The 144,179-nt window shown below is 37.3% G+C and overlaps 7 protein-coding genes and 2 pseudogenes across 9 annotated transcripts; 4 read left to right on the forward strand and 5 right to left on the reverse strand.

Moving 5' to 3' along the window:
- Positions 1 to 12,746: 12,746 nt before the first annotated feature.
- Positions 12,747 to 13,982, forward strand: LOC143582651 (mitochondrial uncoupling protein 5 pseudogene; annotated as a pseudogene).
- A 663-nt stretch (positions 13,983 to 14,645) lies between these two features.
- LOC143582648 (rho GTPase-activating protein REN1-like) lies at positions 14,646 to 20,087 on the reverse strand. The gene is made up of 20 exons (XM_077065168.1): positions 19,896 to 20,087; positions 19,747 to 19,812; positions 19,002 to 19,088; positions 18,878 to 18,936; positions 18,695 to 18,773; positions 18,402 to 18,534; positions 18,184 to 18,303; positions 17,862 to 17,939; positions 17,440 to 17,498; positions 17,258 to 17,327; positions 17,046 to 17,130; positions 16,574 to 16,817; positions 16,276 to 16,437; positions 15,961 to 16,023; positions 15,797 to 15,880; positions 15,590 to 15,703; positions 15,371 to 15,471; positions 15,240 to 15,288; positions 15,069 to 15,164; positions 14,646 to 14,963 (listed from the first exon to the last, which is right to left on the reverse strand). Exons 1-20 carry the CDS (start codon positions 20,085 to 20,087, stop codon positions 14,790 to 14,792), a joined length of 2,115 nt encoding a protein of 704 aa, XP_076921283.1. The 3' UTR covers positions 14,646 to 14,789.
- A 3,126-nt stretch (positions 20,088 to 23,213) lies between these two features.
- Positions 23,214 to 23,807, forward strand: LOC143582649 (uncharacterized). Its single transcript, XM_077065169.1, has one exon. It carries the CDS (start codon positions 23,214 to 23,216, stop codon positions 23,805 to 23,807), a length of 594 nt encoding a protein of 197 aa, XP_076921284.1.
- Positions 23,808 to 24,232: 425 nt separating this feature from the next.
- On the reverse strand, positions 24,233 to 25,979 carry LOC143582650 (AT-hook motif nuclear-localized protein 28 pseudogene; annotated as a pseudogene).
- Positions 25,980 to 36,701: 10,722 nt separating this feature from the next.
- Positions 36,702 to 49,648, forward strand: LOC143582655 (MADS-box protein AGL24-like). 2 transcript variants are annotated; one of them, XM_077065175.1, is made up of 8 exons: positions 36,702 to 36,792; positions 37,004 to 37,196; positions 47,255 to 47,336; positions 47,438 to 47,502; positions 47,599 to 47,698; positions 48,431 to 48,472; positions 48,989 to 49,149; positions 49,436 to 49,648. In XM_077065175.1, exons 2-8 carry the CDS (start codon positions 37,015 to 37,017, stop codon positions 49,449 to 49,451), a joined length of 648 nt encoding a protein of 215 aa, XP_076921290.1. In that variant the 5' UTR covers positions 36,702 to 36,792; positions 37,004 to 37,014; the 3' UTR covers positions 49,452 to 49,648. The 2 variants fall into 2 exon arrangements, with proteins under 2 accessions (XP_076921290.1, XP_076921289.1); XM_077065174.1 differs by having other exon boundaries at positions 36,748 to 36,792; positions 37,007 to 37,196.
- A 530-nt stretch (positions 49,649 to 50,178) lies between these two features.
- LOC143582652 (mechanosensitive ion channel protein 2, chloroplastic-like) lies at positions 50,179 to 55,188 on the reverse strand. 2 transcript variants are annotated; one of them, XM_077065171.1, is made up of 14 exons: positions 55,116 to 55,188; positions 53,934 to 54,085; positions 53,744 to 53,803; positions 53,299 to 53,453; positions 53,056 to 53,179; positions 52,880 to 52,977; positions 52,674 to 52,787; positions 52,514 to 52,574; positions 52,279 to 52,428; positions 52,098 to 52,208; positions 51,815 to 51,982; positions 51,449 to 51,562; positions 51,152 to 51,208; positions 50,179 to 51,082 (listed from the first exon to the last, which is right to left on the reverse strand). In XM_077065171.1, exons 2-14 carry the CDS (start codon positions 54,012 to 54,014, stop codon positions 50,462 to 50,464), a joined length of 1,914 nt encoding a protein of 637 aa, XP_076921286.1. In that variant the 5' UTR covers positions 54,015 to 54,085; positions 55,116 to 55,188; the 3' UTR covers positions 50,179 to 50,461. The 2 variants fall into 2 exon arrangements, with proteins under 2 accessions (XP_076921286.1, XP_076921287.1); XM_077065172.1 differs by having other exon boundaries at positions 53,934 to 54,078; positions 55,116 to 55,169.
- Positions 55,189 to 59,501: 4,313 nt separating this feature from the next.
- Positions 59,502 to 74,293, reverse strand: LOC143582653 (uncharacterized). The gene is made up of 22 exons (XM_077065173.1): positions 74,240 to 74,293; positions 73,120 to 73,629; positions 72,509 to 72,726; positions 72,330 to 72,398; positions 72,131 to 72,265; positions 71,918 to 72,036; positions 71,531 to 71,836; positions 70,901 to 70,988; positions 70,724 to 70,829; positions 65,370 to 65,477; positions 65,122 to 65,285; positions 64,837 to 64,957; positions 64,038 to 64,262; positions 63,381 to 63,571; positions 62,468 to 62,635; positions 62,274 to 62,379; positions 61,294 to 61,431; positions 61,045 to 61,206; positions 60,640 to 60,843; positions 60,028 to 60,222; positions 59,871 to 59,942; positions 59,502 to 59,750 (listed from the first exon to the last, which is right to left on the reverse strand). The coding sequence occupies exons 1-22, from the start codon at positions 74,285 to 74,287 to the stop codon at positions 59,598 to 59,600; spliced, it is 3,606 nt and encodes a 1,201-aa protein (XP_076921288.1). The 5' UTR covers positions 74,288 to 74,293; the 3' UTR covers positions 59,502 to 59,597.
- A 4,608-nt stretch (positions 74,294 to 78,901) lies between these two features.
- On the reverse strand, positions 78,902 to 83,258 carry LOC143582656 (succinate dehydrogenase subunit 6, mitochondrial-like). The gene is made up of 3 exons (XM_077065176.1): positions 82,988 to 83,258; positions 80,917 to 81,019; positions 78,902 to 79,229 (listed from the first exon to the last, which is right to left on the reverse strand). Exons 1-3 carry the CDS (start codon positions 83,156 to 83,158, stop codon positions 79,075 to 79,077), a joined length of 429 nt encoding a protein of 142 aa, XP_076921291.1. The 5' UTR covers positions 83,159 to 83,258; the 3' UTR covers positions 78,902 to 79,074.
- Positions 83,259 to 117,401: 34,143 nt separating this feature from the next.
- LOC143582658 (cyclin-D3-1-like) lies at positions 117,402 to 119,204 on the forward strand. The gene is made up of 6 exons (XM_077065177.1): positions 117,402 to 117,837; positions 118,031 to 118,117; positions 118,204 to 118,302; positions 118,395 to 118,596; positions 118,675 to 118,778; positions 118,903 to 119,204. Exons 1-6 carry the CDS (start codon positions 117,520 to 117,522, stop codon positions 119,113 to 119,115), a joined length of 1,023 nt encoding a protein of 340 aa, XP_076921292.1. The 5' UTR covers positions 117,402 to 117,519; the 3' UTR covers positions 119,116 to 119,204.
- Positions 119,205 to 144,179: the final 24,975 nt, after the last annotated feature.

The following is a 144,179-nucleotide window of genomic DNA, read 5'->3' on the forward strand; positions in this document are numbered from 1 at the left end:
ATGTCCATCAATCGCTGATATGTGACCCCCGCATTCTTTAGTCCGAAAGGCATCATTTTGTAGCAAAAAGTTCCTTGATCGGTACGAAATGTTGTTTTATCTTCATCACTCGCGGCCATGCGGATTTGATGATAACCTTTGTAAGCATCTAAAAAGCATTTAAATTTGAACGGCGCCACAACATCAAATTTGAGATCTATTTCAGGTAGCGGATAACAGTCCTTGGGGCACGCATTGTTTAGATCCTTGAAATCTATACACATTCGCCACGTTCCGTTACTTTTGGGAACGATAACCAGATTAGCGACCCAGGTTTGATATTGAATTGGACGAATGATTCCAGCCTGTAAGAGGTCCTGAAATTGCTCATTCATTGCTTTGTTTGTTCCGGACCCATCTTACATTGTTTCTGAACGATTGGTGTAAACATCGGGTTTACCCTCAACTTGTGCTCTGCAATACTCCGCTGGACACCGGTCATGTCTGCGGGTTGCCATGCAAAGACATCGACGTTCTTTGTTAACAATTGTTTCAGAAAAGTCCTTACTATCTCAGAGATAGCAGGTCAAATTGTTACAGTCTGATCAGGAAACTTTTTGTTTAAAACCCATTTTTCCGGTTCAGTCCTCAGAGATTGTTTTGGAATCTTGCTAGGTTTTGAGCTTTCTGTAGCGAAGCAATGTCGATTGACATGAATTATTGCTACACCGGTGTGGGTTGGAACCCCTACCGCACCGTGAGCCATGGACGGGTGAGCATTGAAATCTCCATTGAGACGGACTTCACAACCGCCTCAATTTCACTTTTTAAAGCATTACACTCATTCGTATTATGACCAATGTCATTATGAAACGAACAATTTTTTTTGGTATCGAGGAATGATCTCCTCGTGAGTGGCTGTGGTTTCCGAAAATTCACATTCTCTGTGGTGAGAATTTCTGCGGGAGTCTTTGAAAGAGGAGTCCACCTTTTGGGACCTTGATTCGAGGGTCCCTATTTGTTCTTGTTGCCGATGAGAGATCTTGCATCAAATGGCTTTGATGCTTCAGTGTTTGGCTGAAGGCTCGACCAGATTGGTCCCTTTGCCTGTTTATTGGGTTTTGGAGTTTGAAATTCGACTTTGAGTTTTTGTTTTGAATTATTATTCCCCAATATTTTTTCAGTGTTGGCAAACAACTTTGCCGCGGTCATAATATCGTCTCATTCTTTCGGCATTCCATCCCTACCAGTGAGTGTGCAGATCAACTCGTCACACTTGACATTCTTGCGGAAGGCACCGTGAAGCATGTCTTTGCTGATCCCACCAATGTTCAGACTTTCGTCGTTGAACCTGGTAATAAAATCTTCTATGGATTCGTTATCACGGCGGATAACATCCAGAATTTCTGATTGGTCACGCGTGTGCTTTTTTTGCTGGCTGAACTGTTGTGAAAACTTCTTTACCAGATCATCCCAGCTGGAAATTTGACCGTCAGGTAACTTTTCAAATCATTCTCTCGCTGCCCCTGTTAGTGTCAATGCGAATGTAACAACTCGGTTTTTCCATTTTAGATTACCCGACCCGTTTTGATGTTCGGTAAATTTTATCGCGTTATTTGAGTAAATTAATTATTATTATATTCTTGTTTAGTTAATTAATAATAACTTTCAAGATATAGCAAAACATATCCTAAACTAAACTATTATCTCCTTATGTGTCCACCCTCAATCCATAGGGACTACATTGCAATATTATTATTATTCTCAACTATGACCCGTTAACCCAAGACCCCATATACCCGTACCCGAATCCAATTGATAATCCGTGACACGTTTAACACCTTGGACCACAATTCTCGCTATAAACTTGGTAATCGAATTAATCACGTTGATAATCTTGCCATAATAATCTCACCGACGTAACCAATTCAGTAACAACCATCATTATTATTCGTAATTGCCAATTTATTAAAGCCGTCCATAATCAAATTTGGGATGACAACTATTCTGATCAATATACTCCAATTAATCTTTCCTGAACGACCCTCATACCATCGCGATTGGTAACCCTAAAGTTAATTATACTCTAACAGCCTTCAGGTATCGTGTTCATGATTGTGTTTGGCCGGCTTCACTTGGATCAGTTTAACCAGCTCTAGATCATCAATTAAGGTAATTAGTTTGCGTTTCTAAATCGCGTTTAATCATAAATCATTAACCCTAACAATAATTAAACTAACAATAAGCGATCTGGTCGATTTAGATTTCTAGGGTTCTTATTTTGGATTTGGGGTTAAATCTGCTCATGTATTTAAATTATTATTTATGTTGTCCAGTTGTCTTGCTAGTCCAACTGGTTTGTGTGCGTGTGTTTACCTACTGAGCCGGCCAAGGGCGCAGGTTCGAGCCCTGGCCAGCCCAGTTTTGGATTTTTATTATTTTTATTATTTGTTATTTGTTTTAAAGTTTATGTGTTTAATCAATTACTTATAATTGATATTAATTATTAAATAAATTTTATTTTATTAAAACCTACATTTTGGAGTTTGTGTTTCTTGTCAAATCTCGTCAAAACTTTCGTTTATATATAGATGTATGTATTATAAGTATATTCCTAATAATGCTAAATTAACGTTACTCTATTATAACCCGACATCAATATTTGTGTTTTCTCGACATTGAACGCCTTTGTAAATTGCTTATATTATATATATATATATATATATATATATATATATATATATATATATATTATACATATACTAAATATATTAAACAGATTTTCTTTAAAAGATTTAAGACAAAATATTTATATCTTTCTACACATTATTATACTATTTTATTCATTTATTTATTTAGATATCATTATTATTATTATTATTATAAGTATATCTCAAATTATACGTAATTAAATTATTTTATTTAATTTGTGTATTTAATCATTTATCTATTTAGATTTTGTTATTTCAAGCATATCTTGTATTAATTAAATTATTTTAGTATTTAGTTATATTTTATATCATGGGTAATTATTGGGCAATTTATAATTAATAAAACTATTAATAACAAGGACCGTAGAGATTAATCGATCAATTAATAAACATCTTAATCCTAAACATAACTCAAATCACATCGAAATCTTAATTCATTAAAGTATGTTATATCATTTATAATTAAGTCTTATTATATTATTTAACTAGGAATATTTGACGGTATATCCCGAAGGGTTCATCTATCTCACATCATCCCTTGTTTTTCGTTCATCCGATCAGGTGAGTAATCACTCCCCTATTTTACTTGTTTTCAAATGTTTTGGGGACACTTGCGTATCATTTATCAAATTATTTATCTATCATCTATTATTCAAAAACTGCAACTGTTTAATCCTTGTGTGTATATCAGTTTATGCCTAACTTGCTATTTGCTTACTTGCTTACTTGAATCGCATTCGGAGAGGTCCAATATATTCTTAGTCTAGTATGATCATACGACCGTCGTAGTGGCCGGCGTCCGATGCATTGACAATGGTTTCACTGACACCTTATTTTTGGTAACCAATGCCCATTCGCATTGCAACGGTTTAGCCCTTTCTTTATGTTTGATTGTTTGTGTATGTGCTATGGTTTAACTGTTTATCTCACATGAACAGTTTGCATCTTTCTTTATATATTATATATATACTATTACTGTTGCGTCTTAAACTGGTGTTTTACTCACTCAACATGTGTTGTTGACAAAAATATATTTTATACGCATTTGCAGGTTATCAGCTTGGTTGTTTAGCAAGATGAAGATCACGTAGAGATGCTTTTTAGGATACAAACTTAATTAATCATTGTTGTAATTTCGTTATACTTGATGTACTTAACTGTAATTGTTTTATTTGAAATTATTAAATATATATTGAAACTTATAATGTTTGCATAATAGTAACCTTTGAAAAGCTGTGAGCAATCAGTTCGCCCCGGCATTTCCGCCGTAGGTTGGGGTGTGACAGCGAACATGTGACACCAATTGGGGAGCGTCCATCCGCTCACACCACCCACCGCCACGAAGTTCTGGAGATGATCACTTGGATCAGTCATGCCATTGTATTTACCCACCGATGTAGGTATCTTAGCATTGTCAGGAAAAGGTGATGTCGCAATGCTTGCTATAAACTTTGTGTCACACCCCGGTTTAGGGCCTAGGCGTATGACCAATAGTTGGTACCTGTTTTGTAAATACATCAGAGTTGCGGGTTATTTTAGCAGAAGACTTTGGTTGAATAGAATATTAATTTATTTGAAAACTTCTCGGATAATAAATATCCGGTGTTTGGTTTATAAAGCTTGTTGAAATACCGTTTGTAATATTTTAATAATTAAAAACTGAGCCATCATTACCTTGCGAGCATCTAACTCCATGAATGTCTTGCTACCTGTACTAATCTGTATTCCCTGAGATGTGAGGAAAAATACGTCAGCTATATGCTGGTGAACACGTATGAGTCAATAAAACATTTGAATGACATTACAATACAAACGTAGTTTTCTTGACAATCTCAGCGGAAGCATGTCTACTTCCGGTATGTGTACCACTGCCCTACACACACAACGGTATTCCCCGAGCCAAACGGCCCTGATCTGAGAACTGGTCGTGACCGTTTAAGCCCGTGGCTTCATGCCTTTGATTGATTGATTGATTGATTGGGCTTTAACAGTTATGTTTGGATCCAGACACATGCGTATTCGGTCTGAGTTGATATTATTCTCTACTTTGTATTATAATGTTTTAGAGATTTCATTATCTCATGTAGACATTGATTGAATCGTTAAGACAAACACCCGTTCGTCTCATTGAGTATAAATATGTTTTGACTGATTGAAAAGGTTTGAACGTATTCACCTGTGATTGACTGTTCTGAATGATATGGTGATTTCGTTTGAAACCTTGACTGTGAATGAATGAATGATTGACTGACTAATTGATTGATTGGCTGACCTATAATAAAATAGGTATATAAATATCAGGATCGTCTCTTGATCCGGCTATAGACCTTTAGTCTGGTTTAAATAGCTTTAAACCTTGATTGATCAATTGCTTGAATAAAATATTTAGACCCGTAGTCTTTTGTTTATTTACCAAATCATATGATGAGTTTCTTCTTCATGAAGAAATATCTATAATTTGTTTCTTTTTCAAGAAGAAACATTCATTGACTGCTATGCATGTAAAATCTTATGTTTCTTACACATGAAGAAACAATGTTTTAACTATATTCTTTTGTATACGAATGCTATGTTTCTTAATCGTGAAGAAATTATATTTCCTTATGAATGTAAAACTGATGTTTCTTAGTTATAAAGAAACACTATCATAATCCTTTGTATGTTTAAAGCTTATGTAAACATAATTTTGATCAAGGTTTGGGCTATATCCCTGACTGTGGTCTAAGCCATAATATAATAATAAAATGATGACTTAGGCAGAACCCCTACCTCATACGGCTATTCGGAGTTTTACTAACTAAGATTGATTGAACAGCACTTCTACTCTCTATCGCATTCTAGGGCTTTAAACTGTCAGAGCTTCAGAGCTTGTATGCACTACGATGCTTGGCATGCAAAACGAGGAGACATATGTTGGTCGTCGTGTTGTGCACGTACTTCGAGATAGGTTGTCGGGTTATTTTCAGGTGGCACGCTCTTCGAGGTCTTTTCGGTGTATGGCACGGATTACGAGGTAACGATTGTCGGGTCAGGGCATGGAAATCGAGGTAGTGAGAGAGTATTTCTAGAGAGAGAATCCAGAAAGAGAAAGTTTGGTGTGAGAAATGAATGTGCCGTGCACCCCCCTTTTATAGCTGATTTTGGGTCCCATCGCGATACGCGATGGGTCCCCTTTTCAACACCATCGCGTATCGCGACGGGTAGATTTCTGCCACGTGTCACCAGAGTGTGACACGTGTCCCTGAGTCATCACGGCCCATCATGGTACGCGATGGCCGTCTCCTTGGACTCATCGCGTAGCGCGATGGGTCCCTATATATCATTTTTTTTTCATTTTCAGTCTCTTGTCTTTGATAGCTTGTCATTTCTAGGCCTAACTCCTATTGTCCAAAAATACTAAGGCGGCTCTCAAGCAGCTCGCGGCGATGCGAGCGTGTGAAGTGCGCCATCAAAGCGCCACATTGCGCCCATCGCCCGAGCCCGAGCCCGTACACGTCGGGTGCTTCGCACCCTCCGCTAGGACCACTGGGTGCATGCTAGGCATATAAGAATATTATTATGGAAAATCTCTTCCTTATAAAGAGCTTCTATTTCTTTACCACTTTCCATGTGGGATGGGTTTTAATTTCCTTATTTATACCCATGTGGAATGCTTCAACTTTTTTACATCTTTCAATGTGGGATGAAATTTCCTTATTCCATATCCTTAACATAAGATGGAATATTTTAATTTCCTTATAGAATGGTTTTATTTTCTTTATTTGAATTTTCCCAACACTTATTTTAGGGAATAATTTTAATCCTCCAACTTTACTTAGTTGTCAAAATTTGGATCAAAATTTTGGGGATGTTACACTTTGACTTCTCGGCAAAGGCTGCCGAACGGTATGGCTTGGTAAAATCTTCCTCAGCATCACTATGATACTCGGTGTGGCGGAGTACGTCTCGTGGACGACTGCTTCTTGCCCTTGAACTCATTCTACTATCACCCGTGTAGAAACTGTAGTCTCCCGGGTGATACGTTGAATCATAGCTGTCATACTCATCGAAGTAAGACGGCATCCGCATGTCCATGCGAGGACGAGGGCGCAGCCTTCGTGGTTCAACAAATTCTTGCTCAGTTTGTTGACTGTGGCGGATCTGACTTCCCCTCACCGTTGGAGGAGGAGAAAGAGATCTTCGGGGAGATTCTTCGTAAGTCAGAGCGCGGGTGTGAAGATGTGCATTCCGCACTCTCCGCTCATATTCCGCTTTCAGGTTCTCTTGCTGAACATGAAGCCATTCTTCCGGGGACAGTAGTCCCCCGGATCTGGAATTATGACGGTGAGACCTCGCCATATCAGAATCACCGGAGTCATCTTCTAGATCTAATACTGACCGAGTTCGGCGGGTCTCTCTCATAATTCGTCCAAGGTCACCCAGATTAGAGCCTTCTGGAGTCGTAACATGTCCTAAATCAGTAGGAGTTAGCCCAGTTGGTGCAGTGACACGCTTAAGGGTACGACTACCCGGTGTTGTTTCGGTAGTTCATGAACCCGGAGCCGTCACACGTGCAAAAACACTCGAGGCAAAGCCTTCAGGTATTTCAGTGTTAGTCACACGTGAAGTAAGTGCAGGAGTTCCCCTCGGCCCCTCAGGAAGTTTACTCATACTTTAAATGAACCGATAAACCAACGAAAATTTATGTTGTTCTAACACCAAAACGGATGGCGCCAATGAAGAAACACGGATCCGATCCCCATGCATGGGTCCCGGATCCAATGAGTCCACAGGGTAAAATACGATAACTACTAACACAATATGAGCACAACTTCCCTAAATCCAATGACCGGAACCTACAAACAGACACCGTGAGTCTCGTTACAGGAAGGACAAGAGGGGGGGGGTCTTCCTGTAACCACCCTCCAGCGTGAGAATCAGTATCGTTCGTAAGGGAGAAAGTACTGAAGTATACAGACTAAGTGTAGTCAGAGTATAAGTGAGTCAGAGTGAATGTGAATGAATACCTCATGCAGGTTGACAAGGTATTTATAGCCGAAGGAAGTGGGAAGGTGATTGGGCCGGCTGTCCTCTTCTAAAAGATCTTTGATAACCGCTTGGACGCGTGTCCCTTTGTGATAGATTGAGCTATACGTCCCATGTGCATGGTTATAACAACCTGGACATGCGTCGCCTTATGATAGGATGGACCATACCCTGGCCATGTGCACGGTTATAACAACCTGGCCAGGTGTCCTTTGCTCATTGGCTGGCGAGTCACGTATTCCTCAAGTAATCAATCGTGGATATTTTTGTAGAGGGTAAATAGTTAATGACAGGTGTCCAGTTGGCATTGCCTTCCGGTCATTTTGGCGGACAAGTGTCCTGTCTTGCGGATGACTTCTGATGGTGCCTGGATGCTTCTGCGTATGGTGCGAGGACGTTCTTCCTCTACCGTGTTATGCAGGTGATCCATATGTCCTGTGTGTGTTATATGAGGGGTTCCTCTACGACCCGCGGGTGGTATTTAAGGGTATTTGGATCTTTTTGGTACCCTACCTCTATAAAAACCTAGTGTTTAGTTAAAAAAAAGATAGGCTACAACTTGTTCTTCAACAACACTATGGGCCTTAAGCCCAATAAGAGTCAACCATAATCCCAAAATATGAAAAAGAAACAAAGGCGTATTAGAAGTTTTAATAGTTATTAATTTATTAAATGGATTATACACACACACACATATATTATATTTATGATATCATCCGGGTCAATGTTCGGTCCACCCTTCAGGGTCAGTCCGACCTTTGACCCGGTAAGACGTCCGGGTCGACGTCCAGGCAAAGTCTGAAAACATTTTTCATAGGTATTGAAGTCATAGAGGCTCGTATATATTTAAGTCATAATAGTCATGGACAAGTGTATATTTCATACCTATTTGTACCAATGTTTATTGTGAACTTTATATTTAGTTCACAAGTAAATTCTGATTGATCAAATGGCTTAATGATACTACAATCACTAATGATGCCAAAGAGAGAAAATAAAGTTATTTATCCGTATAAAATTCGATTTGTTGTTGATTCTTGTAGTCCAACTTTTATATTTTTATAGCATATAAGGTCACGTCCAAATCTTTATAAACAGTTTTATCTGTTACTGTACTTGTTTTTCACCAATCACCATTGCTCGTCTAATATTTTTAAGATTCTCTACTTAAAAATTATTTCATATTAAACACGCACCATCTAAAATCCACAATCATATTTTGATAATTTAACCTAAATTAACACGTTCATTGAATAAGCATCATATCAAAATGTAGATTGAGCACATGGGTTGCTTTATTTGTGGCAGTATACATGCCCCATTATTGTAGAATAAGATGTTCGTTCTATCAACGAAGCTCACCGTTTATGTGACCTTTATGCCTTAGTCAATAATAATCTTGATGAGGATTGATTCCAAATACCATATTTTAAATAAACAACCATTTTGTCATAAAATATGATTTTCGTTAAAAGTAAACAATTTTAACCATGATTTTGGTATTTGTTATAATATAATATAATATAATATAATAATTTCTAAGTTGCAAATAATGAGTTTATAGGCTTAAGTATATTGAAACTGATATTAAACAATTAAGACTTTTGATTATTTTTTTATATGAATTCAGTATTAATTATTACGTATATTTCACATGATGGGGACCTTAAATAATAATAAAAATCAACCGGAAGATGGTAAAGTCAAATTGCCTTTAAAGGGTTACAGAAGGCGGACACTTTGATCATTTGACCCCTAACCTCATTACCAACGATAATTTGAGATTAGGCAATAAATACATGAAATATTAATTAAAATGGTTGAAAAAGGACTCTACCAGCAAGTTGATACATAATTTGAACTTGTTATATAAACCGTTGCAACTTGCAAGTATAAACTTTGTCTGAAGTTAAACTTTATCTGGATTGTTGAATAGCTTGTGACTTGAAACTTGTTCGTAAAATCTTAAAAAAAAAACTACTCAAAATCGATTCGGTTGGTAAACAAGACGAGCTCAAACCAGGGTTTGCTCCCTCGTGTGGGCCATTTAAATTAACACCCACTTTTGATATCTTATAACACACACGTAACAAATTCAATTTTTAAGCTTGACGCTATGATATTATTCGATCCAGTTCATATTAAAGCCTTTTCTTCTTTCTAATTCTAACATTTTATCATAGCCAAACCGGTTTAGCTGATTTCTTTTAAACCAAGTCAAACTTGAGATCAAGTTTCAACTCGGTTTATAATTCGACCGAGCTCAAGCATGCTCGCTCGACTCGATCGTGATAGTCCTAGACTATTCTCTAAAATAAAAGAAATCACTCGATTAATACCGGACAAGACGGATAAAGCCTTTTTCTAGTGACATCCGCGGTTCCTTTTTTTTTTCCTAATAATATCTACATTGGAAATATCTTGGATGTGGGATGATACTTTAATGAGGAGGTTGCATGATGACACGTCTATGTATAATGCACGTAACAATCACTTTAATGTTTTTGTTGAAAAGCGAAGCCACATTTGACTTTCAGCATTTTAGTTGACCATTTCTTATAAGTTGAATATTCATTTTCTTTAAAGAAAATTTCAAAATCATTTTGTCTTGTCATTTGGTATTTTCTGTTGATAGTCTTGTTCTTATACAGATGAACATAACAAATTTGTCGAGCATCACAATTGCGGTGTTATTTTCTTCTCAATTTTATATGTTTATAAACTTTATAAAACCGGTAATGAAAATTAAAACAACAAAAATAAAAATGTACAAACTACATAAAAATAACGTGAATTTATCAATAGATATTACATATAATTATTACTTAATTTTATACGGTTTTACTTGTTACTTTTGATATGAACATCAATTTTCTATTTTTCTAAACGTTGGCAAACAAACATATTAAATATATTTAAAAAAAAAGTAAATGAAAGTAAGTGACAGGATGCTATTCACGAGTTAAGAGTTTAATTATGAGGTTTTACAGAGTGATGAATTTGGCAAGATGGTGCTCCCGCCTCTCTTGTTGTCGTTCATCCCGATTTCATTCTCGCTCCTCTTCATCTTTTTCTTTTTCACATCTCTTCAAATAGGGGAGAACAATGCGATTTCACACCTTGTTGCCGTGCAATTTTCTCCATTTCACATTCCATCTAATCAATTTTTCTTACCCGATCTCTTGTTTTCGAGCCGCTACGTCCCCTTAAGTGTGTAATCGGGAATATGCTTTTCTTTTGTGATTTTGGGGGCTAAATCAAATTTTCTTTTATAATCGACATTTTTTTTCTAAATAAGTATGTAAACTGATCGACTTAAAAATAACATTAAATATATATTCATTTTAAACCTTATATATGTTTCAATTAGATTCTTCAAAATGAAAAGTCGTTCAAAAAAAAGTATGTGTTACAATTGAGTGAAGAATGAGAACTCCATATTTAATTTCTAAAAAAGGTCAACAAAATAAAATATGACCTTCACATGATCATGAATTAGTTTACTCTAATTAAAACAAAAAATGGTGACACGCTAGTTCATTTTAATTGGTTTCTTAAACTTATCTACCAATTAGTTATTAATAAAATTTAATTTCACACAACTAGTTGTACATTAGGTCATTAAATAAAAAAAATTGAGTTAATTATACATGTAGCCCTTATTCTTACCTTTGTAAAGGTTGCATTATAGTTATTAGATTTTTATTTGTAACATTTTTTAGTTACGTTTAAAAAATTATGTAATTTTGTGTGAAATTACTAAAAATACCATTTTGACAAACTAAACCGATTATTTATGTAATCAACTCAAACAATTAAAAATAAAAGATAAAAATATAAAGTTAAAACCCAACCTTAACCTCTTTATCTGTCACCAATACACCAAAACGACCCACCACCGTAAACCCATATGATATGTACCATGCGTGAACCATAAAGCCAAAAAAATATCACTGAAGAAATTGTCATAATGATTAAAGACATCACAGTTTGTTATAAACTTTAAAGCTTTAGATGAAGTATGAACGAACCATCACGGTAACCTGGCTTCAAATCAGCGTACCACAGAGGCATAAACAACATTAAAGAAAGTAGGTTAAAAGCTACGGAAAGCGATTGCGTACGAATAACCCTTTTCATAATAACCATCCTTGATTTGTTTAAGGGGCTGTTTGGTTTATTTAGATCTGAATGAACATCTGTCTCATTCAGTAACAACAGTAAGTCTGAATGATTCAGACATAATTTTAACCATTCAGATATTTTTCTGTTTGGAACCAAACAGCCTGAAGTCTGAATGCATCATCTGAATAGTTCCATTCAGATGTAAACAAACAGCCCCTAAGTTGTGTAATCACCATCCAAAATCAACATCTCGGGTTTCGTTCCAACACCTCTGCCTCATAATTTATAGTGTTTTGTTTCAACCCCACCATCACATCACTATTGATTTTGCGTATTGGATATAGGCAACCTTGATTTTCTAGCGAGGTTTGGGACAAAGATGAGATATTGGTTAATAGTGAGTTGTTTTTCATTATGTTACTTTTGGAACAACGATGAGATATCATAGGCTCATATACGAGAGAAACGCGCGCCAACTAACGATGTATTTTTCTGTCTTTTTTTTTCATTTTATACCTTAAAGTATCTATAAGCATCCATACGTTTTGTAAAAAGGTAATTTGATCATTTAATTCAAAACGCAAAAAAACATTGAATTGAGTTTTACATTCATTAAACCCAAAACTTGCTAATAAATGCAAAACATAGAACCCACACGTTTAATCAACTCTAAAAAAAACTTGCTAAATGGAAATAATATTCTAAATTAATATCATCATATCTTATGTCCTGTTTATAACATATGGAATCCAGCAATGTTCGGAACTGAGAAGCAACCAAATTGGAACATATTTTTGTAAATATATTTGATATTCGATTATAGCGTCTAAACTAAGTCAAAATTCAACACAAAAGGGCTCCAATTGTGTGTCCCATTAACAACGCGTATTTACCTCTTATTATATATATATATATTCCACTCCTCAATACTCATTCTCATTCCAGTTGTTTCAATTATTATATGTCTCACAGATCCATCATTCCTCATTCTTCTTCAATAGCCTTCCACCATCTCTTAGTTTCCAGTGACTTATCCCCTAACTGGTCCTCCTCTTAATTATTATTATTACTCAATTCAATTTCTTACAATGGGCGTTAAAGGATTCGTTGAAGGCGGAATCGCCTCCATTGTTGCCGGATGCTCAACTCATCCTCTCGATCTCATCAAAGTCCGTATGCAATTACAAGGAGAATCGGCACCTGTTCATGTTCCAAACCCTAACCCTAGCCTCCGACCTGCTTTCGCCTACAACGGCGGCGTTACAATGCCGTCGCCGGCGCCGGCCACCGGACCGGTTTCCGTCGGTCTGAAGATCTACCGGACCGAAGGCGTTTCCGCGTTGTTCTCCGGCATCTCCGCCACCGTGCTCCGGCAGACTTTGTATTCGACTACCAGAATGGGTTTATACGAGATATTTCGTAAAAAATGGACCGATGAAGCTACTGGTAGTTTCTCGTTAACTCGGAAGATAACCGCTGGATTGTTAGCCGGAGGAATTGGTGCCGCCGTTGGCAATCCAGCCGACGTGGCGATGGTGAGAATGCAAGCCGACGGTCGGCTCCCGGCGGCGCAACGCCGTAACTACAAAGGAGTCTCCGACGCCATTACCACAATGATTAAACAGGAAGGCGTTACTAGCCTGTGGCGCGGCTCATCTCTTACGGTGAACCGCGCGATGATCGTGACGGCGTCACAGCTGGCGTCGTACGACCAGTTTAAAGAGATGATTATTAATAAAGGCGTTATGGCAGACGGGTTAGGTACGCACGTGACGGCTAGTTTTGCAGCGGGGTTTGTGGCGTCGGTGGCGTCTAATCCGGTGGATGTGATTAAGACGCGTGTGATGAATATGAAGGTGGAGGAAGGTGTGGCGCCGCCGTACAAGGGTGCGATTGACTGTGCTGTTAAGACTGTTAAGGCAGAGGGGCCCATGGCGCTGTATAAGGGGTTTATTCCGACGATTTCGAGACAAGGGCCGTTTACAGTGGTGCTGTTTGTAACGCTTGAACAAGTCAGGAAGTTGCTTAAAGATTTTTAATTTATTTTGGAAGAATGATAATAATAATATTAATTATTATTATTATTGTTTCCGGAAATAAAATTATATTAAAGATTATGATGAAAAATGTTGGTTAATTATATGGTTTTTTAGTATTGGAATGGTTACGAATATGCTATAAATTTTAAGATATTATTACAAGATTTTGTTATATTTTCACTATTTTTATTACAATATTCGTGCAATTTTTGAATTCGTGTTGTTAGTGTTCTTTTCATGTTTGTGTTCGTGAGTTTTCGGGTTTGGCCCGCCGACTTAGGGGCGCTAGCCAATCTGTTTGTCATCAATTGACAAGGCCCGTAGATAAAACTACGCATGTCTGAATGGTATATATGAATATTTGTAAAACTTCATATGTTAAAAGTTGCAAAAGGGAAACTAAGATTGAGCTTTGGTTCGTTGCTTTAGAATTGGAATTTTAGGCGTGGCGACTAAGTTAGTTAGTTACGCGTGTCTATGGATTAATAGGGGATGCATGGTTGCCTTGAAATTAGGCGTGGCGAGTATATTGGTTCTCGATATGCTCGTGGCGACGTGTTTGCGTTTAACTGGCGTTGGAAAATACTTGTATGGGAATTTTCCCTAGTGTTGTTATATTTGTGCTCTTGCAAAAAGAAACAGTAATAATTACAAAAATTTCTACAAGGTTCCTCTGTTGCTAAACCTTTATACTTCGGAAGACTTTGAAGTGAATTTGTTCTTACTAATCTCATTTCCTAAAGTTAAAACCCAAAATTAGCATGACAAAATAAGATTTTTGGCTTTTGGGGTTTCTTACCTTAAACACGTAAAACTTAGTGGTTAAATAGATACTTTAACTTGAGCAAAAAGATTGCATTTTGGTTCTTATGTTGTGTGAAACGCGCCGCCCGTGTTTAATGTGGAGTGATTAGTTAGATGATCCGGGATGCTGTTGTGATGAAGTGTCGATTGATGCTTCTTGGTGTTTTTGGGACGACGTATCTCTATTCTCTGATGTCTCTGACTGATTTGTCGGTTGGTTGCGTTTCAAAAAGGGGATCCTGCTTGTTATTTTCGACAGTGCTGAATTTGTATTAGCCGCCTGCCATAATGACACGCACATGGTTAGATCGTCAATCAATCATCTCCATTATTAATTATTAATTAAGAACAGGGCATGCATGCTTAGTGTGAAGTATATGTGTACCTCACCCCTTGAATTAGATCCTTTGACAGCAGTTGAAGAAGATTTGTTCATACACGGTTCATCTTTGCAGGTCGAATCAGATGGATGTAATTTATCCTGTCACAAACAACAATTCTCACACCTCATCCAGATCATTTGAGATTATAAACCATGCTGCTAATACTATTATACCTTACTATCTTGTCTATTTAAAGCTTCCTGATCCTTCTCTTTATCTTTTCTGTACAGAAATACGCGAGAAGAATAATACATTGTAGTAAAATATGCAAAAGACAAAAGAGTAACAAAAAACAGAAGCTTACACTTTTCCTTGAGTTAGCTGCATTTCCAGATCATCAAGTTTTTGTTGTAAACTGATGACTTCAGCCTCTGTTTGAGAAATATCAGCGAGAACTGCATTGGTCTTTAGAGCATCTATAAGTTAATAATAACTTATGCATACAAACACTCATAAACAAGATGAGCGGATTGAAATAAAACCCAAATTGACCTATTTATTTAGCAACCTAGGAGTAACATACCTTTTCATCAACGGATCCCGGTAAGGGTAAGATCTTCTTTGACATCATCAGTCCTGCCTCGAGTACATTCCTCAATTCCCTCTCCCTTTGTAAGTCTTCCTTCAATGCTGCCACCTACATGCACATTCAAATTCATCCATTTTTAAAAGTAATTTTAAAGGTCTGATAACCAACTTTTAACAATACAACCTATTATCTACAACATACCTCTTGATCAAGAGCTATATGACGGTCCCTTAAAGCTCCCTTTTTGCTTATCAATTCCTCTTTTAAAATGGAATTGTGTCTTGCCTGTAGTCAAAATGAGTTTATATGCACCATTCACTAAGAATCTATAATTTGCTGAAAAATAAATAAGATATATTTGTTACCTCTTCTTCAACTTTCTTCATTAAATCAGCTTTAAGGGTCTCGAGGGGCATGTCCTTCTTTGCCTGCAGTCAAGGAAATCAAAATAATAAACATAATTAAGAGGACACTTTTATATATGTTTACAAAGAAAAAAGATTAAAAGATGTTACCATGAGTGTGTGTTATTTTAAAGTTAATTAGGTAGTGAAATAATATATGAACAGCTCGGGTACTAATTTTTTATGAGATCAATAGCACTATTACTACTACAAAAACTAACTAATAAGACTTCTATAACCAATTAACTAACAGATTAATAAGTGCACAAATCAAACCTTGCCTCCACCACCATCACTACTATTTGATGCGCGATCAGAATCACGAGAACCATCGGATGAATAGTCACCATCTTCATAGTCATCATCCTCGCTAAGCTCTTCACTCCCACTTCCACTGTCGTCTGAGTCAGAATACAGATCAGATAACATGTCCCCTTCCTGCAAAATAATAATAATAATAATAATAATACTAATAATAATAATAATAATAATAATAATAATAATACTAGTTATAACTTATAAGAGCATTAATGGTCAAATTAATGGCAGGAATATGGAAGTTTCTAGAAGCTACCCCAAATATGTTGTCATATTCCTCCAGCAGGGTGATAATGATGGCTTGAGCATGGTTAGCTGCTGCAGCTGCTTGCATGAGTTGTGCAGATCTATCACCGTCCATTTTGAACTCGTTATCAAGCTCTACTTCACCAGCCAAAAGGGGCCGAAGAAGTAAAGGTGACATACAAGCAGCAACAGCTGAAACACTCATGCGGTTCACATCCTTGTGTTCAGCAACAGCTTCCATTGCCATCAAAATTCTGTAAAATCATAATAAATAAATTAAAGATAGTTGACAGATAAAATAAACAAATTCATATAATCTAAATTCTAAATTTATGAGGTTTTGTGCATTAAAAATACACTTTGGACGATTTTCGATCCGCTCAACCTATTTTGACCCGTTAGAGATAAAACATAACCCTTATTAACAATTTTATAAATAAATGGAGTAAAATTTCCACCTCTACTAGTCATGTATAACCTACCTTTGCAATAGACGGCGATTTGGTTCAGGAAAGGTGTCGCATATAGCTGCATGCATGTTACTGACTCTTGAGCCCCGATCCGTTCCTAACCATAAGTTGTTATTAAAATAATAGATCATAAATTTGATTTTATAGACACAAAAAGCTGATTTTAAAGGGTGAAGATCATAAGTGCGTTTTATTTTATAGAAACGCTTTGATGATAAACGTACGGTATGCTTGTAGCAAAGCTTTGCAGCAAGAAGCAGGAACTGGAGATGATGGTAACTCCCGAAGAACATACTGAAATAGTGATATAAAAAAACGAAAAGAAAAATATCAGCAAATATAACAAAAATCAAATTTAAGAAATATAGTTGAGCCCATGTGAGAATTTTTTCATGTTGTGGCACACCTTGATACAGTCTCCAATAACATGTCCATCCTCATCTGCAGTGAACTCTGTTTTTTTCCCTGTACAACAGATCATATAAATTCTTTCTTAATAGGCTTCCTAAAGTAGACTAATCATTAACAATCGTAATGTTCACATTCATTATAAATCTTATCATAACATCAACAATTCAAATCAAATATTTAGACAGTTAGTAGCATTATAATCTTATATATTTGTTTGGATACCAACCATATTTTAATATATAATGTGTGGTTACAGTAGAACTAATTTTTCTCTTTTGCAATTCCTGTGATACTCATTCAGTATGAAAGTTAGTTAAAGCAGCTAGGATAATAAACATTCATATATGTGTGTGTGTGTGTGCACGCACGTGTGTTTTATATGTATGTATGCATACATAAGGATCCAAAGTTACACACCCTGTTCGTAATCTTGAATCCTGCGCTCAACAAGTTCTACATCTGCAGCCTGCCGCAAGATTCCTTCTACTTTTACTCCTGAATGATTACTTTCATCTGATCAGTCCAACAATTTTATCATGGTAACATACAGAATGTATCATAGGTTCATAGTAACATAAGTAAAGACTGCTGATTGATACTAACAATGGTCATGCATCTTTTTCATATTCAGAAAAATAAATAAATAAATAATAAAAAATAAAAATAAATAAACATTAAGAATTCAAAATCTTCTCGCATTAAATTTCATTACTGTAGTATAAAAGTGTGAGAATCTTACCATGCTCTTCTACGTATCTGAGGGCTTTCTCCAAGAAAGTTGGAGTCCCATCTATATCTTCCAATGCAAGTAAGACTGGTCGGCCAAGGACAAGGGATTTTGGAGGCGAACGATCTTTTGCTGTTGGAATAAAATATACGAAATAGCTTTATTAGAATAATTATTTTAAATATCTATTAATACTCCTCTCCGTATAACCATGACAAGGAGAAGCTTACAGTGTTCATGAGAACCATCCGCATTCTCACCCTTTTCATTTTTTGATATCCCAGTTTGGCCAACAGTAGGTGCATTTTCCAAAGCTTCCCCTAATGCAGTCTTCCATTCATGTAAATCGTCTAAAGTTTCAGCCTATAAAAATAACATCCAATAAGCGGCAATAGGTACAAAATTACCTGATGCTACTTTAAATTTCCAACCTCTCACTCTCTAATTATCTATAACTTAAGTAGCAAATTGAATGACACTATATGGTGTATTTATGTAAGGGTGGTACGGTAAATATAGAAACCTTAAGAGTAAATGACCTCCCGTCACGGCCATCAGGGAATGACACCGTTATGAGCTTCTTATCTGCTTTCGCAACGACACTGAAATTTACATAAAATAAGGCAGAAAAGAGAAAATATTAAGATTCTAATTATGCAAATGCAGGTTGATGTAACAGAAGATGGGCCTCAGAAAGAAAGCCAACCTGCCTGAGCTGTTGAGGTCAATGCCACCAAGGGTTAGATTTGCCTCAGAACTAGCATTCTGTATCAATAATATGATAATAAACAAACCATCAACAGGAAAAAGATATAAGATATGCAACTTACCGGATCACTTCGGAAGAAGACCAATGAGGTTTCTGTCAGAATAAACCATCTTTTCTTCCATGAGGTCCAGCCAATCCCTACATAAGTGTGTTATGATAAAATTTATTATTTGAAATTGTAATAATTTCATCTGGCTAATTATGCTTATTTGGCATTAAATAATGTTTTAGCATATAATAATAAAATCACCACTAGGGGTGCAAACGAGCCGAGACGCCCGCTAGCTACTCAAGATTGGCTCATGAAAAAGCTCGATCGAGGCAAGCCTAAACGAGCCCGAGCTTCACCTGTTGAGCTCGATTCGGCTTGCGAGCTTAAACAAGCCTAGCATTTATATAATATATATATATATATAATGTTGTGAAATAATAACTAAATAGTATATAGTATGTTATATATAAAATTATAATTGAAAAAAATATAAAAATTAATTAATAAATAGTAAACGAGCCGAGCCGAGCTCGAGCTTTATACATAGAGACCGTAAGGAGTCGAGCTCGAGCTCTGTGTAAGTTAAACAAGCCAATGGGTCAACTCATTTGCATGCGTAATTAGTACTAAATGATATATAAGATTCACCTTTTGATGAGAGAAACAGTGGTCCACTCTTGTAAACCTGCAAATCATGAGTTATTACTATGAACTAATAATAATAATATTGAGAAAGCTACAAACTAAGGCAAATGAAGTCCCAAGGCATTCTGAAACTAGGCAAGTAATAATCAAACTGAAAACTATTTAAAACCTTGTTGCCATTGCGAGAAGTCTGCTTCTCCAAGGAGGGAGTTGCAGGCGTCACGTGACCGTCTCCCTACATTCAAATCATCAACAATTTAAAATATAATAATCAAAGCATAATTAATAATAATAATAATAATGGTACGTAAATGAAACCTGAGGAGGAGAATGATGAACATCTGGTGCGGCATTGTGGTTTCTCCAATCGGCGGAAGCAGAATGGCTTTTGGTCAGATCAGGCTTGTGTTTGTGATCACCTGCAGCATTGCCGTGGTGGTTTTTTGAATGATCAGCAGCGGTGGTGTTTTTGGGATCGGAATTGTTGTTGTTTTTGGTATTATTAGGCATCTTCCTTCAATCATGTAAATCAAAAACCTGCAATCAAAAACAAAATTAACAACACACATACATACATTACATGCATTTCGTAAATGAAACGAAATTAATTAAACACTTACATTAATTTGTTGAAGAATATTTTTGTTTGATTTGCGTGTTTGGTGTTAATGGAAACGCGAGGATGAAGCACATACGTGACCTGCTTTTCTAATAATCATTCCCTGCCGATCTTTTCCATAATAATCGCCAACTGATTATTATTGTCTGTCATCTTTTATAGATTTTACATAATAAAATATCATTTTAGTAGTGGATGCTCAATATGGTGTAAACGAGCCTAGTCGAGCATGAGCTTCACCAGGCTTAAGCTCGGTTTATTTCGAGCATTCTTCTTAAAGCTCAAGCTCGACTTTGAAGTTGTTTTCCTCAGGCTCATACTTAGCTTGTTTAGTATTTATTTAGTTAGTTATCAATTAATTTATATAAGCTGGTTGTGCAGTATGAAATTAATATATAGAAATCATAAAACTTAAAAAAAATACACAATGCTCAAAATAACTAAGCAAGCTTTATCATAGGCTCAGGCTCGGCGCAAGCTAGGAAAAGCTCAACTAGTTTCAAACTTGTTATGATTTGAGCTTGAGAAACCCACAAACGGCTCGAATCGTTTGCACTCCTAATGTTTTGTAAAAAATATACTGTTTATACTGTTTAAAGATTAAAAAATAACCGATTTATGTGGCATTATAGTTGTTTTTACTATTTTTTGATATATTTTTAAATAAGTATTGTTTATTTCGAAATAGACTTTTAAGTAGTAGATATCAATGTCTACTCAATAATACTATACCCTCAACTGATTTGAGACAAAAAAAGAATATTTGTGATGGTAAACGGATATGAACTTAACGGGATAACTCGAAACATACAAGATGAGTAAGGACATAGACATTTGGTTAGGGACCAGACACGAGATTAGACCACCCGTAGTGGCATGTTATGGGCGGCATTATGGGCTAAAACGCCGGGGGCACACCGCCCACCCCCCGGCGTTATGGCTTTTTTTTTGGGCGTTTTGTACATAACGCAGGTGGAAGACAAAAATTAAATAATAAAATAACAAAGTTATGTCTTTATGGGGCTTTACGACTAAACCCTATTTTTGTATAAAACCATAACTCTGACTGGACGCCACGTTTCGCATAATGCCTAGGGGTGGGGCTTTATGACTACACATGGTCAAATATTTGTAGGTGGTTGATGTGAATGATATCATACTCGGCCGATTACCTTACCCTTTTACTCGAACTACACCGTAAATATCTTTTTTTTATTTTTTCTTGTGCAATAGAGTAACATACTAATCCACTCAATCTTCATCTTTACTAGTTCCTCTAATAATAACATTATATATAAATTTAAATAGTAAAAGATAATGTATTATAAAATAACAAACTAATAAGTATACTAGATACCTGATATGCAATTATCGGACAATCGACATATACTTAATGAGAAATTATCCATCATGTATTGGGCCAAGTATGGAGTATAGTATTACAGTCGTTATAAGATTAATATTACCAACACTAGTTAGATCACTGTCATGTTTTCATCTCTAATTGCTACAATAGATAGAAGGATGATCAAAATTGAATTTAATTGGGTGACAAAACCTTCTTAGTGAATGTAATAACACAATGTACGTCTTCTCTTGTATGTAATAACTTTCTTGCATGTATCATATTTCTCAAAGCAAATTTAACTAGCTAGTGACATAAATATAGACTTCTGACTTACCAAGTATATGATTGATATAATGATTAGATATATTGCAAACATTTTCATATATCTTCTTTATCTTTACGTTTAATGATATATAGAGGAATGTGTTCAAACCAAGTCGAAGGCACACGCCTTAACCCCTCGGCCAAAGCGACTTTTTGTTTTCTTTTTGAACTTCTACTTTAAAAAAATGTTTATGTATGCGTTTTATTTTGCAACTATATTACAAAAACATTATATTTTTTATTTTATTTTATAAATGGATGATATATTATAAGAGCTATTCAACTTTTTATTCCCTCTAGCTAAGAGTGTATACAATTCGAGTCATTCGTCAGCTAAGTAACATCAACTCGTTAAAAGCTCAAAAACATAAACAAGTTCAACTAAATTCAAGCATTGTCTGATTAGTTTAACCAAACCTTTAAGCATTACAGTATTTTTATAATATAACACATGATCATATAAAACTAGTTAAGATGTAATTCTTTTAAGTTAAACGAGCCAAACTCGAGTTTAGTGAAACTAAACCCCATTTATACCCCATATGTATAGAATAAGTCCATAACCATGCTACACATACTAACTTATAAGAATAAGGAAAACATATATGATTTAAATTTATAAATTTACTAGTTTAGTAAGATTTCCCTCAGATTTTAGGGGAGATATTTCCTCCACACCATTGCTTCATCTTATCAAACTTTCCATTTCTATATCCTTTTGTGCTCAAACCTATATGTCCATCCCAAACATGAAAAAATAAAAATAAAATAAAAAAAATTTATTTCACTCAGATTAGATCATAAGAAAAGGGATTTTATAAGGTTCTTTGCTCTCTCTCCTCTATCCTGTAAGATCGATGGTTCTGACATCGATCTAGAGGAAAGTTGCATAGAAGATAGAGGTGCAAAGGATGAGACGATTGATGAAATCGCGATCGAGATTTGATGTTACCATGACTCATAACATCGTTAGATTTTGTTCTCGCCGATAAACCTTTGTTTCAATTTGTGAAAATCTCCATATCTTTTCCTAGGTTTTATGTGTTTTTTTTTTGTAGAAATATAGGTTGCTTGCTGCATTCTACTTGATTTGTTTTATATCATTCATACTACAAAACCTTCAACCCTTTTCAAATCTGTCCTGATTTCCATGAACGCGGCTTGCATGGCAAGGAATTGGATTCATCTTGGTTTACAAACCAAAACCCATCATCTTATTCTTACTATTCTATTGGCAATCAAGCTATTACATGCTTATTGCTTAAAACATCATGTTAAAGCTTTTCTAATGGTGATATCTTTGCTTTCTATACCCTGGATTGGATCTTTAATAAGGAAAGAATACATGGCTCATAATCATGTAAATCCTAATCCAATTCCGCATACGAGCCTCATGTTCGAACAAAGGAAAGCGGAAGCTATTAAGAGTTTTGAAAACGTCCTACTTGAACCTCCAAGAGGGGCTTCAGGGAAATCTAAAACATACTCGAAGAAAACTCGTTATCTTCAAGACTTGATGAAAGATCCCCTACAAGACTACCCGCGACTGGCGTTCATAGATGTGAATGGGGATGCAGGATGGTTCATTGAAAACTATCCAACAAGGAACAAGAACTTTGAGATCTATCAACTTGAAACAACCATACCCGAAATGAGTGAAGTTAATGATCCATATAATGACATGTTTGTGGAAACCGAGATACCGGATTGGCTAAGAGAAAATGTGAAGAAAGGTGAGTATGTGGTGATGAAAGCTGAGGCAGATGTGGTTGAAGAGTTGATAAACAACAAAGTAATAGACTTAGTGGATGAGTTATTCATGGAATGTAAATATCAAAGTATGAAATGCAAGAAGTGTAAGAGACCATATTGGAAATGTTTAGCTTTGTATGGTCAGTTGAAAGATTTAGGTGTGGCAGTTCATCAATGGTGGGGATGATGAGAGTGAGATTAATTTAGTTTGTGATATGATAGTTTTGTATATATCCTCAAGAAATGTACAACTTTCTTTTTTGTTCTTTAAATGTAGAAGAGCTCAATGATATTCCTTTTTTCCAATCATTGTCATAAGCGAACTCACACAAGTTTTGACAATTCTTTCTGAAATTGATGGTGTGACAAACGAACCAAGCAAACCCCCATTGAGTTTTTCACCCAAGCCGAGCTCACTTTTCACGAGTGGTACAAGAAAGCTTCCAAAAATCATAGAAATATAAGCTGAATCTAAATCACTTGTTAATCCCAAATAAATCTAATTCATAAAACTAATGTATCTGTTTTAGCCCGACCTGTTTTCAGCTCATACACATGAAAACTCAAGCATCTGCCACCGATAATAGCATCATTTAGAATCTTAGATGCTAGATGCATAAAATTTTACAAATAATATCTCATTGAAAATTTAAATTCAGCATAGAATGATGTTTAAGACTGGTTTAGTTTCACAAAATTGTTGGGACATACTACATTATCAGTATCTCATATACTCTAAAATTCAGGTTAACAAAACTTCTACCATTAACAAGTATCTTCTCTCACAATATTAACACAAGATTTGTTGATGAAACACAAAATCTAAACAATGATCAAATTCATGCTCATGAAGATCCATTCATTAGTAATGAAGTGAAGAATCTGGGTGGAGTTTGCTGTTGCGTAGGTGGCCATCTGAAGCCAGCAGGGGACTGGTGTAGGCCATACATTGACAATGATTCTATCACAGTTGGCTGTAGCTGTTGCGGTGGTGATTGCGCTGCTGCATGATGTTGTTCATTATCTCCACTACCAGAACCTGGAGATTGATCTACTGCAGCTGCAGAAACAGATCCATATCCGGAACTCCTTATGTGATCATTGTCTTCCATCGGTAACCGGAAGTAGAGTGGGTTGCTAAGTGTTGCTCCGACAATGTAAACTGTTCCAGAGGCTATGAGCGGACCAACGACGACCCCACCGAACATTTGGCCTCGTGGACTAGCTAATGATACGATAAACTTGGCAAGGCAATCTGTGACAGAAAAAAGAAAAATTACATTAATAACATATTTTGTTCTGACTTATAAACTAATTATATTTTGGTATTTTATAGAAAGATTCAACTATGCTTCTAGACTTTGGAAACTCCCAGTCCAATAGGAAACTCCCATAAGGCCATAATATATGACCTAGTCAAACTTAAGAATATAAACATCAAATTTGTTTTATTTCATTGTGAACATTCATCAAATAAACCACATATCAATATCACAGTCAAACTTAACAAACTAAACATTATATTTGTTACATTTACTTTCAAATATTCACAAAATAAACTGGCATTGACAACTAATTTTTACTTTTGAACATATATTCACCAAATAAACCGCATTTACACCTAATTTTACTTTTAAACATTCACTATATAAAACACATTGACACGAATGAGCACGGTCTATGGGTCCAAAATTTGACACGGATTTAAAACAGACCAATAAAGCATCTCAGAAAGAGTTAAGATTTTTGAAAAATAATAATCAAATAATAGTAATAATCGTGTTGACCAGATAACCAAATCTTTTGACAAATCATATAGTAAAACATTTATAAATTAATACTCGATAATACAGTTAGTTTACAAAGTTGAACAGGAGACTAACCGCTAGCAGAAGGTGGTAGCATGGCGGAAACCGGAAAAGACGACGGAATAATAGTAGCAGAAATCGACAACAAATTGAACCGGCCTTGTATGGTGAGAGCGGTTGTAGTTGTGGGTAGTTGTAAACACACGTTACAAACACTGCCCGACCCGGACAATACACAAAGACTGATCCTCCTGCTGTTACAGAAATGCATGACGGCAGCAATAATATCCGATCCGCTGGAGACCTCTAAAACATACTGTGACATACAGTTATCCACCGTCATTGGTGGTCTTGGTCTTGGGTTGGATTTTTTGGTAAGAGAACCTGATGGGTTTTGTTTGTTTTTGGTTCCGGGTGGACGGCCTCTTGGTCGACGGAGAACCTCATACTGTGACATACAGTTATCCACCGTCATTGGTGGTGGTCTTGGGTTTTTTGTTGGTGTCTGGTTCGTCGGAGTGTGGTGGTGATTGGTGGTTGTTGGGGAACATGGTGGATGAATATTTTTTTGAATAAAATCTGTTTTTCTTGTTTTCAAGATTTTGTTTCTTGAAAATTGGTTTGGTTTAGTTTGGTTTGGTTTGGTTTATAACGAAGAAGATATTGAGTTATTATTTGATGATAAAGGAGAATGAGAGTTTGAAATTTATATTAGTAATGACTTTCGGCCTTATGGCTCTCGGAAGTCGGCATCATTTGTTTTTTTGAATCTTTGTTTTCGTATAAAATCTTTTTTCTTTCGGGTTTAACTTTCCATTTTTATAATAACCCTCATAAATTTTGTTACTTTTCATGAAAGTAATAAAAAAACTGAATTAATAATTGATCTAGGGCTCCAAAGGGTACTTTAATTTTACTTTTAAATTTTTTTGAAAGGTGAACGGAATGGGCTCAGGACTAGGCCGTCTAAACAGTTCGTCGCTCGTACCTGCTTTGAAATTGTTTAAAAAATGCTCGCTCGATTGAAAACAAGCCGCTTTGCTCGGTTCAGTTTGTAAACGAGCTAAGCAACGAGCAAAGGTCTGCTCGGTTCGGTTCGGCTCGAATATTTTAAATTTATTTTAGATATAACTATATATGAACAAATATATAAATATATAGACAAAACACATAAATATAAGCTTACAATTATTTTTACCTGTTTTGGTCAAAAATCAACTAAGGATAATGTAACAAAATTTGTTAGGTGAGGTTTAGTGCTAAGTTGATAATAACGATTATGAATAGGTTGCAAACACAAACACAAGGATTTGTTTCGAGGAAAAGCCCTTGAGGATCGCCGACATAAAAATCCCGGGTGATAACAATTGTCTATCACCACTATATTAATATAAAAAAAGAGAATACAAGGTTTTGGAGAATATGATCAGAATTACAACGAAAGCTATGTGAGTGTTTCTTAGAGAGAGTTCTCTGTGTGCGAAATGATAAGAGTGTGCCCTAGCTGATCATAAACTCGGTTATATACAAAAAAAGATAAATAACAACTGGTCCTATTTTCTCGCCATTCTTCCACTAGCCACTCCCATTCTTTGACCACGTGCTGAAAGAGTTTTGTTAGCGAAATATTAGGTTGACCAGGTCCCATAGCCGTTATAGCAATTAAAGGGTACTTTAATTTACTTTAAAAATTTTTTAAAAAGTGAACGGAATGGGCTCAGGACTAGGCCGTCCAAACCGCTCGTCGCTCGCTCAGAAATTGTTCGGAAAATGCTCGCTCGTTTCTTCGCTCGATTGAATACAAGCCGCTCTGCTCGGTTCAGTTTGTAAACGAGCCAAGTAACGAGCAAAGGTCTGCCTGGTTCGGTTCGGCTAGAATATTTTTAATATATTTTATTTATAATTATATATGAACAAATATATAAATATATAGACAAAACACATAAATATAAGTTTACAATTATTTTTACCCCTTAAAATTGTTAATATTCCGTCAATTTTATAGTTTTATTTGTTCGTTTTAAGTTTTTATAATGCTAGAAGTTTGTTTACATGATCATTATATCCTACTTCAAACTTTTTTTATAATAAAAATTTACAATTAATTACACGTTTGTCTAAACACTACTAATTTATTCATAAAATATATCATTTACAACCTTCAAATTTGTTTTTTATTAAAAATTTTAAAGTGAAAAAGAAATAAATAATGCTCGAAATCGCTCAATCTTCGATCGAAAAATGCTCGATTCGATTTTGGCTCGTTTAGGGTTTCGCTCGGTTCGAATTTCAGCTGTTCGGTTCGGTTCGGTTGTAAACGAGCCAAGCAATGAGCAACCCTTCGCTTGGTTCGGCTCTGCTCGTGAGCAACCATACTCATGACCCATTCGATGATACTCGGAAGGTGCGGGAACACTGCCCCGTGTTTGGTGGTACCGACAAAGAAGCCGAAGGTCTTTGTATTCCCAACTGCACATCCTGATTCTTTCTTCTTTTTTTGTTTTTCATTTAAATAACATAACTTGAAGGTGTTGGGACATGGTGGTGGTGGTTCCATGGTGATGGAGCAGGGACGCATAGGTGGTGGTTAATATTTAAGGTTTTTTTAATATGTAAAATTTATCTAGGTTGGCCCAAAATATTTAGACTCCATATTATTTGTTTAAATCTTCAATAACATCTGGTCCAAATCTTCAAACAATATTTAGAGTCCAAGTTATAAAATGGAGTCTCGTTTCGGAAATGGGTGACATGTCGATACCGAGCCAATCGTCTGAACGATCGAAGCGTGATTTTCTTATTGCTTTTTTTATTTACATTTTTTAAATTCTTGTGTTTTTTTTTTAATTAGTAGAATGCTACTTTTAATTATATTATTGTTATGTCTTTAATTTGAAAAATTTACTTAATTTAGTTAAAATGATTGTGATAGCTTAAGGATTGTTGTAAGGGTTTACCGATGGATTGGGATGATTGTGGGATGAAATGACGTAACGTTGACGTGAATGAAAGTGAGTGTGAAAACGTGATGAAAAATGGTTAGAAATGTGGAATGGATTTGGGAACCACCCTAAATTCTTCCAAGATACTAATCATTCCGTTAAAAAATATTAAAATAAATCATGAATAGTTAGTGAAATTACTCGGGACGTAAAACCCGACAACGAAACGTTGCTGCAAATCATGTCTTGAAAGAGGTTTTGATAACATTGTAAGTTTCTTCAAGAGCATGCAATCAAATGTACACACGAAGAAAACCTGGAGAATGTATCATTGTTTCGTGCAACTGGTCCTGGATGATATACTCAAGAATATTCCAAGACCGGTATATTCAGAAGAAGTTGATGATGAAGAAAACGTTGTCGAGCCATCTGAGCCTCATCATGTGAAGATGGTGAGACAAACCGTATTCAAGGCTATGTTGGAGCCAGTGGGGAGAAGCAGTTATAATTATCAAGGTCAGAAGCCCGATGCAAAGTTTGGTCAATTTTACTGAGACCGAACCTGATAGTGAGGAGACAGAAGAGGAAGAAGGGTATAGTGGAGATGATGATGACGACGGTCAGAGTGGTGATGATGATGCAGAAAGTGAGGACAGTGACCCTCAGTTTTATGTGAGGGTAAACATAGGACGAAGAAGCGTCACGATAAGGAGAAGAAGAAGAAGAAGAAGAAGAAGAATGTCAGGAAATCTTATGTTGGTGAGTCGTCTAAAAAGCCTGTTGAGGAAGCAAAATAAAAGCTCGAACGCCCTCTGAAGCGTTTGAAGAAGATGAAAGATTCCAAGAAGTTTACATCTTCAAAGATGCCAACTTTGGTGAAGGTAATCTTTCCTTCGGTTTCCACATTATTGACACAACCACTACCAATCACACCACCACCAACCACACTAGCTGACCCACACTAAGCCTCACCCACCACCTTAGCCTACACAATTGAAAAGCTTAAGGCCAAACAAATACAAGTCCCCAAAACCAAAACCAAAACCAAAACCAAAACCAAGTCCAAAAAACATCATCTAGGACACTTGTAGATGAACCTATCACACCTCTCAAAACCTCACCATCTAAACTAGATGAACCCATGCCATCCATCTTAGAAAACCTTCTCATATCCACCACCCAAGCCGAGACCGAACCCATACAACAAACACTATCACCCCTTAGGACCACCTCACCCTTTAGCTCACCAACATATCAATTCACCTCACGAGTTAAAGGTACATCTTTTTGGACATCCACATTCACATTATCAATCCACTCCCAAACCATACCAACCTCAACCCAACCCATTATCCTATCCTTAACCATAACCACATCTTTACCTAATCAAACCATAACCATGCCTACCCAAACTACCATACAACCAAAATTTTCAATCACAACTCCCTCCACAACCAAAAGCCCAATCATATCAGCCACACCCTTGTTAAGTGGTAAATCAAGGAGATCTCCAGTGTTTCGGGATCCTGTCCTCGATAGGATTAGAGCACTGGAAGAATCAAACGAGCATAGGGTGAAGCGGGAGAATTTATTTATCAAGTTCGTGAGAGACCAACAATGGTGAAATAAAGAGACGCGCTTACAACTCGGGTTGCTCGGTTGGAACAAGATAGAGAAGTATATCGAGCTTTGATTGAGAGTCAAAGGCTCTGGATTGAAAACCTGCAAAAGCAGGTGGACAATCAACAACAATTGCTGAGTGAAGATTCTTTGATGAATGCGGGACACCATGATGATATTGTCAGACTCCAATCAAGGGTCTCACACCTTGAAACTGATCTTCCTTCAACCTCCAACTTTGCTCAAAATCTAGGGAGGGAGTTAGAATCAACTGTTGACAAAATGATGATCGAGCTTGAGACTCTTGAGTCACTAGTGAGTTTGTTAGAAGGTGAGTCCCGTTCTTCAAGGAACGTGGGCATATTGATGACGACGTTGAGCAGTTGAAAAAGCGCCTGATGGAAACTTTCAAGGGATGGGTACAAATGGGAGAGTAATAAACTGAGCAAAACAAGAAGAAAAGATATGCTCTTGCAAATCTCATTGCTGATGCTAAAAGGGTTGGAGATCAAAATAGTCTTGATGGGATTATCTTTGGATCGTCAAAGAAAGGAGCGAGTGGTAGTCGTGTTGGTGATGAACCAATCACGGTGGTTGGAACGATTGTGAGCACGGAATTCGTTGGTACTACTGCTGCTAGTACCAGTCAGGTCAGCGCCATGACTTCTGCACTTGTTGTAGCTACTTCAGTTGCAAAAGTGATTGCTCCTGCTGTACAAGAGCAAGTAGTTTAAGCCGGATGATGATGAGTCTGATGGTGATGATGAAAGTGATGATGAGCATCCTCATGATAGCTTCAATTAACCGTGTAATGACGGCGGTGATGGCGATGATGAAAGTGGCGGTGACGGGGCCACTGGTGGAAATAAGGCGAGTGAACCACAAGACTCGCCAAGTGAAGCAAGAAAAGTGAGAGAAGCGGATGCTGCACTGGAGGCTGAGATCTCCTCAGTCTTTAATGTTTGTTCTTTTGCATGTACCAACTTCATTGTTCAAGAAGCCATGGAACAAGGCAATAAAGATGTTGACGGAATCAATTACTCTCCGAATCCAGACACTCCCGCTCGTGATGAGACAGTGGTGGCTCTCCCTGCTCAATCTCATATCACTACTGCTGCTGCTGGCACTACTGAATCGTCTCAAGCCACGAGAAGACGAAAGAACAAGAAATACTTCATCAGCAACAGGGCAAGCACTCGGGATCGAAATTATCCCTGCTTGGACGATTCTCTGATTGTCGACTACAAGTGGCATCCGAGCAGCGAGACATGGGCAGTTCGTCGAGCCAACAAATATCTTATTTACATGAATATCACTGACATGCATACTCTATCTGAGCTCGGCATGAACTATTTCAGAAGAATAGTGAGCCACTATGCAACGGAGAAGGAGCTCAAGGGATGGTTCAACAGGTTCCTGAGTAAGTGGTGGAAGAAGGATTACCCGGATTTCAAGCTCAACAAGGGTAAGGCATTTCTTCATCCGACAGAGATCAATCCCGCCACTGGAAAGAAGAAAAAGATGTGGCGATGCAATACTCACAATGAGGGGATTACAATATACCATGGCAAACCATTCCTCCCCAACTTGTTTGAGCATTTCTTCTGCTAGGAATTTGACAACACCACAGGAGAGGTGATAATACATTGCAAAGATATGCATCACCTCCACTTCTTTGACGAGCATGAGCTTGTAGCGCTCAGCAAAGAAGACCTCCTGAAGCTGTACAACTCACCACTCGGAACCGTTGAACCGTTGAGAAGTTCAACAAGTTCGTACACTATCTTGTTGATAATCAACTATACAATTGCGAAGACGGCTTCGAGTATGAAACCGACTGAAGACAAGAGCTGACAGATTAAATACTAAAGACTAGAGGGAGATTGTAGGGCCCTATTTTGTATATTAGTCTTTTGTATTTACTCATTCTATAAATGTTGTATACTAGTTAGCTTGTTGGTTAGTTCCTTCTAAAATATTTCGGGCTTGGCCCATATGTAAACAAAGCCCACTTTGGCCGATCTAATGAAAGAGTGCATGATATGCTCTCACCTATGTAAGGTGAAGCATACTCCTGCACAAAGCAACCTTTTGAAAATCTTATTCACTTACCAACTCTCTTCTCTCTCTCAACCTTCTTAATTGGGTAATAATAAACCCAAACAAGATCCGAGAACACTAGTTGTAAATATCTACCAACTATCTTTTCTCTCTCAACCTTCTCTCAAGCTTCTAATAATGCACTAGTGATTTCCACTAGCTAGTGTTGAGATTGATTTAAGAACACTAGTTGTTTGTTGTTTGATCCGTCCAAAGGACCTACATAATATAACAAAAGTGATGTATTGCATATATGCATTATATGTAATATCGCGCTTGATTTTTTGTGGATGAAAAATAATAATATCTAAGAAGGATGAAAGAAAAAAATTAAAAATACTTAAAAAAAAGTTTAAAATATTTTGTTATTATAAGTTCTTTAGTTTTCTTTTCAAAAAAATAGTTTTCTGTCCCTTTGAATTCTCGTATATATACAGAAACAGGATCAAATACATTTTATTCTTAACATGAAAACAGTGAGAATCAATTTATTGTTATCATTAGGTTTATTTTCATAGGTGTTTGCTGTTATTTTTTGTTCGTATTTGCTAAATTTCGATTATAAGACATTATAAGTATTTGCTGATTTATGTTTTGTTGTTATTATTAGATTTTTCCTTTTGCTGTTATAAGTATTTTTTGGTATATGTTGTTATTATTTTGTTATTGATTTTGTTTATTTTGTTGTAATTTTTAGGTTTTTTTATTTGTTATTATAAATCATTGTTTATGTAGATTGATATTGTAGTTGGAATTGTTTCTTACGTTATCATTTTTTTATAAATTATTATTATTTTCTACGTTCTCATGTTAAGACTAAAATATACATGAACCTTCCCCTATATATATATATGTATCCAAGTTTATTTCTCACAATGTAATTTTTACAGAAATAATTAATGACAAACTTTCATTCCACGCATAGGTTTTCCTTCTTTTTTACTAATTCAAAATTACATTGTGAGAAATAAAGTTAAAATATAAAAGGATAACAAAAATAAGGGGGGAGGGGTGGTGGATGTGGTGTGATCACTCATCACATCACCAACCCCAAATCCATCACAGGTGATGGTTTTTTACTAGGGGTGGTAGTGTGGTGTGATGGTGCGTGATGGTTTTTTTAATAAATACTAAATTAAATAAAAAAAAACAATATTTTACATTAACTAAAAAATAAAACAAGATTACATTAAACAAAGACAACTAAATTAAAAAATCGACAAAAAAAAAAAACCTACGGCCCTTCCCAACCCCACTTGTCGCATATCTCGCGTTTTCGTTGAAGTAGGAGCGATTTAAAGGGTTCATCAAGATGGTCGTGTGGTTGTAGGAGGAAAGTTAGATCGGCGTTTTTTTGTTTTCATTCAAATGGTTGATATACATCTCCTGACGTTTCATTTTTAACATATGAGCCTCATTCCTAAACTCCTTCTTCTCGGCTATTTCCCCCATCCTAGCCGACTTGTATTCGGCGAAGTTTTCGGCCACCGCTTCCTTTCCAAGTCTTGATGGTTCCCCACATTTCTTGCGATTCGGCCGTGTGGGTGTGGGTATGTCTTCGTTGGGATTGTCTTCGGGTTCTTCGTTCAAGTTCATGTTCGGCATGTTGCATGACAAGCCGCCGGTAGACGTCGTATAGTCCCCGGACTCGGAAGTTTTTGATCTTTTTGAACAAGATCCTTTCTTCCTTGGAGCCTTTGGTCCGTTCAAATCGACCAACGGAATCGGTACCCACTTCGCGTGACGTCTCGCAATCTGCCACGCATCCAAGTGGGGAAAATCCTTACATTTGTAAACTGAGACATATTCGCGCAAAGCGTTCGTTATCAAGTCGCCTCGCTCGCTCCGCTTTGTGGAGTTCGGGACTACAAAACATTTAGAAAAAATATATTTATAACAAATTGTAAAAATAAAGTACTAGATTATAAAATAAATAAACTAAAATAGTTACCTCTTGGACGTAACAAGCATTAAATTTTGACATTTTTCGATTCAAATCTCCCCACTTGCTAATCATTTGATCCTTGTTTCGTTCGGTTGCGCCGGGAAGTTGCGAGAAATGTTCTTTAATACGTTTCCATAACGCGTCTTTTTTTTTTGTTGGTTTGAGCGTTTTTTTTTATTCGGAGCAATGTAAATAAGCCTTGGTCAAGGCGACCTCCTCATCGGCCAACCAACGCCGAGCACCTCGTTGATGCTGCTCCTCATCCTCGGATTCATCTTCATCCAAAGTTTGCACATCGTGACGAAAAACACTTGCAAATTGATGTATAACATAGTTATTGTCTAGGGGATCGACGAACATTTGGGACGGTTGAGAGCCAAACATTTGAGATGGTTGAGAGCCAAACATTTGAGACGGTTGAGACGGTTGAGATCCAAAATTTTGAAAAGCATTATTTGGGTAATTTTGGGTAGAAAAAGGGGGTATAAAAGATTGGTTTTGATACGATTGGTTTTGGGACGGTTGATAATAACGTTGTTGGTTTTGGGACGGTTGAAAAGGTTGGGGATAATAAGGTTGTTGTTCGGAAGGTTGGTTTGTGTCGGGTTCGTCTTGTAAGTGAAATCTCGTCGGTTCGCCTAGATTTTGTCGAACCTTTGGTCGGGTTTGGGTTTTCTTTGAACCCGACCCACGTTTCTTAGAACCCTCCATTTGATATGTTAAAAATGGTGTGTGTAATAGAAGATTTTGAGTTGGATTTGAGTTGGATTTGTGTATGTTTTGAAGATATATTTATAATGTTTTTATTGTGTTTGGTTTTAAAGTTTTTTTTTTTATTTTTCAATTCCAACGGCTACATTGACCCCCCCCCCCAACGGCTATTTCTTCTTGGAAATCACCCCCACCAAGCGTGATGGCCATCACGCAAACTTCCTATTTGCGTGTGACCATGGGAGCGGCGGCGGTGTGGGCTAGCTCATCACGCTTGACGGGGAGGCCACCACACACCGCCCCGTCCGCCCTAAGAATGATGAGATGAAATTTAAGGGTAAAGATTAATTTAAGAGAAAAATTGATGGAAATGACATAAAGGTAATAATCCACTTTTATAGAATTTTTCTCTTCACATGCAAAACACATGTTAATTACCTAATCATTTTAAAACATTCATAATTTTTTCATACAATATTCTTTTTTAAAAAATTCACCATAATAAAAGGCGTTTTTATGTATAATATGAGTACATATTGTTATATAAAAATAAAAAAGAAATTAGTGAGCTTTTTATATTGTGTTATTGGTTGTTCATTGTGTTTTTAATTGAGTTTTCTATGCATTGTCTTATAGATTTTAGTCATTGTTTTATAAATTGGTACTCATATTAAAGATAAATATTAAAACAAAGATTAAGTCATTGTATCCTTTTGTTTGTCATTGTGTCTTTATGCTCATCATTTTGTTTTAGTCATTGTGTAATACGTTTATTGTCTTTTATTTGGGATTGACATGTGGCATTCACATAATTTGAGAAAAAGAGTATTAAGTTCATTTTACGTTCATGTCATTGTGTAATATGTAGTTTTCATTGTGTTTTATGTTTAAGGTGATTGTGTTTTATGTATTCACCATTTTGTCATGTGTTATATGTATTTATCATTATGTTTTACGTTTCATGTTATTGTGTAACATGTATTCATCATTGTTTTATTATAAGATAATTTATTGCTATTTTATCATTATATTTACGTATTATTATTACACAACAGTGTTATTAACATTTTAAAAAACAAAATGATGACTTGAAAGACACAGTGACGAAAAAAATATAATACATAATTATTATTTTTATATAACACAGTGATACTCATATTAAAGATAAAAAACGTTTATTATTATGGTGATTTCTTTTTAAAAATATCATATAAAAAGTTATAAAGATTTTAAAATGATGAGGGGAATGACATGTGACTGAAATGTGGAGAGATAAATGTACTATTACTTTTATACATTTTTTCCCTTCTTTATTTGACGCATGTCAATTAATTATGTATTATCACACTTCTCATTTTTGTTAGCCTTTGTAGAATAACTCAACATACATTTTTATATGACGATTTAAAAAATTTAACTTTAACATTTGAATAAGAGCATTCGCATCCCCTTCACCATCTCTAAATCCAACATTTAACTAAAAGACAATACATTTTCTTTATTCTTTTCATTTAAATAATATTATTTTATACATTTATCATTACTATTTATCTCTCTATTTTCACTCACAACCCCTTTTAACAAATATATTAAAAAAATTATAGAGAGTAAACAATAATCTTTTAAATATAAAAAAATTATTGTATTTTCTCTTTTTCACTCATAACATTTTAAACTACTTTTTAAATTATAAAAACACCACTTATAAAATTTGATGGTTTAAATACGAATGCTGTAAAATTGTAGTTCCTAAATATTCGATCATATTTTGCAAATATTAGGTACACGTAGCTACATTCATATTCCATAAGTATAATATATTCTTTTGGCAAATGTGGTTAATTAGTGGTTGAAGTTAAACAGGATTAGTTTTGCTATTTAGAGGAAGTCTGTGGCTTTCTTTTCTTGGAACCCCACACACACAACACACTACTTTTTAATTTCTCTTTCTTCTTTTATTGGCTCTTTGCTTCCGGGTACATTCATCTCTCTTTTCTCCAAGAAACCAACCCAAAATTGAATCCATCTTTTTCCTTCCAGAAAAAGGTAAAAAGCATCACCAAAACCCTTATCTTCTGCCCTAAAAACTTCTACTTTCTCTTGCATTATTGCATATTCATCAAGATCAACCCAACATTTGATGTGGGTTGTTATTGTTTAGATCTAAAATTTCAAATCTTGCATAAAGCAACAATATTTATCATGTGGGTTTGATTTCATATCAATGTTAGTGACTTTTTGTTCTTGTTTGTTGCAGTAGGGTTATCAATGGCGAGAGAGAAGATAAAGATAAGAAGGATTGATAATATTAGTGCGAGACAAGTGACTTTCTCAAAGAGAAGAAGAGGGCTTTTGAAGAAAGCTGAAGAACTCGCTGTCCTTTGTGACGCCGAGGTTGGTTTGATCATCTTTTCGGCCACTGGAAAACTGTTTGAGTATGCTAGCTCCAGGTACTGTGTGTGTGTGTGTTTTATTTTTCTTGTATGTGTGTGTGCTATATTAAACCCTATATTACCTTTTTTGTCTGTTCAAAGTTACTACTTATGGAAAGTTATTACACATACCTAGATTTGTGTTTTGATTCATGCGATCTCAATATTAATCTGAAATAAAGGTCATTAAAATTATAAATAAGTAAGTAGTATTACTTCAAAGGTAAACTGGCAACAAGTTGTTCGCTGCTTCTTTTTGAATCGGAAAACCCCTAGATTTGTGTTTTGATTCATGGAATCTCAATGTTAATCTAAAATAAAGATTGTCATTAAACTGATTTAGAGATTTAGGGGTTTGTGTGCACTTGAAAGTGAAGTAAAACACACATTGATTTTATGATTAAACTTAAATTAATATTGCTTTGTTGCTATTAATATTCAAGAAAATATTTCCATTTAATGATATCAAGAACTACTGATGTAACCATATGAAAGTGAATTTAGATAAACTGATTTTAAACTTCTTCGAACTTATAGGAACTAAACTTCATTTGGGTTGTGGGCAAACATTGTCTTGTTTTGGAGATGCAAAATGAGTTTTCTGAATATTGTAAGCAATGTTGTAAAAGTAGGTCTATAAGGCCGAGTACTCCCCGAGTACTCACTACAAGGTATGGTGTCGAAGGGAGTTTCTATAATTCCGTCTAGTTATTAAGGATTGATCAAAGGTGGTCGACTTCAGTCAAAATCGCATCCAATCGGTCAACTTGGGCCAATTTTGACTTAAAAAATAAAACATACGTCATATTTTTATAATATTAAAAAAAGAATATCATTTTTTAACAAATGATTAGAAAAATTTTGAATAATTTAGTATTAAAAAATGTATTTATCTTATTTACATTGTTATTCACTTATTTTGTTATAAATATTAGTAAACTTTTAATATTTGACGTATATATAATATCTAAAAATTAATTTTCTTTATAATTACCATTTCCGAGTACTCCCTGAGTACTCCGAGTACACTCAACTCCCTAGTCGATCACCTAGGGTCCGTCTAGCGACTTTTACAACCATGATTGTAAGTACTAGCTATGTTTGTAAAGGAATAATTTTAGTTCATAATTACAAATAAGAATATATACAATTTATTGTCACATTTACTATTTGACACAATCATTTTTCTAAGGAAACTATAAATGTAATTAACACTTTACAGCAACAGACACGCTTATATAAAAAGTCAAGATAATTGATCATTTTTAACAATTAACAAAAATCTATATTTTTTCTTAATACTCATAAAATATACTTAATTGTAATAATAATAATAATAATATTATTATTTGTATGATTATTTCAAGAATCGCAGACGTGCAATCAAATTTATCCATGATGCTCGAACCCTCAACTTCATGAAGAAAAAAACCACTACGTGTCAACGTGTGTACATCTTGATATCACTAGCCTAGAAGCCTTTAATAGCAGTGTACTAAAATATATATTTAAAATCACTCATTGCTGCATATTTCTAGATAGTTGAGACAATAAAATCAAGAAAATCTTTGAAGACCATATTAGTTGCCACTAACAAAACTTTATGTCTGATGGTAATCGACTAGACATGTGAATCTTCTTACGGAGAATATATAAGGTGACATTAATGTGTCTATATATGATATTTTGCTTTCTTATTTTAGTATATCTGGAAGTAATTATTCCCACCATTAAAACTTAAAAGATAATATGACCCACGTCAATAATACAAATTGTTCAATGGTCACTTAATAAAACTAGAGCAATTATTAAGTTAGGTTATATATATGCTCTTCAATTTAGATGCGTATGGTGTATCTAGCTTGAAGTTTGAGTTATGTTTAAGGAAGCAAGTAATTCTCTTTTGAAAAATGTCAGAATCACAGAAGGTTGTTAATGTTAAACACGAATTGGTTCAACTTCAAGTCATTACTTGTATCTTAGCGTTGTATCATGGTCATTTCCTTGGCTTGTCTTACATGTATGGCTTTATTATGTAAGAAACATTACTATGCGAGAAAATATTGATCCGGGTATACTAGCATACATCGTCTAGAAAACAATTGTCATGGGCCCTGTTTGTAACCTTAAGGTCGTGGGTTTAAGCCATGGGAAACAACCTACTGAAAAAAGTGTAGGTTAAAGTTGCGTATATCAGATCGTGAAACGATCCGGCTCCTCCTCGGACTTTGCGCAAATGTGGGATCTAAATCAAGTACCGGATACTCCCTTATTTGACTATATATAGAGGGTTTTTTAATCGCTTGCGACAACTAATAAAGACGGCTCGTGACACCCGACTTTAGGTGGATTATACAGTGGGACGGTAGTAGATTGTTCATTGCTCGTAATACTACATGAAAGTGACAATATATATTTATTAAATTCCAAACAGTCACAAGTACACGATAATAATCCCACATAAAACTATGTCGAAATAAAACATAACACTTTTTGTAGATGCCCTAAAGGTCCAACTAATTATCTCCGTCATTCACATCATCGTATCAACCTGTAGGACGTTAAAATAATAACATTTGTCAAGAATAATATTGGTGAGGATTCATAAGTTTGAATGTGTGTGTGTGAATTGGTCACAATTCACTTGTCAAGTATGAAATCACTTGACCATAATGTAAATGAAATAACAAATAATAATCATTCTGTTCTTTTGACGAGAGTCGATTTACTAGGGGAATGAGAGCAACTGTGTGTTACAACATAAGTTGAAAAACTAGGCAGCACATGCACGTCCCGCTGGACCCTTCCACCATGAGTATACGTATAAGTCTCTTCCACCAAAAGCGATAAACACATTGCAAGCAAGTCAAATAGTTCATGAACAATTATGTATAAATGAAACATGCAATACAATAAGTGTATTGGTTTGTAACATGATCAATGAAATAACAAATAAAAATCGTAACGTGGTACACACCAATTAATTTTGTCGTGAAAGAAGACATACAATTATTTTGCTATCTGTAAAGTTTTGCATAACCCAATTATAAATAAACGATTGAATTCGTTCTGACACAAACCGATTAGCGAGAATTGACTTTATTGGTTTTGGAATTGAACCGATTTATTATAATAGGTTCCGGTTTTATTTTTTAGCCATTTTTTATTTCAGTTCCAGTTTTGTAAGGCCCCGAACCTGGTAGCCTTACATTAACGTCGGATTTACTCATAAACATAGTTCTACAAATCAGAGTTAATTAAAACCTTTCGCGGAAACGATAACTTCAATCATTCATTACAAAATATACAACTTGACTTTAAAAACGTAACATAGTACATCACATTTAAAACATCATTTCTTCCATCTTCAGATGCCAGCCACTCAATCCATGCCATGTGTCATCCTCATGCAAACTCTTTAATATGCTCACCTGCGTGCATACTAAAAGTTAGCTATGCTGAGTGAGTTCTAGTTAATCAAGCAACCTACCATACAACCATTACATGCATTATATACATATCCGAAGATACGTAGTTCACTGTCTAACCTGTTCACCTTACCGCTTAACCACTTAACTGCCCCTTACGTCTTAGCCACTTGTTTACGGAAGCACATAGAGGCTTGCCCTCCCACGTACTCACGTTATGCCACTTTAATAACGAAGGCACGTATAGGCTTACCCTATCACGCACTCACGTTATGTCACTTTAATAACGAAGACACGTATAGGCTTACCTTACCACGTACTATCGTCATGCCACTAACACCCTTACTAGACCCTTGCCACTTCTATCACACTCTACCTCTACCTGTCTACAACACACTTTCTATCATTACACCATTTACATAATAAACAAGCTACATCATAACATTTACACACACTAATAACCACTTGGGGATCATTCCCATTGGCAGTACGTGTAATATCCGAATATCGTTCACTCACCGACAAAAGTTACTTTCCCTGCCTACACGTGCAATATCCGAAGATCTTTCACGCATCGACAGACATCCATTCATAACATCCAAGAAAAACGAGATTTCAGTTATTTTTCACCGTTTTTCGTCCCGTTCGATCCAGATCTGAGCTAGGGTGACCCCTAAACTCATCTTATGATCGGTTTACACCCGATTCCACCCAGATCTCGTGACTTTAACGGTTTAAGGGTGTCGGATCGTCGTTTCGCGACTAAATCTAGCGATTTTGGGTCCATACAATATCACACTATCATTACCTCGGGTCGATTCTTGGTTTCCACCTTGGTTCGGCTAAGGGAAAGAGAGAAAATGAAGAGAAAGCTTAAGTGTGTGTTTTGGGTGGTGTATGGAATATGTGAAATGAATGAATTAAGGAAGGAACATGGTTTATATATTATGGATCATGGGTTTAGGCCCATGGTCTTTTCCCCTTTCCTTATTAACCCAAGTCTACTACCCAATACAAGCCCATCTCATAACATCTAATCTTATTGTTATTGATCCACTAACTCAGTTATTTCACCCAACACAATATAGTATATTAAATATTATTCTAGAAATTTCGGGATGTTACAAGTTTCGAATCTGGTTTGGTTCTCGCGGTTCTGAACCGTTGCACAGCCCTAACTAAGGGAGATTTGTAATGACCAAGAGTACCATCGGCTTTGTATTAAATTTTATACATCTATTTTGAACCAAAAACATTTGAGTAGGACGTGCGAGAACCATGTGTTGTGCAAGGCAGCTAGCTCGTCATTCGTAGCCGATATCCGATTAGGTTTCTTTGATGCGTTTTGAATCCTTTGGGATCATGAATAATGAACAATGCATTATGGAGATGGTTTCAAGTAAAACCAGTTAAGTCGACGAAGTGTTTTGGTTTTAAAATTGTCGACTGGATCTCGTATTCATTTGGTGGAGCGAGATGGTTTATTGAGGCTGATCATTTTGTGAAGATGTGAAAGTAGGTTGGGACAGGGTGGGGGAATTCGGTGGCGTTGGGATGGTCTTAGATGAGTTTATGTTGTGTTGGCTGGATTGTCGGTTTGGCAAGGATGTGGTGTTTTGAGGTTGAGGAAAGTTTGTGTTTGGAGTTGGGATTTGGGCTTGAGGAATGTTTGTACTTGGAGTTGGGCTATTTTGAGGGTCTGGAAAAATATAAATTTTGGAATGTGTATGGTTAGTACATCCGGATGAGTTTAATGATGGAAAACTGGAAATAGGCTGAGGATCGAGAGAAAGAATAGAATCATCGAAACTGGAAAAAAAATCACTTCATCTACAGCTGAAACGACACCAAGAAGGGAAAACCGTCTACACAAATTTGGCAAGACGAGTGACATAGACTCGTGAGGTAGTGGAGTCTAGGCGTAAGTGGCCATATTATTTTGGGCTAAAACCTATAAAAATGCACGATGCACTTCGAGAGAGAAGTTTGCGTTTGGTTTAGTTCAGGAGGTATGCGAAAACACGACATCCAAACACTCGAAAGCTCGCATACGAAAGAGGTTGTTTAAAGAAGTTCAGAGGAGATTTATTGTTAAGAAGCGGTTTCGGGAGACGATTAATAATGTACGTGGCGAAGATAAAAGCGCCAAGCCATAGCTTTGCGGGTGTATGAGAATTGAACATCATGGCTAACCTGTTTCGGTTATATGGCGATGTTGTGGGCATGAAAGTCTATGATAAATGCCACGTTGTTGAAAACAATTTTAAACCCGATTGCTTATAAACTCGGTTCCACACTTAGAAAAGCTTTGGCATTACAAGAAAAATTGATTTTGAACAAAGCTTACCATTAAAATCAGACTTGACTTTTAATGGGGTAAAACCAAGTGAAACGTTAGTAATCATCCACAAATATAACATAATATAATTAGCCATCTGTAGATGAAACTGGTGCGGGACCCCAAAGATCACAATGAATTAAGTCGAACACATGTAATGATCGTTTGATATTTTCAGTAAACGATTTACTTTAGATAATTGACACGATGAACACAATTTCGGTTTGAGCAATAAAGATGTAACAAATACGTGTCTAAGTTTATTTAAAACATAAATGATATCAAACAAGACAGGTTCTAATCAATTATGCAATTTATCAAACGATGCATGAGGGTGAGGAACCACAAGAGCAGCAATAAGAGATTTGTGACCTTGATAATGATTAGAAAATAAAACAATGGGTGAATCATTTGTGAACATGCTAATAGAGAGTAGTTTTATTTGTGCAATGCGGGACACGTACATTTTTAATGGGATTGTGTTATTACATGTGGTGTTACCGATTTGATAAACAGGAAGAGATCGTCCCTTACCAAATGTGAGATAAAAATACCCTGAATAGGCATAGGAGTCATCATGACCTTCGGATGAGCGAAGCTTATGCGCCATGGCTCTGGAGTCGGTTTTCCGGTCTAGGGTGTTTTGGTTCACATTAAATTGAGTTTGGAAAGCATAAGAAAGATTTCCATTGAGTGGTGTGGCTCGTTAAGCATAGATAGCAAGATATGGATAGGAGCTAGCGTAGCGCTCGTCTTTTCTGCATAGTTGATGGTGAGGTGGGCTGGCAGCGGCTGTTATTGGTGCAACCACGATAAGAGGTTGTAGTATCACTGTCAGTTGTAACAATAGTTCTTGATGTTCTGAATCAATAGGTGCTCGGCATTGGCTTTAGCAATAACTTCAATTATAGCAAGACATGACCAACTATGATCGAATTATCAATATTGGTGGTCACTCAAGCTTACTGAGTTATGACTTGGAGTCCGAAATTGCAACAATCACCTCTTAGTTTCTGAGTCGAAATAGGAGGATCTTTGTCTCTATACTTGTCTCCTTTGATTCATCTATTTTGAGTCTTGAGCATCGTGGCTTTCGCAACCATATTAATCCTCATCATCTCTATCTTGACGTCTAGGAACTCCTCTTGTTTCATAGATGTGTCTTTTGGCTATCTCGAACTCGAGCCACTCTTTGACCTTGTTCTCGACCAATCCCTTAGTTGTTTAAACTTACATATCCACTTCTGGCTACGATTATGGTCATTAAATCAAGCAAACATTGGTTTTCCTTGATCTTCTTGGTAAGCAAACGTGTAATTGGATCTTTCGACCTGGGCAAACCAACCTGAACTTGGCTGAAATTGAACTTCTTCTGTTCGATATTGATCTGCCTTCGAGATTCCGATCACGCTTTGATCTCCCCTAATCTATTTGATTAAGGCTTTGAACGACCATTGTATATGAGTCTTGATCACCAGTCAAAAAGTCAAAAACCCTGGTGGCAAATTCGATCAAACTTGATTGAACCTCCTTTCTCAATCACGACTTTGAGCGATATTAGATGTTCCTGCTTAATCACAACTTTGATTGACGTACACTTTAAAATTTTCGAACTTTATTCTCGATCACAGATCCTCCAAATATTGACCCCTCCTTACCGGTCATAGCTTTGACCGATGTCTTCGATCTCCTCTTTATAAATCACGACTTTGATCGATAAACATCAAGAGCTTAACCGATCTGATACCAATTTAAGGACATATTGGTATAACTTACAAAAACCAAGCACACAAAAACTTATTATTGAATAACTCTCTGTATATTATAGTGGAAATGCAACTTAAAAAGGTCTCTACAACCGCTTATGAAACCTTAACTCAGTTCCATCTTATATAATGTCTAATCATTACTTGGTTTATATAAACTAACACTTACTTGCTAGCCAAGGCATTGGCAATTTAACTTACAATGCATTCAAGAAACCTATTGTAATTATGAAACATAACTAACTCTAACTAGGGGTGTCCAAAATACCCGAACCCGATTAAACCGACCCGACCGAAGCCGAATAAGATAATTAGGGTCGGGTCAATAGGGTCAAAAAGTATTAATCGGGTTATTCGGGTTAACCTGAATTGTTGATCAGGTCGGGTTTCGGGTTCATTTTTGGAAAAAAGTCGGGTTTCTGGTTAACCCGAATAACCCGATTATTGGTGATACTTAACTTCAAATACGATGGTGAAAAGGTGAAATAAGCACTAAAAAGTCAACAATGTAAGTTTTATAGAGAAGTTAATTATTCTGCTTGTTCATGAACAGTTCGGTGAAAAGTTCATTTATGTTGTGTAAACGAACAAACATGAACACATGTTTCACTCATTCATCTATGTTCGTGAATGTTCATTTAGGATCGTTCATTTAAGTTTGTTACGTTCGTTCATGTTCGCTTACATATTAATAGAAAATTGTTAATTATTATTTGCATTAAGAAATTGTATCACCCTAATGTGTTTTATATTTGTTTGTTTATGTCTATTAAAATGCACTCATTTATGTCCGTTTATGTATGTTTGTGTTTATTAATGTATGTATATATATGTTCCTTCATGTTCGTTTATCTTCGTTAAATTATGTTTATGTTCGTGAGCTATTTGTTTAGATTTTTAATAAATGAACATAAATGACCATGAACATGCTTATTTTTTAACCAACGAACGTTAACATACATATTTGTTTGATTAAATGTTCGTGTTCGTTTGAAGTTAAATGAACGAACATGGAAATGCCTATATGTAATTATAACGTAACTACTTGTAAAGAAATTGAAAATTATGTGGAACGAGAAATTTTGCAGCCTACAAGTTACAAACACAAAAATCAATTTAAAATTATAAAATAGCATGGTCAATCCGATTAACCCGACCCGATTAACCCGAATAACCCGAACCCGACCAACCCGAACCTTAATAGGGTCGGGTTACGGGTTAGATATTTTTTAAAGAAAACCCGACCAGATTAACCCGAAACTCGATCGGATTGACCCGATGAACACCCCTAACTCTAACTGACTTATCAATGTTGACTTATCAATATTGGTCTCCTAAATTTACCAACTTATGGCTTAATAATCAAAATGAATTATCAACTCAAATACTCAAAAGACTCATAAAACATATTGACTCTATTTTTGTGGAAACCTCACAACCCTTTTATTATCAACTCAAATACTCATAAAACATCAGCACCACCGCCTTCTTCCATTTAAGCTAGACCTTTAACCTTAACCTACCATGACTCAAAACTTATAAAATCTGGTAATTTAAACAAGTCAATAAACCTAACAAATAAATTAAACCTGGCTTTTAAACTGTTTAACGGTTTAAGCCTTTCTTTATGTAAACTGATTAAGATTAACTTTCCATACTTATTGGGCAAAGATTAGCCTTTTTAGGGTAGCTTGCTATTCAATGTTTCATAATCACCATTATATATTTTAATCAAAATGAAATGATATATGCAAAATGCGATACTTTTTACAAGAACTCATTGTGACTTTCATGGGACCTCATCAATACCCTACCATCCAACGGGATCATGTGTCTCCAAAGGACATGGTGTGGCCGTAAGGTGCTTCCCCTCTATGCTAGAGGTGGAAGGCTCAAATCCTACAAGTTGCAAGCATTGGTGGTTTATAGGAGTATGTTAGTTTGTCGTTAAAAAATATAACCAACGAGATTAGGTAATAACAGTTTGCGCCTAGTTTAAGAGGGTAGAAAACCATCGCAAGATTTAAACCTGAAAAGTTGTACTAGAGGAGATTGATCAGGTGCTTACCACTACACACCTAGGAGTTTCTTGTTAGAATGACAAAAACAATGAGTATGTTGTAGGCATTGCCAGTTTATATATAGGAGTATGTTAGTTTTCCGTTAAAAAAATAACCAATGGGATCATGTAATAACAGTTTGTGCTTGGTATATGCCTTTAAGAGGTTATGGTAGAAAACCACAGCAAGATTCAAACCTGAAACGTGTGTATGAGAGGAGATTCAGGTGCTTACCACTACACACCTCCGAGGTTTCTTGTAAGATTAAAAAAAACAATGAGTGTGTGGAGCAAATGATTTTCATTATAACCACATTGTGTTCATAGTTTTGCTTCATTAAAATTAAAAATAATAACTAGAGAAGAATATTTATGATCACTTTGTATATACAATCACATTTTACTTTTGTTAACAAACAACGGTTTAAGTTACATAACTCTCTTTAAGAATGTTAATTCTAATATTACATGTTTGTGTGGTGAAGCATGCAAGAGTTACTCGGAAAATATAAACTGCATTCAAGTAACAAAGCCGATAAAGTTGACGAACCTTCACTCGATCTGCAGGTTACATCCCTTGATCTTTAACTAATTAACCAACTTATTTATGTTGTGCTTCTCGACAAGTCGTCAGCTGTCACAATAAACATGATTTTCGATGCCTGTAGCTCCAGGAAAGTGATGAAACAACAAGGATGGGCAAAGAGTTGCTTGACAAAAATCGAGAAATGAGGTAATATTCTATCTATCTACAAGAACGAGTACATAATTACACAAAGTGAAACACTATAGCCAAATGTATATGTATTTATTTTATCACGAAAAACAGTCAGTTACGCGGGGAGGACCTTCAAGGACTAACTCTAGAGGAGCTTCAACGTTTGGAGACCTTGCTCGAAGGAGGGCTCCATCGTGTGCGTCGAACAAAGGTTTTAAGTTTTTAGATTCTTTTATATTTTTGTTCTAGGGTGTTTGGGATTGCTTCTTAAAATTGTTTTTTGCTTTTTGGAGAGGCAAAATGTCCAAAATGCCCCTCCAAAAGCACCTAAAAGCATCAAATTGGTGCTTTTAGGTGCTTTTGGAGAGGCATTTTGGACATTATGCATCTCCAAAAAGCAAAAAGCAATTTTAAGAAGCAATCCCAAACACCTATACACTAAAAAAGGGTTAATATCAAGAAAAGAAATTGTGTAATACCTTTGATTTACAGTAATGGTCAACTTACGATAAAATATCATATTGACCGATTAAGGTTGGCGTGTGCATTTAGCTAAGAGATTAATTAGTTGTAAATTGCAATAATAACTTTGATTTTATAATATAAGGCCTATTGGTATATTCTAACGCCCAACATAAATTAAGATGACATGGCATTTTAAATATAGATTAAATCACTCCCCACTTGTGTTAAATTTGTTAAAAAAAGCGATGGATTATGCTCTTCAAGGATTAAAAGGCAAAGAACAATATATTAAATTAAAAATTAATAGGAGTGAGATTGAGTTAAATGGATTAAACCATTTTCTTTGGGTGAGATTGAGTGAAAAGGAGAAAAATGAGTGACATAGTGCTTATATGAAGTTAAGAGTTGTTAAAGTATACCCCATGGCCTAACCATATGCAATAAAATGATTTGCTTTGTTGATATTGTTCTTTTTCAGGATGAACGGATTGCAAAGCTGATAACGAGTCTTGAGCAAAAGGTTGTTTCTTTTAACTTGTTATACCAACAATTGGATATTAGATTCTATTGAGTACGTTAATTAGTTGAAAACCGACATGTTTCTTAAATGTTTTAGGTAAGAACATTACAAATACTAATTATACAAGTGATTTGAAAACTATGAAAATTTATTAGGATTTTGGGTTAAATCTTGATTTTTCTCAAAACAATGATCATAGCTAATTATGATCATAGAACTCGTTCTAAGATCGGGAAAGCCTTTATAGTTTATACTTGATAGAGGAAAGGTTTGCCTTCATTCTAACCTTTAGACCCCGCCAATAGTTTGTATGAGTGGTACTTGTAAGTTTTTTGTTTGTTCCAAATAATTGCTTTTTGATACTGTAAAAGAATTTGTAGAATTAAAGTTTTGACTTTATAAATTGTTAACATTTTCAAGGTATTTATTGAAAATTTTGTATTTTTATACATAGGGTTTTTGGTTTCTTGACAAAAGCTAGACTCCTGTATTAATGGTTAGTTATATGATTTGTAGCTGATAAATTTGAATTCAAATGGCAAGAGGCCACGAGACGAGTGCGATAACTTGGTAACGAACATCGAAGATCAAGGACAATCATCAGATTCTGTGATATGTAGTAGCAACAGTGGGCCTCTTCCGGAAGATGATTGCTCTGATACATCTCTTAAGCTAGGGTAAGCTCTATCGTTACACGTCCATTTTTCTAATTACTTTTGTTTTAATAAAGGAGTATCACCAATGGTCAATTATCCGTAGCTAATCCTCAGTAAAGGAGTTACCCACGGAATTCCATCGGTAAACTTAGTAATAGGATATCTTCGGTTTAATTGGGTTCCATCGGTGATACTCCTTTCTTTAATAGTAAAAAGTAAAAACCATCAATGGTAGAAAAAAACATGCATTTTATAGTTTATATGCACCTTTTGTTAATTTATAATTATATTATGCATGTATGATCAGGTTACCCTTCAACTAAAAAAGAGCAAACCATGGTGGAAGATGACATGATGGTGGTGTTTGAAAGGAATAAGAAGTGGTGGCTGTGGTGGTGTTTTAAAGGAATAAGAAGTGATGTATTGGCTTTAGTTTTAAGAGTATTGTCTCGTTATATATGTATCTTTTTCATTTGAAACCAAAACAAAGACTTGGCAACTTGAGTTATCAACTTATGATGATGATATATTACGTATGGTTATTTATCCAATTGCTTACTATATAGTGATTCTTGTTCGTCTCCTGCCAAAAAAAACTAGTTACAATAATGTGTGTCATGCTGAAGGTACGTACCAATTTCGATTTACTGATTTCTAATTTGAAAGTACATATTTTATAGCTGTGATGGAATTTTTGGCATAAATGGGCTTTAATATAGAGCCTAAATCCGCCAATCCTAATGACGACCAGTTTTAAAATTTATAGCCATGAGCCGGTAAGGCCGCCCAATGGTAAGGATGTAAATTAAGCCACATCATCACATCACCTCGCCTCAACCCCATTATCTTTACAAGATGGTCAATGACAATTCTAGTGACTATAAATAATAACGCTTTTATCGATCTTCATTTGGCTGTGCACACTAGAGAACAGCCAAGGATAATGATTCATGGATTCGATAAGTATAGCTCAAGCAATTTAAAATAGAATTTATTGTTTTATTTATATGTAGCCGTATAAGAAATAGGTCAGACCTTGGACCGGCAACATAACCAGCTCAATGATGGGTCTGGTTATGAATACTTAAAATGATTACATGTAAAGTTACAAACTGAAACTGGACCACCACTAAACAGGCTAAGTTCGGGTTTCTGCTTTTTGTAATTTTCAATTTTGTTTGAACTGGTCAGGTTTCAGTTCAATGATCATTGGTATAAGAACCCGAAGAAATTAACAAGTTACACAATGCAACACACTCCTAGCTCCACAATGATATACAAATCCTCGGATTTTTGTGAGATACATACATCAAGCCTACTAAAAACCAGCTTGTTACCTCTTCTCTTGTTCTCTTGGTTCGTTTGTCCCGGTCCCTACCGTACCACTCGGCTCATCTTTCTGGTCTTTTCCAGTGCCTGTAGTTGGTCCACCATTCCCATTTAAACAGCTAGCCAGTTCCTTGGACTCAGGTGAGGTTGCGGGTCCCATTTCGTCCTCGATGGGAAGCATCCGTTTTGACCCATCTAAAGCCACACCTAGTACAATATTATCTTCCAATGCCGATCTCGTGTTACCACTAGTTGACGACACTGGTGGTGACGGTGGTGACGTGACGGTTGCCGGGGTTTTGGGTTCAGTAGCGGCGGGTTTTGGGTGCGGATCTGTGGTGGCCTCTGATGATGTAACCTGAGTTACAGGCTTACCCTCCTTTTCTTCTGGGTTAATGGATGGTCGAGATGAAGGGTTGGTTTTATCTTCACCATTGACTTTGTAAGAAGGTTCTATCAGTAAGAATGGACGGTTAGAAGCTGCTCGGTTTTGAGTGAATATGTCGGAAAATGGGACGTTATCGATGTCTGCATCTCGGTAGATTCTTTGCACCGTACGGATGGGTGTGGCCAAACGGGCCCGGTGATGGCTGATCACTCTAAGTAGATCCAACAAGATAGCTTCCTGTTTTTAGATTAACTAAACATAAGTAAAGGGTATTTTTTTAAGAGTCAAAAGTCAGAGAAATCTTACTTTCACACAAAGATATTCTTCAAAATGTGATGTTTTCACAAAGCAAGAAACCAAAATCTGCGAAACAAAAACAAGAGCATACAACTTTACATTAGCGATTAATGACTACTAGTCTTGAGTCAAAAACATACGCGGTGTGTGGTTTACTAAAATAATTTAGTGAGAATATTTGAATACACTTTAGGGTGACTTTCAACCCGTTTGACTTCATTCCTTGTTAACAACTCTTTTACTTATTTTACCATTTAAGATAAAAACATAACCTAAATCAACCTAAGCATATGGGTCAAACTTTACCAAAAGAGCTTGATTTTCACGGTCAACATTGTCCAAGAACACCCGTCTATGAAGCTTTTGCTGCTCCACTTGAGGATTTTTGGCCAAAACCTTGCGCATATCAGCCACAATATTCTGTTCCCAAAATATAAACCAATAAATTCAAGACACACATGAAATAAACAACTCAAGTATGAATCTAATTTCATTTAAACCAAATCTGTACAACATGTTAGAATATTGTACAACGACCAAAACACCTTAGTTTTACAGAGTCATTGTTTTTTATATATCGATAAAAAGGGTATTTTGTCTTTTCAAAAACTTTAAGGATGTCTTCGTTGAATTTCAATATATGAGTGGCCTTAAATGAAATATAGTACTCACATTAATTTTGTTGACATCCAAGTGACTAATAGCAAGGTGAGTCTTGATGCGCCAATGTGTTTTTTGGCTCAGATTTCTCACCACATTCACTGTGAACTTATGGTTTGGGATGTGAATTGCCTCACGATCATCACCTCGTATAATTGTTGGGGACCACCAACCCACATGCTGACACAAACAAAAGTATAAAATATTCACAACATGTTTCCTTGAATTCTATAAAGAACCTAAAGTAGCAAATCGATAGATAGTTTATGTTTAAAAGCGTACATGAAATGCATACCTCAACTGTACCAGAGACTTCATAGCCATCGATTTTTGTTTGAATCCATTCACTTAATACGAACGGTCTTGTTGCATGGATCATTACACTTGAAAGGAAATTTGTAAATATCTACATGAAATAGCCACTGTTTATAATAACTGCATTTTAAACATTTTAGGTGAATTAAGTTTGGATGTACCTCACGACCAGCAAGTGTGAGCAATACAGTACCGAGCCCTCCAGCTGTGACCCATTTTTGAGTAGAAAAACCCAGCAACTCCATGAACAAGGAAATAGATGCAACCCACACTGCAGAATATACAGCTTTTCCAGCAAAGTCATAACCCATCTGTAAATTAATATAAATTTAATAGCAAAGTATTAGTTATACTTATATCATGCCATCAAATTAAAATAGATTCTTGGAATCATACAGTTCTTGCATCACCAGGGTCCTTTTTATCCGCAAAGAATTTTTGTGTTTGTTGTATCAAGCTGTCAAAACAATATATAGCATTGACTAAACATCAAATGATGACACAAAAGACAATAAAACTAACATATTCAAACGAATCCAAGATTAACAATTATTACCTTGATAAGCAGTATGCAAATGCCAATACTGTAGATAATGAACGAACAAAATTCAGAAGCCGTAGCTTGACAGCTTGGCTTGATGCAGAAGGTAGAATAACTGGTTCCAGTACTCTGCAAACATTAGTTACTGTCAAAAACAAAGAGAGAGAGGAATATGGTAATATTATAAGTATTAACAGCTTCTATAATGATGTCACTTTAACCTGCATATAAGTACAGCACCGCCCCATAGCAATAACGGTTGAATATAAGATGTCATCACCTGGTGTTCTTTACTCTTGTCCCAATTATTACCATTTTTCTGTATCAAGTAATTCCAAATTCAGCCTATTAGCAACTTAAGCTCATAATACTAATTTGATAAAATATACATACATACCTGCAGAAAAATGACCCTGCACACTCGCAATAAAGGTCCAATACCCCAAGCAGCAAAAGCAATAATTCCAACAGCTGGAATCAATTGCACTACAAGAGATCGACCATGAAAAGCTTCATATGACCTGCAAATAAGCCATCCATATAAGATGGTAAATTTGCTACGTAACCTTAAAAATATAGTAAAAGGGAAATGAAAACAGTTAACAGTAGGATATACAAACACATAAAGAGGAAAAATCACCTTGTCAAAACTGTAGCGGCTGTTTTTAAGATAGGAATGTGGTTTCCACTATTTGGTGAAAAAAGAGATCGACAAACTAAGATTTTACACCTAGTTGGTGTTGGTTTTACTGGCTTCTGTATGGTCAAAAGATGTACATTCCAAGCCTCTTGTAGCTGCAGATGCAAACAGACAATCATATCTTGAGTCTTGACCTCATGTATAGTAAGTCTTCAGGAAACAGAATTAAAAATTTGTTAATGCCTTAATGGCATATGTAGAAAAACCACTTCCTCCATCCAAAACACATGTCAAGTTTAACAGGATACATAGTGAGCACCAAAACAATTGTCACTGATGTTTTGTAATGATAAGTAAGAGTGTGATTGTGTTGAAACGGTCACCAAAATGAAAATGATTCATTTAATTTACCACATGACAAAAATTAGTATTCATAGAAACAGACCGAGGTATTGGAAGAAAGAGTTGCAGGAAAAAACTGAGTGTGTTCTATATATCTCTTTCCCTGGTGAAAATAATAAGACATAACTTAATAAACACATTAAAAATTTACGTTAAATTCATCCTAGAAGTCCTATAGTTTGTCAATGATTAAAGAAAAAGATAACCAATGAGCTATGGATAAAATCATGCACCTTAGAATGGCTGCTATATACAGAACTTTTATTGATCCCTGATTCTCGAGAAAAGAGCAAAGAACCAGTTGCAGCCATCATGGATAGATTGTAGGAAATGCACAAATATTCAATATTCACCAAAAAATGAAGGTGTGATGTAGACCTGTATCCTGCAATAAAAAGAAGCCATCAAGGAGTGGATTCTGAATTCTTTGAAGTAATATACCAAAATGAACATTCACTAAACCCTCATGGCTCAAACAAATGAATTTCTAAATACCACATGTAAATAACTAGGTAACACATGCATTTGTTTGGTATCAACTCTAGGAAACAGGATACTCGTTAACTCAAGAGTCGCATCTAGTTGGTTTAATGTATTAGGTTTTCTCATTCAGAAATGTAGCAATTTGTTCTTAAAGAGTGTATTCTTTCTTTTTGTGCTTTAGCTCTGCCTCATTTTCATATGCAAAACTTGATATCAGTTTCATATTATTAGTTACTACTATCATCTCCAACTGACCAAACCTTGCGTAAAACAAAAACTTTCAAAAAGAAGCCTAACAACAGCAGCAAATTTTGTCTGAAATTTCCAAAAGTTGAAGCGTCTGCTAGTTTACCAGTATCTAAACAAATCAATCCACCGTACAACCAACAATGCTCTTAAAATCCAAATAATAAAAAGCACAGAGCTCGATCCATGCGCAAACTAATAACAAAACCATCAACTTCCAATTTAAAGTAGAAAAGCAAAGCAATGTGTAAGCATTCATCATTCAAATTCAGATCTTAGCTCTTATCTCTAAATTCTCGGTTATTTTCGGTTATAATCGGTTTATGTCAACTGATTTTCCCAGACAGTCAAACATCTGGTCACACCAGGCAAAACCTAACCTAACCTAACCTAACCTAATAATTAAATAGACCTCTAACTAATTAATTAATCGGTAGACGCACGAGTAAAACTATAAAAAGCTAAACAAATATCATCAGAATATTCATTGAATACATGTACTATAATAATAATAATAATAATAATAACCGTAATCACTTTAAAAACACTCGAAGAAGTTGTTTTCATCAAATCGGTGCGATTTATGGCTCCTAAAACCCTAAATCATATACGTATCAACTAAATTAGGAATAATAAATAAAAAACAGAATAGGAAGAATAATAATGAAATAGAAGGAATAATAAACCTGATGACGAGAGATCTGAGAGAGAATTCGACGAATTGAGTTGAATCGGAGGAGGTTATTCCGGCAACGGTGGCTGAGGAAACAAAGAGGAGAACTATTACTACTATTCTATTCTATTCTATTCAATTGATTTGTGACGTGGCGGAAAGAGAGAGGTGGTATGTATGGTATCAACCAACTAACAAACATACATGCATGCGTACGCAGGAGGTTCCAATTTTTATTTTATCGTCTCTTCGTCGAGTCGCCGAAACTTAGCCACACAAATTAATACGAATATTATTATACTCCATTATTTATTAGTTATATTTATATTTATTAATATATAAATAAACGTGTTGGAATTTGGAATAACTTGCTTTGGCCTTTTATACACGATTGGATTTTTTCTTTACGACAAAAATTTGGCTAACCTACGGAAATCTCATACGAAGATTCGATGTCATGAGACCCTAATCTACCTAATGGTGTTTCATCCGAGTTTCATATGGCACATTAGTTATTGAGTGAGATTGAGTCCGCGACGTCAAACATAATAACCTCTTAGATGAACTTAAGATAAAACTCATGATCAATCCACCAAAGTAGTTATGACGATTGGATTTAAACTTAGTTATAATGTTTTATAATAATTGGAAATAATATAAAAAAAATGATAATCAGAAATTGTTTAGGTTTAAGTGTTACATATTGATGTTATGAGTATATCATGTTGTAATCATGATGGTGTAAGTTTTGTAGTTTGTCATGGGCCTTGTATATTTGATGTATATCAGTGATGCTTTAAAAAAATTCAATCGAATAATATAAAGATAAAACACGAATGAATATTCATGTTGTCATGGAAATAGCGTTTACAATAATCGAACGAAAGACACTTATTTTATAGTTGGGAATCATTACACAATTAGATGAAACGACACAACTCTTTGTGAAAAAATATTACATTTGGTGGTTATACTTGTTTGCGATTAGTTAATTACCCAGGGAGTAATATCATTAGCGTTAACTACATCAGTTGTAATGCAAGTTGCTATAGATCAACCTATTGGCACTAACGAACAAGATGATGGTGATCAGTTACTAGTTATTGCTAATCAGACTTGTGACTAATGGGCCAACTTGTTGACAATCCAATTGCCACTAATGATCAATAGCAACTTACTACTAATAATGAGTTTTAGCATATGACCTTGCCAAGCCATGGCAGAGCTACCTTTGTAGCTACGGGGGCGCCCAAATCCGGTCTATTTTCGGTTTTATATTGAAACTATAGTACGTATTAAAGAGCGAACCAATTCTTTTTCAGTGACCGAACCCATTAAAAATTTCTTTTTCAGTGACCGAACCCATTAAAAATTTTAAATTGAATGGAAGAGAACATTAAAGATATATAGTCGTAACGGTGTTTTCAGTTTTTCTAGTGACTACCTATAACTCTACTAAAAAATGTCAAAATGTGTTGAAGAACTAGAGTATAAAAAATGCCACTTGCCAAAAGTCAAAACCTATAGCTTAAACCGATTTCATTTATTTATTGGTATTTAACAAAAAAAGAGTTCATAAAAAGAGTATAATATAGCAAACTAAACTGACAACACGTTGCAGTGCACACAAATGATTTAATTTAATAGTTTAAAGCAATTTTATAATATTTCTTATTTTTTATAGATCGTTTCGTTTCCCCGATATATCAATTTACAATGAAGCTTTATCTTTTGTATTAGTTAACCATAAGGGTAGGGGTAATGAGGCGCGGACGAGGGGGTGATCCAGGTGGCTGCAAACGTGGCTCGCGAACACCACTACACCCTTCATGTGATCAAGGTCGCGGACGAGGGGGTGGCCGGGACCGCGGGGCTTGAACGAGGTTTGAGTAAATTAACAATCAAGCTTGGGGTGGATCAATCAAGCCCCACTACACCCTATGGGGCTTAATCCAAGGGCTTGATCACGAGCCACATCATCGCCTATGTGTCGGGTTTTGATTGGATCACTTGAAGCTCAACCAAGCCCCATTACCCTTAGCCTAACTGTGATAAGTTCCATACAATAATTATTAATTTGTGTTAATGTTAGCTAGCGGTTCGGTTTCATTAACATTCAACTATAGGACACCCCTTAATTATTCGTTAACTTCGTTTTGTTTATTGTTTAACTTTGTTTTCTTTTTGTTTATTGCTACAATAACTTTGTGATTGCGTATTGTTGTCACAACTTTTGTCAATATATATATATATATATATATATATATATATATATATATATATATATATATATATAATCAGGATCATTAGAGAATTTTTTTGAAATTGAGAACTATGAGAACCATTTTGGATCACAAAAAATCCAAAAATAAAAAAAATCATAAAATAAAAAAAACACAAAAATGAAAAAGGTTAAAAAAAACCAAAATTCTTATTTTAACATCCTGGTTTCATTAAAAAAAACTCGGTTTAACAAATTATATACACATATGTATAATATATACATATATGTACATTTACATTATTTTTTATACACATGTGTATAATTTAAGATAAATGATACTGTACATATGTGTATATTACGTAACTAAAGATTAAATAAAATTATACATATGTGTATAATACGACGTTTATTTTTTTTATTTTTTTAATGAAACCGGAATGAAATATAAGAATTTTGGTTTTTTTACTTTTTTAAAATTTTTGTTATTTTTTGTTTTATGATTTTTTTAAATATTTTTTTAAAGGTGTTTTTAGTGGTCCAAAATGGTTCTCAAAGTTCTCAATTTGCAAAGGGTTCTTTTAGGATCCTTACCCTATATATATATATATATAAGGGTATATAAGGGCTCATTTTGTAGTACTCGTTCGGGGCACCCATCTTGAAGACGGCCATAAATAAATATAAGGACCGAAAAGTTCCGAACTCATAGAAAATAATTTTTGGCTCTGCCACTAGCCAAGGCAATGGTTGTTCTTCATGCACAGCGTGTGGGGAACATTAAATTAGTTATATAATTATTTTATTTTGAAGGTATTCAAATGTAATATTACACTCTATGTATATAGTGCATATGTAATTCCATTATATACATAATCAATATATAATTAATCTTCATGATTTAAGTGGTGTAAAGGCTACTAAAAATGATCAATTTTTTAACGTGCTAAGTGTCTCGAAATGCAAGTTGAGATGCATGCAGGTTCGCATTGAAATTTTAAGTACATTAAATTTTTTTGATATAATTGACCTCTTCTTGATTCCGTTTCTTTTCCTATTTGAGATAGATGAATCAATGGAACTTTGATCCCCGAACCCTGGTTGGTCTAAAGTCTGGTGCGTATGGCAGTACAACGAGAGCACCTTTTAAGCCGCCTATAAAAGGAAAACAAATTGAAAATTGGTCGATAAAAGAGTCACACTAGTCAGATGTTGGGGAAAGAGTGCTCTCTAGGCACTCCTGATCAAACTGAGAGTTCGCTTGTCGATCCATGAATATGTCATATCCAGTATTTCAAGGAGTTGGCCTAAAAAAGTATCTAGCATGAATTGTGTTTAACTGTCTATAAATTGGTCAACAGAAGAAAGAAACGTGATAATGGCTATAAATTTATAATAAGAGAATTATATGACATACGGTATTACCACATTGTGAAACTACACAATAACATTATACTTGCATAAGTGAGTATTATTCTGTCTAAAGACTTCCATTAGAGTTATATGAAGACAAATACGATGTATTTACAAATGGTGATAGATTAAAGTGTCCTAGGGATTATTTCTCAAGAATATTATTAGAGTGAAAAATTTTAGGAAGAAATAATCTTTAGATATATATGTGAGAATCTGAATACACAAATAAGCACGATTATCACGGTTGAATCATATTTTGTCCTTTATCTTTCATAGATTTTAATGTTCATTCATCACAAGTCAAAAAATCAAATCAAAACATGTGTTACTGTTTTTTTTCTAGAAGACAAATAGAAGCCGGTCATTTTTCTACAAATAAGAAACGTGACATTTTTTGTAATTTGAAAATACGCGTTTTCATTCTTTATTTATTTTAAGAGAGAAAAACTCGTTCTTTTTCGAAGGATTTGGTTACCACCTTAAACTTGATTTTAAGTTTATATTACTTTATAATTCATAGGTAAAATCATCCAATTTCTAAATATACCTTCGCAGTAATCATCAAATTATTTAAGAAAAGTTAATAAAAACCATACAATTTTCAGAAACCTTTATAAAATCCATTTTAACTTCTTTAACATGTATCAATATATGACCATAAACAAACAAAAAATACTTGCTTTGCTATATGAAAAAATTATAAGTGCTCTTTAATCACTACTATTAATAAACATCCAGAAATCAATTATATATATACTTGCTAGACATAATATAACACCCTCATTCAGATGAACAAAAAAACGACTTCTACAGTCAACACGGTCAGCCTTCTTCCTGTATGTATATGCAAAATGGTTTCTAATAGTAGAAAGTATCGTTCTTGTAACTACCAGCGTCCTTGCAGAGCATTGACCGCACTTCAACTATTGATCTTGGTGGTTCAACGTCCTTCTCTTGAAGTATGTTACCGAGCAATTGTTGCATCTGTGATGCAAATATGTCATCCAGAATCTGTGTGTTCAAAAATTACAAGTTACTAAACAAGCGGATCAGAAAAAATAATAAATAATAATGATAACTACAAACGAAAAACTAAAATTATCATGTTTCGAGGGGCATAATGATACTTACAGAAACAGAAACTCGTGAACCTTTGTACCATGAATGATTCTCTTTTCGGGTCTCAAGAAAACCCAAAACATCCTGAAACAACACAGAACATGTGAGTACAGATAAAGATTGTATTTTTTATTCTTTTCATTTTAGCAAAAATGCTATGTTGACTCACTTGCCCCATTCGGTCCCAATAACCTCTGCATGTTGCAATAAAAACATGGGTCTCAAAGATCGTATGAAGATGATTTATTGTATTGATAAGTTGATCTTTTAACGGTTGCATCCTGCATCGAATCTCGGATTCCGCAACACTTTCCTTCGAATCTTGAAGGATTTTCTTGAGTTTTGTACTGTTTTGTAATCTTGTCTGCACCAATGAAAAATAATCCAAGAAAATTAGGTGGCAATCGTTGAAATAGCAATATATTCAACATATATCAAATGTTTTGAGATAAAATGATTTAAGAGGTTTCATGCATTAAATGTACAAATCAGTCGACTTTCGACACATTTGCTTTTTAATTAAATTCAAGAATATTAGATGTTGCAAAATGTTTGAAAACTTTCGACCTTTATAAAACAATGAGGGTATCAAATATAATTACAAGAAATGCATCATTTAAAAGAAATAATAAAGTTTTCTGAATAAAATGATTTAACCTTAGACCTGTTAAAATGAAACATAACCCAAATTGAATATTTCAAAAGTAAATGGGCCGAAATTGCAACCCTTAGAGAAAATCAATAAACCTGACTCAAAAATAAAGAGAAAAAATGCACTCACATTTTCAACTAGTTTCTCAACGACCGCTTGAAGATAATTTCTGAATTTGGATCTAAGCATCACCGTGACTTCACTCATACGTTCTCCGGGTGCTACGTTTCCTCCATTAGGAACGCAACACGAACCCCATGACTTCAGTTGTAGCTCAATTTTAGGGCGCAAAACGTCAAGCATTCTCTTCATCGAGTTCAACAGAATTCCAAGCTACATCCACAATAATAATTAAAATAAATAAAAAGAATAGGGTTAACCGTAATATACTAATACTATTATTGAAGACACTAGTACTAACAATTTTTGACCCGCTAACTCAACCATCCATTTTGACTACTAAAATCCTATAAAAGTATAACAAAGATGGCGTTTTTACAACTACACAATATAATAGAAATGTAGAATACAAACCTCAGGAGGCACCACATAAGGATTCGTGGTCCTTTTGGTGAGTTTTTGAACATATTTTAGCCCAAACTTCTTGGGAGTCATGTTCTCTTTCAAAGGGGCCACTACATCCGCATATTGTTTATCAAGGGCTTCAATAACCGCTTTTTCAATGTCAGCAACCGCCTATTTATTATTAATGGTAAAGTTAAAAACATGTCCCTTGAACAACAATATTGAAATTGTAACCATAATTAGCACATTAAAACGTACATTCTCCAAAGCAAAGGTATACTCTGGCCACCGGCATACAATGACTTCATAATCGTTCAAAGTCTCTTTAAAGCGATCATACATCTCATCCACAAATGGAGTAGTTGAATGTTGTGTCCTCACTCCAGACCATTTCACCTATATTTAATATTTAAACATAAAATGCATAACCAATATACATACGTATTTGTGTATCTATAACTCGATACAAATACAACATGTCTGATTCTTCCCTCGTTCCCAAAAATAAATTGCCTCACTCAAAACTAAAAAAACTAAGAAAAGTATCATTAAATATGTAAATACTAGATACACAAAATACTACAAAATGAGCGTAAACAAGCCAAGCAAGCTGCTAATGAGCAACCTGAGATCGACTCGCTAAAAGCTCGAATCGATCCGAGCTTAAATGAGCTCGAGCATAAACTAGACTGATCATAAGCTTCACTTACAGAGCTCATGCTTGCTCGCGAGCCTAAACAGCCTTTTATTCATAAAATTTTAAGTAGTATATTAAACATATATTTATCTAATATTTTCTAATATATATATAATCATGATTTCATGACAAAAAATAACAATATAATATATATTACGTTATATAGAATTATATTATATATACAAAAAATAACTATATATAAAAATAATAAACAAGGCGAACTCGAGCTCTCAAAAGTTAGCCTAGACGAGCTCCAGCTTGGCTCGTTTACACCACCCCTAAGAAAATATCCATGCCACCAACCAACTTAAAGGATTGTATGTTCCATTGACTATAGAGAAATTCTTGTGATTGTATGTAATCAAAAAATATATAAAAAAACTACCTTAACTGATTTCGTGTCAAACTTTTAACAAAAAGGGCACAACTAAAACTCACATTTAATTTGGGGCAGGACGAAAATAAGAATATTTAACGACATAAATGTGATGAGTAGCAGATAATAGTTAAAAGGTGCAAAAGAAAACTGCTTATTGCATACCTTATCCACCTTACACGTCTCCAGAAGACACAAACGCTTATCTTGAATCCATACCATGATATACAAATGAAACAACTCTTTTGCATCGACCCCATTTTTTACAGGACTGACAAAATAAATAAATAAATAAATAAATAGATTAACCCATGCAAAGTCAAACAATTAGCATATAACAAAAGTTGGTCAAATATTACTAAATATTCCAGCTGGCAAGATCTTTTTGGAAGTCTGCAGTCGCAATGACAAGGTCGGTAACATGAGGGGAAGGAGCAGTTGGAGGGCAAGCAACAAGAAAAGATCTTAATCTGCTTGAGACTTCTGCACTGTATATTGCTGATGAAAGATTTGGTAGGTCGATAAAACTACAAAAAAATTAATGTTTAAAAGAGGCGTTACAAATTTTAGATATGACAAAACTACCCTTGTAAAATCAGCTTAACTTTTCAGATTTAAAGGATAGACCAAATATACGAAAGAGATAATTCTCTTATTGATTGAACATGAATAAACAAACATGAATGTACGTAAACGAACGAACGCGATTGTTCGTATTCGTTCCTTTAATTTATCAAAAAGAATTCCATGTTCATGTTTGTTCAATTATTAAACAAACGAACTTCCCAACGAATGGTTCGCTAAACGTCCGGTCCTGCTTACAACCCTAAACACAATAAAACATAAACTAATAAACATGAGGGTTATCATTAGTTCATGTTTTATTGTACTTTATCTATAAGACATTATCATTAGTTTAAGTTCAGTGTGTTTATCTATATAGACTGTTTGATTGTGCTTAGGCCTTAGGGTTGTAAACAAACCGAACTTTCAACAAAGTGTTCGTCAGGAAGTTCGTATACGTTCGTTTGTTTGATAAATGAACGATAATGAACAAGGATATTTGTTCGATTAATTAAATGAACGAACATGAATGTGTCCATTCGATTGTCACTTCATGAACATTCGATTATGTGTTTGTTAATGTTCGTTCATTTACATTCGTTAATGTTTTCTCATTTACTTACGTGCATGTTTGTTCATGTTGGGTCATTAAAACTGTCAAGAGTCAAGACAATGTTTTTCAAATAGAATGAAATAAAGAATACACACCTTGGGAGTATATTGCAATTGTGTATCTCAATGTCTGTAAAAATCTCATTTCTTATGTTCATGCAAACGTGTTTCATCTTCTGATAAGAAGTCGTAACACCTACAGAATCCATTATAATGCCTTCACCATTCCCACTAACAAACTCATCGGTTTCAGTCAAGTGTCTTCTAGATCTTTTTTTAGCAGCAGCCTAATGATCAAAACAAATTATTTGTAATTATAACAAAGGGTAAATAAGTAATAATTCTAATTATGATTTATGACTATTTTAAAAGAGAAAAGTTGCACCTTTTCTTTAAAGTATTAGTTATGAGTGAAATCATGAATTGCAAAATTATGGATATCATACCTCCTCAAAATTATTGTTTGCTTACACTTTTATTTCACTTGACTATAATACCCTCATCTTCATCATCTATGAATTTCCTAATTTTTATTTCACTTTTACATCAAATTTATAAACACAAACTGACTTTATAGAATTATAAATCAAAATCATGATTTTAGATGAAACAGGAAAACATTATATTTTAACTTAAAACTAAAATCGAAAACGTTAACGTTGACATATCAAAAGGATAAAAGATGAGGGCAATATAGTCATTTTACTAAACTGTGAAAAAGTTAATATTACTAAAGTGTGTAAAATTGTGAACCTGGAAGTAGCCATATAATTTGTTCTGTGCTTCAGGAGATAATATATCATGAGTGAGTTTAAAAAGTTTAACAGCATGTTCCAAAACTGGTGCAGCCACTCCAGTAGCAGGCTTAAAAACGTCCATTATGCCAGATGGCGATTGCTCATCAAGTGACTTGTAATTCTCAAAAACAAGAGCAAGAAGTTGTTCGATTTGCTCTTCAATCTCTCCCAATATTCTATTCTGGTAACATCACCAAAAACAATACATTTGGTTAGGATACAAAATGCAATATATTGTTATTTAAACAAGAATATAATATACTAAGTTACTATTTACTAACAATTAAGATTTATGCAGCATTAAAATTGGAAATTAATACAATAATGTCTTAAAATACAACTTAAAATTGAAAGTTTAAAAAAGCAACATAATATACTTAGTTACCAACCAGCATTATAATTGAAAACTAATACAATAGTCTTAAAAGTTAAAATACAACTTCTAATATTAGGAATTTGATATGAAAATGCATTCTAAAGTGATAAATACGAGAACAGTAAATTAATAAAATTACATTTGCATTAGCAAATTATACTGAATTACTGATTATTTTGACAATTGACCCTAAATGATCAACATCATAATTCCCTTTCGCCAAACACTAAAAAGTAATTATTGAAAGTTTTTATTGGAATAGTAAGTTCAGATTAACCTTCAATATTAAAATGAACACTTCACTATTTTCGGACTCAATTTTTTTATAATAAACCATTGAATATAACTAATGCAAACAAATAATTAGCAAAGGTTTAACCTCTTGATGACTAAGGGCGCTCTTGCTATTTCCCTTCAACATAATTGGTAATAACAAGTCATACACCAACGAGAGACAATCAGCTGTTGGCGTAGCAACATCCATAATATACGAAAGATACCTGAAAACATGGAAACAACACATGTTTTATAAACATTTTTATGGGCCAAAATTATTTAATAGAAATAGTTACTTTTTTTTAACAAAAGGTTTTCTGGGTTGACCGACCCATTACCCAACCCGATTTTTGTGTCACCTCTAAGAACAAATTGTATAACATCAAACCTTAGCTTGGTATAAGAGTCAGAAACACCATAATAAGATGAAAACTCATCAAGTAACCATTTCCATGGACCACGCAACAATAAATTTCTTTGTTGGAACTTTTGTACTTTCATGGCAACCTCCATAACAATGTCATATGCCACCGTTTCAGCTACAGAACCGCACTGCAAAACAAGAAGATTTCTTGGTCAAACTATTAATGTTTCTTGGTCAAACATAATGAATTTAGTAATTTTAACATGACTAACCTTGATGCTATCATCTAAACTTGTTGTATAGTTTATGTACAGTTGAATTTTACCAACAAGCACATGCTCCGGTTCTCGGTATATAGACCACCAACTTAGCTTCTCGTTCTGAAACAAATATAACAAATATATGTATAAATAATTGCAATAAATAGTAATTATCTCACTTATTGTTTTAAATCTGGTCATTTAACTTTAACAATCATTACTAAATATTGATCGATATCACTTGTATAACATGGGCCAATCCCTAGACACTAATAGCCGGCCCTAATGATGTCTTGTATAGATCTATATATAGGACCATATTGTATCTCAATTGAACATACAATCAATATACAATCATTTACCAAGTTTATCTTGGTATCAGAGCCTAACCCTAATCAGCCGCCACCTTCCAGCAATTACAATTGCCTGCAACCTAACCCTAGCCGTGACACTGTTCATCGTCACTGTTCATCAGCCGCCAATTTCTTCTTTTTCCAAGCCTTGATCCCTTCTTTTCGGCTACACAATGGCCCTCCTCGCAGCCTTCTCTACTACCGAGAAAACCTCACACAACTCTCACAAGTTTGCCTTCACTTTGTCTCCTACAAACTATGGACATTGGAAGGCTATGATCAAGCCGTTTCTTGTTACCAATGGACTCTTCGGTTATATTGATGGGAGTATTCCCTGCCCTCCATCCACAATTTCATCATCACAGGGAACATCAGACAAGGATGTTGCTGCTGTTGTTCCCATCCCTAATCCCAACCACACAGCTTGGTTATCTAATGATGCCCACGTCCTCATGATACTCACCTCAACCATCTCAGAAGCTTCTTTTCAGCATGTTCAAGGTGATACTTCCCGTGATGTGTGGCTTACTCTTGAACGTGCTTATGCCCTCCATACTTCTTCAAGAGAATTCACACTGAAAACGCAGCTACTGAAAATTCAAATGAAAGGGGATGAAACCTCTGCTGCATATCTCGCTCGGGCACAAGAATACGCAAATGCCCTTGCGAATATTGGACATCCAATGCCTGACAAAGATGTTGTTATGTTAGTTGTTGCAGGTCTTCGTGAAGAGTATAATGGAGTCAAACAAGGCCTCCTGGCCAGAGACTTTCGGGCTGTGTTCTCTGAGCTTCCCAGTCTCATTGCTGACCATGAGTTTCTAATCAGGAAACCAACCTCTGAAGTTGCCCCTGTACAAGCCTTCACGGCTGCCACTGCAGCAAGTTCTGCCTCGGCTCCTCCTGACACTGTTCAGGCCATTCAGCAGATGGTTGCCCGTCTCGGTTTTCAACTTCAACCAGCCCCGGGTTCCTCACAAACCTCCACACCTCAAGCCTTTTATACAAACAGGGCTGGACAGTCACATTACTCACGCGGTCGTGGTACCCGTGGTGGCCGTGGTGGTCGAAACATCAACAACTACAATCGCAGCCACGGAACTCGAAACTCAGGTCAGTTTAGTTGGGCATCTAATCAAAATACTGTGTATGGAACTTGTAACAGGTGCGGGATAGGACATGTCCCATCTCAATGCCCAAACAGAGACCCATCTACCATCCGGTCACGACAACCGTCTGCTAACTATGCAGACCATCGCTCACAAGCTTACACCAACTGGCTTCCAGACACAGGTTCCAATGGCCATGGAGCATTAGATATGTCAGGGTTTGACTCCGCTGAGCCTTACTTTGGTGATGATAACCTACAAGTTGGTAACGGTACGGCCCTCCCTATTCTACATATTGGTTCAAAAAAATTTTCCTCTCCTAACAAAACCTTTTACCTGAACAACATTCTTCATGTTCCCGCCCTCAAGAAAAACCTTCTTTCTGTACAAAAATTCTGTGAAGATAATCATGTCTATTTTGAATTTCATGCTACTTTTTTTTCTGTGAAGGACAAGTCTACACACATTACCCTCCTCACGGGTCCAAGTGACGGTGGACTCTACTCTCTTAAACTTCCAATAAACCAGCCAATTCCAAAAGTTGCTTTTTCCACAACTCGTGCTTCAACAACCACCTGGCATCAACGATTGGGACATCCACATTCTCAATTATTCAAGACAATGCTTTCTAAATATCATTTACCTGTTTCTGCTAAGACTTTTGATTTTCATTGTAATCCATGTTCAGTTGGAAAATCTTCCAAACCACATTTATTATCTTCTGATTATAAAAGTACGTGTGTTTTGGATTTAGTATTTTGTGATGTTTGGGGGCCAGCCCCTGTACCTTCCTTTGATGGCCACAATTATTTTCTATTATGTGTTGATCATTTCTCCAAATTCATGTGGTTGTTTCCCTTGAAACGCAAATCTGATGTCTTTGCAGTTTTTAAACAATTTGTGACTATGGCTGAACGACAATTTTCTACTAAACTTAAAACTGTACAGTCTGATTGGGGAGGAGAATTCCGAAATCTCTCCTCTTTCTTTGCCACAATAGGCATTACTCATCGTCTCTCTTGTCCCCATACTAGCGAACAGAACGGTATTGTTGAGCGACGTCACCGGCACGTTGTTGAAACCGGTCTAACATTAATGTCACAGGCCTCCGTCCCTCAACGTTTTTGGCATTTTGCCTTTGAAACAGCCGTCTACTTGATAAATCGCATGCCTTCTCGCACAAACTCCACAATATCTCCTTTCGAGCACTTGTTCAAACACCCACCTGATTTCTCCTTCCTTCGTGTCTTTGGCTGCCAATGCTTTCCATATCTTCGTCCTTATAATCCACATAAAATGGATTTCCGCTCTTCACCGTGTGTTTTCCTTGGATATAACACTTCTCATCATGGTTATCGTTGTTTTGACCCCGTCTCCGAACGCATTTACATTGCCCGTCATGTTCGGTTCCATGAAAACACCTTCCCTTTTCTACTTAATTCTACCGACCAGTCACCCCCTACACCTATCAATCCCTATGTTTCCTCTTATCCAACCGGTCCCTTTCCTATGCCAACTGATACACCAGCAGACCATACCACTTCACAACCGGCACACACCATTCCACCAGAACCAGTCCACACCGACCCACCCGAATCTGCCACCACTATCTCACCAGAACCGGCCCATACCATACCATCACCTTCAGCCCAAATTCCAACCTCTCACACAACCAATGAGACATCCTCACAACCAGACCAAACCACCACTACTCAGCCCACTAATACCTATTCTCGTCGTACAGCCCCACAAACCACTCCAATCTCTGCCTTCGACCGTTACTCTACCCCATCTCAACAACCACAATCATCACAACAGACCAGCACCACATATCCTTCTGCCACTCCCACCGTACCTACTCCACCCACTCCACCTCGCCAACGACCAGCTAACCTAAGACCTAACCCCAAACAAAACCAATACTTTAATCCCACCTCATACCATACCTCCACTAGTCCACCTAACATCGAACCCACCTCCTTTGCCGTTGCCAATAAAGAGGCTCACTGGCGTAAGGCTATGGCGGATGAATACTCCGCACTTCTCCGTAATGGTACATGGTCTTTGGTTCCCCGTGTTCCAAACACTAATGTGGTTGATTGCAAATGGGTTTATAAAGTAAAACGCGATCAACATGGGGCAGTTAAGCGATACAAGGCGCGTCTAGTTGCAAAAGGTTTCCATCAGCAAGCTGGCATTGACTACACTGAAACCTTTAGCCCAGTGGTGAAACCCACCACCATCAGAGTTGTTCTTTCCTTAGCCGTTACAAACCGGTGGACTCTCCGACAACTTGATGTTCAAAATGCATTTTTACATGGGGATCTAAAAGAAACAGTCTATCTGAAACAACCACAAGGATTCATCGACCCCGGTAAACCGAATCACGTGTGTCTATTACATAAATCCTTGTATGGTCTCAAACAGGCACCTAGAGCATGGTTCGAACGTCTCTCTTCTGCCTTGATTGCTCTCGGTTTCAAGGGATCTAAAACCGATCCGTCTTTATTTATATATTCACAAAATGGGACGATACTATATATGCTGGTATATGTTGATGACATTATTTTGACAGGCGATAACACCCAGGCCATTGATCACATTGTGCACCGTCTTAGTCAATCATTTGCTATACAAGATATGGGTCCTCTATCTTATTTTTTGGGCATTGAAGTGGTCCGATCAGGGTCTGATATCATCCTTTCTCAAAGGAAATACATTACTGAATTGTTGGAACGTGCAAAATTATCACAATCCAAACCGGTGCCGTCACCTTGCACCACCAATGCTTCTCTTCATCTTGGTGACAGTTCTCCGTTTGATGATCCTGTTAAGTATAGACAAATGGTTGGGGCATTACAGTATGTCACCCTATCACGACCTGACATCACCTTTGCGGTTAACAAAGTTTGTCAGTTCATGCATTCCCCCACTGAAAATCATTGGTCCGCTGTTAAACGTATCTTACGCTATCTACACGGGACAGCAGATCATGGTCTTTTACTCTTTAGCAGATCTTCTCCTGTTCTACATGCCTATACAGACGCTCAAAATTTAACTGCATTTTCTGATGCCGACTGGGCTGGGTGTCCGGATGACCGTCGATCCACGGGGGGATATGCAATATATCTTGGGTCGAATCTAATCTCATGGTCAGCTAGAAAACAAAAAACTGTATCTCGATCATCCACGGAATCTGAATACAAGGCCTTGGCTGACACGGTTGCTGAATTAACTTGGCTTGAAACATTGTTGAGAGAACTACGTGTCCCAATGCAGATTGCTCCAATCCTATGGTGTGATAATCTAGGAGCCACATACCTATCTGCCAATCCAGTCTTCCATGCCAGAACAAAGCATGTGAAAGTAGACTTTCATTTTGTTCGAGAGAAGGTTGCTCAAAGGAAGTTATTTGTTCAGTTTATTTCCACACATGATCAGATTGCTGACATTTTCACAAAGCCACTACCATCAGAACGTTTTCTCTTTTTGAAGTCCAAGCTAAGAATTGGTCCCCGGCCTTAGCTTGAGGGGGAGTATTGATCGATATCACTTGTATAACATGGGCCAATCCCTAGACACTAATAGCCGGCCCTAATGATGTCTTGTATAGATCTATATATAGGACCATATTGTATCTCAATTGAACATACAATCAATATACAATCATTTACCAAGTTTATCTCTAAAAGCACTGCATCCCAGTTACTTTGAGAGTCGGCCAATTTGGGTTGCGTTTTATCTTAGACAGATCAACTTGGTCAAGTAAGTAACGGGTTGAAAGTTGTCCAAAGTCAATACATACAACTTTTGACAAACTGAATGGTTTTAAACTGAATATTTGTTGTTAGTTACTGCAATTTGACCCTTCACCAAAAAATCAAAATGATTTCAAAGAACTTACTGGATCTTCAGATATGGTAGCCAGCTGGACGAGGACCCGACCACAATATTTCCCTTTAGAATCAAATACTTCAACAATCAAGTCATCTCCAAGACTATTTGGCAAACTGCAATCTCAGTGGTTAGTAACTACCTTCAATCAATAAATCACATAGTAAGAAGAATGTGACAAACATACAATATATGAACTTCACTGGATCCAGGTTGCATTCGGACGGAATCCTCTTCAACCGAACTTTTTAATCTTAACGAACACGAGTATGTCTCTGTTGACAAATAATCAATTGAAATAATCAGTTTCATACCTTTTTTTACCCTAATTTAAACATTTTAGTCAAGAAATTAGGAAATAGATAATCAAGAAATTCTAGATGATAACTTTTTAACAATAAAGATTATAATATTTATTATTATAACTAAAAATAAATAAATGGTCAATATAAAGAAATATCTACACAAAATAAGGTCCTTTTTTGGTCAATAATTTCATGATTAATAAATTTCAATAATCAGTTTCATACCTTTTTTATTCTATTTTAAGCATTTTCATCTACGTTTCTTGTTAATATTAAAAAAATCAATAATCATGAAATTTTAGATGATAACTTTTTAACAAGATTATAAATTTATTATTAAAACTAATCAAAAATAAAATATTTAAATTAATACCCTAGTTAAACAAAAAGGGTCCTTTTTGGTCATTTAATTTAGTTTAGTAGATACCCAAACAACAAATTATCTGATTATTACAACTTCAAAGAGAAGAAACACATATAAACACAAAATAATAAAAAAGTAATCTACAAACCTTGCAAAACTTCATTGGCGGATGAAGTGGTTCGTAAGCTTGAAACACCAGTTTTAAGAAGGCCAGAAATTTGCTTAATATATTGTCCGCTTGCTTGCATGTAAGCCAAGCTATGTTGAGAAAAAGAACCGTTGATGGGCTTACGAGGTGAAAACGGGATTCTTTTAACCGCTTGCCACCCAGATGACATCTTGGATTGTACTGTTGCACAATGTCGTTTAACGGTTTCCATTTTAACTTTTGGTGGTTTAAGTGATGAAAAGTTGCATCCTGTAGGTGGGTCCACTCCCATCCTCACCTTACGGACTGCATCCATAGAAAATCAATATCACAATTATTAGAAATTCGGTTTACTAAAAGTCATATGTGTTGACTAAAAGACAATACCTTGAACCTTCATTTTCCCAACCATTGTCTTTGGTTTAGCTGCACTTCCTTTGCTACCAACTTCTGAAGACTGTTTTACAAGCAATTCACCCTCTGATTGCAGTAACACTTGTTGCAAACTAAACCAAAGATCAACCGGAAATATTATAAATAAGAAACAACATATCAAATAATCAACACGAGAGAAATAAATTAATGAATAAATAAACTCACTCAAAGGTACTTCTTAATAAAGCACATTCATTGTCAAGAAACATAGGGGCCTCCATACAACCCTTGGCCCAAGCATGTAAGCAAAGCCGAACGCATGCATCATACGCAATCACAGAATGCCAAGGCCCAAGTGAACTAGTTCAAGAGAAAACAACGTATTAGCTAAAAGGGTATAATAGTAATTAACTTTGTAATGTACCTTGCATGAAATGTGGGAAGACGAGCATGAAACGATCCTGATGAGGGCCCGCTTTCCGCACCAACATTCCTGGTAATAAAAATGCATAAAAGTGTTCAGCTTTTTCTTGGTTTTCAAGATTATAATTTTCTTGGTTGACAAAGATCAAGAAATGAGCACATTATGGAGAACAAACGAACCTATTAGATGTTTTTGAAGTCTCATTGTTATGATCATCCTTCAAATCTACACTAGGAGTCTTTTTTTCTATAACCGGTTTAACTTCAAAATCATGAGACTTAGGTCTCAAAGGTGTATGATTCGATATGGAGGGTTGGGGATGTTCTTGTTGCTTGATTTCTCCAACCGGGCCCGAAAATGGAGGTGCACTAGGAATATCTTCAAAGGACCTATGATCCTGCAACAGTTGACTTTCATAGGTAAGCATAATACGTTTTATAATAACAAATAATGTACATTTAATCAAATGGGATGCTTGCTGCTGAAAACTTGTTGCAGCCCATTTGACTTGTTTCTAATATGGCCAAAGGTTCAAAAGTGAAATTGACCCGTTTATCTCTAAATGGGATAAAACTGAAATTGGCCTGTCTATTTATAAATAAGTCAAAATTGCACCTCTACAACATCAGATTAAAGCAGATTTTATTAAACATGACCAAAACCTTTTTCAACCAAATATACAAAACCAATAGTTTACACACAAAACATGATTATCATCAGTAATCAAATACTTGACTCCAATAACATTCAGGTAAATAAAAAAAGGATTAAACTCAAAGTTGGCTTGTACCTTTCTAGAAGCATTCACATTGACCCGTGGCGGAACTTGTGTCATTGAGAACTCAGAGCTATCATTCGAAGCATCCGATTCATCATCAACATAAACATTATTATTTGCAACACGGTTTGTATCAATTCTTCTAGCCCCCATTGTTTCAACCGAAGAGCTGACATCACTCGAGTACACATGATAGCGTGGCCGCACATGCGTAGGATCAAAAGACCTATTACCAGGAAGAACTCTATCATCTTGAGGGGAGGAATCTATTGAGTAACATCCACTGTACACCTCACCATCCGAATCAGTTGACATGTCATTTTCAGAAGCTGAATTTGTATCTTCTCCCGGTAATACTTGAGATATTGGAATAACCCCCGGCCCGAGTAGATGCCCGCTTCTGAACTTTGAAGCGGGAGGTAATCCGAACCCTCGGTTACCGTTTCGTGAAGTAATGGGATTGATTCGAGACCGATGATTTGGGACATAGTAAGGAACCTCCTTCTTCGAATTATTTGACCCCTGAATTTAAAACCATCATTATTCACATATTTAACAACCTTCATCCAATTTATAACACCAAAGATAAAGTTTTGGATTTTAAACATAACAGAAACAAATCAGTGTAACATTTTTTGGTTTTTAGTTATTATTTAAACAAACCAATGTACCAGAAATTAGGTATTCATGTTCACAATACACAATTTCTAATAAATAAGCTTCCTAATAAATAAAAAGTTTGGATTTTTAAACATAACAGAAACAAATTAGTGTAAATCCCAAATGAAACAGTTTCAAGATTTTTTTTTTAAACATAATTTTCAATTTTTAGTGATTATTATAATAAATTTCTGTATGGGAAATTAGGACCTACACAACCATAATATTAATTTAACAAATTAACAACTTATTTAACAATGCTAATTTTTTTTTACTTTCAAACATAAGAACAAGAAATATAACAAAACCCTAATTCTCATTTGGGTAAAAATAAGCATACTTCAATCTTTCAGTAATTACAATTCTAATAAAAATTTATTAAAAAAAATTGGGTTTCTTGTTCACATTACAAAATCCAGATTTTTGAAAAAAATTCAAAATTGTTAAGTTTGAGAGGATGAAGAAAGCTGACCTCTTTAACCCATCTAAGTGCATTGTTATCCAACCCTTCAGTAAACATGATTGTTTGCTTGCTTCTAGGGTTTTAGAATCACATCCAGCAATAATAATCAAAGACCCAGAACAGAAATCAAGAAACTCGCAAGTACAAAACAGTAAAATGCAAGTAATGGGGTTTTGATGGTGAAAACAGAGAGTGTGTTGGAGTTGATGTTTAAGCAGGTGAATGTGGAAAAATAATAATAAAAATAAAAAGAAAGAAATCTTGAAGTGAAGACGAGAAGTGGATCTGATGACAGCAGGAAATAAATATTAATATATTAATTGAATTGGGAGTTTCTGCTTCTCTCTCTAACTTTTTTGTTTTCTCTCTCTAAACTCATGCTGACTGTGGGCTGTTTATTTTTTATTTTATTTTTTTATTTACCACGATTTTAATTTATTTACTTTTATAGTTTAATAAAAACTGGTAATATAGGATATTAAAAGAGTGGTAATTTAATAATAAGTGTCGATAATAATTTATATTTGACTGATCAGTGACACTTTTAACTTTTTATTATCGTTTTTAAGGAAAATATTTGACTTTATGTTTGAGTTTTGATTTAAGTTACCTCTTCGGTAGAGTATGATTGTCATTAACAAAAATAATGAAAGTTATAAGATTAAGTGGTCATAGCTATTAATTAACTAATTAATTATAGTTTGAATAATTAAAATCTAATATTTCAAGGAATAATTGGTTAAATTATATTAATAAAATGAATTATCCCTATCATTGTTATTAATTTTTTTAATATTTGTATACTAGTGATGTAGGTAGCCAATAGAATTAACTCATAACAAACTTAGTGTTTTTTTCTTAACGTTAAGGTGATTCATTAATTAATGTGTACGAACTGATAAATGTGAGCACTTGAAACATATATTATTGTACATTTATAACTTGAAAGTATGAAAACTATGATTAATATTATAAAAAGATATCGAAACTGATAATTCACTACCAGTACAATAAAAGAATAATAATTTGTAAAATAATGAAACATGATAATTAATGCATATATGTTCAATGTATGTGATTATTTTTGACATAGTACATTATGTTAAGATAATTGTTAACATAAAACGTTAATTCATTTAAATTTGGTCACTGTAAATGAATATATTAATCTTCAATAGCAATGGCAAACTTGGGGACGAAGGAAATCAGTAAAAGAGTCAAAACAAGAGATGAGCTTGAGTGGATGGATACGTGGACAAAGTGGCAATGAGAGGGACCGACTTTTCAGCCACTTTTTATTTATTTATTTATTAATATATTTGTTAATTATTTATTAGTTTAATTTAAAGGAGTGGAACCTTTAGTGGAAACCAATTGACCCCGTTAGCCGACTCATGTTTGGCTTTTTATTAATCTCTTATGTTGTTTTGAATAATTAATTTAATAAAATTGTTTTGAAACAATTTTTTGTTACCATTTTAGGTTTTATTAACCTGTGTTTCTTGCATCTCTCTTATTATATAGTAATATTAAAATAATACAATTTTAGATATATAATATCAACCTATATAATAAATGAATTAATTTTCAACAACCTCCTAGGCTCCTATTTTTTATCACATGGCTTTAAATTGTCACATGACATTTTTTCTTAATAATGTAATTTTTTCCTTTCGTTTCTTACTATTCAAAAAAAAAACTATGTAGCTTCTATGTACAAATCATATTCATCCTTCATGCTTATAACCATAACAACACATCCAATCACCTACATGTCGATTTTGGTGACAATTGCATTTTCTTTCAAATCCATTACTCTTCAACTATGGACTAATCTGATGCCATCGGTAAACAATCCGTTTCATATGTGATCCGGTTGCATCCTAATCTGATTCATCTGATATCGAAACTTATGCATATGTTCGAAGATTCAATTTACAAATTCAGTTGGACTATACGTTGAATCTTTATGTAATGTAGTCATCAACCCTAATTCTATGAGGATTTTATACCCTAATTCTATTTACAATTATGCACACTTTCAAATTCTATATACTAATCATACAAATTCAATTTACATATTCCAATATATTATTCAAGTTCCGTTCCACCATCTTCGTCGAATTCACTATTAATGTATGGGTACTCTTTAGTCTAAATCTTTAAATTTGATTTTGAAGATCCATTGCGGGTAACAAAGTTTTATTATCCAAACGATCTTTGATTTGTACCCTCGATTGACCATTGATTTATGCACATTTGAATTGATCGAAGCTTTATTTAATTTTTTATAGTTCAGTAGTTCTATACTTGAGAAAGTCTTGTTGGTTAGTTGTCCTAAATAGTGTTCTTTGATGAATTGTGAACCAAAATGGAATTGTTCATCAACCTTTACCATCCCCACATTGAATATATATTTGTTAAATCAATTTTTTATTGTATATCTCTAGATTTATAGCAAATGGTTTTCACTGTTTACTAAGTATTATGAATATATATTTTCTTTTTTTTTTCAGATATACCATTTGGTTTCTGAAATTCATCAGATTATATAAGAAACCTATGATTTGTTTTGTTGATGGTGAGTGTGGCACTCTTAAGTACGAAATTTTGATTGTTAATCTCTAAGATCCAACTCATGCGCCTTATGCACATTGTTTTTTATTTGTTTTCACTATTTTTTATTATCGTTTATGGGATATGTGTATAGGTTGTAGGCGATGATGAAACTGTTGGTTGGATGCTTGAAGTGATAACTGATCTCGAGTTAACTCAACCGTCTCTGGTAGCAACAGTAAAAAATAAAGAAATTTGTCATCAAGAATCGTAATGTTGTCAATAATCATAGTGACTTTGTTTATATTATTTCCACCATTGTTAAAAATAATTTTTATTATTGGTATCGTTTATGAAATACTTGTGTATAGGTATGTTGGTTGGATGTTTGGAGCGATCTCTGATTTAGTTAACTTAGCCATCTCTGGTAGCCGGCGCTAGAAACTGTTAAATGGGTCAAAGTTGCAGTTTCGTATATGGATTCTTAGCAAAATGAGTTACCGTCAAAATGGGTCGTTTTAAAAAACATCAATTTGGTTCGGGTCAATATGCTTTCTTAGAAAAAATGAGTTCGGTTCAAAACAAGTCATTTTAATAAAATACATCAATTTGTTTAGGCTTAACTTTTGTGTTGACTAATCATTTAAAATTTGAATTTTGCTACTAATCTTATAAATATATTAATCTAGCCAAATATCGGATCAGTTTTTAACTCATAGCTCTATAATTTAGTACTTGAGACTTGAAAGTGACAACTTGACATTGCATTTTTTATTCTCTCCAATGCAATCGAGAATCTGAATTTTCTTTTTCTTTTTTTTGCACTTTGCAAATAAAATTATATACATGTGATAGTGTTATATTATAGTGCTTACATTTCTTATTTCTTTCATATTTTTTTGGCTCTCATATAGTTTTAAATGTTTTTCTATCATTATTGTTATTTTTTCTTTTAGTTTCTATATATTTATTTTTGGCAAGCCAAAACATGTATCATTCCCATGTTTATGATTTAAGGTAGAGATATTATAAATCATTACGAGGTGGCACATTTCGAGATGAAAATTACAAAATTAGAGTGTCATATTTAGGTATTTGACTTTTTATTACTGTTCTCTACATTTATAATCTGGAAAGAAAGATAAATTTGTTATTGATTTTTTTTTGGGGATTGACCGACAATACCATCTGCATATGATGACAACAGAAATAGATATTTTCTATGAATGGAGCATGGAAAGTAGTTAAGTAAGTTGTAGAAAATAGAAAAAAATTTATAACTTTGATATTTATTTATGATTAAACGTTGTAACTTTTTAGTTTTCGTAATTTTATGTAATGTAATATGCAATTTCATTTATGAGATGAAGTTATAGATTTATGAATTCATTTGGTCTTTTTGTGTTTTTTTTTTTGGATAATGATAGTTTACTTACATATATTTAGAATTTAGATCATATTATTAATGTTATTATTATTAATTTGTTGTTTTTGTTTCATTATCTACCATCCCGTATAACACATGGGTCCTAACCTAGTAAACTTATATATAGATACTAGTTATTTAATTATGAATAATTATTTAAGTCTCCAATAAACTAAAGTTTAATTTTTGTTTTACTTTAGTAGTTGAAAAGATTAGGTTTCAAATCATGCTTGTATGGACTCAATTCGAAATATCATGTTCGAATATAAACAACTATAGCAAGAATGTCCGGTGATGGTTACATGCATGCCATGTACTGACACTTAAGCATGTCGTGCTCCGGGCATCCGTATGAATACAAGGCAATCCATGTAGGAAACGTTAGGACATCACATTGCTTTTACTTGTACTATCTTTCAAAAGAATTTTTACTCTTATAATCGGTGCTAGATTGGATGCTATTCTCATCAACATGAATTGATCCTGCCAATTCATATAATCGGTGTCTACTCTGAGCTTCATTGTGTCTTTTAAAAGAAAAGAAAACTAACTTCTCATAACCAGATAGTCAAGATTATTAATAAATAACAACTCAATCTTCAATATTGTTCAAATGTTGTAAAGATTGATTCCATCACACAACTCACAATCACATGTTACATCCAAGATTAAAACTATTGATAAAACTAGAGCAAAACATTATTGAATATTAATAAGCATAGCATAAATACAACACTACTATTCAACAGAAGAAATGTGCAATTTATCTAATCCTTTTTGATAAAATTCCAACCTTGAATTATCAAGGCTTCGGCTTATTTTAAAGATAAAAACATTAAAGTTAAATAAAACGACACCGATTTTAAAAGTGTCCCTGAGTCTTCTTCTGCCACCATTCCATGAACTTAACCTGGGCAGCCATGGTGTCCAACTTGTAAAGTTGAAGTGAATGATTTGCAATTTCTTGACCGAAACTCATTCCAAACACTGCTCCTGCTCCCAATGAAAGTGCAGCACCTGCAAAAATAAGATGCCACGTCAGCAGAGTGAAAACTGGCAAAACAAACAGCCTGCTGCTGGTTAAACACCTCATTCGTTGACATAGTTGGTAAGGCTATCAATTATAGACACGACCTGAACAAAGCACAAACCCGCAGAAAATAAGCTGGGTTAAAAAAATGTGTAGCCATGACATGACATCTTTGACCCGTTTATATGAAATAGTATTTAGCATTAAAACAACCTAATAAAGGCCGGAAAATCATAAAAGCTAAATGGTTAAAATCGCATTTAAAGACCTTGCACTGCTCAGTTACATATATGTGGTCAACACAATGAAACTTCTCAATCAATCAATCAATCATACCCAGTGAAATCCCACCAATAGCATAGCTATAAGTAGGGTCTGGGGAGGGTGGGATGTAGGCACACCGTACCTCTATCCACATGGATAAAGAGGTGGCTTCCAGAGAGACCCTCAGCTCTAAAGTACATATGTATGAAGCAATACAAAGGAAATCAGAATTCAACAGTAGTAGTAGTAGTAGTAATAATAATAACAATAATAATAATATTAATACTATTTGTGTAGAGAAAATATTATTATGGTGTGTGACTAAAATAAGGTAAATAGAAGCCCTAAGGTATTCCTTTCTTCTTAAAAATCCTCAATAATTCCTATCCTCAACCATGTCCTCGGAGAGATTTAGGTCTATCAAATCATGCTTAATCCTCTCATCCCAAGTCAATTTAGGTCATCCTCTACCCCTTCTCCCCTCTATAGTAATGTTTTCTATGGATCTAACAGGATTCGTCGTTTGTCTTCTCTTCACATGTCCAAACCATCTCAATCTCCACTCTCTTATCTTGTCTGCTATGTTCGCTATCCCTAATCTCTCCCGAAACACGACGTTTCTTATTCGGTCTAACCTTGCTATAAATATGCTGAAGTTGGAAAAAAGCCTATATGTTCGCACAACACACACACACTGATAGGAAGTGAAATTACAAATAGAAATTGAAAAGATAATGACCCTATTTGACCATATTTGTATCAATACTTCCGGCCCGGGAATCAGACTTGTCCTGAAGTCGGGGGGGTGAAGAAGTACGCACTGACTAATGGACTGACGCACGCACGAATGCATGCATCTCTCTCTGTATGTTTGGTCTGGTGTTCAATTTGGTCAAGTTTTGATCTAATTCAATGTTTGATTTGGCTAGCCAAAAATTGAAAACCAAAGAACCTAAGTCAGAGCGATGAATCGAAAATGCAAACAACTATGTCAGAAAAACAGGCCGACATGAAACACACACCGAACATAACATGAATTAAGCGACACAAAACGAACAGAAGACAAATTAGGTTGAGTGGTTAACAGGAAAGTGATACGGAATTATGGGGGTAGACCTGAACATGAGCCAAATTGAAAGCCTCAATAATAGATAATGGAATGAAATTTGGTTGTTATTTGTTTAAGTAGTTAATGAACTATAAGTTGGTTTCTATTTTGCACCTAGTATAAAGTTTGTTACACCCCTACGTTTTATGAAAATTCAAAGAAACTGTTGTTTCCCAACGAAAACCAGATAAAATAGGTCTAAAATACTCAGATTAACATCAAAAGTTTAGATGCTTCTAAGGACTAGTAATTTGTAACTGAATTGACATTATGACACCAAATGCGGAATAGCAAATGCTTACCATGGGGACTTTTTGAATATTTCCACGCAAAGGCGGCGGTTGACATGGCTCCAACTATGCCTCCAACAGCCAGAAACTTCACAGCGTCACGGGTCTTTTTTAGCTGAAAATAGAAAAATCATTTCATACATTAAAAAAATATGATAAACTAGTCACAGAAAGAAAATCAATCATACTGTCACCATTACAGAAAATGTCATGATATATCATTTATACGGGTGTTTTACTAAGATCTAGAGATATCATGATTCATTGGCACGGATTTAGAACAGAAGTTTTCGACACAAAAACTCAACATTGGAGGCTTTGTTAATACGTTTCTCAAGTCACATGCTCTTTTCATAAAAACCATAGAACATTTCTTCATTGGATTTAGATGTTAGACTTTGCAAATATGGTTGATGTTCGAGTGCTCCTTATATATTCATAAGTTCCTTATTTTTTATCCAAATATGATTTTAAATATGTATTATGTAGATCCTAAATGTTTCTCGAGCGTGATTGATTAAGAATCATTTTCGCGTGAGTTTATACTTTTCATGTTTTATAAAGATGTTTGGATCATGTAAGCTTCAACACCGATATTTGATTGCGATATTCGTTATAGTTTGCAACATGTGCTAATTTTAAGTAGAACATTTTGCTTGTATAACCAAAGAAAATGTTGGGAGACAAAGGTGCAGGGTATTGACTTCTATTCAAAACCACATCAACTTTTAATTGGTGTGCAAATAAGCCAAGTTGCTCGAGAGCTCGAATCGATAAAAAGCTCGAAACGAGCCGAGCCCGAGCCTCAAATAAATCTCATTTATCTATTGAGCCTGAGCTCGACCTTTGTATGGAAAGCTCGTTTAGGCTTGTCGAGCCTTAACGAGCCTTGTGTATTTTTAAGGTTTTCCTGTTTTGGACTTCTATGTATTGATTTTAAAATACACAACTGAGCTTGAGCCAAGCTTTGGCTCTTTTAAGGTCCTACCAAATAACTCAAGCGGAGCTTAGGCACGTTAAAGATTTCTTTTTTAATATATAAAATAAGTTAATTAGTAAATAATAAGCGAGCTTGAAAAACAACTTACGAGCCGAGCTCAAGTTTTAGAAAATAGCTAGAAATAGGTCTGTAAACGAACCGAACGTTCAGTGAACTGTTCGTGATTCGTGAACCGTTCGGCGGGAAGTTCGTTTATGTTCGTTTATTTAATAAACGAACGAACATGAACACAAAATTTGTGTTCGTTTAATTAAATGAACGAACATGAACACATGTTCCGTTCGTTCATTTATGTTCATGAACGTTCGTTTATGTTCGTTTATGTATTAATAGAAAATAATTAAATATTATCTGGATATGTCATTTGCTTAAAGGTTTTATATTTGTTCATTTATGTGATTTCAGATTTAAGTTTGTTTATGTTTGTTTGTGTTCATTCACAATGGTTCATAGATGTTTATTTATGTTCTTTTATCTTTGTTTAGTTATTTTTGTTTAGAGATTTTAAGCAAACGAAACCATAAACGAACACAAATGTCCATTTTTAAATAAACGCACATGAACATAAATATTTGTTCGATTAATTATAAAGTTAAATGAACGAACACGAATATGCCCTTGTTTTCGTTCATTCGATTCATTTATGGGCTTTCAATATTCACATTGATGAATACATCGGTCTTATTCTCTAGCCTCTACCGATTTTATTTGTGTTCGTTTGTGTTCTTGAACCGTTCATGAACACATTAATTTTCTTAATGAACGAACACGAGCATAAAATCTCGTTCGGTAAGTGTTCGTGAACCGTTCGTGAACACAATATTTTCTTAACGAACGAACATGAACAAGGCCTTGTTCGTGTTCGATCGGTTCGTTTTGTTCGTGTTCAATCGGTTCGTTTACAGCCCTAGCTAGAAACAAGTCGAGCTTGGGCTCGGCTTGTTGACACTCAATAAAAGTGTTCTAACTATATAACTCAAAACTAGCTTCGATTAGTAAACCAATAATAATCAATCATCAGTCAACATAATAATAATAATAATAATAATAATAATAATAATAGGGATGGAAGATCGGTCATACAACTGGCCCGTGAGTAGGATTGGAAGCGATGAATTCTTGGACATCGGCGGCAGACCATGACGTCAGAGGGCTTTCGCGGCGGACGTACGGATGATAACTATCCAATAACCTGAACCTGTCACTCCACAAGTCTTTAAATCCTTGCAATAGCGATTGCTCTTCAGTCGCCATTGTTTCTCGATCTAAACTGGAGGGAATCAATAGAAAAAATTTATGTGTTTTGCTCAACCTTCGAACCACGGTCCACGGTTCGATAAAAAGCTCGAAATGATACTTTTCGAGCCTCGATGAGCTTTAACGAGTTTTGGGTATTTTTAAGTTTTACCCATTTGGATTTCTATGTATTAATTTTACACTGCATAATCAAGCTCGAGCAAAGTTTTGGCTCGTTTAATGTACTACATTAGCTTGAGCTGAGCTTAGGCACGTTTAAGATTCTTTTCAAATATATAAAAATATTTAAAAACATATATAAACTAATTAATCAATAATAAATGAGTCGGTCTGAGCCTAGTTGAGCTCGAGCTCGGCTTGGATCGCTCATAGAGTTACACACATATTTTAGCCCTGCTTGCTTGAAATTTATGTTATCTGGTTATTTTCTTTAGTGGTACTTTTGAAATTTCACAAGTCGTTATGGATTTAGAATTTTTTATGTTATGTACAAGGGTACCATGGTTAATACACATGTAGAAGGTTATACTTGCTTGTTTGTTACACCATGTCACGTTGATTTTGCCCTCATACGATACATGTGATATTTTACCCTCATATGACTATCAAAACAACATGTTTGGCCACATCACTGTCACATGTTATGAGATAACTAGCTGTTACTTCACGTCACTGTCACGTATGATAACTAGTTAGTATCACAGGTTAATATAAGTGTTGCAGGTTAACAAGTCGCTACCCCATTAATGTGATAACTAATCTCTATGGAAATTAAAACAAAAAGAAAAGAAAGTGATTTAATGGGGTAATGTATATTTAATTGATTGGTGCCTACAATTAATTTATAGGCCAAAAAAGTGAGATTGTATGCGTGGATTATGGATGGCGTTGTTGTGAGGATGACGCATCCACAACATATCAAGAGTATAGATTTTTTTTCACGGCAAGAGAAGAATTATATTAAAAAAAATGACGCAAACGCTTCCAGCAGGAAAGTAAAAAAAGTTATAGACTTTGAAAATAAAAGACAACAGTGAAGAACAAGATGCATCACTTAAGCTGTAATGCAAGATAATGGAGAGTCGGCCAAACACTCCAATCGACTTCCGTATGCTTGGACCTAAGTTTGAAGTTGAACCACCCAAATAGGCTTCTTTTAATATTTTCAACAATGAAGGTAATGGATAATGCCTGAGCCTTGAACACCTTCTCGTTCCGTTGTTTCCAAATGAACCACAAAGTCGAGTAAATAATCGCCAACAATAAACGTCTTCTTGACTTACTTTGCGGCTCCATCATAACACCAAGAAGATGCTCAAAAGAATCTAGACCAGTGAAATTCCATCCGCACCAAAGCGAGATTAACCTCCAGATCGCTTTACCCCAGGTGCAATACAAGAAAACGTGCTTCGTCGATTCAACCTCTAAAGCACACACCCGACAATTTCTAGATAACAAAGGCATCCCTCTAGCAATTAGGTTGGGCGCGACCGGGATCTTTGTTTTGTAGCAACCTCCAGACAAAATAATTTATTTTAATTGGAACCCAAGTTTCCCACCCGCAATTTGAACATCGTCTCCATGAATAGAGTATGTCATTAGTCGTCTCATTGCTTGAACCTTGAACCTGCCCGAAGAGTCATCGTGTAAGGCCCCGTTACCGGTACCTCACATTTGGACGTTGGATTTACTCATTAATATAGTTCTATTCATCAGAGTTAATAAAAACATTCGCGGAATATAAAAACTTTCAATAAAACATACATATTAATCCATATCTTGTCTTGATAAACATACTGTCTTTAAAACATAACTAATAAACGTCTTTGGTCTTCCGATGCCAGCCTCTTATTCAATGCCACGTTTCCCCTCAAGCGAGCTGCCTCATCCTACTCACCTGCGTGCATACTAAAAGTCAGCTACGCTGAGTGAGTTCTAGTTAATCATAACATACAATACATCCATACACATTCTTATATACGCACCCGAAGGTACATATACAAACATAGTTCTTTACCTTTCTTCATAAGTTCATACTACCATACTTTCCTTCTTACCTTGTTACACAGACACACATATACATATACTTCATCCTAAAACATTCGCAGATATTATTGGGGTCTGTTTCCTACATTCGCGGATATTATTCGGGTCCGTTCCCTACGTTCGCGGATATTATTAGGGTCCGTTCTCTACGTTCACGGATATTATTAGGGTCGGTTCCCTATGTTCGCGGATATTATTAGGGTCCGTTCCCTACGTTCGCGGATATTATTAGGGTCCTTTCTTTACGTTCGCGGATATTATTAGGGTCCGTTCCCTCTCTAACCATACCTTCCATACCTTTCTCTACATTAATAATTATAACTTCCATACGAACACACATCATATATCTATATATCAATCATATCTTTAAACTATTCCTTAACGATACATGCAATATCCGAAGATCGTTCATGCATCATCAAACATTCATTCATACATAAATTATATAAGACATACACTTACCACTTAAGGTAAGTGTATTAACAAATCACATCGAGTATACACACAGCCCCGAAAACATAGCAAGGAAGTGGGGCTAGAAACTCACATGGATCCTGTTGCGTTCACCGTTAATTGTTACCCCCTTCTTTAACTGAGCCCGGCTAACTGTTAAATATATATGTTAATTACCGTGTAATAGTTAAGTTGGTATTTTAGTTAACCAACGTATTTTCTAAGTTGGGCTTGTTTGTTTAGACAATGGCTTAACAACTTGTGGACTTAATTAGACCAGGCCCAACTGTCCAATAAAGCACCTGGACCCGGCTGGGTTCAGGCCCAAACCCAACAGAAATGGGATGGCCGAGAACTCCAGGCAGAGAACCCTCGTTGACCGAGAACTCCCAGGTTTGACCGAGAATGCCCAGGTTTGACCGAGAACGCCCAGGTTTAATCGAGGACGCCCAGGTTTGATGCTTTCAACTTGATTTCCTATCTTAACACCCCTTAACCCAGCTTTAGGCACCCATTTCATTAATCTCTACAACCGTTTCTACCATTCATAATCATTTTGCACCCCGTATTAGTTCATCACCAAGATCTAGCCCCTTTTTAGTATAACGTTTAAATATTTACGAATTTAAAACATTCTAGGCTAGATCTAGGGTTTCTTTCATGAACCGTATCTAACCGTAGGTCCATTAAGTCCATTTAACCATTAAGTTTGCAACTTTATGGTTTGTCTAGACCCAATCTACTCTAGGTTTGAGTTTCATGATTATTCGTTCATAAAAACGTAACCTTTAGGACCAAGAACATACCAATTTCCTTCCTTAAGCCGATGCACTCGTCTGTCGCATGGCCAAAGTTTTCGTGGAAGGCACACCACTTAGATTTGTCCTTGAAACCGACAACCTTTTCATTCTTTCGTGGCCACCTCGTTTTTTTTCCCAAATCCTTCATGGCACAGATCAAGCCATGAGTGTCCACAAAGAAACAATAATAAGAGATGCAAGGATAGTCTTCATCGTCATCTCCCTCTTCCACTGCCCGTACGTTCTGATTGTTGAATTTGGCATACGGCTTCGAATTGTTATTTCTGTTCCAGGATCCTTTATTCTTCTCGGGGGTTGGTTGTTTTGCTTGTCCCCCAAGACGATCCTGGATCCTTTTGTCTTTTTCCAACCGGATGTATCTTAATGCCCTATTTCTGACTTCGTCTAATGTCCTGCATGGAGTTATCACTAAATCATCATAAATGGGGGAGCTCTTCTGAATTCCCATCTTGAATGCTTAAACAGCAGTAGTCATGTCAAGATTTGGGATTTCTAGAGCTTCCTTGCCGAATCTGGTGACGAATCCCTAAGGGATTCATCACTAGGTTGGACAACACGATATAAATCACTGGTTAACCTCTCAAATTTCCGACTACAGGAAAATTGAGTGTTAAATAAGTTAACTAAGTGAGAGAAATAAGTAATCGAAAAAGGAGGAAGACTTAGCAGCCATTTTAGAGCGGCTCCCGTTAGTGTTGATCCAAAGCCCTTGCATAGGCAAGCTTCTTTGAGTCTCTCCGGAATAGGATTGATCTCCATCCTTTCCCTATACTGTGCTACATGTTCTTCAGGATCAGTGGTCCCGTCGTAAGTCTTCATATTTGGAGTCAGGAACCGCTTCGGGATTTCAGCATCACAGATAGGCGGAGCAAATCTGGATACTTTGTGGCTTCCCTCAGGTATCTCGGGGATTGGTCTTATGACCCCGGGAACACTGGATATCATATCCTTGAGCTTCTGCAGCTCATTGGCCATAACTTGGTTGATACCTGCATCCTGCATGGAACCATGATTAGCATCTAAGGGTAAAGGATCGTACAAGTTACCTCTTTGCTGAGTGAAGGTTGGCATCTCGGATGAGTAGATGGGATAAGAGGAGTCTGGGATAAGAGTTGGTCCTCCATAGGCTATGGTTTGGATGGGGATTATGTCTCCTTCATGGACTTCGGAGGATCATTGACGTTGGACTCCTGAGGATCCTTGATCCGGAAAGAAGGATCCTTGATTCGGGAAGAAGGATCCTTGAGGTTGGGTACCGTAGGACCCTTGTGGAAGGGTGGTTGATCCTTGCCGATAATATGAGGATTCTTGATTCTGCTGAGCCATGGATCCTTGTTGGAGATTATTCAACCTTAGCGGATCTAACGAGAATCCTTGAGCCTGTTGACCCGTGGACCTCTGCTGAAGGATAAATGATCCTTGCTGAAATAGCGAGGATCCTTGAGCCTGTTGACCCATGGACCCCTGTTGAAGGATAGATGATCCTTGCTGATATAGCGAGGATCCTTGAGGCTGTTGACCCATGGACCCCTGTTGAAGGATGGATGATCCTTGCTGAAATTGAGAGGATCCTTGAGCCTTTTGACCCATGGACCCCTGTTGAAGGATAGATGATCCTTGTGAGAACTGAGCCATGGATTCTGGACTGGTGAAATCCAGCATCCTTGGCATCAGGGGGGTGAGATCCTCTGCTGGCCTCTTGTTCTTCTTGAGATCTTCTATCTCACGGAGGATTCTCTGGTTGGTCTTGTTCTGTTGCTCCATATATGCTTTAACCTGCGAAAACATAGATGAAACATCACTGTTAGTATTAACCACCGGCTCAGCAGCGGTTTTCGAGCTCTGGAAGACTGGCAGCTGTGTCTTGCTTCTAGCAGCAGTAGGCCGAGGCGCTCCCGTGATTGGCGGAGGCATCGCCGGCAACGTCCTTGATGAGATAGGAACCGTTGATGGCATGGTTGATGAAGCAAAGGTTGATTGAGAGGCCATTGATAGTGATATGGGTATGAAAAGTTGAGAATGATAGGAATAATATGAATTATAGCACCAATTGCCCCACGGTGGGCGCCAAATTGTTTTGGATAAAAATCTACTAAGGATCAAGTATCCAAATATGTTATGTGAGGTAAGGTGCTAATTCGATAATGACAAGTGCATAATTGTAATATTGGTGAACACAAAGGTTTGATCACGAGGGAAAAAGCCCTTAACCAAGATAGTCTTACTTCGGTCAAAACTTATCAAGGTAATCTTTGGTAAAATAACTCCGGTCAAGGATTAATAAGATAATATTTGGTCGGATTACTTTAGTCAATGATCAACAAGGTAACCTTTGGTCGACCAGTATATGAATATCGTGATCTCCGGCACAAAAAATGTGACATCTGCCCGATCCGACCCGACCCAGGTACCCGTTTCTCTGATCCGATCTCTTTCTTTTATGATTTAGTATATATTTATACTTATATTTTACTTTTAATAATAATGATATTTTTCCTAACACTACACACACAAAGCACTTAATCTCTCCTGTTTTCCTTGCTCTCTGCCGCCTCCCTCTCTGCCTCCGTCTTCCTCCCTGTTCTGTCCTGCTTTTCCGGTAATATATATATTACATATAATAATTTAATTATGCTAACTTATATCAAGACTTAAAACAGATCGTTAAAACAATAATCTTTAATTATAGGTTAACTTGTGCTTGTTTAAAGTTGGTTCTTGCTTTATCTTACACCGCATCGTTTATCAAGTGAGTAATCTCGTACCTAATCCCTTTTTGCTTTTAATGTTTTGGGATGTTCATGTGTTCATACAAACTTAGAGTCTTAAACTTGTTTATGAGCTTTAGTCGCGCAGTATCCCATGTGTTGAGGACGTTTACTTGGCTGTTTATTTGTATGTGTGTATCATTAACCGCTTTGTTCGGCCTATTCCGCAGTTTTCATGGATCCATTAGATGAACACGGGAGACCTATCGTTTACGGTTTTCTTTGTTTACACTTGCACAGATGTTTTCTCGTTTTTGTGCTCAATTGGGAGCACGGATTGAACTATGAACTATGAGCTATGATCTATCTAGGCTTGATCACAATCTGATTGCACCCTTGTTAAACACCAGACATACACGTGTTGCGCGCAGATTTATTGTTATCTATGTATTGTATTAAACTTGATTTCTCACCAACACGCAAGTGTTTGACGTTTATTTTAACACATGTTCAGGTTTGCAGTAGCTGTTTTGGAGCTTGTGGACACATAGGACGTTTTTACTTTTGGACCTAGATTAAAATGTATCAAGACAAGTTATTGCTGTTCGAATATTATGATTTATAATATATTGATTTATGTTGGTTTATTTATATCTTGTGTTTACGTTGCGCGTGCGTGAATGAATGTATTTATTAAATATTGACACCCAATAGTGTCACGAGTAATGAAACAATATGTGGCGCCCCGATGTATAATCCGCCTTTGGTCGGGGTGTTACAGATTGGTATCAGAGCTCGTTGACTTTAGGATAGGTGGTTAGACGTAACGGCCTAGAATACCTAAGAGTCCCTTCTCGCGCATGAGAGAAATCTCATGTTTGCGCGCTTATTGTTAATTACTCGTTATTTATGAATATGCTCGCGCTTGCGCAGTATATGATTTTATGTTTTATTTCGCGATATTTCGATTTTTGTTGAATTTCGATTTTTATTGATTTTTCTTACATATTCGTTTGTTGGGTTTGAAAATCCGAAAAGTCATGGTGATACATGAATAGTTGATTTTCAATTTCCATTTATGATTATGTTCTGAGGTTGGAGACTTGAAAAGTCATGGTGATACATGAATTGTCAACCTCCAATACTCATTTTCTTGTATGTTTTATATTGAAGATTGAAAAGTCATGATGATACATGAATCGTCAATCTCCAATACTCGTTCGCTCGTATATTTTAAATTGGGAATTCGGAAAGTCATGGTGATACATGAATTGTCGATTCTTGATTCGAATTTGTTACCTTTATTAAGTCTGCATTTAGGGTCATTTAATTTACTTTAACTTTTGATAGTATCTAACTCCGTGAAACCAAGCTTTTCGAGGTTATACTTTGTGCTAAAACCAAGATATTAACTAAAATTAAAACTTTTATAGAATGCCTCCGCTATCTCGCCGATTTCAGAGAAGAGAAGCCTCGCGCATGCGTAGACAGCAACGTTCCCAGGAAATGGCCGCCGCGATAGCCCACGCCTTGAGCCAAAACAATACCTCCAGTTATAACATTAAGTCCTTTAACGCGGGTAACCCTCCAAAGTTCACAGGCCTTGAAGGAGCCACCGTGATGCTCCAGTGGCTTGAGAAAATAGAAAACACTTTCCTCCACACCCAATGCCCCTCAGACAGACGAACCCTGTATGCTTCCAGTGTCCTGGAATCCAGAGCGCTTACATGGTGGAATGGAGTAGCCCATGCGCGTGGCGCAGAAGCTGCTTCCAGCATACTCTGGGAGGAATTTAAGGATCTCTTGACGCGAGAATTCTGCCCCCCCAACGAAGTAAAGCGCCTGGAGGAAGAATTTTGGAACCTGAAGCAATACAGTGGAGAAGCGCGCGAGTACGCGACGCGCTTCCACGAGCTAAGCTTACTGGTCCCTCACCTTGTTACCCCTTCACGCCGAGCAATCGAGAAATTCCTTGGGGGTCTCCCCATGGAAATTCAAGATTCTGTATGGGCCAGAAACCCAGCAACCCTCTCTGACGCCATCGAGTTGGCCGCTGTGCTCAGCGACAACCATGTCAGAGCAGGAACCCTGTTCCTGCGGGGAGCTGAGAAGACCAAACTCACCAAGACTGCCCCTGAACCAACAGAAACCAAACCTGAACCCTCAAACCGTAACAACCTCAAGCGCAGGCGCAAGGCCTATGCGCTTACCAACCCGCCCATTGCCCAGCAACCCATTTATCAACCTCCAGTTTACGCGCCTAACCCACTGACAGCCTACCCAACCCCTCCTGTAGTCCACAACTATGCCTTAACCAATCCCGCACTCCCTGCCCCGCCACCTAAGAAACCTTACACAGGAAATCAACCCTTTTGCCCAACCTGTAGACTTCACCACCCAACTCAGACCCCGTGTCGACAATGTAACCGATGTGGCCGCGTTGGTCACTCAGCCGAATACTGTAGAGTCCCTCCCGCCAATCCAATTGCGCCAACACCACCAGTCTACCCGCAGAATCCACAACCAACCTACCAAAACCCACGACCCAGATCGTGCTTTAACTGCGGTGATCCCAGTCATTTCCGGAACGCGTGCCCAAGACTACAAGTTCAGATTACGCAAGCGAATCCGGTGAACCAGATTTCGAACCAAGTGACGCGTGGACGAGCTTTTAACATAACCGCGCACCAAGCGCAAGCGAATAATGACGTGGTTAATGGTACATTTTTGCTTAACGGAAATTATGCTTCTATACTTTTTGATACTGGCGCCGATCGAAGTTTTATCTCTCGCGCCTTCGAGCAGAAGCTTGCGCGACCGCGCAACGATTTAAAAGAGAATTTTTCAGTTGAATTGGCTAATGGCGAAACTGTTTTAATTAACTCAGTGATTAAAGATTGCACGCTTAACCTTAACGAAAACGATTTTCTGATCGACCTCATCCCCATGCCTCTTGGAAGCTTTGATGTTATCATTGGTATGGACTGGCTTACGCATAATCGCGCCGAAGTTATTTGCGCCAAGAAGATGATTCGCATTCCTCGAGAAAACGGTGATCTTCACATCTACGGCGAAAAACCCTCCAGTGGTCTTAAGCTTATGTCTTGCGCCGAAGCCCAAAGACTCATGCGGAAGAAGTGTATTGCATTTCTAGCCCATGTGGTCAAACCTGCTGAAGAGAAGAAGCTTCGCGATATCCCTGTTGTGCGTGATTTCCCTGAAGTTTTTCCTGATGATCTTCCTGGTATCCCTCCCGCTCGTGAAGTCGAGTTCCGTATTGATCTTGTCCCTGGTGCTTCCCCCGTATCTAAATCTCCTTATCGTCTTGCACCCGCTGAGATGCAAGAATTGGCAAGCCAACTTCAAGAGTTGACAGCTAAAGGATTCATCCGCCCTAGCTCTTCGCCCTGGGGTGCTCCGGTGTTGTTCGTTGAAAAGAAAGATGGATCGTTTCGCATGTGTATTGATTACCGCGAGTTGAACAAACTCACCATTAAAAACCGGTATCCCTTACCGCGTATTGACGACCTCTTTGATCAACTCCAAGGTGCCTCTTGTTTCTCGAAGATTGATCTCCGCTCTGGCTATCACCAGTTGCGCATCCGCGATGAAGATGTTCCGAAGACTGCTTTTCGAACTCGTTATGGCCATTTTGAATTCTTGGTCATGTCCTTCGGTTTAACCAACGCACCCGCCGTTTTCATGGATCTAATGAATCGGGTGTGTAGGCCTTTCTTGGATAAATTCGTGATTGTGTTTATCGATGATGTTCTGGTGTATTCTAAGACCAAGGCCGAGCATGAACAACATCTTCGGCTGGTATTGCAAAAGCTTAGAGCTGAGCAACTCTATGCTAAGCTTTCCAAGTGTGAATTCTGGTCTGATGAAGTACAGTTTCTTGGTCATGTTGTTAACAAGATGGGTATTCATGTCGACCCATCCAAAATTGAAGCAATCAAGAACTGAATTACGCCATCCTCTCCTTCTGAGATCCGTTCCTTTCTGGGCTTAGCTGGTTACTACCGGCGATTCATTTCGAACTTCTCGAAGATCGCTTTGCCTTTAACAGCTCTAACGTACAAAGGTAAACCGTATATTTGGGGCTCGAAGCAAGAAGAAGCCTTTCTAACGCTCAAGCGTTTGTTGTGTGAAGCTCCTGTCCTTGCGCTACCTGAGGGTAATGAAGATTTTGTCGTGTATTGCGATGCATCCAACCAAGGTCTCGGTTGTGTTCTTATGCAACGAGGCAAGGTTATCGCTTACGCATCAAGGCAACTTAAGGTTCATGAAAAGAATTATACAACTCACGATCTCGAACTTGGTGCAGTTGTTTTTGCCTTGAAGATCTGGAGACACTACCTTTATGGTACTAAGTGTATCCTTTACACTGACCATAAAAGCCTTCAGCATATCTTTGATCAAAAGGAACTCAACATGAGGCAACGCCGATGGAACGAACTCATCAGCGATTACGATTGTGAGATCCGGTATCATCCTGGTAAGGCTAATGTGGTAGCCGATGCGCTCAGCCGAAAACCCTGCCAGCTTAACTGTATTTTGCCGCGCACGCAGCTTCACTTTGCGCCGATTCAGAGCAACCTTGAATCGCGTATCCGTGACGCGCAGCGCGCATCCATCAGTAATGGTAACCTTCGCGCCGAGTTAGCGTGTGGCGCGGAAGCACTCTTTGTCCCTAATCTGAGTGGAATTCTCTGCTATCTTAATCGCATCTGGATTCCCTTTGATGAGAATCTTCGCGCTGATATCCTGAGTGAAGCGCACAAATCTCGATATTCCGTTCATCCTGGCGCTGATAAGATGTACAAGGATTTGCGCATTACTTATTGGTGGCCCGGTATGAAGAAGGATATTGCTGTGTTCGTAGCTAAATGTCTGACTTGTTCTAAAGTGAAAGCTGAACACCAACGCCCATCTGGTTTGCTCGAACAACCTGAAATTCCTACGTGGAAATGGGAATGTGTAGCGATGGACTTTATTACCAAGTTACCTTTGACAGCAAGCAAACATGATAGCATTTGGGTAATAGTGGATCGTTTGACTAAGTCTGCTCACTTTCTGCCCATTCGTGAAAACTACCGTGTTGAGCAACTCGCGCAGCTTTATGTCAAGGAAATTGTCTGCCGCCATGGTACTCCTTTGAGCATCATATCCGATCGCGATGGCCGTTTTATATCCCGCTTTTGGAAATCTCTCCAATCTGCGCTAGGAACTCGCTTGGACATGAGTACGGCATATCATCCTCAGACTGACGGTCAGTCTGAGCGAACTATTCAAACTCTTGAGGATATGCTCCGATCTTGTGTTCTTGATTTTGGAGGTAATTGGGATTCGCACCTGCCTTTGATCGAGTTCTCTTATAATAACAGCTATCATTCCAGTATTGGTATGGCCCCATTTGAAGCACTTTACGGTCGTAAGTGCCGCTCCCCGATTTGTTGGAACGAAGTGGGAGAAGCTCAAATCACAGGACCCGAACTTGTTCAAGAGACAACCGATAAAATCGCCAAGATCCGTGATCATCTGCTGACTGCCAGAAGCCGACAGAAGAGTTACGCAGATCGTAGGCGGAAGCCTCTCGAATTTCAAGTTGGTGATCTTGTTCTCCTCAAAGTGTCGCCTTGGAAAGGTGTTGTCCGCTTTGGGAAGAAAGGTAAGCTTGCTCCTCGATATGTTGGACCATTCAAGATTCTCGCACGTGTGGGAAAAGTTGCCTACAGACTTGACCTGCCGCCCGCGCTCAGTAATGTGCATCCAACGTTCCATGTATCCAATCTCAAGAAGTGTTTAGCCGACGAGAACCTTCACATTCCACTTGATGAAGTTCAAGTTGATGAAACTATGCATTTCGTTGAGAAGCCTGTTGAGATTATGGATCGCGAGGTAAAGCAAACCAAGCGCAGTCGTATCCCTATCGTGAAAGTTCGATGGGAGTCCAAGCGCGGAGCCGAGTTTACATGGGAAAGGGAAGATCAAATGAAGATCAAGTACCCGCACCTGTTCTCTGCGCAACCTACTTCGAGATAAATTTCGGGACGAAATTTCTTAAAGTAGGGGAGACTGTGACATCTGCCCGATCCGACCCGACCCAGGTACCCGTTTCTCTGATCCGATCTCTTTCTTTTATGATTTAGTATATATTTATACTTATATTTTACTTTTAATAATAATGATATTTTTCCTAACACTACACACACAAAGCACTTAATCTCTCCTGTTTTCCTTGCTCTCTGCCGCCTCCCTCTCTGCCTCCGTCTTCCTCCCTGTTCTGTCCTGCTTTTCCGGTAATATATATATTACATATAATAATTTAATTATGCTAACTTATATCAAGACTTAAAACAGATCGTTAAAACAATAATCTTTAATTATAGGTTAACTTGTGCTTGTTTAAAGTTGGTTCTTGCTTTATCTTACACCGCATCGTTTATCAAGTGAGTAATCTCGTACCTAATCCCTTTTTGCTTTTAATGTTTTGGGATGTTCATGTGTTCATACAAACTTTGTCTTAAACTTGTTTATGAGCTTTAGTCGCGCAGTATCCCATGTGTTGAGGACGTTTACTTGGCTGTTTATTTGTATGTGTGTATCATTAACCGCTTTGTTCGGCCTATTCCGCAGTTTTCATGGATCCATTAGATGAACACGGGAGACCTATCGTTTACGGTTTTCTTTGTTTACACTTGCACAGATGTTTTCTCGTTTTTGTGCTCAATTGGGAGCACGGATTGAACTATGAACTATGAGCTATGATCTATCTAGGCTTGATCACAATCTGATTGCACCCTTGTTAAACACCAGACATACACGTGTTGCGCGCAGATTTATTGTTATCTATGTATTGTATTAAACTTGATTTCTCACCAACACGCAAGTGTTTGACGTTTATTTTAACACATGTTCAGGTTTGCAGTAGCTGTTTTGGAGCTTGTGGACACATAGGACGTTTTTACTTTTGGATCTAGATTAAAATGTATCAAGACAAGTTATTGCTGTTCGAATATTATGATTTATAATATATTGATTTATGTTGGTTTATTTATATCTTGTGTTTACGTTGCGCGTGCGTGAATGAATGTATTTATTAAATATTGACACCCAATAGTGTCACGAGTAATGAAACAATATGTGGCGCCCCGATGTATAATCCGCCTTTGGTCGGGGTGTTACAAAAAACCCCCGGACGGTGAAAACTATCACCGTCGATTGTATTGATAACTAAAAAGCGATTACAAGTGTTGTGGAGTAAATGACCGAGATTACAAAGTATGCTAGTGTGTAGAGAGAATGTTAGTTTCTGCTCTTAGTGTGTGTGATAGTACATGTGTGTTTTCCTACTCGATCATAGCTCGTTTAAATAAGAAAATATCACTAACTATATCTCCTATCTATCTGGAAATCTTCCACCTAGCCGCTCCACGACCTTTGACCACGTGCCAATAGCCATCCAGTAGCGAGATAAGCGGAAGAATGAGTCTTATAGCCGTTGTTGATATTTACACGTTCATCTTCACATGAGTTCGTCCATTAACAGCTACATTGAAGTAGGATCCTTGATTCATGCTCCAGCTGGAGAATGCTCTGTGAGGATAACTGATGCAAGTACGTCTTAAAGTTGTCACACCTGTCTAACACATCACCATACTAAACGCAATCATTAGTAAACAAGTAATACCGAGGATCGTCGATCCTTTATATCCTGATGTATACTTCAAGGATAAACTATCCATAAGACAATCAAGGATAAAAGATCCTCAGTATAAAATTGATGGCCTAACAGGTTGGATTTAGACCATTCAATATCTACAAACACTAGCCCAGAACCATACGAGGAACCAAATCACTAACCAAGCACGTTTTCTTAACCACCAATTTATAAAGATTAGGGAAAATGTCTTTCAAAGTGAATTTTCCAAGCCACGCGTCTAGCCAGAAACGGGTCAAGTGACATGTCCCCACCTTTCTAACAAATGTTTCATTTAATTCAAACCCCGAAATCTAGAAATTTTTATCTTCGCGATGTTTTTCCACGGTTCACGAACGGACTGCTTCGCCAAACGCCCATCTGGATGAAATCAAGAGTAGTGAATTAATTTCATGCATTTTGCCCACATGTGATCATTTTCAGTTCTCCACTGCGACCACCTTTTGGCTAGAAGAGCCAAGTTCATCATTTTTAGACACCCAACGCCTAAACCACTGTATCGTTTAGGTTTCACAACAATGTTCCAAGCAACCCAATTAATTTTCTTTTTGTATCCAAGGCCACCCCACAAGAATTTCCTCATAACTTTTTCAAGTTCTTTTATAGATTTTAGAAGTGCGCGAAACATTGAAAGGAAATATAAAGGAAAGCTCCCAAGAACGGCTATAATTAACGTAAGCCTTCCAGATAAGACATGAGGTAGCTTTCAATTGGTTAAGTCTCTTCTTAACCCGGTCGATAACGGGTCTCCAATGTTTGGAGAGACTCATATTCGATCCAATTGGTAACCCGAGAAACATGAAAGGGAGGGTAGCCGGTTCACAGTGAATTATCCTTGCCATGTTAGGTAACTCGGTGTTCGTCGCCCAATACCGTAAACCTTGCTTTTATTAAAATTAACCTTCAATCCAGAAGCCAGATGAAAGCACCCTAGTATCCGAGCTAAATGTACCGTATCAACTGCATTCCAATCAGAAATGAATGTAACATCGTCTGCGTACATGACATGGGAAATAATCGGGCCATTATTAGGCAATTGCACCCCTTTTATTAGGTTGTTGCTAATAGCCGATTTCATGACCACATTTAACCCCTTCATAGTCAAAATGAAAAAGAAAAGGCGCGAGCTTATTAGCCAAAATTAAAGAGTATAGTTATAGATATTGTTATATTGATATAAAATAAATTACCGGTGGTGTAACAAGTGTATGCATATGACACAATGCACATCGTGATGAATAAAAGAATTAAATAGCATTTTATATTACATAGATCTCAAGTTCTCAAAACTAAATATTCTTAGACAGCAAAGTCCAAACACTCTTTTGACCATGCTTTTCACTTTTATATAAGAGAAATCTACAATTTGCCTCCTTGGTTTATATCGTCGCTGGATGGGTTAACCACTGAAAAAGATTTTGCGAATTATGGACCACTGTGAAATTTGGGCGGGTCAGTCTGTGCCCATCCGTTAAATATTTTCGTTAAAGGCCGTTGAGTTGGAGGGTATTTTAGACTTTTTACAAATATAAATTTGGCGGGTCACATCTGTGCCACTCTGTTTGTTATTTTTTTTAAAAGCTTGAAAAAACCAGCTTGCCGGGAATAATGACAGTCCAGCTACCGGATATTATCTTCTTCCTCCTTCCTCCATACTCTTTCCCCCTTCTCCACCTCTCCTTCCTCCCTCTTTTCTTCCTTCGTTCCTTACCCAACACAATCACCAACATTTTCCCCACATTTTCTATATATATACACCACACCACACCACACCACACCATCACCCATCCCAACACCATCACCGACGCCATCACCAACACCATCACCGACGCCATCTCCATTACCATCACCGACGCACATATCACCATCACCAACACCGACCGACGCCGCCACCACCGATGCCGAGCCGAGCCGACGCCGCCATCACCGACGCCACCACCCGCCGTACCTTCACCTTCACTTCACAATGGTTTTGGTGATGGTTATTGGGTTCAATTGGTTATTCGGAGTCCCACTTGGACTGAGTCTCCGAATCCGGTTTCGGATTCCGAGAATTTCGGTCAGTTTTGTTGTTACTTTCGCCGTTCAAGCCCGGTTGGCCTTCCGTAGAACGTGGAATGTTGACCCGCTTCTCCTACCGTAGTGTTCAAAGTCGGGTCGGCGCGTAAAATCCCGAAGATTATAATTCGGGTGTTTTGATATATGTGTTTATGTATTGTGTTTGTGTTTATGTGTTTCTGTATTGTGTAATATATATAAAAGAATAGTTGTGTTCATTGTGTGTTCGGGCTCGGGTTTGTGGTTAACTAAAAAAAGAGTCGGTTCGTTGTTTTCGGGCATATAGTTTACTAGAAAGCGACCCGTTTTGTCGTTTTTGAGCTAAAATTACAATAAAAAACAACCCGTTTCTTCGATTTTGAGCTAAAATTACAATAAAAATAGACACTTTTCGTCGTTTTCGGACGAAAAGTTTAATAAAAAACGGCCCGTTTTGTCGTTTTCGGACGAAAAGTTTACTAAAAAACGACCCGTTTCGTCGATTTCGGACGAAAAGTTTTTTAAAAAACGACCCGTTTGGTCGTTTTTGAAAGAAAAGTTTACTAAAAAACGGCCCGTTTGGTCGTTTTTGGATGAAAAGTTTACTAAAAAACTAGTCGTTTTTGAACGAAAAGTTTACTAAAAAACGGTCCGTTTCGTCGTTTTCGGACAAAAAATTTACTAAAAAACGAGTCGTTTCGTCGTTTTTGAAAGAAAAGTTTACTAAAAAACGGTCTGTTTCGTCGTTTTTGGACTAAAAGTTTACTAAAAAACGACCCGTTTCGTCGATTTCGGACGAAAAGTTTACTAAAAAACGACCCGTTTGGTCGTTTTTGAAAGAAAAGTTTACTAAAAAACGACCCGTTTCGTCTTTTTCGGACGAAAAGTTTTCTAAAAAACGACCCGTTTCGTCGTTTTTGAAAGAAAAGTTTACTAAAAAACAGCACGTTTCGTCGTTAACGGACTAAAAGTTTACTAAAAAACGACACTTTTCGTCATTTTCGGACGAAAAGTTTACTAAAAAACGGCCCGTTTCGTCGTTTTCGGATGAAAAGTTTAATAAAAAACGGGTCGTTTCGTCGTTTTTGAATGAAAAGTTTACTAAAAAACGACCCGTTTAGTCGTTTTTGAAAGAAAAGTTTACTAAAAACTAGTCGTTTTGTCGTTTTTGAACGAAAAGTCTACTAAAAAACGACTCGTTTGTTTTTTTTAGAAAAAAAGGGCCGTTTAAAAAAACCGATGCATATGTATATAGAATATATATACAGATTATATATTACATGTTAATATATATATACCAGTTTAAAAAAACCGATGCATATATGTATGAATTTTCAGTTCAAATAGTTTCAATTCAAATGGTTGATATATATTACATTTTTTGGACGAAAAACGAGCCGTTTCGTCGTTTTTGAACGAAAAGTTTACTAAAAAACGAGTCGTTACATTTTTTACAAAAAAATGGTTTTAAAAAAAACGTTTAAAAAAACGATGAATATATATATATATATATAATATACAGATTATATATTACATAATTAAAGTTTCAATTCAAATGGTGAATATATATTACATATTGTATGGATTTATTAAATGTTAGTTTAGTTCAACTGGTTGGTGTTGTGTGTTATCAAACTAGGGGCCGGGGGTTTGAACCCCACCCTTTACACAAAATTTGGATATTTAGTTTTAGGATTAATTATAGGCTCAGGGGTAAAATGGTCATTTCAGCGTTTTTTGGTCAGTCAACTCACAGTCAATTGACGGCAGGGAGACAGACTGACCCGCCAAAATTTCACAGTGGTCCATAGTTCGCAAAATCTTTTTCAGTGGTTAACCCATCCAGTGACGATATAAACCAGGAAGACAAATTGCAGATTTCTCTTTTATATAAATGTGTGTTTGTTGAATATTTGGCATTTGAATACTTCATTTGCATCAGAAGGACTTTTGTTGTTTTTTCAATATGCTAAAATTTCTATCCTATTCTTTTTATGATGACTTTTATTTATTTATTTATTTATATTTTTTGCATTTTTACTAGCTTGGTGTATTATTTTTAATTTGTTAATGGCTTTAAAAAGGCGGGACAAGATGGAGAAGGATGAGGTGAAAGGTAGCATAGACGTGAATACGGAGATGAAGAGAATGAAAAAGTGGGATGTCCATATCCCAAATTGGATTTGTCATAAAAAAGAAATGGGAGGAGCGAGAGCGAGGTTGTGTGATGGACTAGGCTTAGAAGAGCGGGAGCTTCACTCTAGAGGTTGCAAAAAGAAGGGAGGAGCGGGATGTCAAATGAAACTCCATAACGAAAACATATTGTAGAAAAAAAATATTTTTCATCTTTTCTCACCTAAGCTTGTATTTCATTCACTTTCACGTTCGGTTAATGTTAATAAACTAAAATTATTTTTACTTATTGGTTCAAGTTGAACGATATGTATTCTCTCTTAAATTTGTCTATGAAATAAAAAGAACGTCAATTCCTTCTAGATCATATTCATATGGTCACACTTTGCACGATTCAACAAGACGCTGATTCAATTAGATTGATCTAGATGTTTTGACATTATTTTTAAGATATCATAGGTAATGCGCTAATGAACAACTTTTTTTCTATAATGGATAATATACTCTATAGAGTAAAGTGTCATTTTTGTCCTTATGGTTTGACAAATAATGCGAATTTAGTCTAAAAAGTTTCTTTTTTGCATATGAACCCTCCACGTTTCCCAGTTCTTGCCAATTACATCCAAATCACTAACCTCGTTAAATCTAATCGTTAAGTCAGGGGTAGACATGTCTTTTCACTATTTATTTATTATAATACTTATTTCGGTAAATTGCGGTTTTCGTCCCACTAGGTTGTCCAAATATGCAGTTTTAGTCCAGTAGTTTCAAATTTGCAATTTTCTTCCCTATGGTTTCATTTTACTTGCAATTAAACCCAAATTCTCAGATCTCGTTAAGTCTGATCGTTAAACCCATCAATGCGCCCTTCACGTGAGGGGCAGTTTTGTTCCTTATTTTTTTTCCTTTTTCCCCAAATACACCCCAGCCCCTCATGTGAGGGGGCTTACGAATTAAGATTGACGTTTATTTGAACTGAAAAACAACAAAATTGGTCGTCACGTGAGAGACATGCAAATGGGTTAACGACCAGACTTAACGAGGTTAATAAATTCGGGTTAAATTGCAAATGAAATGAAACCACAAGAACGAAATTGCAAGCTTGAAACTATTTGACTAAAACCGCAGATTTGGACAAACCAACAAGGACGAAAACCGCAGTTCACTGAAATAAGTATTATAATAAATAAATAGTGAAAAGACATTTCTACCCATGACTTAACAATTAAATTTAACGGAGTTAGTGATTTGTATGTAATTGACAAGAACTGGGAAACGTAGAGGGTTCATATGCAAAAAATAAACCTTTTGAACTAAATTCGCATTATGTGTCAAACCACAAGAACGAAAATGACACTTTACTCTACTTTATAACTTTACTTATAAATTTATGTAGTTGTGACTTCTCAACTTTATAAAAAGACACACATTAATACCATATTCTTTAAAAAACCCAATACAATTATACAAGTGATTTCTAATATTTAGGATGGGATATTAAGGTTTTATTTTAAAAAATAAAATAAAATGAATTACGGGGATCATACTTCTATATGGTTAAAAGGCAACTTTTATATGGTGCAAAAAAGTTCTCAATTTAGATAAATCACATAAAAAGAATTTTAAACATTCGAAGGGCAAAAAAAGGCTCTAAAATCTATTCTAAAGTGTCTTTTGAAAAACATATTCTTGAATATGTGCTTGACATTTTAAGCATCCTAAGTAAATTTCCACATTTAAACCCAAAAAATATTTCTCCTACACTTTTTTTTAATAAATGTTTAATTACTTTTGATAGAATATGGATGATTCACACTGTGTTAGAATGTTTGTAACTTATGCGATCATAAAATTAAATAGAAAGTCCAAAGACATTATTAAATGTATCGTAAAAGATGTCTTAAAATGTTGTAATTGTGTTCATGATTTAAGCTTCAAAATTCAACATGTAATAACATCTATAAATTTCCAAAGTCCAAACATAAAGGCACAATGAATTTGGCAAGATCAAGAATATTCTCTTTGTAGCTTCCTTAATTAAACACGAAATGGTGGTTTTTGGTGCCCATTTTGAGCTAGTAATTGTTTTGTCCTTGTTAATAGTAAACACAAAATGTTCTCTTGTGAACTAATTTTCCATTTATTTTATTTAGACGGTCATTGTTCATTCTTCGTATAACTATCAACCATTTTAATCATCAACTATCATGCTCTTTACTCTTTAGAAAGTTATGTCGTTTCAAAACATTATGATGGTTCCCCAATTATAAAAACTATGTCATTTTCTACTACATGTCTTTTAACAAAAAAGAAAAAAACCAAAACAAAATTAATTCAATACTCATTTTTGTTTCTATTTGAATTGTCGATTGAGATTTCTATAGAATCATCAAAATACTTTATAATTTGAAAGTGCATACACGATCAGATATATATTTTAGAGATACCCCAAATCGTAAAAAACCTATCATATGCGTCTAGAAGCTTAGCTTCAATATAACCTACAAGTTTATTTTCGATATTATAAATAATAGGGATGCTATTTAACAATAAAATCAATTAATATGTAAAATCATGGTCTTGATATTAGCTAATAAAAATCGGATGATCTCAAATGTTACAAAAAGAAAAGGACACGCCTTTTACGTTAATAAAAATGTACCTTTTCATTTAATCTCCACGAGCCTTAGCTTATAGATGCAAAATACCCATTCTTAGTTTATTGTTTAATTGTGAAAAGGCCAAAAGGGTAGCCATAATATCTACTTTCAAGTAAAATATCAAACTCAACTCATAACCTTTTTTATATTGTGATATTTTTGAGTCTCTATAGTCCAAGCACAGAAGCAGTGCAGTTCATTATTGTGCATATGGCCAAAATGTTCACTAAGTTGCAGCTAGCCGGAATGACAATGAAGAAGATGACCGCGTTGTATCCTTATTGATTTATGCTGTGTTACTTTTATTTTAACTTGTGTAGTTTTAAGTATTAAAATGTATTTTACTCATTTATGAAGCTTAATTAACTTATCGTTTAATGTTTGATAGCGCAAGTAAGAGTGTTATAAACGTCCGAACCAATCTAAATCAACCGGTTCGGCTGAGCAAGAAGCGAACCGTTTGGGTTACTGTTTGAAAAATGAGTATCAAGATTCAGTTCACTGTTTATGGTTTGAAACCAACCGTTAAATCCGAACCGATTGAGATTTGAGATATTAGAAAATTATGAAAAAAGTAAATAAATAACAAATTTTTTTTCTAAACTATGTAATTTCACATATAGGAATCAAATAGTTACAATACATATCAAAGACCATTAATTTAACCAATTTCATACATACCATCAATATTTTCACTATGTTTGAAATCCTTTAATACTCAAAAAATAAAAGTTTTAACCATTTTAAATCAAACATATGTTTATAAACTTTTGTGAATCCAATGCTACAATTATGCGCTAAAATAAATAAACCTGCAAACCGTCAAAATTGAATCCTTAATGTCTGTTAAGTCTGTCCGGCCAACTCATCCAACCCAGCCAATACAATTTTGCTTTTCAGAAAAAATCATATTTACTGGCCGACACATAAAATTCCATTAAAACTAACTAAACCAGACCATGAGCACCCTTAAACGCAAGAGCCATCCACATTAACCACCTTCGATGAAAAGCAACTATCACCCATGTAATTTCAAATTCTTCTACCAACAAAATGTGTAGCAATAGTAACTCTATTATTTACCATTTATGACAGTATAATGGGGACAAATACATTTAGTATTTACCATTTATAATACTAGTCTATATATGTGAATATATATATACATACACTTGCGTTAATCTCTATAAACTAAAAACCCTCCAGACTCCCTCAGCAAACGCCGCATTCTTTGCTCTATATTTTACTCTGTTTCTTGATTGAGAGTAAAATACACCTGAAGAAACACTAAGTGAACCCTGGACAGATTATAGATAATCTGGGGGTTAAGTAATGTTTCCCACGTATGAGATCTAGCTGAGAAGGTTGTTCTTCAGGAGACCTGCAAAACAGACACCGTAAGCTCGTCACTGAGAAGGGGGGGTTCCTCCTTGTGACCACCCTCCGGCGTGAGAATCAGACTAGATTGCTCTGAATATAAGAGTATATTAAGAGATTGCTAGATAAGATTGAGATATCAGATGATGTCCTTACCATTCCAAGGTGTTGGAGTATTTATAGCCGAAGGTAGGTTTCCAAGCAGGTACAGCCGGCTGAATAGTATTCCTGTTCTACCAACAGTGGATCACGCACAAGCCATACTGGTTGGTGGATAGGTTACGACCAACAGTAATAAGGTCGGCTGTATACTGTTCCTTTTACTGCCGGCTGCGCACTGTTCCACCAACTGTAGGCTGCGCACGTCCCATCGTAAGGGTTGGTGAGTAGGCAGCGGCTAATAGTGACGAACAGTACTAGAGGGTGCTCCTCCTCGTATTGTTGTCGGTGAGCTGTCACCCTGTGATTAGTTCATGGGCTGCTCTGGTCAAACTGTCTGTTCCGCCCATACCTTAGTAGGTATAGTACGGAAGACCTTCCAGAAGCATACGGACTGGCTCATTTAGGCGGGAGTGTTCCCGCCTTGCTCATTCCTTCATGTGACTACTGAACGAATGCCTTGTGCGTGTAGCTTTGCTGTTAGTGCGGGTAGCCTTCCCTGATGGCTTGTATCCGCAGCTGCGGGAACAGGCGGGGTACTTCACCATTGGGAGGCTTTCCCTGCGGGTACAGCTGGCGTACTGCGCGTAAGGTTCTTTGAGCATGGTGTCCTGCTGGAGCAGTTGGTTATTGCGCAGACGTCCCTGTTCAAGGTGAGTCTTGCGGGTCCAACTGGACTCTGCTGGGACCTACCTCTTCAAGTCCCCCCAGTCCAATGTTCTTCTCATGAATGTTTAATGAAGTGAGGTGAACTTTTGGACTTAGCAAGGGGTGTTGAAAAGGGTATAGTTTTTCGGTTTTCCGTGGTGATTCATCCCGCGGTTTTCCTGATGTCACGCAGAAATTCCCGACTTTTCTGCTTGATCTTTGGGTGTGAAGCGGGTAGGTTTGTAACCTCCTCGCGCGTCAGGAGCGTTGAGTCCCAATTGTGTGGATTCTCCATGGGGTTTTGGTGGTTTTCGACATAGTGATCATTTATGCTGAAACCACCAACTCCATCTTGGAGTTTCAAACAATATAGTTCTCGATGTTCCCGTCGTGCGGGAATGTTATTCACGTTTCCGCAAGCATGGCCCAGAAGATTCTTCTTGGTTTGAATTCCCTACAGAGTGCTAAGTACGTGAAGGGTTTTGCCTTGACACTGTACCCGCACTCGTCTTACGGTTACTTTACTTCCAAGGTATTCTTGGCTTCAATTCCCTGCGGGTGCTAGGTATGTGAAGGGTTTTGCCTTGACACTGTACCCGCATCCGTCTGACGGTTACTTGGTTGCCAAGTTATTCCTGGCTTCAATTCCCTGCGGGTGCTAGGTATGTGAAGGGTTTTGCCTTAACACTGTACCCGCGTCCGTCTTACGGTTACTTGGTTGCCAAGGTAAGGGGTATTTTCCCGCTCACTTGAATCTTTTTGAATTTTGAATTTTGAAATTCGAAGAGTTGGTGAAAGGATAAGAACAGTCCAAACCTCAAACGTCGTGCGATGGTTTCTTCTGACTGTGTCAGGACGTGCAGGAAGTTATGGTGACGTGACAGTACATGGTCATTCCAGTCGCTTTTTCAGGCGCGTGGTCGCGATTTTTCGGGCGCGTGGCCGCGAAATTAATGGTATGCGTCCTGTCAACAGCTGTTGCCAGCTTGCTTTTTGCCACGTGTCATAGTTTCATTGCACCTTTGTTTTCTCTCTCTTCCGCATTAATTTCATCGCATTAATTGCGATTAGTATATAAAGGGGGAGAGGGTTATTTGTAATTCACACTTTCACTCTTCTTCATCTTCTTTGCGATTTCCGGCGAATACTTATCCTTTTCAGGCAAGCATTCTCCCGAAATCGTTTTCTTCCTTTACAAGATGTCTCGTGATATCGATTCTACAGCTGACGACAGGAGTACTGCTGGTGAGTGCCAGTGTGCTCTTCCTGGCGATCTGTACCGGTATGTTGTCAGGAAGTTCATGCTCGAGTTTCTCGAGCCTGAGTTTCCTGAACCCCATCAGACCGTGTACGATGCCCCCCGAGGCAAGATCGGGGTTTATGCAGCATTCTTTGTCTATGGGAATCTTAGGTTCCCATTGACAAAGTTTGTTTACCGTGTCCTCGAGAGGCATGGTGTTCATTTGACCGAGTTGCACCCCATGGCGATCGCCAAGATTCGCCATTTTGAGTGGGTGTGCCGGATACTGGGCGTTGAGCCCTATGTTGACCGCCTGATGACCTTCTACACCTGGAGGTGCATCCAGGGGTGGTACACGTTGACGACCCGGATTAAGGGTTTAAAGATCTGTTCGACCGAGCGCAGTCTTCGCGCGTGGAAGAGGGAGTTTTTCTTCATATCCGCCCGCGCCATCCCCATTGCTATGAAATTCAAGAATGGGCAGACACTTCCCAGCCTTCACGCCTCCAGCTACCAGGAGGCGGAATGGTTTGCCAAGATATCTCGGGTCCAATCTCCGGTTTACCGGTTTGCGGAGTCCGGGATGGTGATGCTGGGGATGAGCCGGGTGTGGAAGGAGGCTGATGCGCGCAAGATTCCGATCGTCCTCGAATACGGTTCGAACTCTGTTCCTTACGGTATGCCTTTCTCCCTTTTGTTGATTTTGAATTTCTTCTAACTTTTTTCTTGTTTTATTTCAGAGGGGAACGACCTGCAGTCGCTCCTGAACCCGAGGGAGGCTGACGGTCCCGCACGGATGGGTACTCGCGCTCTAGATGAGAACGAGTTGCCCATCCTCGAACAAACCGCGGATCGGTTCGTGGAGGTCTATCCGCTAGGCCATGAGATCCTCAGCGCCCGTCGGCCAGGTAAGGCGCTCTTCGACCCTCGACCCCTCAATGTTGAAACCTCTGCTGCAATTCCTCTAATCGTATGTTCTGATGAGGAATCCGCAGATGGTCCTCCGTTGGTGCGGAAGAAGAAGGCTGCCGGCGGGAAGGGGAAAGAGAAGGCCTCCACTGCCGATCCAGCGCCTCGGTCTGATTCGGAGACCGAGAGCGCAGAGGTGGCGGGGAATCCCGGTGGTGATAAGACCACTGCTCCGGAGGTTGCAACTGTCATCTCCGGAGAGCCAAAGAAGATGACGGTTACCGGCGCAAAGAGGCCGGCTCCATCGGGTCCGTCCCCGCCTCTCCGTACCTTTAGGCTCAAGAAAACCCGTAAGTACAACTTTCCTTTAGCTTTTATCTTCATAGCTTAATCCTTTGTCTTTTAACACTTTTCTTCTTTTACGCAGGCGTGGATGTTGGCGCATTCCAGGGTGAAGGGCCGAGTATTACCTCTCCGCCAATGACGGTAGGCTTGGTCAGCCTACCTGAGGCGTCGACCCAGGCGCCTGCGCCTGCTTCCGCTGGATCAGTTGCTCACTCCTTTGAGCCGACTGTTCCAGCCGAGATGACGTCACCGCCGGCTGTGAGTGCGATTTTTACAGCATCCTTCACAGAGCCGGCGGTTACGATTGCTGCGGATTCTGCGGCAGCGACCGCGGTGACGACCACGGCGGCTGCAAGCATGCCCCCACCATCGGCAACGACGGCCGGTCCATCAGGTACGCGTGGGGCTTCTCGCATCTCTCCGCCACCTTCCCATCTGCCTGACCTCTTGGATGGATTTCCATTGGGTTCAGGTGATGGGTTCAGCGGCTATCGGCCTGTAATTGACCCTACAGGTGCGTAGGGTTTTTCTGGCCCATTTTATACATATATATTTTATCATCTTTTCCTAACTGCTTTGTGTTTTTTGCAGTGTCGGATTCCAATGAAGTGTATGTTCCACGATGGAACATCCGCCGAGGAACAACCCTTCGTACCCCTGTGGAGTGCGTGGAATGGGCTCGCCACGCTGCTCCCCATGGTGCGTTGGGGGAAGCCATGGCTAGCTACCAGGAGGGTAGGCTAACCAACGAGCTTCGGGTTCTCCAGGCCCGGATGCAGCCGCGCGTCGAGCTGCTTTGTCGTGAAAACGACAAGTTGAAAGCAGCTCGCGCCAAGGAAGTATCTCAAGCGCGGGCTCTTCGGGAGGAGAACCAAAAGCTGTCCGCAGCTGCTGCGGAGAAGGAGAAGGCCTTCAAGGCCCTCGAGGTTGAGGTTCAAGCGCGACTCGAGGCCCGCTCCAAGGCTGCCCAAGCTGTTAACGAACAGCTTCGGCTGGCTAAGGAGACTGCGAGGAACGCAACCGAGAGGGCCACCAAGGCTGAAGCCGTTGCTGAGCCTTTACGCGTGGAGAATGAGGAGCTCAAGGCCAAATTAGAGGCTCTCCAACGTGCTTATGATGCCTTGGCGATGGAAGATGCCAAGAAGCTCCAGGAGATCTTGGACCAGAGGGGCGTGCTTGATTATACCGAGCGGAAGCTTAAGGGCGTCGAAGAGGCTGCCGCAAAGGAAGTGCTACTTGCCAACCTTAACAAAAGCGAAGCCGAACGCGCCTGCACCCAAGCTCAAGCCGCCCTTCAAGAAGCTCTGGTTGCCAAGGAATGGCTTCTTCGAGAAGCGTTGTCTCAGGTAAGTCTATCTTCATGTCTTCACGCATTTCTTTGTAAATAGGGTGTTGACACTTGTATATTTTCTTATGTAGGTTGTGCATCGGGTCTTCTCAGAGACATCTTACGACGATGCTATGAGCGCAGCCCTCAACGCTTCTCACGAGGATGGGGAACGAGTCGGCTTCCTGCTTGGTCTAGGGTTTGTTGAGAAAGGCGTCCCGCCATCCAACTTCCCTTTGTACAATGTAGATACTGAAGCCATATATGACCAAGCAGTAAATCAATACGCCGCCTTCCCGCATCCGGTGGTGGAGAAGGTGAATGAAATTGCTGCTGCTGATGATGGGCTACCTATCCTTAAGGCTTTCCTTGAACAGCCACGCTCTACTGACGGCGCTGGTCCAAGTGGAAGTGGCCCTGAAGCCTGATCCTGAAGATCCCTTCCCGCTGCTAGGATAGATTTAGTTTGTATAGATTTACTTTCTTATAGGCGGGTAGTTACCCGGCCGTTCTTGTAACGAATATTTATGAAATGTAAATCTTTGTGCGGCTAAGACTGCTTGATTCATTGGATTCCTTGCTTTATAAACGTTATATGACACATACTTTAGTTTAAATTAGCAATTTTCCAAGTGTTCAGAATAAGTTAACCTTTGAACGTGGTAGATAGGTGTGAAGTTTTGCTTCCTCTTCCGTGATTGTGCGGGTAGGACCGTCACTTGCACGTAGTAGGATGGCTAAACTTTACCATCTGACCTGCGTGTAGGTTTTCCTCATTTTTGAGGATAAGTTAACCTTTGAACGTGGTAGATAATAGGTGTGAAGTTTTGCTTCCTCTTTCGTGATTGTGCGGGTAGGACCGTCACTTGCACGTAGTAGGATGGCTAAACTTTACCATCTGACCTGCGTGTAGGTTTTCCTCATCTTTTTTTTTTTTTTTTTTTTTAGGGTAACCTTTGAACGTGGTAGATGATAGGTTGAAGTTTTGCTTCCTTGTTCGTGATTGTGCGGGTAAGACCGTCACTTGCACTTACAAGGATGGCTAAACTTTACTTACATCTGACCTGCGTGTAGGTTTCCCTTATTTTTAACGTTGTGTTTATGCGGGTTTTGCCGCCTTCCACACGTAACGACTTACTTCTTCCCCCATTTATGCGGTGAATACCGGCACCAGTGGGAAGTTCATAAGTATAAAGGTAAACACATTATGAAAGGAGAATCATTTCCATTAGAAGTGGCTCTAGGCCTTTTCTTTACAAGTTTTGGAATTGATCTACATATAACATTTGCGTAATTGAGCTCCATTCCATGTTCTTGGGATGGGAGTGCCATCGAGCCTTTCGAGCCGGTATGCGCCCTTTCCCAGGACTTCTTTGATAATGTATGGCCCTTCCCAGACCGGGGCCAGCTTTCCCGGGCGCTCTTGGTTTGAAGCCTCATTGTTACGCAGTATGTAGTCTCCTATATTGAAGTTGCAGAGTTTTACCCGCGTGTTGTAGTATTTTTGCATTTGTCGTTTGTAGTTCTCTTCACGCACTGCGGCTAAGTCTCTGCGTTCCTCGGTTAGCATAAGATCCAACCGTCTTTCCGCATCATTGTCTTCTGGCTGAATCAAGACCCTTGGTGAGGGTAGACCAATTTCGACCGGGACCATGGCTTTAGTGCCATAAGTGAGGCTGAACGGGGTTTCTCCCGTACTGGCCTTCTTCAGCGTTCTGTTTGCCCAAAGGACGTGCGGAAGCTCGTCCACCCAGCCGGATCTGTGTTCCAATAGTCTCTTCTTGATGCCTTCGACGATGCTCTTATTTGCTCTTTCCACCTAACCATTACCTTGCGGGTGTGCCACTGAGGTAAAGGTGTGGGTGATTTGAAGTTCTTTTAGCCACTGTTGTAGCTTCTTGTCAGCAAAGTTGGTGCCGTTATCGCTCACCAAATTCTGTGGAAGTCCAAAACGACAAATAATAAATTCCCAAATAAATTTTTTGATATGTTTCGCGGTTGTTTGGGCTAAAGGTTTTGCTTCTATCCACTTGGTGAAGTAGTTGATGGCTACCACCAGGAACTGAACATTTCCTGCTGCTGTAGGAAATGGGCCTGTCACATCGATGGCCCACTTCTGGAATGGCCATGAAGAAGTGACTGGAACAAGTTCATTCTTCGGGCGGTGCGTATTGGGTGCGTAAAGCTGGCAAGACCTGCATTTTCTGATGTATGCCAGTGCATCCGTATACATCCCCGGCCAAAAGTATCCCGCGTTGTTTAGCTTGGCTACAACAGCGCGGGGACCTGCGTGTACTCCACAGATGCCTTCGTGTACTTCCCTTAGGAGGTAGTCAGCATCTCGGTTGTCCACGCATCTTAAGAGTGGGCCAAGAAAGTTACGTCTGTAAAGGATGTCATTGACGAGTTGATAATTCAGTGCCTTACAGCGTAGTTTTCTTGCCTGTGTTTTGGACTCCGGTAGTGTACCTGTTGCAAGGTATTTTATTATTGGTGTCATCCACGTTTCCGTGCCTGTTTGGATGACAAAAATTTCCTTGTGCGGGACCGATGGTGTCTCGAGGAGTTCAATGCGGATATCCTTTCCTAAGTGGGTGAAGGCTAATGATGCAAGCTTGCTTAACGCATCCGCAGATTTGTTTTCACTTCGCTTGACGTGTATGACTTTGCAGTCATTGAATTCGCGCATAAGGGATTTTGCTTGTGCAAGGTACAGGGCCATTGTGTCGTTCACGGCCGTGTACACCCCGTTGATTTGATTGGCTACCAACATGGAATCCACGTGGGCTTCCAAGTTTTTCACTCCCATCTTACGCGCAATTCTCAACCCAGCCAAGAATGCCTCATACTCGGCTTCGTTATTCGTACTTGGAAAATCCAGCCGAATAGCGTAAGTGTATTCTTGGCCCGCTGGGTTGGTTAGCTTTAGCCCTGCGCTTGAACCCTCATTACTGGCTGCTCCATCAGTGTAGAGTCACCAGACATCATTGATGTCTTGTGCTGGAGAGGGTTGAGCCTCTTCCTGGCACTCTTTTTCCCGCGATGCGGGCACTTCTGCAATAAAGTCGGCCAGAACCTGGCCTTTTATGGCTGGTCTTGGCTTATACTTTATCGCGTATTCCCCCAACTCAATTGCCCATTTGGCTAGGCGTCCCGACAACTCGGGTTTGCCTAGAACGTTTGCAAGCTTGAAGTTTGAGAGAATGGTGATTGGGTGGCCTAGGAAATATCGTCTTAGCCTGCGTGAAGCGTGTATTAGTGCTAAGACTAATTTTTCTAGGGTGGAGTACCGGGTTTCTACGTCTGTTAGGACACGGCTAACATAGTAGATTGGCATCTGGATGCCTTTTCGTTCTACTAACAGGACTGCCCCGGTTGCTCTATCAGTTGCGGAAAGGTATAGGATTAATTCCTCTCCCGCTTTTGGTGCTGTCAGCGTTGGGAGTTCGATCAAGCGTGACCGAATCTCCTGAAAAGCTACTTCCGCTTCTGGTGTCCAGCGGAAGTGCGTTTTCTTTAAACAGTTTCTCAATGTAGACACGAATGGAAACGACTTATCCGCGTGGTTTGCCAAAAAGCGATTAAGTGCCACCAGTCATCCATTCAGTGTCTGAGCCTGTTTGATGGTAGTAGGTGATTCCATTTTGATAATGGCTTCGACCTTTTCAGGGTTCGCTCTGAAGCCATCTTTAGTGACGATGACCCCCAAGAACTTCCCTTCTTCCATTCCAAAGGCACACTTGCTCGGGTTGAGCTTCATGTTTATCTTCCTGAGCATGTTGAAAGTTTCTTTGATGTCTTTCAACATCGCTTCTGGGTCAGGGCTTTTGATGACCAAGTCATCCATGTAGACTTCCAAGTTCCTCCCAATTTGGGAATGAAACTCTGTGTCCATCAGGCGTTGGTATGTGGACCCGGCATTCTTAAGTCCGAATGGCATCATTTGATAACAAAATGTGCCATCGGGCGTCCAAAAAGCGGTTTTGTCCTGATCATCAACGGCCATGTGGATTTGATGGTACCCCTTATACGCGTCCAGGAAGCATTTTAGGCGGAATGGTGCCAACGAATCCACCTTAAGATCAATTTCGGGTAACGGATAACAATCTTTGGGGCATGCTTTGTTCAAATCCTTGAAATCTATGCACATGCGCCATTGTTTGTCATTCTTCGGTACCATAACGGGATTTGCAACCCAAGTTTGATATCTACTAACGCGTACGAAGCCTGCGTCAAGGAGTTCCTTGACTTGGGTTCTACACGCGTTAGTTTGTTCTGGCCCCATTACTCTGCGCTTTTGTACGATCGGCGTGACAGCCGGATCGCATTTGAGCTTATGCTCTGCCTTACTCCGGGGTACACCAGTCATGTCAGCTGGTGTCCACGCGAAGATGTCGGCGTTCTTTTGTAATAAGCGCTTAAGTAAGGTGCGTGTAGGATCAACAATTGTTGGGCCAATGGTGACGGCCTGGTCCGGGTATTTGCCATTGAAGGCCCATCTTTCTGGTTCGGTGATGGTTGGTTTAGCCATCTTTGGTTTGGGTTTAGATGAGACAGATGCGATGCATACCTGGGGAATGCCTGTGATCATCGCTACACCCTCAGCTGTTGGCCATCCCATCATGCCGTGGACTGAGGATACCACGGCGTTGAATCTTGCCATCCCGTCTCTCCCGAAGAGGATGTCGTATGTGTGGTGTTGCTGTCTCATAACGACAAAGTCCACATCTTCTGTGCGGGAGTATTTCCCATCTGTAAGAGTGACGGGGAAAGATAGGATACCCAGGGGGTGTTTGTGCTGCCATCGAACCCTTCCATCGAGGCGTTGATCGTTTCCAGGCGTTCCTTGTCTTCGTCATCTAGCTTGTCAAAGAACTGCCTGTACATCACCGTTGACGATGCGCCGTTGTCAGCAAGAGTGCGGGAGGTGATGTAGTGCCCCAGCTGGCTTTTGATGACGATAGGGCCTTCTTTGCTGGGTCCTCCTGGCACTCGCGGGAAGCGCACCTCAGCTTCCTTCCACGCACATGGTTCTGGCGTTCGCCTTTTTCTTCCTCTGATGTTACCATGAACCATGTTGATGCTGATGTCCACGGGCTTTCGTCCGTTGCCTCGGTACCGGTTGTCTTTCCGTCCTCCCTTCTTGATTGATGCCACCAGGTGTGCCAGTCTTCCATCCTTGACGAATGCTTCAACAATATCCTTCAAGGATGTACATTCTTCCGTGCCATGACCTTTTGTCCCGTGGAAGTCACAGGATTTGCTCTGATCCGCATTAGGTCGGTGCCGGATCACTGGAGCTTTTGGCCACGGTAGTTTTTCAGTGGCAAATATCTCCGTGACGCTTTTGGTGAGTGGCGTCCACCGGTGCTTCTGGCTTGAAGGGTGTGTGTGGTTTCTTCCGCCAACAAGAGGCTGAGAGCTGGATGAGGTGTCAAAGTTTACCCTTGACTGCCAGATACCTAGCTTCCTCTTCTTGTTCTGCCGGGCGATCCGGACATTGTTCTCTCTTGTCCTCTGCGTGTAGAGGTGTGTACTTTGGGGAAGGTCCCTTCCCAGTTGCTTCTCCGTCTCGGCAAAGCGCTTGGCCGCCGTCATGATGGCATCCCATGTTGATGGCATGCCGTCCTTACCCGTCAATGTGCGGATAAGCTCCGGGTATTCGGCGCCTTGGATAAAGGCTGCGCGAACAAGATCTTCACTTACGTTGCCAAGACTTAGCTTTTTGGAGTTGAAGCGGGTGATGAAGTCTAACAAAGATTCATCCTCCTCCCTAACGCAGTTGAGGATCGTCCACTGTTCTTCAGTGTATTTCCTCTGTTGGCTGAAGTGCTGGCTGAACTTGTTTTGAAAGTCCGCCCAGTCATATATGTGGTGGACCGGTAAACGGTCGAACCATGCCCTGGCCGCTCCGACCAGAGTCATCTGGAACATGTAACACCACGTGGGTTCCGTCCAGTTACTGACGGTAGCCCCCGCGATGAACCTGTTCAAATGGTCGTCTGGGTCGGATAGACCATCATAAGTGCCAATGTTGGACATTTGTTTGGCACTTCTTGGGGCGATTGCTTCCGCAATGTCCCTTGCGAATTTTGACTTTCCTGCATTTGTAGCAGTTGGTCTAAAGGTTTTGGAGAAGTCACGCGGGTTTCTCTCCGCAGTTAGCTTAAAAGCTTCCCCAAAATTCCTTTTCGGCTGGGAGTCCGTTTCCTTACGCTTCCCTTTCGCCTTATGGCGAGGGTTTGCGTCGGTATCGGACTCCTCCCTCTCGTCGTCTGAGTACTCGCCCTCCCTGTTCATATTGAGGTGTTGGCGAGTACTGCCGAATTCGTCAGCCTGTTGAACTGAACGCAAGCGTTCGTCCAATTCAGCTTGGAACTCTCTTTGACGTTCTTCGGCCCAAGCCTTCACTTGATCTAGTGTTTGGCGAGGGACCCTTGTTCGTTTTTCCAACTGGGCATCGGTGAACCCCAGTGGAATATTTACTGCACTTGCCCCGGCTTGGGTAGTCGGGGTAGTGTTCGTAAGGATTGTATAACCGCCGGTGTTCCCCCCAGTTGCTGGGGTTGTGGTTACCGGGGTTTCTTGGTCAGTTACTGGCCTTTGGACCGGAGTAACGTCAACCATTTCTTCAGAAATTTTGAAAAAACTAAATTAGTTCTAGCTTTTATGCACGGATGGCGCCAATGAAGAAACACTAAGTGAACCCTGGACAGATTATAGATAATCTGGGGGTTAAGTAATGTTTCCCACGTATGAGATCTAGCTGAGAAGGTTGTTCTTCAGGAGACCTGCAAAACAGACACCGTAAGCTCGTCACTGAGAAGGGGGGTTCCTCCTTGTGACCACCCTCCGGCGTGAGAATCAGACTAGATTGCTCTGAATATAAGAGTATATTAAGAGATTGCTAGATAAGATTGAGATATCAGATGATGTCCTTACCATTCCAAGGTGTTGGAGTATTTATAGCCGAAGGTAGGTTTCCAAGCAGGTACAGCCGGCTGAATAGTATTCCTGTTCTACCAACAGTGGATCACGCACAAGCCATACTGGTTGGTGGATAGGTTACGACCAACAGTAATAAGGTCGGCTGTATACTGTTCCTTTTACTGCCGGCTGCGCACTGTTCCACCAACTGTAGGCTGCGCACGTCCCATCGTAAGGGTTGGTGAGTAGGCAGCGGCTAATAGTGACGAACAGTACTAGAGGGTGCTCCTCCTCGTATTGTTGTCGGTGAGCTGTCACCCTGTGATTAGTTCATGGGCTGCTCTGGTCAAACTGTCTGTTCCGCCCATACCTTAGTAGGTATAGTACGGAAGACCTTCCAGAAGCATACGGACTGGCTCATTTAGGCGGGAGTGTTCCCGCCTTGCTCATTCCTTCATGTGACTACTGAACGAATGCCTTGTGCGTGTAGCTTTGCTGTTAGTGCGAGTAGCCTTCCCTGATGGCTTGTATCCGCAGCTGCGGGAACAGGCGGGGTACTTCACCATTGGGAGGCTTTCCCTGCGGGTACAGCTGGCGTACTGCGCGTAAGGTTCTTTGAGCATGGTGTCCTGCTGGAGCAGTTGGTTATTGCGCAGACGTCCTTGTTCAAGGTGAGTCTTGCGGGTCCAACTGGACTCTGCTGGGACCTACCTCTTCAACACCGCAAAGAGAGCTTGCGTCTCATCTAATCTTCAATCAAATCCACACCCACTTTAATTACCACATTTATTATTCCAATTCCGTTATTAAATCACTCAATTACATATTCACCACTTTTACACTGTATGCTCTTGAAGCTTTTGGTCATGGCTAATTGCCTGCTATCAAATTTGCTATGTGCAGAAGATAATAGTAGCATATGTTATGATAATGATGATGATGTTTGTGGAAATGATGTTGGTATTAATAAAAATCAATGCTTTATCAAGAATCTTGAAACAGAGTGCTCTGTTCTTGATTTGCCTGTGCAAAGTGATGAGTGTTTGGCTTTGTTGATTGAAAAAGAATGTGAACAGTTTGTGGGTTTTGAATATTTGGAGAAGTTAAGAAGTGGGAAGCTGGATTTGGTTGCAAGACAGCAAGCAGTTGATTGGATCAGAATGGTGTGTTCATTTACATCATGATTATTTTTTTAATTGATTTTGATGAATTTTGTAGGGAATTAGAGATTTTTATCATCTGGGATTTTAGATTTTTGAGAAATTTGTGGAAAGTTAGTTGCTTTTTTGAAAAAAAGAAATTTGGGAAATTTTGAAGGTGCTTATGGTTTTTGTGGTTGAGTTTGACTTTGACCAGGTTCATGCTCATTTAAATTTTGGACCTTTGTGTGCATATTTATCTATCAACTACTTGGATAGATTTCTTGCAGTTTATGAATTCCCTGTAAGTATTTAGTTCACATTTATTATCTATTTTTTTAAATATGTTTATTATGTATTATGAATAGTAATTTGCTATTTAATGAACAGAAAGACAAAGCTTGGATGATGCAGTTACTAGCTGTAGCCTGCTTATCACTTGCATCCAAAATGGAAGAGACTAAAGCACCCCTAATTCTTGATTTACAGGTTCAACTTCTTGATTTAATAAAAATGTTGAATTTTTTTATGGGGTCAAACTGAATGTGGTTTTGATGTTGAGAATATAAATGAATTTGTAGGTTTGTGATTCAGCATATGTTTTTAAAGCAAAAACCATTCAAAAAATGGAGCTTCTTGTGTTGACCACATTGAAATGGAGGATGCAAACAGTGACACCATTTTCTTTCATTGATGCTTTCGTTCGGAAACTTGATATTGATCAACCGATGTCAAGATCTTTAATTTCGAGACTGACCCAACTCATATTATCCTTAATTCATGGTATTTAACTAATTATTAATAGTCACATTTTGTATAATCGAGTGTTTATGATACAAAAGGGTAAAATGGTCGATACAGGAATCGAGTTCTTGGAGTTTAGACCTTCCGAGATAGCAGCAGGAGTAGCGATTTATGTAGTCGGACAATCGCAAATGGCTGCCCTCCTTAAACATGTTCATAAGGTAATGCTTATATGGTGCTTATATATTTTTTGTATGTTGTGCAAAGAGTTCAAGATTTGATGATTTTAGTTAATGACTTAATTAGCTAAGTAAAAGTTTTTTTTTTTGATATGGGTTTTTGCAGGAGAGGGTTCTTAAATGTGTGGAGCTAGTGAATGAGTTGAGTAATGGTTGTACTAAGAGCATAAAGAGTGGTGCATTATTGCCACAAAGTCCTATAGGTGTGCTTGAAGCAGCATGCTTGAGTTACAATGAGAGTGAAGATTCAGGGGTTGGGTCAACTACTAGTAAAAGGAGGAGGCTTAACTATAGAACACCTTCTCATTTGGAGTTTTAGATATGTTTTATAGTTTGATGGAAATAATATGTTTGAATTTATTAAATTATTTATTATATATGTTATTATCACCAAATTTAGAAGTTTGGCCTTTTTAAATACATACTTTGCATTCTAATAAGTTGGGAGCATGAAAATGCTGTTAATATTTTTATGAGGGATTAAATGTAATGTAAGGAGTCTCCTACTGTACTCAACAAATTCAAGGATGGCCTTGAAAAAATCCCTCTAGAAAATGATTTGTAAATTTCTAATTAACTTAACAAAATCAAGATGTAGCTCGGTTTGTGTTATATATAATAACTTTTTCTTGTTTAAAAAAATTGGTATATTTGACCCTAAAAAATCAAGATAACTCTAGCGAAAGATTATTTGCTTGTGTGGTTTGTAAACGATATCGGTAACGTGTATATGTTTAATAGAAAATGTTTTAAATAAATCTCCCGTTTTCCTTGATTTTGGAGGGACGGTGTTCCCGTTTTTCCTATATCCAAATTCCTAATTCTTTTCCTAAGTTGCTTTTGTTTCTTCTTGTATTTTTGAAAACTAGGTGAAAGTCACCGGTTTTTTACCCTCGTTTTCACATATCCACCGCCACTTCATCACCTCCACACTCCACCTCATCATCACCTTCCACCTTCACCTCACATCCCATTTTCTCACATCCCAAACGACTACGTATGGCCTTAGAAGTTTTATAACTTTATAATGTTATAAAGATTGATAATATATACTTTGTTGTAATGATTAACAAATGCTTAAACAACTCTAGATAGTAGTAAATAGTGTTTATAGTAGCAGGTTTTAGTTCAATATATAAAAGCACGTTTTTTTGTAAGTTTTATCAAATCCTAAACTAATATAATGAAACAAATATCACATAACGTATATAATAATACAAATCAAAGTTATAAATTTTAACTTTGTAAACTGCCTAAAACGTAGAAGGGTTCTTGTTGCAATTTTGACCCATTTAGTTAAGAACATGCTGATTTAGACTTTGGAGAAGAATATGAGTTCATAAATTAGTTAACGAGACAAAACGGACAACTATAACAAAACTTGTTAACTTAAAAAAGTATAGCCGATGAACGTTTTAACCCGAATCAAATTGATAGTTTTTATAAATTAATCTGTTTTGACCCGAACTTATTTTTCTGAAAACCATAATAATCTGAATCTGTTTTGACCCATGATCCAACTTCTCCTGACCCGGTAGGTTGAGGTTCTTACTATTACCATTATTGTTTTCGTGAACGTTGGTCAGAATTTCTTTGCATTACTATTTTTATGGATATAAAAGGACAAAATACGAGTGAGGTAATAAATGCAGGTGTAAGAAATCTTTCGAGAATGTGAACAAAATTGAATGTTTCTATTCATAGAAAGTTGTTTTAATTTATTCACGGATTTGGGATGAAAGAAATTTTTGAAGTTTCAAGACAAAGAAACGTCTCTTCTTGCCTTTGGATTCTTTCTTTTTACAGATCACATATTATTATTATTATTATTATAACTAATGTTTTGTATTTTACTATCACATAGACAATGAAATTTAAGTAATGCACTCTTCAACTATCTGTTGTGGTTTAACTAAATATTTAAATAAAAGAAAAAAGGCAAAAATAAAATTGGTGATTGCTTGAGGTTCTGTGACCCCACCCCTCTTATCTCTAACATCCATTAAGGGAGTGGCGAGTGGCGACCTCCCTTAACTCACACATTTTCGTGTATAACGAGCGCCCTTTGTAGGTGAGGTGGCCGTGTTAGCCACAACAAGTAGTCTACCATGGATAGGTTTTGGGCGTTGATATTATTGTTTCCTTTAAATCAATTTGAAGAACACGTGAAGCGTGTACCTAAATGTGGCAAAACAAACCTAAATAGGTTGTTTTGGGTCAATACGGATAACTTTTAAAATTGAAATGGGTCAGGAACTCAGGATGGATCAAAAGAATTATGCAAGAAAGTTAAGATTGGTTGGGAAAATGCTAGTGACTTTTGGTTATATGTTAGAATGGACTAAAACAAGCTCCATCTAAATTTATTTCAAACAAAACCCACGACACCGAATAGAAACTGAGAAATCGAAACCAAAATCATTGAAACCAAATAGATAACAAACCCGACTAAAATGAAAAAAAAAGAAGCAAAACATAGCCGAAAAAATCGAACATGGACTAATATTTTATTAATTTTTTTGAAATTTTTTTGAGGGGTTACTAAAACCCTTTGTATTTTAACCTTCACTTTGGTCAAGACGGGTTAACTTTACCCATTTTGACATATACCCATCATAACCCTCTATTTTAAAAATCTATCATGACCCATACCCATCTTGACCTAAGCACATTCCAACCTATCACCCAAATCCAACCCAACACTACCCATTGATATTGCCACCTCTACATGTACCTAAAGTACCATGTTGTGTTTTTTGTAATGCTTTCAACAATATCATAAAACCAACTTTGTAAACGAGTCAAGCCGGATCATGAAATAAGTGAGATAAGCTTGTTAAAAGCTCTTTAACCAAACCGAGGTTAAAAGAGCTCGAATCCGAGCTTGAGCCTTAATATGAGTTTGTTTAATAAATTATCTGGCTCGAGCTTCACTTATTGAGATCGAGTCGATTTGCAAGACTCAACGATTATTTGATTTATATAGTTTTTATTTAATGTATCATACATACATACATAATATAATATTCTTTATTTATAAATTTGAGATAAAGATAATTATATATATCTATATATATATATGATAATTATACATATTCGCTATGCTCTGTGTGTCTGTGTGTATATATATATAAGCGTGCATAATTTAAATAATAAATAATAAACGACCTGAGCGCGAGCCAAGCTTAAAAAAGGACTTATGAGCTGGACTCGAGATCACATAAGTCAAAATGAACAGAGATCAAGCCTCATTGAGCTAGGGGTTGGCTCGACACGTTTACAACTTTACACCCGACATAAAACAACAAAATACTAAAAACCAATATAATGTAAAAAAGTAACGTGATAATGTGTTTGTATGTGTGTTTTTTTAAAGCATAACTCAATGATTGTAAATTCAAATATCTGCATATACTATTAAATCAAAACCATTTCACATGTCATTCAATTAAAATAGCTAACTATAATGCCAACTAATACTACTACCATATATAAAACTAGGACAATACCCGTGTTATACACGGGTGGAATATATTTAAAACGTCACACACACATACATATATATGTATGTGTGTGTAATACACATGGGTGGAATATATTTAAAACGTCACACATGTTGAATAAAGTATATAATATCAAGGAAAAAAAGATGTTAATATAATCTCTAACTATGGGTTAACTAATATGAACCAAAAGTCATAGAATATGAAATAGCTATATTGACACAAAAACGTAACACCTAACCAAAATACTGCTGGTATGACGTTGTTTTGGTAACTTTTCCATCTTTAGTAAGAGAGATTATTGGTATATAAGTATTTATAAACATAGACACACATACATATATGTGGAACGATAAATCCTGCTAAGTCAAAACCTTTTAACTTATGTAACATACTAACAACGAATATCGTACATTACAAATCTGTTTGTACATTGTAGCCAATTGTCACACCCCAATCTAAGGCGGAAATGTTGGGGCGCGAACTGACTGTTCACAGCTCTCAAGGTACTATCATGCAATATTTAAAAGTGACAATATCTATTAAATTCAATTAATTATTCCAAGTAATTCAAATACAAAATCTTGAAATAAAAGCAACAATAAGAATACAAGTTTAAAGTTAAGATAAGTCTTGATTAATTCTTCTAGCATAAATCATCCCTAAGTTCTTCACCAATATTGCAATCCATTCAATGTAAAACCTACATATGAGTATAAAATAAAAATAGATTTGTCAACACATGGTTGAGTGAGTAAAGAACCAGTTAGTTCAATATAATATAATATAAAATGAGCAAACCGTCCTTGTGAGTTATATAATCAAGCCAAAGCCTGTAATATTGTAAGCAAATAATGATGAGCGGGCTAAACCATTGTCGTGCGAACCGGGCGTTGGTTACCATAATCGAGTTGTCAGTGAAACCATTGTCATGCGATCGGACACCGACCACTACGACAGTCGTATGATTATACTAATATGTGAATATGATGAACCTCCCCGAATGTGTTCAAATAAAATAATTAAGAAGTAGCAAGTTAGGAACATAATTGATAGCACACAAGGTTAGCAGTTGCTAATGTGAAGATATAACAGACACCCAAAAAACACGGGGCCTTGCCTCAGGAAGCACGCCCCCGTGGCGAGTCACCATGTTCGATCTGACAAAGCATTTAATGCGATTGAACACCTGGAAACGGGCCGTGCCTCATGGAGCACGGGGCCGTGCCTGAGTGCCCAAACTGCCTATAAATAGTGGAGCATGTTGCATTCATCAAGTGTGCTTGAAGAAAACTTCTATACAGTTTTCTCTTATAAAAACACCCACATTACACTCGTATTGAAGATCTTGTGGAGAGTTTGAAGGCTTGGAGGCTATCATCATCATCATCATCATCCATCACCATTGAAGAAGGAAGATTCATCCAACATTTGGTTAGATTGTTATAGTTTGATCATGTGTTTGTTATCTTAATCTCTTTTGATGTTCATAACCATGCTCATTATGAGCTAAACTCCATTTACCATCTAATTTCTATGAAGAAGTTTTGTTTTACTTGATGATTATGTTAAACATGTGATTTAGTTTGGTAAAGTACATGGTTATTTTGCAATTATCCTTTGATAAAAAATGTTTTATCACTTTAAATCAATACATCAAGGTTGATGATTAATAGTCATTCATGATTCACTCATGTTCTTGAAGACTAGAAATAGTAAAAAGAATACCTTGATAACTGATTAAAGATGAAACATGGATCCTTATGTTGTACCTAGAAATGATGAGATATAAGTTATGATCTATTTATATAGTTTTGGAATTCTGAAATAACATTGTTAACACGATTGCTTGGGTTATCATACTAGTTAAGGAAATCATATGTTAATGGAATATGTAATTATAACCTAATTAAATCAACCGAGGGGAGGTTGTGTGACTAAACTATAACCACCCGAATTTGTTAGAATTGGTATTTGAGAAATCGAAGTCAATCTTAATCTTTCTACTTTACCAAACTACTTAATTGCCTACTTAAATTGACATTCTCGTGGTAGTATGAGATTAAGCAAGGGTGAACTTGAAAATACGCATGCTACTTTTTTTTATGTCATAGAAAATGTTCACAAAGAATGAGGGGCTATTATATCATATATTATAGGGCAAGTTTATCACGTGTTTATTTAATAATCATCAAGGAAGAATGGAGTGGATTCTTGATCTTAGATGGTAACCTTCATATAATTGATTTACTCATTTAGAAGTTCTCTTCTTGTCACCTATATATTATATATAATTACTTTTATTAAAGTTTGAAAATCAACCCCAAAATGATTAAAAGTCTCCGACTGAACTTAAACAAAGATTTATTATTAGAAACATTTGTGTCCACGGATCGATACTTGGTTCTTACCAATACTATTCTACATATAAGATAGGTACACTTGCCTATTTTATGTGTGTTTAGTCTTAGTAGAAATCACTATTATAAATATAAAACACGATCTTGTGCGAAAACTAAAATCTCCCATATCATATTTTATAACCACACGCACACGCACGTCATAACTCAGAAGAAAAAATGTGTCATTTTTATATAGGGTTTTATTGGTTCAAACTATCCCATTTTGATCGGCACTGATTCCAACTTTTACATTCGTTTTTTCCATCAATCTGTTATCTTCTTGCTGACATGTCCACCATAGTTGCCAAAAAGCTATGACATAGCAACATACGTGGATATAACCCTTTTTATGGTTTTTTTACATGGTCCAGCAACGACAACCTACCCGGAAACCTACCCGTCGTTGTCTGCTTCTCATCTTCATCACCGCTATAATCTTCAGGAGCGTCGTCAAATATTCCGTTACCGTCATCATCAGCATGCTCGTCGAAAAAGAGTGTTTCTGAGTTGCCGTCAACTCTGATGAATACTCGATCGCCGGAGGGTGATTCGAAGTAATCGGGGTCAAAGGAGTCGCGTGGTGCAACTTCAAATGCCCCATTAATGTGGAAGGATATGCATATTTGATTATCCATGGTAAAGATTAGGGCTTGTTCGTCATTTGATCAATTGGAGTGAGATGTGATTAGGGCTTGAGAGATTAGGAACTATAAATGTAAAATTGTTAAGTATAAACTAATATTCATGTAGGCTGCCATGTCATATGTTTTTGAAAAGTAGGATGGACATGTTAGCAATGAGATAACAGAGTTAGTACTCGGTTAGTCGCGAACTGATGGAAGAAAGATGTGAAAGTTGACACTGTTATGTAACATCCCAAAATTTTGAATAATAATATTTTATATATTATTTCAAATAAAAGACAAGTTACTTGAGTTGATAAAGAAATGATAAACTAATAATAGTGGAAAAGTGGTAGGCTAATTAGATGAGATTAATCATGGACTAAAAAGGAAAGATGGGCCTTAGGTCCATGGGCTTAAGGAAGTATAAATATCCCTTAAACCCTAAATCTTTCCATTTCCATCCATTCTACACACTTGCCTACACCTTAAAACACACACTTAAGCCAAACAACCCCTCCCTAGCTGCCGACCACCATCCAAGCCATAACCCGATCGCAACGACATTATATCTTCAATCATACAAGCAAGATAACAAGTCCAAGATCGTATATCAAACTAGCCGTGACCTAGCAAACGATAAAAGATATGTTCTTGATCTTAAAGCTTACATTTTTATGAACGGTTAGCCATGAAACTTGAATATAAACTAGATCGGGTCTAGACAAATCATAAAGTTTCAAACTTGATGATTAAAATGGACGTAAAGGGCTCATGGTTAGATACGGCTCATGAAGGAAACCCTAGATCTAGCTTAAAGAACGTTTTTAGGATTAAAGGTTCAATCTTTATGACCATAATGAGCTAGACCTTGAGCCGTGGGGGTTAATGGGTGTTAGACGGTTAGGAATGGTGAAGTAAGGTAGCTAAAAGATCAAGTTTGGACCGTTAACCGTTATTTTGGAGCCTAAAATGGATTTAAAGGTAGAAAGTTGAACTGAAAAAACATCATACCTGGGCGATTCTCGGTCAAACCTGGACGTTCACGGTCAAACCTGGACGTTCTCGGTCAAACCTGGACGTTCACAGTCAAACCTGGGCGTTCTCGGTCAACCTGGACGTTCTCGGTCAAACCTGAACGTTCTCGGTCAAACCTGGGCGTTCTCGGTCAAAAATGGGGTCCTCTGCCTAGGGTTATCGGCCATCCCATTTCTGTTGGGTTTGGGCCTGAACCCAGCCGGGTCCAGGTGCTTTACTGGACAGTTGGGCCTAGACTAAATTAAAGTCCACAAGTTGTTAAGCACTTGTCTAAACTAAACAAACAAGCCCAATTTAGAAACATGTTGGTCAACTAAAAATACCGACTTAATCTAGTGAGAGGTTAATTAACAAAAATATATTTAACAGTTAGCCGTGCTCAATTAAGGAAGGGGATAACGATTAACGGCGAGTGCAACAGGATCCATGTAAGTTTCTAGCCCCATTTCTATGTTATGTTTTCGGGGCTGTGTGCATACTCGATGTGATTGTTAATACACTTATCCTAAGTGATAAGTGTATGCCTTATGTGGTTATGTGAAAGTTAGGAATGATGGCTTATTGGTACGTGAACGATCTTCGGATATTGCACGCACTGATAAGCTGGAAAGTTAGGAAAAATGCAAGTATGATATGTATGCTTATATGTATGAACGTTATAAAGTAAATAAAGAAACGTTAATGTATGGTAACGAAGAGGGTACCGGGCCCTAATAATACTCGAGGTATGATGCATGGTTGTATGGTAACGAAGAGGGAATCGAACCCTACTAATATTCGAGAACTAGGGAACCGAACCCTACTAATATTCGAGGAAAGAGGGTACCGAGCCCTAATAATAGTCGAGGAAGGAGGGTACCGAGCCCTAATAATACTCGAGGAAGGAGGGTACCGATCCCTAATAATACTCGAGGAATGTAGGGCGTAATGCTCTTTATAACGTAAGATATGAATGTAAGTAAGTATGAACGAAAGTATGAAAGTATAAATGAAGTATGTAAGTATGTATGTATTGTACGAGGTATGATTAACTAGAACTCACTCAGCGTAGCTGACTTTTAGTATGCACGCAGGTGAGTAGGATGGGGCAGCTCGCTTGAGGGGAACACTTGGCATCGAATAAGAGGCTGGCATCATAAGACCCAAGACGTTTAATAGTTTATGTTTTAAAGACAACATGTTTATTAAGACAAGTTATGGATTAAAATGTATGTTTTATTGAAAGTTTTTATATTCCACGATTGCTTTTATTCACTCTGATTTTTAGAACTATGCTAATGAGTAAATCCAACGTCCAAATGTGAGGCACCGGTAACGGGGCCTTACATGTTGGTAGCCAAAATGAAAGTTGGGACTAGCGCCGACCAAAATGGGATAGTCGGGACCAATAAAAACCAATTTTCCTCTTATATATCATAAAGTGTTTTTGAATTAATTGGTTATGTATCTCGTAGTTTTAAAAACCATTTTTGCAATGTTACACAGTGTGGTGAGTATTGGTTAGGGAAAGGAATAAACATAATCTTACCAAGATGTAAGCGTTAAACGGTTATTAATAGGTTGACATTGTGATAAATGGGTTAAAGGTTTTGTGTGTCGATATGTTTACCTAAGTGGTTAAAAATTACAACATGGAAACAGCCTGTTTAAATAAAGCGGGTTAATATGTCAATTTTGAAATGGCACTTTTATTAAACGCGTTAGACTACAACACAAAAATGATTATTTCCGTGTCGTGCTTTAGGTGATGTCATGAATTGGTACCCTAACATGTTATCGTTTCTTAGTTTACTTAAATGTTTTATAAATTGTGAAAAAAAGGACAGAAACTGAAATTAATCAACCTACCATTTTTGGTTCATGGTTATCGTAACGAAAATTACTATACATTTCTCTTAATTACATCCTACTATACTATTAAAACAAATTAGTTTGCTTCCACATGCCCCTTTCCTATTGGACGGTTTCCTTAATTTCCAAATATAGCTTCCACTTCTCTATTTTTCTTACCAATTAAATAAATCAAAAATACTAATAATTAAAATACTTAATTAAAATAGTTATTGTAACCATTAACCTAAAACCCGGTTCCAATTTTCTTTTCTTTCATCTTCAATTCAATACACGCTCTCTTTCATACTAAACCTTTTAACCTAATCAACCAAAGCCTCCGTTCAATCGGCCATTCTTGCCTATTTTTTGTGTGAATTGGTTCCGATTTTGTTTTGTTTATCTTCCGGACATTAACAATCAGTCGATTATTAGTTTCTCCTAATTTCCTTCCGGACATTAACGATCGAATAAGATTTGGGTATCCATCAGTTCCGCTTTTGTTTCATTGCTAAATATCTTGATATCAAGTTAATTTGTATCATTTTTTTGTTTAATAACCGTAATTTTGACAAACAGGGTATGGATTATGAATTTCTGCCATAGTTACATCAATTAGCCATCGTTGGATGTCCTCGACAAGGTATGTTTTTTGATTTATATACTTATTGCTTGTATATTAACATTAATGATTGATAATGATTTGGGTATCCATCATTCCGATTTTGTTTCATGTTTTTGGTTAATTGATAATATCTCGATAGTAAGTTAACAGTTATTATTTTTTCGTTTATAGGTTGTCACACCCTCACTTAGGGCCTAGGTGAGGATTAAAGTTGTAAATATTTACATAAACAAAAGTCGGGATTTAAAACATTTCCCGATCTAAGTTCAAAAGGTTACTTGTTTTATAGTTTACAAAACCATCATTTATGTATTCAGGTTTACAAAAGAAAATTCGAGCCATCGGATTAAATATAGCACTTCGACGCATCCAAGCGCTAATCTTGTTCACCTGCAAAATGTAAGAAAATACGTCAGCAACGAATGCTGGTGAACATGCTGACGCTAAAATATATTCTTTTACTTTATTACTCCTCGAGACTACGCCTGTCTCGGCCCAACGTGACTTAGGAATAACAAAGTTAAATCAGCACGTATATAAACTTGAGCCTCTACTCTAGGTCACCTCAGCAAACACCGCAGCGTTCGACTTAGTTAAGTACCCGTAAATATACACAACGGTCGTACTCCCTGCGGGAGAGCGTCCTACGACCAATGGTGGTGCGGCGTGCCCACCGCGTAGTACCACCTATGTATGGATCCAAACACACGTATACCATAGCCTGAGGGCTAGGTTTATACTCTCATTTATAACGGTTTTAGGAACACATAGTTCCTTGTAAACAATTTTCATATAACATGTTTGACTCGTTTGAAAACAGTTTATAAAAGTTTGGGGGCGTATTCACCTTATCTCTTTGGGATCGGCTTCACTCACCGTCCGAGGGTCTTTCCCTTGCTATCTCGCACCTATAGTACGAGTATAGCCTTCTCTTTTGGATCAGCTTCAATACACTGTCCGAGGGTCTTTCCCTCTTCTTTGTTATCTCGCACCTATAGTACGAGTATAACTTTTTGTTAGTCGGATATACAATCCGGCTTAAGACCTTTAGTCTTATTTTATATCTCTACCTCGATGAACCTTTAGTTTATATATTTCTTTTACTTGAAAACCTTTAGTTTAAAAGTAAATTATAAACCTTTAGTTTATATAAAAACCCGACGTTTCTTCTTCTCAAAGAAACGTATTCTTTTTCTTTTATTATTTAAGAATACTCATTATTACTTAAATAATACTTTCATAACAAAGAATATACATATATACTTACACACATATATACGTATTTACAATTCATTCTTTTATACTTTTCTTTGTTATGTTTATATCTCTTTTATCGAGGTATCGAGTATAACCTCGACTTAAGGCTTAAGCCTTTAATATAACATTATATTATATTCATTTGTCGTTACGCCTAGAAACCCTAAGAACTTCAGCAGCACTTCAAAGCCGCTTCTCCTTTCTCGAACAACTATGGTACTTCAAAGTTCGCACCAATCTTCGACAATCGATGGCACGCCTTTCGAGAACAACACCTTTCTTGGTCGAATGTGGGTGGAGGGTGGCACACATTTCGAGGTAACGCCGACACGAAAATCGAGGAATCGGGACACGAAAATCGAGGTGGATCGAGTATGTGATTATGGTATTGTAGAGAGATGTTAGAGAGAGAAAGATAATCAGATTTTGTCTATTTATAGACAAAATCTGGGATCCCATCGCGTAGCGCGACGTAGCGCGACGTAGCTCAAATGAGTCACAACGTAGGTCTGCCACGTGTTAACACGTGGCGGACGATGTGCCACGTGTCGGGACACGTGGCAAACGGGGTGCCACGTGTGGACATGTGGTGAAAATGTGTCAGACGTGTCAGGCCACGTCATCGCGGTACGCGATGACGCAGGCTCAACAGCGATCGCGTATCGTTGTTGACTTTTTCCATAAGCTTTGACCAAGTCCCATCGCGGTACGCGATGGGCTTGTCTTTTGCCCCGTCGCGTAGCGCGATAGGACAAGAAACCAGATTTTTCATTTTAAACCCTCAACTTTGGAATTTGGCAAATTTAGTCTCTTTACTTTGGAAAGTTTACATTTTGAAGTCGAAATTTTCACGATGTTACATAGGTATATGCTAAGATATGTAATTTGACACTTTTGGAATTTTTGATTTTGAATATCAATTATTTGAATGTTGGTTAATTCGATTTAAGTTTTATTCGGATATTGAATGAATAATTGTTTTATTTCTGGAAACTAAATTTTCTTTAAAATGAATGCCAAAATTAAACATTCCTTTTTAATTCTTTACCCAAAAATTAGTGTTAAGTCAAACATTCAGTTACGAATTATATGATAACCAATATCATTAAAAATTTAAATTCTTGCCTAAATTATTTGTAATATATATTTGGTTATTATATGTAAACTAATTTTATGATTTTAAATCATATTATATAATCCCCTTAATAAGCAGTTTTATTTTAACATATCTTCTTCAATTTTTTGTAAACCAATATCACAATCCGTGGTGTTTAATATTTTTAAAAAATCATTTCATTGTGTAGGAAAAATACATATTATTAACAACGTGGAGGATGAAAATTATCAAGCTGTTCTTGACATAATGTCCACCTTATATGCATATGAAATATTTAATAAATTACGCGTGGCAGAGGTATTATTTTAGTTGTTGATAAATCAAACAAGTCAAACTTTTCATATTATCATTTACTTTCAACATTTATATCCACTTATTGTGTAGCATGACATTATACAGGAAATGTGTGGTATTCTTATCGACTGGCATACATAGGTTAGCTTTTGAACGTACTACGGATTTAGAGTATTTTTTTTTTTGAAATATTTAGATGACCATGAAATGAAATATTCAATACATTTTTGTTAGCACAAATCTTCTGTAAATAATTCATTTGGTAAACTTTTATTTTTACCCTTGTGTAATTCTGCATCCCAGTTCTTGCCTTTTCAAGAAATTGTATTTATTTTACCAACATGAACAATGAAAACACCACTCTTAAATATAAATGGTATTATGTTTTGATTCAATTTATTAAAATGTGTGATTTTTTTATTCTCTCTTTCAATTCTACTTTCCTATTATTAAATGTTAACGTCTTTCGTTGTCAACTCTCTCACGTTGATCAGTTTTATTCTGGTGAAGATTATCCTAGAAATGATCGCAGTGGCACGCCTTTAGGTACAGCAGGTGACAAACATTTTCTTTGATTCAATGTAGTTACTTTTTTTTAGTTTTATGTTGCTCTATTTGGTTACATAGATAATTAATTATAAATAAAAAAAATTTCAACCATCAAGTTATGTGTCCGCCAACGATAAATAACAATTTTCAGTTTTGAGTTCAACCCGTTATAACCTGTTACTACTGTTTTATGCATAAAGTCAACTATATGTATATAAAGCATATTTGGCAAAAAGCAGTTTTCTTAATAATGATTTTGATATGGGCTTAAAATTATCATCACTATTACTGATTTAGAGCAAAATGATTTGAAATTAGGACTTGAATCTAAAGGGATGTATAGCTTTTGTTGTTGTTTTCATGGTTGTTTAGTCTATGAGTATTTTATTTATTTTGCTTTTTTATATGCTATATGCTTGATTTGTTTAATTTAATCCGTTGTATAAACCATAATTCGAAATTAGAATAGGAAATCGAAACCCTAATGGTGTAAAATTTTGAATTTCATGTTTGTTTTGAATTGTAGTTTGACCACAAGAATTTAATGCCAATACTGGAAGTAACTTCTTTCCAATTTCATTAGTAGTTTGACCACAAGAATTTAATGCCAATACTGGAAGTAACTTCTTTCCAATTTCATTAGTTTGATCACATAACTCATGCTTTGAATTATGATAACTTGGGTGTTCTTGAGTTATTCCAGTTGGTGGAGTTGAATATGATCATAATTATAGGTTATTATATATGTCCTAGATGACTGGTTTGAACTATGGATAAAAATCAAGGTAAAATTTGATATTTTTTAGTTACTGTTTGTATTAAAGATTCTAAACTCTTTATTGTTTTAACATGTAGATTACTACTGCTTTTATTGTAAGTTTGTGACTTGCTTGACGATGCACTTGATGATTAAGAATATGATAATCAGTGGGCTCCCTCTAAAGGCTCCTCATCTAAGGTATTTTATAGTTTTAGTAAGTTTCTTTGTTTATATTTTTTTTTCAGATCATGACGTTGTTTTACTGTCTATTAAGGATTGATCCATATCCTGCAATCATATTTTAATTAAGTAATGAGTAACACTTTGGTGATTTAACCAGGAAATTGGTGACAAAGTGGGCAAGTAGGGCAACAAGTTAGAATTGTTTGGTCCATTAGAACATACATATTTTATTTGTGTTTTTTATTTAAATTTATAAAGATATGATGTTTTTGTTTATAATCGAAAGAAGAAAATACTTGTCATTATGACATTAAAATGTCCAGGCACGGGTATAAAGTAAGATGAAGATTCAATGTTTATTGGTTCCTACCTAGACTTAAAACTGATAATACTTTTTGTGTGAAGCATAATGTTCTAATTCTAACTCAGTAGATATGATAATAAAGTATTTAATAAGTGTTTTTATAATTTGGTTCCATTATTTAATTATTATCATAGTATTTTTAGATTTACTACTAATGTTAATAGGTATAGCACCTGGTGAGGTTATGGGTTCGATAATGATGATGATGATGAACAGACAGTGATGCCAACATGTTTGTTTGATGGTGGTTTAGAGGTCTCGCACAACACTTGATTTAGTCTTCCAACCAAAAGCAAACGTTCTTCAATGACAGGCGTTAGGCAAGAACTCAAACATGAGTGAAAGTAAGTAAAACTCACATGTCACACATGTATCCTGCTCACCAATGTTGTACAATATATCCGATTGAAATGCTAGATTTATAAGTATGAGTTTACTTTAAACAGTTTATCGGGGCAGGGGTACTTTTGGTAAATCCATGGAATGTTACATAGGTAGCGTTTTGAAGGTATGTTATTGGTTTTTCTGATGTATGTTATTGGTTTATTGATTCTTGATTACATGTTAAAAGTTTATTATTTAGGTCTGATTAAGGTTTTATTCCATTATCAAATATTATTTATGTTGATTGATTCTTTAGCTTATTTATTTATTGATTATTGATATTGAAAATTTTATTATTTAGGTGTGATTCACATCAATTGAAAGCTTCCTAAAAAATTATTATTTATTGACTAAAAGATATGTGTTTGAGTTTTACAAATTTTAATTTTTATTTTCTGTAGGCATGATGCAAGATTTTAGTTCAGTATTGAAATTATTGAGGCCAACATTAGATCTATGTTGACTCATATTTAATGCAACTGGTTGACAATAAGTTTAGAAAATTACTATAAACGATAGTATAAATCTTTAACCGGTGCCAATTTACTTAGCTATTTTAATTTATGGGTTGGATCTACATGCTTTGCTTTATTAATTTATGGTTTGGATCTTTAGGATTTGCCAATTGCTTCAGTTTATATATTAGCGTCTACAATATGTTACTAATATATAATATTGCAACTGACCCGTTTGGAGACCCGTCTGAGGAACCAGATCCGGGTTATGGCCCAGTGATAGATTCTGGATGAGCAACACGTGAAGACCTGAACATTATTTTTTTTCCAGTTTATTTCAATTTCATATTTAAGTTTCAAAACTATCGTTAATTGTGGGATTTATCTTTATCTTTTGTTGAGATTTGTCTCTTGGCTGGGCTTCAAAAACCTCATAGATTTATCCCTTTTTGTTGGTTGATTATTATTGACGAATTGTTATTTGAAGTTTATCGTTCTCTCGTGTTCTTTTCGTTTCATTATCTTAACCGAATCATATCATTATTATTGCCATAACTTTGTATCCCTCCAATTTAATATAAATTACTAAAACAAAAAATTTAAGTAAAAAAATTGTTCTTACAAATACATGTACAATCCAGTCAAATATATAACATACGTGTTTAATTGACAATTTTTATATTTCCGTTTGTGTACTACGCGGGTCTACCTTACCTGTAGTATGCATGCTTTTAATTTAGAATATTGACTAGAAGGACGTTACGTGCAACGAAATTAGACTTCAAGTAATTCAAAAAAAATTGTTTTAGAATATTGACTTTACACGGGTCAATAACCTAGTTACATATAAATTGATAAATTGTCTTTACGGCTTATGTCATTCATACTTTATTGATATCTATAATGTATAACACATTGACATCTTAAATTTTAACATGTTACGTGCCTACCGCCCAGTTTAAACATGATGTGAGGAGAAGAAACTCAAATTTATGCTGTAGTAATAACTAATAAGTAATAAGTATATTGGCATCACGGCCCACTATATGTTAATTATTCCAGTAGCCAACTGCTAAGGCCCAGTAACTTATACCTGAAAGCCATTAAATGACATGTTTGGAGTTTGGACCAACACATTTTTTTCAAAGTTATACCCGTGCTTTGACCGACAACTTATATTAACCCATTTATGGATTAAAGCTCAGCCTAAAAAGGAGTAAAGTCCAACCCGTTTAATTGCTTAAAAGCCTGACTCATTTAAGTAGCATTTAGCCATTTAGTCGAATAGTGCTGTTTTATATTACTTATTTCTTAAAAGTCATCTCCTCTTATCTAGATTTTTTAACATAACTCAAAATTTGTAATGGACGATGTCGAAACATGAAATGAATCTGACCTGATCCATGACGATGTTTCCACGGATTTTCGAGATGAACGAACCACGTCTTGATCTTCCTCTACAGCTGCTGAGACCTGCGATGGCTTTTTGGAGGTGTGGAGGTGACTGCTAAGAAATCCTAAGATCTCTTGTTTACAGACACAAAAAAGTGGTGGTGGCTCTTATTGAGCATGACCCCTCAATAAGGAGGTGGAGACCTCCTTATATAGAGTCTCATGGCCACCATCATGGTACCCTAATGGGCCTAGCCCAGTTAGGGTTACCTCCACAAAACCCCCTCAGCCCAATAACATTGTATTAGTCCATATAATAAAATAAGCCAAACATAATAGATTTAGGGTCGTAGAACCGGGTTTTAGTACCATACCCCTACAAGCCCCCCAAGTCCAGCGTTGCTCCTGGGCGCGCAAGCGTCTAGGTGGAGCGCTGGACTTTATAAGGTGTGAGGCGGTTTTTTTCCCTTTTTTTTGGCCTTGTCTTTATTGTCTGAGTTTTGGGAAGTTTTCCTCATGATGGTGACATGTTGCGGTCCTTATGATAATGATGGTGCCCTGTCATAAATAAGATATAGGACGCATCATAGTGGCGCGAGGCCTGATGGAGCGCGCATCTCGATAATAATGTAACATAACTTGCGCGCGAGGCAGCTTACGAGTTATGAGAATAATAAAGCCTACGCGTAAGGCGACTTACGAGCTATAAGAATAATGAAGCCTGCGCGCATGGCGACTTATGAGCTGTAATAATAATGAAACTGGCGCGTGAGGCGACTTACGAGCTATAAGAATAATGACAGCTTGCGCGAGTTGCGGCTTACGAGCTATTATAATAATGAAGCTTGCGCGTGAGGCGACTTACGAGCTATAATAATAATGAAGCTGGCGCGAGTTGCGGCTTACGAGCTATGATAATAATGAAGCTGGCGCGAGTTGCGGCTTACGAGCTATGATAATAATGAAGCTTGCGCGTGAGGCGACTTACGAGCTATTATAATAATGGAGCCTGCGCGCAAGGCGACTTATGAGCTATAATAATAATGGAGCCTGCGCGCAAGGCGACTTATGAGCTATAATAATAATGGAGCCTGCGCGCAAGGCGACTTATGAGCTGTAATAATAATGAAGCTGGCGCGTGAGGCGACTTACGAGCTATAAGAATAATGGCAGCTTGCGCGCGAGGCGTCTTATGAGCTGTATGAATAATAAAAGCTTGCGCGTGAGGCGTATTACGAGCTATAAGAATAATAACAGCTTACGCGCGAGGCGTCTTACGAGCTGTATAAATAATAAAAGCTTGCGCGCGAGGCGTCTTACGAGCTGTATAAATAATAAAAGCTTGCGCGCGAGGCGTCTTACGAGCTGTATAAATAATAAAAGCTTGCGCGCGAGGCGTCTTATGAGCCGTATGAATAATAAAGCCTGCGCGTGAGGCGACTTACGGGCTGTAAGAATAATGAAGCTTGCGCGTGAGGCGGCTTACGAGCTATAATAATAGAGCTTGCGCGCGAGGCGTCTTACGAGCTAAAAGAATAATAACAGCTTGCGCGCGAGGCGTCTTATGAGCTGTAATAATAGTGGAGCTTGCGCGTGAGGCGTCTTACGAGCTATAAGAATAATGACAGCTTGCGCGCGAGGCGTCTTATGAGCTGTATGAATAATAAAAGCTTGCGCGTGAGGCGTCTTACGAGCTATAAGAATAATAACAGCTTGCGCGTGAGGCGTCTTATGAGCTGTGAGAATAATAACAGCTTGCGCGCGAGGCGTCTTATGAGCTGTAATAATAGTGGAGCTTGCGCGTGAGGCGGCTTACGAGCTACTTTATGTCCCGCGCCACGCGCAGATGTTGCATGCGCGTGCGCGTAGACTTTGGTATGTGTTATGCGCCACGCGCAGATGTTGCATGCGCGTGCGTGTAGACTGTGATTTGTGTGAGCATGTGATGCGTAAGCATGTGTAATATGCGTGAGCATATGTGATGCGTGAGCATATGGTATGAGGATTCCCAACCCTTAAGTTTGGCGCGTAGCCATATGGGATATTATGAGGATTCCCAACCTTGAAGTTTGGCGCGTAGCCATATGGGATATTATGAGGATTCCCAACCTTGAAGTTATGGGATATTATGAGGATTCCCAACCTTGAAGTTTGGCACGTAGCCATATGGGATATTATGAGGATTCCCAACCTTGAAGTTTGGCGCGTAGCCATATGGGATATTATGAGGATTCCCAACCTTGAAGTTTGGCGCGTAGCCATATGGGATATTATGAGGATTCCCAACCTTGAAGTTTGGCCCGTAGCCATATGGGATATTATGAGGATTCCCAAACTTGAATTTTGCTCGTAGCCATATGGGATATTATGAGGATTCCCAACCTTGATGTTTGGCGCGTGGCCTGATGCGCGCATGCACGGCGATGGAGTGGTGACTCGTGAGTGCGCGTGCATGGCGGAGGTCTCTTGCGCAAAACCCAGATGGTGGTTTCCGCGGCGGCACATGCACGGCTGCGGAGTGAGAATCCGCGGGGGCGCGTACATGGCGGCGGAAATCTGGTAATTTCTGGATCTGCAATTTTAGAGTCAGATCTGCAACTTTAGACCTAAAATCCAGGTCTGTAATCTAGACCTAGATCTGTAAATCAGACCTAGATAGATCTGAAGCTCGGAGCAAATTTAAAACCATCACAGATCCGGAGACCTGATCATTCGAATCAGGCCGTTTCTTCTTGCCCAGATTTGGAAGCCTCTTTTTAGATCTATGGATCTTTTTGAGCTTTAATAGAACAAGCCTTGAAGCCTTTTTCTGCAAACTTCCAGATCTGGGTTTTTCCTGGGAGAGATCCGACAGCCGAGATGAAGATCGAAGGGTAGTTCGTTGCCGTCCCACGGATGGCGCCAATGTCGAAACATGAAATGAATCTGACCTGATCCATGACGATGTTTCCACGGATTTTCGAGATGAACGAACCACGTCTTGATCTTCCTCTGCAGCTGCTGAGACCTGCGATGGCTTTTTGGAGGTGTGGAGGTGACTGCTAAGAAATCCTAAGATCTCTTGTTTACAGACACAAAAAAGTGGTGGTGGCTCTTATTGAGCATGACCCCTCAATAAGGAGGTGGAGACCTCCTTATATAGAGTCTCATGGCCACCATCATGGTACCCTAATGGGCCTAGCCCAGTTAGGGTTACCTCCACAAAACCCCCTCAGCCCAATAACATTGTATTAGTCCATATAATAAAATAAGCCAAACATAATAGATTTAGGGTCGTAGAACCGGGTTTTAGTACCATACCCCTACAGACGACGTTAAGCACCATACATCAACTTTTATTTATACACATTTTATAGGTAACGAATCCAATACAAATGGCTCTTAACGTACAAGGGTAGTAGGGTACGCAGTCCTTATGCACCATAACTTGCGCAAGAAGTAAAACAATTACACATGAAGTGAATGATTACGCATGAAGTAAAAATAATATAACGCATGAAGTAAAAATTTACGCATGATAAAATAACACAACATATAAAATTATCAGGCAACCTATATATATTCTTTTTCATATATTTACAATTATGTCACTGTGTTTTTGTTTTTAGTAATATCAAGGGTAGTGCGTTCATGCTTTCTTCATACGCTTTATACTTTATACGATACGTATAAAACGCTTTTCTTCACTAACCTACCAAAATTTATAATCCATCTTTATATCATACAATTGTTTAATAAATAGTTGTAATCAAACTTCTTTTAATAATATTGCAAAGCGTCATCTCATATAATAATAAATTATATATTTCAAACAAAAAACTGTAAAAAAATATGTCAGCCTACATTCATGAGGAATAAAATGCGGTGTAAAAATGCTTATAAAAATATTCTCAACGCACATTTGTTAAAAAGGGAAAAAAATGATGTAAAAAGGAAATGCTTTTAAAAAAGTTTGTTAACCCAAATTTTTTTTACCCTTTCTGCCTAAAGCCCATACTCTCTTTGGATGTACTCTGAAGTAACTGTGGTAAAACTAACACTTATTTTTAAAAAAAATAAGTCGCTATTACCCGAGCTCGAGCACTAAGGTAGCGTTTGGTATGCGGTAATGGAGGACGGATGGAATGACCCATTGCGAGGGAATGAAAAATAGTGTGTTTGGTTGACCAAAGGAATGAAATGACTCATTACCTAGTTCATCCATTTCCTCTAAAATACCTCAATTTCATTTCATCCATACCCCATGTATTTTTTTTCATTCCATTCCCTCCTTCACCCTACATCACATCCACCACCCTCCCAACACCACCACACCCAACATCAACACCCACCACCACCACCAACCACCACTGCCACCAGCCACCACCATCGTCGTCCACCTCCGCTGTGACATCTGCCCGAATCCGACCCGACCTAGGTACCCGTTTTCTGATCCGATTCTTTTTATGATTTAAAATTTAATTATTTTCTTTTAAAACTTGACATTTAAAATATATATATTACTAATAATATTTTCCTTCCCGCCTCTTTCTCTCTCTTCCTTTCCGCCGTCCCGTCCCTCTTCTTCTCTCCGCCTTCTTTTCCCTCTTGTTGCCGTCCCGCCTCTTTCTCTCTCTTGTCGTTGTTCCGCCCTTAAGCCTTGAACCCCCCCTTCTCTTTGTGTCCTTTGTTTCTTCCCGCCTAAGGTTGTCTGCGCAGCTCCACGCGCCAGACTCCTTACAAGGAAGCCTGCGTGAAGACCATCTGTTGCTGCGATACGCGAGGCGAACTGTCCCCGCGACGCGCTAAGGATTATAGTTCTTCCCGCGACGCGCTTAGAATTGTAGTTCTTCCCGCAGTGCGCTAAGGTTTGTTCTGTCTGCCTTCGCGCTCACGCACTCTTGACCTTCTGTGTCTGCCTTCTCGCGCTAAACCCTTTTGAGTATTTTCTTCTGTTTAATCTAGCCGTTTACTTTTGTGATGTCTTATCTTCTGTGCTGTTGACCTAACCTATCTTATGTCTGAAAAGTTACTTTCGGCGCAGCATGCGCACCAACCCCATTGGTTGGCAGAAAAAGTGACTGACATTATCTTTTGAGATCTGCTTTTCCATGCTTGACCAGTACCTTTATCTGACCCGCCCATGCTTTTACTGTTACCTGTCAGCTTTTCCCTTGTCCCCTGCAGCTGCCATATCTTTTGATATCTTTTGCTTTTGGAATCTTTTGCTTTTAGGAGATCTTTTCCCCTTTTCTAGGGATTGTGTTCCCTAGGGTTTCCCTATAAATAATAATGTTATTTTCTTAACACTACACACACAAATACTTATTATATTTCTCTTCCTTTGCTCTCTGCCGTTGATCCTCTGTCGCCTCCTCTCTCTGCCTTCGTCCTCTCTCCTGTTCTGCCCTGTTTTCCGGTAATCTATAATATATAATAATTTGTTTAAGTTACTTATTAATTATGCTAACTTATAATCAAGACTTAAAACCAATCGTTAAAACAATAATCTTATTTATAGGTGAACTTGTGCTTGTTTAAAGTTGGTTCTTGCTTTATCTTTCAACGCATCTTTATCAAGTGAGTAATCTCGTACCTAATCCCTTTTTATTTTTAATGTTTTGGGATGTTCATGTGTTCATACAAACTTAGAGTCAAACTTGTTTATGAACTTTAGTCGCGCAGTATCCCATGTGTTGAGGACGTAGACTTGGCTGTTTATTTGTATGTGTGGATCATTAACCGTCTTGTCGGTCTATTCCGCAGTTCTCATGGTACCATTAGATGAACACGGGAGAACAATCGTTTATGATTTTCTCTTTTGTTTACACTTGCACAGTTTTCTTGTTTTTTATGCTCAATTGGGAGCACGGATTGACTATGAGCTATGAATCTTAGACTTGGTCCCGATCTGATTACACCCTTGTTGAAAACCAGACATACACATGTTGCGCGCAGATTTATTGTTATCTATGTATGGTATTAAACTTGATTTCTCACCAACACGCAAGTGTTTGACGTTTTATTTTAACACATGTTCAGGTTTGCAGTAGCTACATTTGGAGCTTGTGGACACGTAGGACGTTTTTACTTTTGGACCTAGATTAAAATGTATCAAGACAAGTTATTATTGTTCGAATATTTTGTCTTATAATATATTGATTTATGTTGATTTGTGTTATCTTGTGTTTACGTTGCGCGTGCGCAAATGAATATATTTATTAAATATTGACACCCAATAGTGTCACGAGTAATGAAACAATATGTGGCGCCCCGATGTATAATCCGCCTTTGGTCGGGGTGTTACAGATTGGTATCAGAGCTCGTTGACTTTAGGATAGGTGGTTAGACGTAACGACCTAGATTACCTAAGAGTCCCTTTTCGCATGAGAAATATCTCATGTTTGCGCGCTTATTGTTAATTACTCGTTATTTATGAATATGCTTGCGCAGACGCAGCGTATGGTTTTATGTTTTATTTCGCGATATTTCGATTTTTGCTGAATTTCGATTTTTATTGATTTTACTTACATATTCGTTTGTTGGGATTGAAAATCCGAAAAGTCATGGTGATACATGAATAGTTGATTTTCAAATTCCAATTACGATTATGTTCTGAGGTTGGAGACTTGAAAAGTCATGGTGATACATGAATTGTCAACCTCCAATACTCATTTTCTTGTATATTTTATAGAGGATTGAAAAGTCATGGTGATACATGAATCGTCAATTTCCAATACTCGTTTACTAGTCATTTTAAATTGAGAATTCGGAAAGTCATGGTGATACATGAATTGTCGATTCTCGATTCGAATTTGTTATCTGTATTAAGTTTGCATTCAAATTCATGTTTTACTTTAACTGTTGATGGTATCTAACCCCGCGAAACCAAGCTTTATAAGATTATACTTTGCGCTAAGATATTAACAAAATTAAAACTTTTATAGAATGCCTCCGCTATCTCGCCATCATCAGAGGAGAGAAGCCTCTCGCAGGCATAGACAGCAACGTTCCCAGGAAATGGCCGCCGCAATAGCCCAAGCTTTGAGCCAAAACAATACCAACCCCTCCGGTTATAATATTAAATCCTTCAATGCGGGTAACCCTCCAAAATTCACAGGGCTTGAAGGAGCCACCGTGATGCTCCAGTGGCTCGAGAAGATTGAAAACACTTTCCTCCATACCCAATGCCCTCCAGACAGACGAACCCTATATGCTTCCAGTGTCCTGGAATCTAGAGCGCTTACATGGTGGAATGGAGTAGCTCATGCGCGTGGCGCAGAGGCTGCTTCTAGCATACTTTGGGAGGAATTCAAGGAAATCTTGACGCGAGAATTCTGCCCTCCCAACGAAGTAAAGCGCCTGGAGGAAGAGTTTTGGAACCTGAAACAGTACAGTGGCGAAGCGCGCGAGTACGCGACGCGCTTCCATGAACTAAGCCTGCTTGTCCCTCACCTTGTTACCCCTTCCCGCCGAGCCATCGAGAAGTTCCTTGGGGGTCTCCCCATGGAAATTCAAGATTCTGTATGGGCCAGAAACCCAGTAACCCTCTCTGACGCCATTGAGTTGGCCGCTGTGCTCAGCGACAACCATGTCAGAGCAGGAACCCTGTTCCTGCGGGGAGCTGAGAAGACCAAACCCACCAAGACTGTCCCAGAACCAATAGAAACCAAGCCAGAGCCCTCAAACCGTAACAACCTCAAGCGCAGGCGCAAAGTCTATGCGCTTACCAGCCCACCCATTATCCAGCAACCCTACCTACCGCCAGTTTACGCCCCTACCCCACTGTCAGCCTACCCAACTCCCCCTATAGCCCACAACTATGCCTTAACCAATCCCGCACTCCCTGCCCCGCCAACTAAGAAACCTTACACAGGAAACCAACCCTTTTGCCCAACCTGTAGATTTCACCACCCACCTCAAGCCCCATGTCGACTTTGTCACCGATGTGGCCGCGCTGGTCACATGGCGGAAAACTGTAGAGTTCTTCCCGCCAACCCAATCGCACAAACACCACCAACCTACCCGCAAAACCCTCAACCAACTTACCTTAATCCACGACCCAGGTCGTGCTTTAACTGCGGTGATCCCAGTCATTTCCGGAACGCGTGCCCGAGACTACAAGTTCAGATTACGCAAGCGAACCCTGTTAACCAAATTTCGAACCAAGTGACGCGCGGACGAGCTTTTAATATAACCGCGCACCAAGCGCAAGCGAATAATGACGTAGTTAATGGTACATTTTTGCTTAACGGACATTATGCATCTATACTTTTTGATACTGGCGCCGATAGAAGTTTTATTTCTCGCGCGTTTGAGCAGAAGCTTGCGCGACCGCGCGATAACTTAAAAGAAGATTTTTCAGTTGAATTGGCTAATGGTGAAACTGTTTTAATTAACTCCGTGATTAAGGATTGCACGCTTAACCTTAACGAAAACGATTTTCTAATCGACCTCATCCCCATGCCTCTTGGAAGTTTCGATGTTATCATTGGTATGGACTGGCTCTCGAATAATCGCGCCGAAGTTATTTGCGCCAAGAAGTTGATTCGCATTCCTCGAGAAAACGGTGATCTTCACATCTACGGCGAGAAACCCTCCAGTGGTCTTAAGCTTATGTCTTGCGCC

Source organism: Bidens hawaiensis, unplaced genomic scaffold, assembly GCF_021521415.1.
Source record: "Bidens hawaiensis isolate Kalapana, Puna unplaced genomic scaffold, B.hawaiensis_p1.1 tig00031832_1, whole genome shotgun sequence".
Lineage (NCBI taxonomy): Eukaryota > Viridiplantae > Streptophyta > Magnoliopsida > Asterales > Asteraceae > Bidens > Bidens hawaiensis.

Bases quoted from the DNA above. Each gene is read 5' to 3' on its own strand.
- LOC143582655 (XM_077065175.1), top strand. From the start codon at position 37,015: ATGGCGAGAGAGAAGATAAAGATAAGAAGGATTGATAATATTAGTGCG. The intron at 47,337-47,437 runs GTTACATCCCTT...CGATGCCTGTAG, and splicing joins AACCTTCACTCGATCTGCAG to CTCCAGGAAAGTGATGAAAC. The intron at 47,699-48,430 runs GTTTTAAGTTTT...GTTCTTTTTCAG, and splicing joins ATCGTGTGCGTCGAACAAAG to GATGAACGGATTGCAAAGCT.
- LOC143582656 (XM_077065176.1), bottom strand. From the start codon at position 83,158: ATGGCGACTGAAGAGCAATCGCTATTGCAAGGATTTAAAGACTTGTGG. The intron at 81,020-82,987 runs GTATGACCGATC...TTCTATTTTCAG, and splicing joins ATCCTACTCACGGGCCAGTT to CTAAAAAAGACCCGTGACGC. The intron at 79,230-80,916 runs GTAAGCATTTGC...TTATTTTTGCAG, and splicing joins ATATTCAAAAAGTCCCCATG to GTGCTGCACTTTCATTGGGA.
- LOC143582648 (XM_077065168.1), bottom strand. From the start codon at position 20,087: ATGCCTAATAATACCAAAAACAACAACAATTCCGATCCCAAAAACACC. The intron at 18,774-18,877 runs GTTGGCTTTCTT...TGTAAATTTCAG, and splicing joins GACCTCAACAGCTCAGGCAG to TGTCGTTGCGAAAGCAGATA. The intron at 15,165-15,239 runs GTATAATAGTAT...TGTTTGTGACAG, and splicing joins TAAATAGACAAGATAGTAAG to GATAAATTACATCCATCTGA.
- LOC143582649 (XM_077065169.1), top strand. From the start codon at position 23,214: ATGGCTCATAATCATGTAAATCCTAATCCAATTCCGCATACGAGCCTC.
- LOC143582652 (XM_077065171.1), bottom strand. From the start codon at position 54,014: ATGATGGCTGCAACTGGTTCTTTGCTCTTTTCTCGAGAATCAGGGATC. The intron at 53,804-53,933 runs GTGCATGATTTT...TATTTTCACCAG, and splicing joins TATATAGCAGCCATTCTAAG to GGAAAGAGATATATAGAACA. The intron at 53,180-53,298 runs GTGATTTTTCCT...GCTTATTTGCAG, and splicing joins GCCGCTACAGTTTTGACAAG to GTCATATGAAGCTTTTCATG.
- LOC143582653 (XM_077065173.1), bottom strand. From the start codon at position 74,287: ATGTTTACTGAAGGGTTGGATAACAATGCACTTAGATGGGTTAAAGAG. The intron at 72,727-73,119 runs GTACAAGCCAAC...CAACTGTTGCAG, and splicing joins ATGTGAATGCTTCTAGAAAG to GATCATAGGTCCTTTGAAGA. The intron at 72,266-72,329 runs GTACATTACAAA...CTCTTGAACTAG, and splicing joins CTTCCCACATTTCATGCAAG to TTCACTTGGGCCTTGGCATT.
- LOC143582658 (XM_077065177.1), top strand. From the start codon at position 117,520: ATGCTCTTGAAGCTTTTGGTCATGGCTAATTGCCTGCTATCAAATTTG. The intron at 118,597-118,674 runs GTATTTAACTAA...TGGTCGATACAG, and splicing joins CATATTATCCTTAATTCATG to GAATCGAGTTCTTGGAGTTT. The intron at 118,779-118,902 runs GTAATGCTTATA...GGGTTTTTGCAG, and splicing joins TCCTTAAACATGTTCATAAG to GAGAGGGTTCTTAAATGTGT.